Source organism: Leptinotarsa decemlineata, unplaced genomic scaffold, assembly GCF_025532065.1.
Source record: "Leptinotarsa decemlineata unplaced genomic scaffold, Ldec_3_MD MMD2_P_RNA_scaffold_5, whole genome shotgun sequence".
Lineage (NCBI taxonomy): Eukaryota > Metazoa > Arthropoda > Insecta > Coleoptera > Chrysomelidae > Leptinotarsa > Leptinotarsa decemlineata.
This window is the reverse complement of record NW_027412532.1, coordinates 10,704,473-10,848,651: the sequence shown is the minus strand read 5'-3', so window position 1 is coordinate 10,848,651 and position 144,179 is coordinate 10,704,473. Positions and strand designations below refer to the sequence as shown.

The following is a 144,179-nucleotide window of genomic DNA, read 5'->3' as shown; positions in this document are numbered from 1 at the left end:
CAAACAAATCGGCTGTCTTCCGACTGTCCAAGTCTCTGCAAATGTGCACTCTGGTGCACATTTTCCGAAAGCATTCGATACCATCAATCATGAGCTGATTTCAATAAAACTTAAATATTATGATTTTGATAGTGCTGCCTTATTTCTCATCTGGTCTTATTTACTTGGTGAATCTCAAAAAGTTGTTGTTGATGGTCATCACTCCTTACCTCTTGATATTCTATCAAGAGTACCACAGGGTTCCATTTTGGAGGCTTTATTTTCCATCATTTATACTACTGACACTATCTCGTCCATCAAGAAATGTAAAATACAGGCGTATGCTGATGACATACAATTGCACTTTAAAATCGATGAGTATGCTGAGGCACAAAATATCTTCAACACTGATCTTGATCTGATCAATGGACTATCAAGTGAACATGATTTGAAAATTAATCCTAATAGAACAATTATGATACATTTTGGATCACAGAAGAATCGTAAATTTGCAGAAAACAATTTCTATTTAGAATTAGGTCATACTATCTTGACTCCTGTCAATACAGCTGAAAACTCAGGGGTGATGCTTGACACTGATCTTGGATTCACTAGTCATTAAAAATTTAATGAAGAAAGCTTATATGTCATTGAAACTGTTATACTGTGATCGTTTTATTTTGAGCCAACCTCTAAAAAGAATGCTCTGTGATAGTTTGGTGCTAAGCCATTTCATATAAAAAGTGCAAAATTGCTGTTGCCGCCTAATTTATGGACTTTGTAAGTATGATTCAATTTCTGGATCCTTTTAAAACTCCCGCTGGCTCAATATGAAAAACCGTATGATTCATCATTCGGGTTGTTTTGTTCATGAAGTGATTACCCTGCCCCATTCTACCCCTTTAATACAAAAACTAATTCTGCGTGAAAATATTCACTCAAGAAACATTAGACACAAAAACAAATGAACTATGCCACAAGATCGCACTGCACAGTTTCATAGATCATTTCTTTTTGGTGCTGTAAAACTCTTTATTTCATTGCCCGAGCAATTGAAGAGATTCAATATCAGGAAATTCAAATACAAATATGAAAATTATATATATGATAGTCAATAATATCAACTTTTGCTCTTTGGACAAATCAATAAACAACAGATCAATTAAATTTCATTATTTATCAACTTTCTCTATATGTAATCACAAATTATTATTTTTATTTACGTTTCTCATTTAATTGTCTTATTTTTGTATGTTCGCGTGCATTATGGAGTGGTGCTTGTTGGTTGAGTTAGAGTTGCTTTGAGCTAGACTTCGCCAAGGAGTACCAGAATCTCCTTTAACCTATTTTCATTTTCAAATGTATCTTGAATCAGAGGCGTAATAAATCAATAATTCAGAGACCAAGAAGATCAATGGAAAAAAATAGCTGAGTATTGTCAACAACGTACGTTCCAGTATTTTGCCATCTTCACGTTAAATTTTTGGAAAATAAATTTTTATCTATTTTTGCCTTATGATGCTGTTACAGTCAGTAGGAGATTTCATTCGAGTTTTTACAGAGTTTACCACATAACTGGATCCAAGAAAACGAAAACGATCAGAAAAACAGGATAGCCGCATTTCATTCAAATAAAATATATTTCAGTTTGGACAAGAAGTTATTCGGGATGTAGATATTCATTTCTAGAATGCTTGGGTTATCAGGCGTCTAAAATTGAAAATGTTGAAATGAATCGAATATAAAAAAATCATGAAATTCAGAATTCAACAGTGGAGGAAATTGAACCAAATAACTTGCTGGTCTGGTTAAAAAACTTCTGAAGTAAAATTTCATTACCTCTATTTTGAATATTTCCAACAATTCCACTAGCTGATTTATATATTGTTATACCAAAAAAATCAAGGTTCAGAATGAAGATTGAAATGCAAATGGTGGAAAAAAGCTTCATTCGAAATTGACTTATACAGAAAAACTTTATCTATTTCATTCGTTTAGCAAATAATTATCAATAACAAACGCAAAAGCAGATATAACCAAATGGCGAAGGGGCTGGTGTCATCAAAGCATTTTAACTATCACCCTGTTCTTTTTTCTTCGATCATCCTTCCATCTTTCGTTCAATCATCACAATTTTCTTCAAACCAATATTGAATGTTGAAAAGATGGAAACTGAACACAATTCTGCCTTCGTATAGTCCTGAAATGTATTCAACTGAAAATTATTCAATTTGGAATGAAAATAGAACTATTTTTCATTTCCTGCCATACGGATTCAGAAATTCATATGATTACAGAGGAGTTTGTTCCACTCCATATATCTCGAACCATTTGTTTTTTGTCCTGTTTGAACTTGAAGTATTATTTCATTTATTAGTTTAGTTTCATAAAGATTTGTTTATACATTTCAAGAGCGAATTGGAGCCGTGAAATTGTACAACGAACAAAACTATTAAAATTAAAAAGGTCATGTTATCAAAGGGAAGCATTCGGGCGAATCTGTATGACACAAAACGTATTGTAATTGCTACATAGAATATTCAAAACTGATAGCGTTAATAACAGATAATACTGCCGTTCAGCCGATAATGAAGGCATTATTGTTACAGTGTTAGGCCAAGTTGCGCAGTTTTTACCTTGGTTATCTTTAACCTATATGTGACTCGTTCGTGCACGTGCACGTGAATCAACAAAAAATTACGGTACGGATATAATTTAAATCCATAACATGCCAAATTCACACCCAATATCTCTCAAAAGTAAAAGGGAGAAAAAAAAGAGAAGAAAGAATAGAAGAGAAGAGATGGAAAGAAAAAAAGACAAAAAAAAGAGAAGAAACGAAAAGGAAAACAAAATAAAGAGGTGGAAGATGAGGGGAGAGGAGATTAGAGAAGAGGAGGGGAGATGAGATGGGAGAAAAGGAGAGGAGAGGAGCTGGGGAGAAGAGGAGTGGAGGTGGTGGAAAAGGGGAAAAGGAGGATGTGGGAGGTGGGGCGGGCAGGAGGAGGAAGGGATAAGTGGGGACGAGGACGAGGAAGAGGACGATGACGATGACGATGACGAGGACGAGGACGAAGACAAGGAAGAGAAAGAGGAAGATGTAGAGAAAGAGAAAGTGGAAAAGGAAGAGGAAGAGAAAGAGGAAAAGATGAAGGAAGAGGAAGACGAAGAAAAAGATATTGAGGAAAACGGAGAGGAGGAAGAGGAAGAGGAAAAGAAAGAGGAAGAGGCAGAGAAGAAGGAAAAGGAATAGGAACAGAAAAGAGGATTAGGAATAGGAAGAAGAAGACGAAGACAAAGAGAAAGACAAAGAGGAAGAGAAAGAGGAAAAGAAAGAGAAAGGGGCAGAGAAAGATGAAGGGAAAGATAAAGAGACAAACACAAGAGGATTGAGTTCTCTGTATGAATATGAAAATATAAGTGAACAATAAGAAACAACAAAAAATGGTTGAAAAAACACACATGAAACTTGCTAGGTTAAAAATGGTCGGTTTAGAACTATGCGAAACTGTAATAGGGTGTAATACTCAAAATTTCTTAAACTATTCTTCTGTATTGATTGGTATCAATATGTGTCTCTTTAGTGATATTCGGCAGATGGTTATACATTTTGACACCATTGTAAAATGAGGAATCCTTCACCAGAGAGTAACAAGTCATAGTCATTTTAAATTGTTGCGTAAGCTCTGATAAGTTATAGGTGGTGACCTCAAGTTTCGTCAGATGTATTTCAATCCAACACACTGTCTCCAGAATAAAACAAACTACAACTTCGGGACTCATGCAGTCCTGAGGTTTAGCTTTACACAAGTAACGTATAGCTCTCTTCAGTAATACAAGTACGGACTCCAACAAATTAGAGCTACACACACCCCAAAAAGGTATACCGTACCTTAAGTGGGATTACCAAAACGTAATATGCTGTTTTTGCAGTATAAACTGCCAGTTCTCTAGCAATAACTCTCACTGCATAACAGCCGGTGGAAATTCGTCTTTTCATCTTGTTTTTAAGTGTCAGATTTCAGTTTACCGTCTACATATATACAATACCAGAAATTAAGTATAATCCCTGTTTTCAATGATACCACTTGCTTCAGATGATTTATGAAGTGGGCATTCAAAAGTCATATTATTTGTTTTGGAAATATTGAAAGAGAGTAGATTGGAGTCACACCAAGACTCAGTTTTTTGTATATCATGAGCTATTGTCTCATTGAGTATATTATTGATTATATTCTCTATGCCACAATATATTGGTGACGTCGGCGACACCAAATCGTTAATATACAACAAGAACAAAATGGGACCGAGAACCGATTCCTCTGAATCACCTGTATTCATTCCAATATTAAGTCGTTTTCACAATTTGTCAACGACCCTTCTTCCTATTGGAATACACCTCAACCAAGAAAAATAATCCTGCATCATGTGTGCTGTTATTGTTCTGTTCATCCTTTAGAAAAGATGAAATCATGCCATTTCTAACTGAAAGATTGATCAGTGAGTTTTGAGCGCTTCCCTTAGAAGATTTTCAATAATTTTGAATGAAATTTTATCATAATCAGATATTGATTCATTCCTTATATCTCTGAAAACTTCAAACAGTTCATCAATATTCGTATCATCCAATTGAAGAGATTTATTGATTGCAACATTTTCTAAACTAATCAATGGATCATATGATACCACAATATTTCGACTGAGCGAGGCTCAGGATGCGGAGTTTACTCCAGATCACTAAGCCTAAGGATTAAGTGGGAATTGGAAAAAATGCCAGCGTGGTTCAAACAGAACTGGCGGGTATCTCAATCATCCCAAAAAAAAATAACCTAAAAAGGAATTTCTGGCATAAACTTAACAATCTGCAGTGATAGTAGACAAGCCCTATTAGCCTTGAACAGGCAACTTGTTACCTTAGGGCTAGTTCTAGAATTCTGCCAACATTTAGCCAGAGCCTCGGTAGGTAATAACATTATCCTGAGGTGGATTGAAGGGCACGACAGGAGTTAAGGTGATTGCATTGCTGACTCTTTAGCCAATGAAGCGGCTGGATACAGAATTTTAGGACCCAGTGACACCTACGATCTGATGACTTCGACAATTGCGGAACTAACCAAATGTCACATCCATGCTCAATCCCTAAAGAGATAGGATGTAATCAAAGGATGCAGTCTTGCCAGGATCACCCTGGGCAACCCTGGGAAGCTGGCGCCGAAGAAATTCCTGGCGTTACCAGGAAAAACCTACGCTCACCAGTAGGATTTCTAACTGGCCACTGTTAACAAAGGAACACCTCCATATAATGGGGCTAGTGGACACACCTCTATGCAGGATGTGTGAACAAGAACATGAAACTGTCAGTTATCGTTAATAAGAGAGTGTGTGTTCGGTGAGTCTTGGCCTAGACCAGCCGTCCATCCTGTGACAGGATGGACGACGACCAAAGAGAACAACCCATCGGGAGGATGGGAGTGCTGTGGGCCTACACTCACCCTCCTTACTCTACAGATACAGATTCTGACTAAGTTTCTGTTGAATCAAACAGTATAACTCATTAATATTGTTCACACTAATTGGTATCTCAATGTTTTCGCTCTTTTCTGTACCATTTCTTAAATCATTTCTGATAGATCAACTTTCTTCCTTTTTGTTACGTGAGTTTATCAATCTAATTTATGAGGTAAATTTCTTCAGTAAGTCTGATGGGATTCCAATAAGTTGTCCTATAATTATTGAAATATGAAAAAAAAGTAAGGAAAATCAATGAATTCTCATAGGTGGTGTGGAGAACGAAGATTCATTGATGAACTTTAATTCAACGGTGAAATAGATTGTCCTGATGACTTTTCAAATGAGTTTGTTGAAAAATGTTGAGCAGAAATTTGTACCTTCATTTCTAATTTTCAATATTTCTGTATTTTTCCAACTGAAATTCCAAAATGTGAAATAATCCGCACGCACAAATTACTTTCGAATAAATAACGAAATACTCCCTCTGTTCCAGTGAAAATATCTAAATACACATGCTCTTTCAATTCTCTTGTACATTAATGTCTCATTCGCAGAACGAATCCATCATGGTATCCGACGGTAGCCTCATATAGTTAATAAACCAGTAATGAAGATACTCACGATGACTACGGCTAACATTAATAATTAATATTTTCAGATTTGACCTTGTCAGTTTGTTAAGAAAATATCTTACTAATTATCTTTGATTGCTCCTGTCACTTGTAATTAATAACGCACATGCAACAACTGCTTGATTAATGCATACGTTGTTTCAATTCCCACACACCTGTGGAACTATATACAGGGTAATTCACATCCAACTGGAGCCTAGTATATTCTTTTGGAGAAATAATGGTAGCAGAAGGAAGTAATACGGTTGACGATATTTTATTTTCGATATCGTTTGATTTATTTCAATATTGTTTTGTTTCTCAGTTGCCTTTATAAAAATTCAGAATTTTTCAGAGAATTTTGCGATCGTCAATAGAATTCAGCCAATAATTCTGCATTGTTCACAAATTTTTGATATGGGAAACTCACTGAACATACTTCTGAAATGGGCAGGGTTCGAATCTGCACCCAGCCAACATTGGTTTCTTCGATAGAAATCACCAATCAACTCATTTTGTGACCGAATGTGTTAAGAAAGTGAATCCGTCAGAATTGAATCAAAATGAATTTAATTGAACCTAATTGAATTATCCAATTCATTGTACTTTCCATAGTTTCAAATCATGCCACTGTTTCACTATTTATACACTCATGTATGAAAATATTCTCAGTTGAGTGGTAGAATAATAGCGTAAGCTAAACTCCGCCAAAATAAAAATCAAGACCATTTATTATTATTATTACTTAAGAAAATATTCATATGCATTGTAGCCTCCAGAATAATGGAGCACGTAGCACATCAACCTGTTATGTGACAATCAGCATGGCTTCAGGAATAATCGTTCCATAGAAACAATTTCATATCACTTTCTCAACATTATATATTCCTGGATGCTGGTAACTTTGTTATAAGCGTATTCCTTAACTTGTATGAGGCATTATTTGACTGTTGGTCATTGGTCATCTTATAAGTTGATTAGTCTTGGTCTCCCAAACGATGTATTGAGATGGCTGAGCTTCTATATGGAGGGGCGCTGTATGTCAGTCAAAAAGAAGGCACCTTATCAGATGAGTATGCCGTTAAATTGGGCGTTCCTCAGGGCTCAGTTTCAGCCGCATTATTATCCGTTATATTCACTAATAATTTTCCCTGACAACGTATGGGTCTGACACATAACGATATTGCAGATGACACCACTGATACTTTCACTGAACACACTATGGATGGATGACATGGTAGCCAAAATTAGTAGCATTATCGATGAATTCCCTTCTTGGTGTGAATGAAATCGCCTTGTCTTGAACACCACAAAATCATTGTCAATGAAATTTTATAACAGGAAAAATAATATTCAAGATTCAGTGTTCTCTACTGAGTCACATGAAGTTAAATTTTTGGGAACAATTGTGGAACTCTAATTTCGGTGGTGTCTGCAAGCAACTTAATGAAGCATTTTTCTCAATAAAACAAATGAAAAACTGTGTAGACCCGAAAGGTCTGATGAGCATCCATCATGCAATGTCTTTCTCACATATTTTCTTGTATATCGTATCTTGGGGATGCACAGACTTCAACAGGGGCAGAAACGTATTCTGAGACTGATGTTTGACATGGAATATCGTGAAAGTAGTAAACCAGTATTTATAAGAATGGAATTGTTGTATGTCCCAGCCCTGTAGTCTTTGTCAGAAAAATCTTACAATTCTCACAACTGATGGATCCTCTCACAATTTTTATACCCGTCAATTGAGAATTCCCCCTTCCCCACAGGACAGCAAAGTTCCAAAAATCACTCCTCTATAATGAAAACAACCTGTATTATAAACTGCCAACTTCGATTAAAATTTTGAATACTCGTACGATAATGTTGTCTTTTGTTCTTTTTCTAATAAGTCTAATTAGTGTTATAGTATACTTTCTGTTTTTAATTGACTCACCACATGTACATATTGTACCTGATTGGCGAAAACGAATTATCGTTATTATTATTATTCGTTCATTCGATGATTTCAAGATTTTCCACACACACTTTTTTTTCATAATGAAATTGTGTATTGGTATAGTTGTTGCGAGACGCTAATAGACCAACAGAATGCACCCATATATCTGAACCAAAAAATGTATAATTCAATAACAAATCATTATGAAATGTAACGAATGGCGGACGATACATTAGAAAAACAGTGATTGCTACAGGCGAAGATGAGTCGATCTGAAATGATAGAGAAAGAGAACTGGAAGAAGAATGAAAGAAGAGGCAGCTAGATTAAGAATTGGGTGGTTTTCAGCATTTGCTTAAGCAGCAAAAGGAATTCCGTGAAAGTCAATGCATCATCTGGAGTGAAATAACAAGAAAGTCCAGCAGTTACCTGGTGAAATATGAAATGAACTCGAAGGAGTCTGGGTTGAAATTCAAACAGTTAAGAGGATAGGAGGAGTTCAAAAACTATTGGGCAGGATCATGGAATATGTAAAGAAAAATTTGGACGAACAGGTTGAGAAACTGACGAATCAACTCCTGAAGAGCACTTTGGCCAGCCAACGGAGTCACATGGACAGACCAAATCGGTTTTAACAAGGGCAGGCTCATTAACAGCAACAAGAATGATCAACGAGCTTGTGCTATTTCCAGCACGACGAGAACCTTGAAATCTCCATCTTCCCACGGCCAGTAACTATCGGCTATGCAGTATGAACAAATTAAGTCAGCAAACAATGTCAGCAGCTGGGTGAAAGAGGAAAGGACAATTGCATTAGTTTGAGCTTTGCCAGACCATTACTGCATTATTTCTGGCAATTATAGTGGAAGTGACAATGAATCCCTTAGATCAAGCAGAAACGATCATGTTCAATAGGTTTCCAATACCAAAGAAATGGAGCAGATCACAGACACCAGAAAGATGTTGAGGTTTGTAACAGAAAAGGAATAAGCAGTCAGCGATTCGGAGCGTGTACCGGCAATTTGACAAGACATGATAAGAATAATGTTGAGTCAGTCTATAAGAACTTTGTGGTAAAAATCGAAACGAGTCAAAAAAAAATCAAAGAAGTCAAGAAATAGTATGTATAGAGAAAATGAACTTCAAGGAGCATTTATCAGTTGCTGAAATTATGGATAAGTGTATTATAACGTTACATTAATCGTTTCTTGAATATTGAAGAAGAAAGCGGTACATGTGACCAGTTGGAATGACTAGCTCTTGGTTTGTGGAGGCAAGGGCGTATGTCGGTTTTTGATTTCATAAAGTGCTGAAATGAGTAACAAAATTCAAAGCTTTCTTGTGAATGCCATCTATAGAAGTTTCTGGAAATACTGCACCCTTTTTCAACACTTGTCACTGTAGAACAACTTTGTTACACCGAGATAGGTTACGTTAGGTTCAAAGTGAGTGCGTCTATTCGACCCGCAAGGTTTAATTGTAGCTCACACCTATTCACACTTGACCAAATAAACCCAGCTTCATAACGAAGCCGATTAGTTTGTATGTTGAGTGCATATGATAATTCAAATGACAGTGACCTGTGAGAAGGCCTGTTAGACATCGTAGTTCATACCTACTGTTTGTGATACTGTTTGGTATCACGCTCCGAAGGGTGAATCAAAGTCTTGGAATGAGCCAATCTTGGAAGATTCTGCCAAAAGTCCATAAATCTTCTTGCCATCCAGGTGTTCAATCTTTGTTGACGAAGCCTTAAGCGATGCAAATGACAGGTCTGCATACTCCTCTGCAAGGGAGTCAGCAGACTCATTGCCTTCCAGGCCAGTATGGCCAGGAATCCAGATCAGAGAATATCTGATAAGTCTTTCTATCGAAGTGAGTCGTTTTTAGTAATTCGCTACCAATTTAGAGGTTGCTCGGTAGGAGCCAAAAGCTTCGAACGTCGATTGACTGTCGGAGAATATTTTTATTAATTTGTGTATGATGCTCTATTCTTCCAATCTCTCCGCATATAATTCAATAGCGTAAATTTCCGCTTGAAATACAGTCGCATAGGTGCCTAGGGTTGATATATCTGTCCTGGGTCTGCGACTGAAAACAACTGCATCAGAACCGGAAGGTGATCCTGATCCATCTGTGAACCAACAACTATCTGCTCCTGATATTTTCTCCTCCCGGAGAATCCAGTCATCTCTACTCGGAAACAGTACTTTGTAAGGCAGTTCGTAGTTGACAGTTGGAGGCATAAAGCCAGAGGTCATTTCCAGAATGCTGTGACTTCCAGTGTCAACCAATAGTCTGTTGCACTCTGTATTAAATTGATTTGTGCAATTGGCAATGTGCACAAGTCTATATGCAATCCATCTAGCCTCTCTCTCCAGAAAAATGTGGAGGGGAGGTAGATCTAGAAAGATCTCCATGGTGGCTGACGGTGTGGTACTGATGCCACCACTAATTCCCAGACAAGCCTGTCTCTCTAAACCAGAGAGCTTCTCCTGGGCCGTTTTCTGTAAAGCCTTCGGCCACCAGGCAATTGTGATAATTGGTCTGACAATTATCACATAAATCCATTTGATTTGTTTGGGACCTAAACCCCAGGTTTCACCACAAATTAATAAAACCAGGAGTACGGTTTACTCGAGAGTTCTGATAAGGTTTTGTAGCATTCCCAACCATGAAATGAATTGAAATTCTAAATCAATGTTGAAAATAAATGGTCATTGTCTAGAGAAATGATTGTTTCATTATTTTTCAGTTTCAATTGTCAAGGTTGTCATTGTGAAAGAGTGAAAATCAAAAAGTCGCTGTTGTAATACGTTAGTGAAAAAAAAATAATTTTCGTCTCGGAAAAATCAACTTGAAGTATCATTTCGACACCTCTTCATATCCATTTCTGAAAAACATCAACGATGCGAATCATCAAAATATGCAGGAATTCCATGTAACGTAATAACAATAATTCACGTTATGTTTATACCACTTTTATTCATTCAGTTCCACGCCAGATATTCAATATCACCTGTTTGATTGAAATAAAAGCGTTCCGGAAAGGTAATAACTTTCATTGAGGCTTCAGTCGGCATATATTTTCGAAAGTACACGTTATGGAGAATAACCTAATATTTACCGGTCGATTAGCTTAAAAGTGGTAGTTACAGAAATACCTGCGGTGTGTTGGTGGCACGCCGACTTTTGGCACAGTTATAGACAGTGGCGTTGTTACGCAGCAGGAATAGGATTTCTATATATACGCGTAAAGCAGAAGTGATTCGAGAAGTCTTAAGTATAATGATACATCTAAGCTGGGTTTATTTGGTCGAGTGTGAATAGGTGTGGGCCACAATAAACCCTTTCGGGTTGCGCTGGAGGCTCGGATAGACCCACTCACGTTGGACCTGACCTAACCCAACCTCAAATCTGCAGAAATCTCAGCTGGTCAAATGAAAGGGTATCATTATTGTGTCGCTACGTCTGCCCAGGGTACACAATTCTCGTCCACAATGATCGCCTACCCCCGTTTTTGGTACAGAACATAACTAATAACGCCTTTTTGGAACCTAACAGTCGCATTCTATACTCTATATAGATACACTCAATTTTGAACTTGAAAATAACTTGATAATAAAAGTATTGAAAAAAAAGGTAGAACAATGAATACAATGAGAAACAGAAATGAGTTCCAATATAAAATTTCGAAACCAGATGCAGAACATAAAACTAGTTATAAAGTCCAGTGTTATCCTGCAGTAAAAAAGGTATCCATGTATTCAAGTAGATTTTTCTTTTTTAAATACTTTCGAAAACAAAGGTAAGTTATTTATGTTCTGGAAAAATCGGGTAAAACTTCAAATAATTTGGGTCCTAGGTAGGTGTAAGATCTTTGTACTAACCTAACCTAACTTAACATAACCTAACCTAACCTAATCTTACTCAACCTAACCTAACCTAACTTCCAGTTTTTTCCCAATTGAACCATATGTTAGTGGATAATCTACTAGGGAAAAATATGTAATTGAGGGTATACACGGTCTGTTTGAAGGTGATTGACAGTGTTTCATGATGACTTCCATTGGTTCGGAGGACTTCCATTGTCTGAAATTAAATAAAATGATTCGAAATCCCTGAAAGAACAAATACAAATGAAAAATAAGAAAGAATAGCTTAAAAAACAATTATATAAAGCAAAATAAAACAAGAAACTTCTGAAACGAAATTACAGTGTAATAAAATCCAATTAAAAAATAGAACAATTTAACAAATAATAAATATGAAAAATCAAGAGATTCCAAGCCAAGTTACTTCACGACGTTTCGATTGTCAATATCCACAATCGTCTTCTGGATATGACTGGACTAATTCCTCCGAGAGATGACTATTTATGGATCATTCTAGAACTTTCACTTATCTCCTTTTCCTCTTTACATTTCACCGGTTCAGCGGAAGATGACCATTTGGCGGGAGTTGGCCATTTTTCGCTTGGCTGAATACATTGTTGGACAATAACGAACGTGAACTGATCATTCCATTTCAAATGATCTATGTATTCTTCTAAATATTTCACCTTTTTGTGAAATTAATATGTGAAATTTGCTGCCCTGCAGTAATGGAAGTATTTTGATTTTTTGATAAGTGAAGCGAATGGAAAACCTTAGTATCAACGAAAAAACGTTCTTATTCCCTATTATATTCTGTTGGAATGGATTATTGATGTATATATCGAAGAGAATTGGTCCAAAAACATACCCAACGCATCAAATTTGTCGGAACTCAATGAAATAACTTTCTGATTCGATAAGTTTGTTGTGGGTTAAAAATGGACAACAATATGCCTTGGCACAATCATGTCGCTGGAATTGCAAAAGCCGCTCTTCAAAAGCTTGGAACACTGTATAAACCTCACAAACTTTTGATGCTTTATAAAGCTCAGAGCAGACCTTCTTTGGAGTATTGTTCTTATGTATGCAGTTCCGCCCCTACGCATACTCTGAAGTTGCTAGATTGCATCCAGAAAAGAGTCATCTGCCTGATTGGAGACACAAACATCACTTGCAACCTTGATAGTCTGGAACATCAAAGAAAGGTTGGGGATTTGTAACTCTCCTACAGATAATTTTACGAAATGTGTTCAAATGACTTGGTACATTTGATTCCACCAAGTACAAATCAGAAATACGCGAATGACTGTCGCTGCTCATCGTGTTGAGGTTCAACACAGTACACCTCACACTTCACTGTTTAGGTTAGATTAGGTTAGGTTAGGTCCAAAGTAAATGGGTCTATTCGATCCTCCACTTCAACCCGCAAGGGTTTATTGTGGCTCAAACCTATTCACACTCGACCAAATGAACCCAGTTTCTTGACGAAGCCGATTAGTTTGTATGGTGAGTGATCTTTCAGGTCAGATGGTAAGAGTACGGCTCTGCCAAACTCTACCAAACTCTGTTCCATCATTTTCCAAACAGAGGCGACACACATTGTCTTTCGACAGTCCGAGTCTCTGCATATGATGATTCAAATGACAGTGACCTGTAAAAAGGCATGTTAGACATCGTATATCATCCCTACTGTAGTCCAACTCTTTGGTATCAAGCTTCAAAGGATGAATAAACGCCTTAGAGAGAGCCAATCCTGGAAGTTTCTGCCAGAAGTCCATAAATGTTCTTGCCATCCTGGTGTTCAATCTTTGTTTGACAAAGACTAAAGCGATGCCAAAGACAGGTTCTGGTCCAATGAAGCTGCTTGCAGCACACTCCTTTGCAAGGGAGTCAGCAGCCTCATTGCCTTCCAGGCCAGTATGGCCAAGAATCCAGACTAGACAATCTGTTTAGTCTTCCTATCGAGGAGAGGCGTTTTTGACTATTTGCTACCAATTTAGACGTTGCTGGGTAAGAGCCAAGAGCTTCCAACGCCGCTTGATTGTACGAGAATATTTTTTCAACTTGTGTATGAGGTTGGATTCTTCCAATCCGCACACAATTCAATAGCGTAAATTTTCGCTTGAAATACAGTCGCATAGGTTCCTAGGCATGGTACTTCACTTCACTGTTTGAAAACTCTTTCATTTGGAGAACTGCCCTCGAGCGGAATAAACTTCTTGAGACCGTTTTTCCAAATGGATTTTTTCTCCAGCGATTCGAATCCAATGTGAATCGCTACTTTCTTACAGGCACCGCTCTCAGAGCTCCTGAGGATTTTCCTGTAGTGCTTGCGTTCTGTCCCTTAAAAAGAAGCAAAAATAATTTCGTTGACTAGGAATCACACGTCAAAAGGTAAGACCTCGTTAATCCTCAGCTCGCACAAGTTTCGACTTCTGAGGGTTGTCGTTCGTAGGGGTGCGACAGCTGGTTAACGGAAAAACAAATTTTAAAAACAGATTTTTTTTTGAACAGATATCGACTGGTTGAAAGGCATATAGAATAAGTGGTCAATTTATGAAAAAATCTCTGGGCTGTCCTTCATTGTGAACACTTCAGTTGGTGAAATATTCATTCAAGGGGAAAAGTGGGCACTTATATTTTAATCAAATCAAAATTCATTTGAAAAAGCTTAGTAAATTGAATAATGTCCAGTATTGCTTTCACTTGCAGCATTCATTTTGCAACATTATGATAAATCAGCACCCAGTTTGATTGCTTGGCCTGTTGAATATGATGTTTCGCAAATCTTTTGGTGGATATATTGATGAATGTGGCATCTCAAAAGTTAACAATTAATCATGCAGAAGAATTATCAGGATGAACAGATTTGAACTTCTTAAGAAATAATAGAAACTTTTGATTTTCCTGGCATGAATTTGAATTTTGGACCTACCTGCAATGTCAAGTTCCAAACCTTTTCCCTCCATTATCATATCATCGATCCACAATTTGACTTGAATATAAAAAAAGTATCGTATATTAAATTACCTATTTGTTATTGTATAAGATTGATCAGAATTGTTCGAGTGGATTAGTGATTCTTATCTGAATTTTCGTATGAATTGTTAAACTTTCCATTTGAGAATTTGGATATTTCATAAAAGGAAAATTTATCAAATTTTATTCGAAGTTATTGCTGAAAAACTAAGTACAATCGAATAATTATTTTATTTTCAAAAACATATTGTCCAATGATAAATTTACGTTCAGCATAGTGAAAAAAGTATTAGGTTGGTGATCTGTTTATGTGAAAATATACCAAAGAATCACTTCAAATTCCTGAATCATAAATCATCATGAGTCATTAGCTACGTTGAAAGTTGTTGATAATGGAAAGCGACTTTTCAGGAACAAAAAAGTTTTGTATTGATTTATGAAAGTGAAATTGACAAATGTTTTCAGAGAAAAACTGTCCTCAATTGATAATTTTAGTATCATTTTGAAAATAAATCTCTTGGCAAAAGTTTCAATTTATCTCTTTTCAATGACAGTTCCATCAAGTGAAATATTTGTATTTATATTATAAAAAACAATGTACTATAGACGGTATAATAACTCGTTTCATTTCTCTATGCTTTGACGATGGGATTCCTATTTTGACACGTTCACATAAATCATCAAAACAAAAACTTATAGCTCCGCCAATGAACCAGATTCTGGGAGGGCTAGTATTTCGACCCGCAGGGCCGGTCTTTTGATTATAAACCACATGATAGCTTCATTAGGCCAGATCTTTCGGTTACCGGGCCTTCCTCTGACGCCTCGGCTCTTTCATCTTCTAAGATTCGGCTTAAAAAACTAGAAGGTCCATAATCAACGATAAACTATAAACTCACAACAATATTTGGTGGAATGTTTCTTCCGAGAAGTATCACGATCTTTTTGGGAATACATTTTAATGACGAATATAGAATAAATTATGCAGTTGCATAAAATACACTTTGTGAAATGCCTTCAGATGTGATTGTTTAAAATCCGATTCCCCGTTAACCAACTGTCGCCGCCCTATGAACGACAAAACTAAAAAGTCGAAACTTGTGCGAGGATTAACGAGGTCTCACTTTAAACGTGCGATTCCTAGTACGTTGAAAGTTGCTATTCATCATTATAACTGTTTATAGTGATGAATTTTTGAATGCTATTCAGCAATTTCAGTCAGATTATCGAAAAAAATATTCATGTGAGAGAGATATACCAGATTTGAAAAAAGTGGGGTGGCCACCAAAACAAGAAATTCTCGTACTCGCCATGTCTTGAACGAAACAATAAGGAAAGAGAGTGCATCATGATTAAAACGAGACAAGACTAGATATTATTCTCTTGCTAATAGAGAATAAGCAAAGAGAGAATAAATATAGTTTGAAAAAAACCAAACCATTACAGCAGAATCCTTTTGTGAGGAAGTTACGTCAGCAGTTGCCGGCACTGGTCAACGGAAGATTTCCGAAAATTAAACGAACTGGGTGTCGAAGTTCTACCTCACCCTCCATACTCTTCAGATCTCTCGCCGATTGACTACCATTTTTACAGGTACTTCGATAACTCTCTCTCCGGTAGAACCTCTGCCAATCAGGACCAGGCAAAAACGGCCATAGTCGACTTCATCGCATAATTTTCAGGCTGATAGAATTGATCGACTTGTGTTACGTTGACAAAAGTACATTGATTCAAATGGCGGCCTTTTTGATTGGGTTGAATGAATATTTACTGAGATATTACAGTTTGAAGTAGACTCTCGAACATTTCGGAACATTCAATTTTTCCACGAGAACAATTTACTCGTCTGACCATATCCCTGAATTTTCAATTTACTCATATAATCGTGTCAGCATCATGCGATGTCTATTTTTATTCCAATACGAATGTTTGCAGATCAAACATAATAGGAAAACTGATTTCTGTGTGATTTATTGTTTATATATTTGAAAGTAGTTGTTTTAGATGGATTTTTCTTCAAGTTTGTTTCTGAATTTAACTTCTATGCATGATATAAACATCTTTGTAATAATTTTTCAATGTGTTTTCGAATATTTTTCTTTTTTTGGAAGTTTCTTCCATACTGATGGAGAATTAGAAAGTCATCATTTTCCCACTGACTGATCTCTCTCAGATAATGTTTCTTTTTCGAAGAATTATCGCAGAGATATTTGTTGAATCATACTGTATCATACAAACCATCCTTGAATTGAAAGTCACATCAATGCCATGTTTATTCATCTTCTTCGTATAAAATATAATAGATTTTTGGATCTCCTAACAGTATATGATTGAGCTCAGCTGCAAAAGCTGAGACCAAAGACTGACAGCCATTATTTCCCCACTGACTCATTTCTCTGAGGAAATGTATCTTTTTTCAAACAAATTTTCATTCCTAAATATTGAGCAGAGGAATTTGTTGAATCATACAAACCATCCTTGAATTGAAAGTCACATCAATGCCATATTTATTCATCTTCTTCGTATAAAATATAATAGATTTTTGGATCTCTTAACAGTATATGATTGAGCTCAGCTGCAAAAGCTGAGACCAAAGACTGACAGCCATTATTTCCCCACTGACTCATTTCTCTGAGGAAATGTGTCTTTTTCAAATAAATTTCCATTCCTAAATGTTGAGCAGAGGAATTTGTTGAATCATACTGTATCATATAAACCATCCTTGGATTGAAAGTCACATCAATGCCATATTTATCCATCTTCTACGTGTAAAAAATAATAGATTTTTGGATCTCCCAACAGTATATGATTAAGCTCAGCTGCAAATACTGAGACCAAAGACTGACAGCCATTATTTTCCCACTGACTTATTTCTCTGAGAAAATGTGTCTTTTTCAAACAAATTTCCATTCCTGAACGTTGAGCTGAGGAATTTGTTGAATGATACTGTATCATATAAACCATCCTTGGATTGAAAGTCACATCAATGCCATATTCATTCATCTTCTACGTATAAAATATAATAGATTTTTGGATCTCCTAACAGTATATGATTGAGCACAGCTGCAAAAACTAAGACCAAAAACTGACAGCCATTATTTTCCCACTGACTCATTTCTCTGAGGAAATGTGTCTTTTTCAAACAAATTTTCATTCCTAAATGTTGAGCAGAGATATTTGTTGAATCATACTGTATCATACAAACCATCCTTGGATTGAAAGTCACATCAATGCCATAGTTATTCATCTTCTACGTATGAAAAATAATTGATTTTTGGATCTCCTAACAGTATGCGATTGAACTCAGCTGCAAAAACTAAGACCAAAGACTGACAGCCATTATTTCCCCACTGGCTCATTTCTCTGAGGAAATGTGTCTTTTTCAAATACATTTTCATTCCTAAATGTTGAGAAGAGGTATTTGTTGAATCATACTGTATCATACAAACCATTCTTGGATTGAAAGTCACATCAATGCCATAGTTATTCATCTTCTACGTATGAAAAATAATTGATTTTTGGATCTCCTAACAGTATATGCTTGAGCTCAGCTGCAAAAACTAAGACCAAAGACTGACAGCCATTATTTCCCCCACTGACTCATTTCTCTGAGGAAATGTGTCTTTTTCGAAAAAATGTTTATTCCTAAATGTAGAGCAGAGGAATTTGTTGAATCATACTGTATCATATAAACCATTCTTAAATTGAAAGTCACATCAATGCCATATTCATTCATCTTCTACGTATAAAATATAATTGATTTTTGGATCTCCTAACAGTTTATGATTGAGCTCAGCTGCAAAAACTAAGACCAAAGACTGACAGCCATTATTTCACCATTGACTGATTTCTCTGAGGAAATGTGTTTTTTCAAATGAATTTTCACACCTAAATGTTGAGCAGAGAAATTTGTTGAATCATACTGTATCATACAAACCATCATTGAGTTGAAACTCACATCAATTCCGTATTTATTCATCTACTACCTATAAAAAATAATTGATTTTGGATCTCCTAACAGTATATGATTGAGCTCAGCTGCAAAAACTAAAACCAAAGACTGACAGCCATTATTTCCCCACTGACTGATTTCTCTGAGGAAATGTGTCTTTTTCAAATAAATTTTCATTCCTAAATATTGAGCAGAGGAATTTGTTGAATCATACTGTATCATATAAACCATCCCTGGTTTGAAAGTCACATCAATGCCATATTTATTCATCTTCTACGTATCAAAAATAATTGATTTTCGGATCTCCCAACAGTTTATGATTGAGCTCAGCTGCAAAAACAAAGACCGATGACTGATCGTCCTGGATATGTCGTCACGGATCATTTCCTTGGCATATTAGTAAACTTCGCAAAATTCTTAAACGGCTGACTAACAATTCAGATCGGAAATATCCACTTGGAAATACCCAGTTGATCAAAATGCGTTGTATGTATCAATTAGCGATTTGCTATGAACTACAAAAACTGAAATAATAATAATGTTCCAAGAAATGCTGTCCCGAATTAATCATACGATGTATAAAAATAAAATTTTCAGGTTACTCTACGAAGTATTTTTCTTGGAATGAGTATGCATCACGAAATATTTTCAAAAATACAGGGTAGCTTGGTAGGTCTCAATAAATAAATACGCATTATTGTTTACGTTCGTTGAGCAAAAATTATATTAATCATGAAGTTATTTCAAATTCACTTTCACGAAAGTTTATTCTCAATTCCCTACTTCATAAGACACCTGATATACACCTCCACTGTATTTATCTCACCATCATGTTATAATACTGAAAATTCAAAGGCCGTCGACCATCCGAATGTAAAAAAATAACATCTGAAGGATGAAAGGAAGTATTGGAAAATTTTTAAACGTTTTTGAGAATTGTATAACCTCCTCAGTGGTTATTCGAGAATACAAATGTTAGTCTTTCTACAAGATGTCAATATGAAAACTGATCCAAAGAATACTTTCAGTCCTCGCCATGAAGGAGGAGATGGGTCGAATGCTATATCATTTGAACAGTCGTATCCCATTTTCATATTCTCTACCAGCATCGATATATTAACGCATTGAATAGTTTCATCCACATTCTTCATTATCAGGTATGGTATAAATGCATTCATTTTATCATTTCATTGAAATAAATATAATCTATTCATTGAATGAACCTCATTTTCAATGGTGGGACGGTATTCGGTTGGTTTGACGTGGCTGGTTTGCTCCACTCAATCAATCGACCGCTGCCTGAACCGGCGGTTCGAACCGCAAGGCCTAATGGCCGATTTCCACTTCCTATCGTCCAACCCGTGGTAGAAATAACACGTTGAAATGAGAGCCTCGTTAGTACTTAGCTCGCACAACTCTTGAGAGTTGTCGTTTGTAGGGGTCGACAGCTGGTTAACGGAAAAACAGAATTTGAACAGATTCCAGATTTTTCGTGTGGCTATTTGCGAGAATACGTTGAGTTGTTCATTGTTGGTATGAACAATTTATTTGGTGCACTTTGGATTGAATAACTACATTTTTTTGCAACTATTTTATCCTCCATACTTCAAAAACATAATCAAGTGAATAAAAACAACAAAAAAAAACAATAATCCACACTGCTTACACAGAAACGTCTGAAACTGATTCTCAGCCGGCTCCCTATTTCAATCCAAATAAAACTTTGGCCTTATGCATAGGGTTTAAAAGACAAAGAGTAGAAACTCAGTGTAACTTTAGGCTCACTCTCGATAACGCAGACAGTGCTAAAAATCTTGGCGTAACCATAGATAGCTCTTTGTCTTTCCATGAACATGTGACAAACATTTTCAAAGTATCATTCTTCAAACTCAAATCGCTATATAAATCCAAGTGTCAGTTATCAGAAGAAATGAAATTCAGGTTAGTTGAAACTCTTATTTACCCCCATATCTAGTATTGTTGTTCGGTGTATTACAATTTTTTGCCGCAATATAACAAACAGTTAAAAATCAAGGAGCTGAATGTGAGGTACAGAGTCCAATATTTGATAAAAATATTTTTGTTTGAATTGCTTCAAACTAAAACACCAAGTTTTTTCTATAGTTTATTAAGCAGGCATTCTGACATACATATGGTCAATTTGAGAATTAACTCATTCAACATACCTAGGCACCGAACTTCCAAATTTCAAGGATGTTTTTCTTATATAGCCCCTTCTTATCTGAATTGAATTTTACCCCTTTTAAATAATAATATTCATCAATTTAAGAAAGAAATACAATTACAGATGCTTACTGCTCAGTGCTAATTCCAATTTAAAATTCAAAGTATGGTAGTGCAATGAAATTGTTAAATTGACCAAAATAATGTTAGGAATATTAAGAGCCATTATCAACTATATGATGTATTATTTTTTCTCTTCTCTATCATTGTTATGACAGTTTATAATTATTTTGAGAGGAGTGGAAGATATCCTTTGGCTAACCCTTTTCCTTCAATGTATAAATGTATTTTTAAGCATAATAAACGATATTATTATTATTATTATTATTTCTATTATAATACTATTTTCTTCCTTCAACGTCACAGATTATTTCCCCTTCAACTGATCATTATTATTATCAATCACACACAAAAAATACTTCATTCAGTCATAATTTTATCAAGTCCCTGTACATTCTCCTGCATCAAACGTAATTCTCTAAGTCAATTCTCATTTTCCATAAAGCATTTGCGCGTGACCAATAATTATGTGTGATTTCAGCAACAGGTGTCACAATGATTTACCATTTTCACCTGAATAGACTAATAGCTTGGGCACGATTTCGTTGAACACGACACTTAACTATTTTCCATTTCCAACCTATTCAGTTAAACAAGTACATGGGTCAATTGTCGAGACTTGTTACAAAGCCGTGTTTTTGTATTATTTAACAGTTTATATCGAAGATGGATGTATGATGAAATACACTTTCCAATAGTACGGTAATAGCAGAAGATATTCGTGGAGAAAAAGTTATGATGTAATGGAGAAACTTCGTTTTTTGGTGCTCAGAAGTAATTTGTTCCTTCTATTAGGCTAGCCACATACTGGCAACTTTTAATTTTCGGTGATTGAATAATACAGTCGCTGCTGTTGTCCCCAGCTCATTCTAGAGTGATTGCTTGAGTACCCCTTCACATTGGATTTCATCGAGACTGCATATGCTTGTGGTCTTGTTTCAAGGAACAGAAAATTGAATAGTATAAGGCTCGTAGATGTCCAATTTCATAAATCGAACATTAATTCGAAAAATGTCCAAACTTTCCGAATATTGATTCAAGTTTTAAGAAAATTTTTCTCGACTCTAATCTGCATATTCTTTCATCTTCTGTCATACAACGCGGAGCGCCATAATTACTCCCACGAAAACTTCGATGTCTAAGACCAGCCACATACTGGCAACTTCACTCTCTAAGACCAGCCACACATTAGCAACTTTTTAATCAAGTAAATGAACATTTTGTATGAGAACCCACACACAGGTGATTGTTTAGTTGCGGTAAGTGAAAAATACAAATCTGTTTGATTTTCCTGGATGTTCAGTTACTGCTGGCAAAATAGAACACACAATTTTAATGCGCAATGCCATTTGAAAAGTTGCTTTTAATTTTTCAGTTGAATTTCATGCCGCCCAACATCGAAGTATTTGTGAAAACATTCAAATCAGCTCTCACAGATATGAAATTTTGACTGGATATTTTCCAAACTGTCAATTAATTTATGTAATTGATCCTACTTATTCACCAAACTCAAACACTTGTTCACGCTGCCGTATGTATGTATTATCTTTCCCACCGACCGATTTCCTAGTGCCTTTGAAGTCCAATAGACACTCGTTAGGACAACAAGAGGATTGTTCCGAAATCTTGGGAATCTTGTTGAATACTTCGTGAGCAGAAAATCAGCAGAATCAATACTGCTGACCACTCTGGATTGAATGATTCCGTACATGTTCAAAAGGTAGCAAAAACGTATGTGACTTTCTGAAACTCCAAATAGCATTTCCTAATATGACTGATAACCAATTCGTGAAAAGCTTATTGTTGGATCATCTGAAAATAGAACTGTTAACAGGTGATGATCAACTACCTATATTTCCAAATATACGCACAGCTAACTGACTAGTATAAGAAAACAAGTATATCTTAAGCACCAGTTAATCTATCAATAACACTGATGATCTTCAAACATGACTCAACATCTGACGGAAGCACCAAACTCTTACGAAGGTTCGAAATAGATGAACACTTCAATCTAGCAGACCACTGTTATACTTCTCATGGAGTCTTAATTCACTGTGGTTCTGGCGTTGAATCTGGTTATTATTACGCATTGGTCGAACACGAAACGGGCTGGTTTGAGTTTGGCGATAATTGTGTTACTAAATATTCTGGCAATATTTTGAATTTATTGGAGCCTCTGGAGACACCCTACATTTTATTCTATAAAAGTGAGGACACTGACAGATCAAGATCTTCAGATGATATGGTGCTGCAGCTTTTTCCGGGTATTCCTGCAGCTGAAAAAGCAAATGCGCCACTGGAATCAATCAAGTCGCCCCGGAGCGCCAAATAACTCTTATTGTTGTTGTTTCATACTTTCATAATTTTTATTACTTTCAATAAAATTGATCATCTATAAATCTTGTGCTGAGGAATGGATCGCTCCAAGATTTTCTATATTTTCATCTGTTTCCTTGAAAAAGAGTACACGTGTATGCAATCTCGAAAACATCCATTCTGAAGGGTACGTTTAGCAACTATTTAGTTGCTTTACTAAATTCAGTAAAATGGAAAAATACAGAACGGCAGTACCTCTTTTGTCTATTTGGTAAAATTACATTCTTTTAATGATATTCTATTTGACCCGAACATTGTAAACAAAACTATAAGTTTCTATTACTTTTCACAAATCGACAATCTTGTAAGGAGAATATGGTTAGAGAAAGTTTTGCAAGTTTTGCAAAGGAAATGTCTTCCAACTTATTTCAAAATAGTTTTTATATTTGGTGTGAAAAGTTTCATGGTGGACATGCGCATGATATATATTTGTGAAAAAATCTGGATTAACTCGTGAACGGTTGATTTTTGATATAAAGAATGTTCCATGAAAATGAAAATGAGTCAAAATCATCTCGGACTTTCAAAACTATTGTAGAATACAGGGTGTTTCATTTGGAAAAACTGAGTTTTGGCCCATTTTTTCATCTTCAGAGTGAGTCATCAATTCCTTAAAACCTTCTTTGATATTTTGGGAATGTTACTTCTACAGGACGAGGAAAAAAGTAATCCGATGGATCAATAATAGCTTATTTATGTATTTCACTAAGCTTGAGTTTCATGAGAAATCACTCGAGAGCTGAATACCTTGTTTTTTGAGTAAACGAATGAATATTTTAAGAACGATTCATTTTTGGTGGAAGGTATATAACATAAATGTACATTAGAATGGTGCCAGGTGTTCAGAAATGTGAAAATATAAAGGGTGTTACATTGCAATTAAACAAGTTGGCACCAACTTCCGATAAAACCAGAAGTGTTGGAAAAATGTCATTATTTTCATTTGATGAAGCATACTATAAAACCTAGGTTTGTCAATTTTCAGGATAAGAATCCTATTATTTCTCAAAATAGGGCTAAGCGACAATCATCGAGCTGTACCATGTATATACAATGTCAACAATTCATTGCTTGTTTTCCATTTGTTCATTATCAGTTCATCATATGGAGTGGTTGAATTATCATTATGATGTAATATTGTTTCTGTTTGATTTCGTGAATACATTCTAATTATTGCCCACTCCATACCAATCCAACATAACAATTCTAACATTTATTTATTCTGCACTAGTTTGTAGTTCATTTTTTGATATTTTTCACATTCTTCTGAGGACACTATGTGTTGTCGATGAACTGCTTGCCACCTGAAATCCAATGCAATTGTGAGATTTTCGACTATCGCAAAATTACTTTCCAAGTATATAGAGAGGCAGTAGAAATTCGAAAGCAAGGGATAATTGTGAACAGGTATTCATTCCAATTGAGAGGAACCAAGCTGAGCCCACCAATAATAATATAAAACTGAAGTAAAATAACAACATCGTAGTTTTCGCGTTGGGAACAACGGGAACAACAACTTCAGCACCACCTCGAGCAATTCGACTATTACCTCATCGCCTTTAATAAGGTCTACCGTACTAGAAGATAAATCGACAGGCATAAATACCTGCGGATCACGGCCAAAAAAAAACTGGAAAAAAAGGTTCCAAACAGTTATCTCCGTCCGTGGTAGCTATCCATGAGTCCCCTTTATACAGTTCCATTCTATCGTTATATGGACGATAGAAAGTAGTTGAACTAGTTATCATGTTGAGAACATCCTCATTCTATTGCGACAGTTTTTCAAACCCGTTTTTCTCGAAGTTCCATCATGAATATTTTTTGGTCTATTCCCAGTTTCATAAAGTATTTTATTAAGAGCTTCTATGAATTTTAATAAAACAAAGTGTATGTGAAAGACCTATTGATGCCATCATTTGTAGAATTTGACCGATGGCATGGGTTATATTGGCATTGAGCACCGCTGTGGTTTATGGCTCATTCGCATAAACCTGCGACTTACGAAAACCCCATAAAAGAAGGTCAAATTGGATAATCTCGGTGGTCAGTTCACATCACCTCCACATAAGATGAGCATGCCCTCAAATCGCTCGTACATCCAATGTAGGGCTGTGTGGCACGTAGCGCCATCCTGTTGAAACTTTGGTGTCCAGATTACCTGATTCTCTTAGTGTAACTCGGCAGATGGTTATACATCTTCACACCATTGTAAAATACGGAGTCCTTGACCAGAGAGTTGCAAGGGATAGGTAATTTTAATTTTTTTTCATGCTCTGACGAGTTGTATAGTGATGGGTGGTAACCTTAAGTTTCACAAGATGTTTCTTAATTGAACACACTGTCTCCAGAATAAAAAGAACTACAATCGTCAAAATGTTTTTATCTATACACAGTTGCCTGCATGAGTCACGAGGTTTAGCTTTGCACAAGTATCGTATAGCTCTCTTCTGTAATACAAATACAGACTACAGGCTACACACACTCCAGAAAGGTATACCGTACCTTAAGTGAGACTCTACCAAAGCGTGAAATCATGCTGTTTCCCAGTATAAACCCAGTTCACTAGCAATAACTTTCACTGCATAACAGCTGCTGAAAATTTTACTTTTCATTTTTCTTATGTGAGCGTCAAATTTCAGTCCATGGTTTATTTACAGTCCCAGAAATTTGGTACATTCTCTGTTCTCAATGATACCGCTCGCTACAGATAAATTCTGAAGTGAACATATGGACCAATATGAACCATATGGACCAATCATACCGCCAGTCCCAAATCCACCTCAAATAGTGATGCATTGGATGCTCTTGGATTTCGTGTGGATTGGTATTGTACCAAATTCGACAATTTTGACAATTTAGTTTGTTTATTCAGGAACGGGCCTCATCGCTCATTTGCCAACTGCTCCAGAACTCATTCAGCAAACACACGTTGTTGTCTATGATAGTATACCTTCAGTTCCTTGGTCAGTTTAATTTTGTACGGGTGTAGGCCCAAGTCACGCTAAAAAATTCGCCAAGTTGTGGTTTGTGAAACGCCGAGTTCCTGTGAGTAACGCAAAATTGACTGCCTCGGATTCTTCTGCACACTATCACAGACAGCAACGACGGCAGATTTTACGTTCCGTCGACGTACGAGTCTTGGTCGATAGTTCACTGAATCAGTGGACTCAAATTTATCCACCACATTGCGGATTGTCCTCTTGGTAGGATGATTATAGCGAACGTAAAATGGGTGAATAAAACTGAATAGATGACAACTGTAGGTGACAGATGTAGCTTCAACAAAATGGCCGTTATCAATTGTCGGAAGTGCCCGTTGGAAGACCCTATATTTTTCCCAGCACTCTTACTATTCTAGTGCAATCGTTCAATAGACTTGATTTGACAGCCATCCTTCATCATACGTTTTATATTATCATGCTCACAGTATACCTTTCAATTTATTTCGATTGAATGAAAATTAATTACGATTGAACATTCAATTCGATTTCGTAAAAATGTGCTATCGTCTCAACCTGAAGAGTTCGGAGGAGGATTACAGCACCCTGTACCATACGATTCGAAGGAGTCTATTAATAATAATTGGTTTCGAAGAGCCTCGCGATGAAACGTGACTCCATTCAAGGCTGCAACATCGCCGATTGGTTCTGGTCTCGAAAGTACGCAAATTGAAAACGAGAAATGCAAAAAATCTGACAAGTTAAATGACTCCTTGAAAAGAGCCCAGTCCACGGAAACAATACTCGACAATGGACGCGAAGGATAAATAAGCCTCGCTGTCAATTATTTTACAATATAATCAGCACTAAAGTACGCAGCACAATCGGCAAGAATTATAATTGTATAGAGGCGTATCTTCTTGGCCTACCGTAATTTCTGATAAGGCAACATTTTTAAAATAACCGAAACGGGTTCTCGAACAGCAGATCCACGGCCGACTGAGATATTTATGATTACATTTGTAGCCGTTCACTTGTTTCACGATGTGAGGAGAATCGAGAATGTGGTATTGTCAGTCAGATTCGATACTCGAAGCCGAGGCTGCAACATTGCGGCCTAAATTTCTTTCTGAATCAGACAATAAACTTATTCGGAAAAGGTAAAAATAATCTAGAACTAATCTCTTAACCTAATTGTTGGATTCGAAATAACCTACCGTTGAACTATTCTCAACTCTGAAAATTCTGATGAAGATGTTTCCACTAGAACCCTCGACAGTATCTCGTGTTCTGCTAATCAAGTAAGCATTACAGAAAGATCACTGAAAGACAGTATTTCCATTAGATTCCTTTTACTCTAGAGCAGGGGTCGGCAAGTAGTTTTAGGTGGGGTCCGGTAACTGCGCGAAAATTTTGACGAGGTCCAGAAAAAAACAACTGATAAAAATTATTTGATACCTATGTATTATTTTGGTTTCAAATCACATTTTGAATTATAAAAGAAATACAAGACCTTTTATTATTATTATTGCCCATTTCTGCAAAGTCTTGGAATCTTGTAGCAAATTCCTTCCTAAGATCGGCCAAAAATTTTACAAATCAATATCTTCTCCAGAGTTCTCTCAATATTAAACAATTATTGGAATATGTATAAATTCTTGTCTTGCAATATCCAGCTTGCGACGAAAATGAGACATATTTTGTATCAGATCACATATTAATTTTCCATTTCTTTGTGATTCTGTGTTGAGCGCATTTGAATATTTCAAAATATCTTTTAAAACAGCCACGATTAGCATATTACGCTTGTTTGTGCTTTCTGGTTCCCTCTGTTGGGTATTGTAATAAAGTTGCACTGAATTTAGTTTTTAAAAATGACAACATAAACTTATTTATCCAATAACATACAGATAGAAGTGTGAAATAGTATTTTAGTGTCTGTTCAGTTTGAATGCTTGTAAACTTCTGCTTCAAGCTTCTGCCTGTTCTTCTCGTCGACCTCAGGGTTGTGTCTGGCATCTGGGAGGGGAGTGACTACACAGGGTGAACGCCTGAACCACCTCCGTATCTAACTTTTGCAAGAAGGAAGATACTCCTTCAGCCAGAAACTTTCAAAAACTTGACCCTTACTTGACCAACGAACATTTTGTCGTGTTGAAATAAGTCAGAATACGCTGTCAAAAAGAAACTCCTTGAAATGTCGGTGCTGAAGAGCAGAATGAGATCTCATAATATTAATCAACTTGACCAAGCTGTTCATCACTTCTTTCAGTGTAGCACTGAGTTTTTCACAAAGAGCTACCTGACACTTAAGCTTATAAACTCCAGATTTCACCAACTTGTCCACCTTATCTTTGGTATTGAAAAGGAAAACAGATAGCCTGGCATGTGGTCTGAATACCACTTCCACATTGTGTTTTCTGAGAAAACCCGCAATTATCTCTGTTATTTTTTCAAAATATGTTAGAGTTACCCATTTCTTGATTTCTGGTTCTTTAACCTGAGGGTATATTAATCTGTAAGTGAATGTACGGCTTTGTTTTCTGACTATCTTCTGGATAGTATCTGCGTTGAAACCATTACTATGACCTATCTGTGTAATTATATCGATTTCCCTAGCTAGATTGTTAGCAGACGAAGGCAGTGAGAATGCTCTGTGCAACATTGAATCGTAGGCTGCTGATTTATGACTGTTTGGATGGAAAGAATCGCTTGGGATGGTAATGTCTGTATATCTAGGTTTCCTGAAATCATTGGACTCAAATTTATTCTTATTGTGTGTAATGGTCAGGTCTAAGACATTCATCTGTATCTCTATCTCTTTTATTTTCTTTTCAATGCCAAAGATGAGGTGGACAAGTTGGAGAAATCTGGAGTTTATAAGCTTGAGTGTCCGGAGTGTAATAGTGTTTATGTGGGACAATGTGGTCGATATTTCCAAAAACGGTATGCCTGAACATGAAAGGTCCTTCAGACTGGGAAAAAATGATTAGACGTTTTCAAACCATTTCCTTGGCATGCAACCACAAGTTCCCGAATGTAAACGATACGGAAATTTTGCAGTATGCAAGGAAGAGTTACAAACTGAATTATTTAGAATCCTTGGAAATTCACAAGCACAAGCGATTTAGTTTACTCACTGGTTTTCAAATTAGCACATCCGCATTGTAAATTGTAAAATTCAGGTATTCAATCAAGACAAGTACCTCTATTATTACCTACAGGAGTGCTATATAAGGCTAATGTAATAAACCATTGTTAGTTTAATGTATAAGTTTGAAAACGTCTTTATAGGACGAAACTGCAGTAACGTTAGTTACAAAGTGGTAAAAACATAGAAACTTTCAATACTCTTTTCTTCATTATAGTTTTCTACCACGTAGTAATTAATAGCTACATCCATCAATTTATTTATATATCACCTAAAATAGTTTTTTCAAATCCGTCGTCAGTTCTTGATTCATATGAATATATGTCAAAATATTATTGACAAGAGAGAGATCTCAATTTGAGATGAGAAGAGTTGTGTCGATACTTCAGTGTTTAAAATTAAGCTAATTCATTCTAGATGAAGGGAATCAGTTTTCACATTCTACACATACGTACTTCGATTTTTTTTTATTAATTTTTTTTCAGTTTTTCAATTCAGTTCATTTCGTATCCGTGTACAATGGGGTATGTGATTTTTAAAACATGCATGTATACAAATATGTAGATACATAATGAGATGATTTTTGCTGGTGCCTCTGCCTAAACCAAAAATGCTTGTATCGCAGTGTAACCAACACTCTTATCTTATCCTATTTATAATAGTAGGTTTGTTCTGATTCTACGAAATTCAGGTTCTAGGACGTCACGATCATGCGCAGTTGATATAAAGCATTTTGGTTTATTGAGGATAATTTCGGACTGATGAATCCTCTGTTCTGGTTCCGACTGCGAAATGATCCTAAACTGTTTTGAACCGTCTCGAATCGTTCTTGCTCTCGAGGCAGAAGTGTTGAGAACTGTTCCCGTTGCTCATGCGCATTCGTGTGGAAATTTGTTTGGGCTAATTGCTAGGATGTTTTTTTATTCATTTGATTAGAATAATTGATGATTGAGGGTAGATAACATATGAACTGACTATAGGGATACGCTACATAACAAAATGGACATGATTAATAGTATTTTCTCGTCTTCATCTCTTCATATATACAATAGGTGGCACAGTGGTCTCCTCAAAAGCATTCTGGTTTGAACAAGTGTCCGAGACTATTTTGGACTGTTTGAGATTTTTTGTTTGTACGCACCATGTCTTGCGCAGTTTCCAAACAGTTTCGGATGTTAGAACCAGAACAAACCTAGTAGTGTGAACATATATAAAAAGCGATTTATTACCAACAGGAGTACCCAGTTACAGGAAATGCTATTATAACAAAGTATATATGGAATAGTTATTAAAAATAATGGAATATAGAAATGTATAAAAGTAAATGCTAAAACAAAGTATACATAAAATATTCGTATAAGTAGAATTTCAAAAGAGGAATGAAAAGTTGAGTATATACCACAAAAAGTTTCAAATCATGCAATGTAGCAGTACTGACATGAATGTTATTTATAGTATTATTAAAAGTGATTGTAGATACATGATACCAAGGCGTTCAGAGGTCGAAATGAGAATCGCAATGTTCACAGATTTTATTGAAGCTACTGCACATAAAATTCAATGGTGATAGTAGCATAACATTTGTGCGTGATGCTTCACAATAGAATTTCAGATTGTATCGACCTTCACTTCTTGGTACTAACAAATTGATCTCGAGTAAAAGAACCGTAGTTTCAATATTGTTGTTTGGTAATTTGTGCAGGAATTTTATACCGATAACTCTCCTATTTTCTAAAGATGTCATATCAAATCGTGTCAACAAAATGTTATGATGGATACGTCTAGTGGGGTATTGACCATCAACTTTGTTGACTAAATGAAGAAAGGAGGAAATTGAATCAAACAGGTGTTACCTTGAAAAATGTGTTTTGAAGGTGGCTCTGTTGAAGAATATATGCTTTCGAGCCTGCTTTGAATTTACTAAGATTCACGTGATTACATATTTTTTATTTCAATACTATTTTGAAGCGGAGAAGAAAACTCCGTTTGCATTTTATCTGAAACATTAGTATAGTAAATCATGGTTGCATAAATATATGTCTGCGTTCGTGAATACAGCGTTGAAATGTCCTTTTTCGAATACATAAGTGCAATTCGTTTCATCTGACGCATAAGTTTCTTTTCAATAGGTAATGGAGCACCAGTCGTACTAATAATTCTATGGCTGAGAAGTTGGCATAAGTCGGATCGATTGCACATGCAGAGATGCGACTACAGTTGTGACAGAAAATGAACCTTACGGAGACAGTGTTTGTTAAAATTGTTCATTCCAGTTTTTATGTGACGAAAATAAAATATATTGGGTTCAAATGCAATATTTATTTGATTCAAAATGGTATTGGAAATAACGCAAACTTTAACAAACGCCTGAATTGATTATCATAAAATGGGGAGATACTTCACGAATTTTGATGAAAAAACTATATTTCAACTACATTGTTCCATATACTGATGGCACGGTGGAGAATAATTGAAATGAATCGATTTTTCATTGAATATGCAACAAGAGTAAATAACGAATTCAGTGAATGCCACTCATCTTAACTACGCCTCTGAAATATAACGTACTTTGAAATTCTCTACGATTTGTTTAACAGCATATGACTTTTATTGTACATGATTTAGATAGAAATTACGTTTCACATATATAATTTAAATATTTTTCGTTTCCATAATTTTAGAAATTTGGTACATTCATCGATACTATTTATATAGTTTTAGCCCAATACATTTCAAAAATTTTTTTTTCACATATAGTCAGGGGGCATACTTGAAGACTGGCTATAAATTAACTCATCTAAAGGAAAATTTTGTTCATGTCAGTCTCAACTCCCTACACTGTAGGTTAATGGACAGACGCCTATCAGAAAACAACTACTCTCCTGGCTAATACCACGAAGGACGTTGGGTTTTATCCAAACAGCTCGAAACCGCTCTGCAAGTCTGATCCCATAATTGATAATCTATTGCGGTAGTGACATCGCCAACAGCATATGCAGGAATAACTTCAGTGAAGAATTCTGCACTGACACTTGCAGTGACCCCTAATTTTTTCACCACTGTACTATTTTTTTTCCAAGTTATTTGAGCGAGTGATCAGGTAAACCAAAAAGTCGTTTAAAAAGTCGTTGAAAACTGAATATTGCAGAACTTGCAGAATAGGTATGACTAAAATAACCGGATAAGAAATGACTGATGGATAACGAATATGGCATACTACTCATCATGAATCAAGGTAAATAAATGATAAGGTGGATGTTTATTTCCGGATTATTCTTAAACATTCGTCGCCAAAACAGGTATTTGAAATAAAAACGTTAATTGATCTATTAAAATCATCCTCATATAACGCTTGAAGTATCTAAATTGGATAAAAAAGAAATTCATTCAATAATATCACATTTTTCACAATTTTTGAGAAACTGTGCTTTGCAATGAATATGATGTGACTTTCCTTACCTAATTAGTTCTCGTTGGTTATTCTATTTCAAATTTCTCATTCAAAACAAAGATGACTTACAGAAAATAATTGTTTCTGAAGAGTTTTTGCTCTAGTTTGTATCTGAAAAAAAGTATTCTATATGATCTATATATCTTTATAAAACGTTTTTTCTTAGTTGTTATCTTTATTATTTTCTTACGAAGTTCACCACATTTTATGTTCAATGATGAAGAAGTAGAAACCCAAAAAGTTTTTCACAACAAACTAATCTCTCCTAAAATATTGTCTTCTCAGATCAAATGGAATTCCTATAGATGAGATCAAATTAATCAACCGTATGAATGTGTATACGTACTATCGTCATGATAAGCGCTGAAGTGTCCGTACACCATTGACGATAATGGTGTTTCATGTACTAGGGTGAAAAGTCTCCGATCCCGAAATGTAGATAGCAGAACTCGTAAAGAAAAGCTGGTGAATTTCGTTGTTCATCTGTTGATAGTTACTCACCAGTGTTCCAGCTATTTTGGACTCGCAGTTGTTTGAGTGTTATGGAAAAAATTGAGTGTAGAGCTGTTAATGAATATACGTTTTTGAATGGCAAAACGCCTACTCAAATCAAAGATGAGTTGGATTCTGTGTATGAGGACTCTACATCATCATTTACTATATACCTATAGTGAAATTTTGGGCAGCTGCATTTAAATGTGGCCGTAAGAGCTTGGAAGACCATGAACGTTCGGGACGTCCAAAAACTGCAACTACCGACGAAAACATCGCCAATGTTCATCAAATAGTGCTAGACGTCCGCCGAATTAAAGTGTGAGAGAGCAGGGGTTATGAACATGTCAAAAAAACGTGTTTTTCAAATATCAAATCAACGTTTAGGCATGACCAAGGAGCTCATGCGTTGAGTGCCGCGTTTGCTCACATCATACCAGAAACGTGTTCGAATGAATATTTCCAACGCTCTGTTGTCACAGATTAGGCGCGATAAATCCGAGTTTTGTCGCCGAATAATCACTGTAGATGTGGTTACATCATCATACGTTCGAAACAGAAATACAGTTCAAACATAAACTGATTTTTCTGCTGGGAAAGTGAAGGTCATCGCCAGCTTCCAGCTTCCCATGCTCGCCCAGGGTGATCTTGGTAAGATTGCATCCTATGATTTCATCCCATCTCTTTAGGGATTGAGCATAGATACGACGTTTGGCTAGATCCGCAATTGTCGAAGTCATCAGGCCATAGTTGCCACTGGGTCCTGAAATTCTCAGTCCAGCAGCTTTCTTGACTAAAGAGTCGGCAATGCTAATACCTTTACTCCTGTCGTGCCCTTTAATCCACCTCAGGATAATGTTATTATTCACCGAGACTTTGGCTAAATCTTGGTGGCACTCTAGTACTAGCCCTGAGGTAAAACGTTGCCTGTTCAAGGCTAATAGGGCTTGTCTGCTGAGAGTGCGGATTGTTATGTTTCTGCCAGAAATTCCTTCCCTAGTTATTTCTTTTGTGACGATTGAGATACCAGCCAGTTCTGTTTGAACCACGCTGGAATTTTTTACCATTCCCCACTTGATCCTTAGGCTCAGTGATCTAGAGTACACTCCACATCCTGAGCCTTCTTTGGTTTTTGAGCCGTCTTTATATATGCGTATTGCATTTGTAGCATTCATTAAACACAAACTTGGGTTCAATTGCATCACTAGTTGCCTACAGCAAAGGTTGCGCAGTAAGCGTTTTTCGCCATGAGATCAGCCTCAATAGACCCATTCCTACTTCGAGGTCTACACCAGCCGTGCGCAATCGTAACATGGCCATTAACGCAACCTCCTTAACGTACAGGTCGAGAGGGGTCAGACCAGACCATTACGGCGGTTGGTGTTGTTCTCATGGCTCCTGTGATGTTTAAACAAGCCAATCCCTGTATTTGATATAATTTTTGAATGGCTTGCAGAACTTTCGGTCTCCATGCAATGGCTCCGTATGTTAACATATGTCTAATTATTGTAGTGTAGATCCAGGTGGGTGAAAGACCCCATGCGCATCCCACTGTCCTCCAACATTGCTAAAAAGCCACCTCAGCTGTAATGTCTTCTTCATTGAAACTTATAGCTCTACTAGGGAGCATCAATTAGAGAGCAGCTTTTGGTGTGTTAAAAATAAACAATATTGGTTTTTGTCAGATTAAGGAACAGTAAGTTTCCAGATAAACAGTTATTGATTATAGAAACGAACCTGTTCCATTCGTTTTCCAAGTCGATCTTCAGATGTCACACAAACGTTTTTACTTTGGAGCGTTTTATTTATACAGAATATAAAAAAAAGACAAGTGCCACAAAATCTTCAAATAGTTCATGGTATAATTGACGGAGAGAGAAATGATGAGAATGGTTATATACAGTGTTAACAATATATGACATCAATAGCCAAACGTGGTTTAACGTTCATGTACCACTATTATTTTGAAAAACAATAAATCAATGCTTTACCTCATTGTTACACAGCCTTTTAATCTGTACACAACTCAACAATTTCAAAAACTGAACCCTTTCAAACTCTGGTCAAGAAGTTTTCAAACTATACCACAAGCTAAACATCGAGTGTCATTCTCACCGAAATAATTTGCAGACAATGATATGAGAGGTGTAGACATGTCATGGTCAGACATCTATATCGGAACCCCGTGACGGGAATATATCCTTTGCAAAAAAGAAAATCGAGACGACTTCACCTTATTTATTCACGCTGTCGATTTGCATGCTCCATCCATGCAGAAGCCATTGTCATCGAGACGGGAACAAATAATCTCCTCGCGGACGACAATTGACAATGAGGTGAAGGTAGTTAACGGTGGGACATCCATTTACATCCAACAAGTCCCGACCCGTTCTCACAAATCAGTCCATCGGCCTGCCCATTAGGACGTTGATATCGTGATAGATTATCAGCCGATGAAGCCATATGTAAATATCACCACTTCACTGTTGTATCTGTCGTTATACGTTTCACGAATTTGTCAACAAGGCCTGCTGAGATGAATGCAGATCAATGTTAACTGAGTATTTGAGGCGGTGGAAATTTGTGTCGTGAGCCTTTGTTTCATGTAACGTTATTCAATTTTCTAGTGTTATCCTAAGATTTAAACTTCACGTTAGAAATATTCACTCTTTATTTCTTTCACGGAAAAAGGACCATCCATAAATTACGTCACACGTTAAGAGGGGTAAGGTCATTGACGAAGTGAGATATTGTATAACAGGGAGGTGGTAGGAGTCCTAAATTTCGTGACGTTACATTCAAAAATTTTTCATAATTCAAGTGTAAAAACATGAACTGTCAACGAAAAACTCAAAACCATTTGTAGTAATGGAACTACTGATCTGGTGTCTGAAAACTAAACTTGAGTGCAGGTATTGTGCTGGATAATAATTGGAGCCAATTGGGCATTGATGATTTTTCTGTGGTTGCCGAATATATTGGGCCAACAGATACTGAAATGAATATTGAACAGTCTAAGGAATGGAAAAATGATGCGATTTGGTAAGCAAATCATGTGCATGAATCACAACATTTATTACAAAAAGTAGAATGCAAAGTTGTCTCATGTTGTGGTGTGCGAAGACAAGCAATGACAAAAGAAACAAGAAGTATTGCCCATCGGAAAGATTGGTCCTCAAAGATTTGCTGCTAGGCGTGCCAGATTATGATTCTGTATGGTTAGATAAAACAAGATGTTGACACTATGAATGATCCTGACATTAACAACACAAACGAGAACAAAGTGGCTGCGATGCCAGTTATAAATAATCTAAAGGAGTGGGTTCAAAGTCCATGGACTCACGATGATTCAGTTTGATATTCAATAGATATAATCGATCATTTTTGAGACAGAACATTTTTGGTTTTCTACCACTCCATGATACAAAAAAAAATGTGGAAAACGTCCAAAGGAAGAAAGGGAGCAATAAATTTCAAAATAAGTAACTTTATACATGGATGTGTAGATCATGCAAAGAAGTAACTTGCAGACACAAACTGAAAGAAAAAGCCCTTCTGTAGTAGCTACTTTCATATAAACATTGAATTACACGAAACAAATACTTTTATATGAATACTGAATTATACAAAAATACTTTTCTCTACTCAATTCGCATTCCAAATATTTGTTACGGAATTGAATCAGATATCATTCACAGGATTCCTTTACAAAATATTCTGTATGAAAGGTGAAAATTTCAATTACATGGAGTACTGTCATCCTCACTGCTGGACATCGATGTTTCGCCGTAAGACACTTGTCTCAGGGCTCTTCAGTAACAATCTAGATAACATTATGAGAAAAAATACACAATTCATTCATAAATTATGACTTTATGTCACAGAATGAATTTTTGATTTATTTTTGTCACCAATGACTTCGTAATGACATTAATTCGCTTATTCGATTAAATCCCAGACAAAGGAATCTTGTTCAAATTGAAAGGGTTATATTTTCAGGAGTGATTCATTTTTGGGAAAGAAACGTTTTGGCTCTCTACGAATCAATCTTGATACAAAAAAAATATATCGCGGGGATAGGTTATAAGAGAATTTCTCTGGGTGCACTTTCTCTGGATCCAAGAAGAATTTACAGACAGCTTCGAAACTGATCATCAGGGTAGATTAAAATTATGATAAAGAGGCCCTGAATTCATTTGATCCTCAGAAATCACCAGGACCAGGTGCTATGTGTCCAGTGTGAACTTCAGATCAAATAATATTCTGTAATAATCAACTGAAATTTTCAAAGGGAGGTAGAAAATAATAACCATGATGAATCTTTCAGTAAATATGTAATCCACCCGTCATTTTAACTGGTACCTATCTTCATTTTTATTTTTGAATTTTTTTTCTTCATATATAGAAGACGAGATGAAGAAATAGTTTCTCCAACTATCAATCTCTGAAAAGAATGTATGTATAAAGTGTAATACTGATCCTCTATTCATTCATGAGTCCAGATATCTCACAGTTTACCACTTACAATACAAAAAATCAAGAAGCAAATTGAGAAATACCTGTAGAAAAACATCTGCCAACAAGAAATTTCAAGCAGGATACTCCTGTCCCCACTTTCATACCCTCCATTGATTTTGAATAGGTGAAAGATAGAGATACAGTTAATAAAAGCAGTGAATAAGTAGCTAAACATTATACTTTCGGGCTTTTACCAGGATTATACAGGAAGGGCCCTTCAAAAGGTACGTGAATAGGCGAGTGGAAACAGTAACATATCACCAACAAAAGAACAAAAATATATCGGCTTACAAAAGATAAGTGTTGTCGTTTTACGGAACTTTAAGTACATCTTGAACGGTTAAGTGAGTTCAACTTGATCCTGTATTCAACATAATTGTTTTTCAGAGAATGTGCCGCCCGGAAAATAGTGTTATTGCGAATCGGCCTGTACAGAATTGACTGGGTTAAACAGATTCAAAAACATTCTTTGGGATCGTTACAAGGAATTTGTGGAGACTCATTGAAATTATTTATTTGAATGTTTTCTTTATCACAAGGGATTTTTTGAATGAATCATTGATGTTTCAATTTATTAACAGACTAAAAAATGAGGTGGGAAAAGCATGATGATTTTTGTATATTGTTTATTGAAAAACAGTGAAAATGAGCTTGGAAATTTTCTAACTTTATATGATCAGAATTGTGAGAGAGTCTCTGATCTTCAACGATTGAGTTGTTTTTTTTTATTTATTATTCTGGCATCAACTACTGCAGTGATTAGCCAATTTGTAGCATACATAAACTGTTTATATGTTGATACAATTGATCCTGATTCTTCAGATGAATATATATTATTTCTCAATGATGAACATCTACAGCACAATGTTCCAACATATGTATTACCGTTTGTGAAATCATGAGTCACATTTTGCAAAACTCATATTCCATTATGAAAAATATTTTTAATATCGACAGTTCATGTTTTACCTCTTTGGGAAAGAGAAAGAAAAATTCAAGTCGGTTTCAAGCAACTTCCAAGAACTTTCAGAACTAGCGGAAAATCTTTTCAACTTTGTTCAATGATGTTGACTATTCCTCATTCACTCAACCCGAGTATATCTCGTCTTAATCGCTTCTTATCCTGGAATTCAGCAAGCTGTACATTCTTAATGTCAATTATGTGCTACTATTAAATCCTCCTGTCTCAGATAATACGCAAGATACACTATTATTTTACTTTGGAGATGGTCTCTTGCTCTGAATTAACCTTGGCAGGAAAATAAAATACCTGGTTTTGTTTTTTTTTGTGCAACTGACAGCAAAATGCGACTGTCTGAACGTCAGCAGAAGGAATTTGCAAACAGAGGCGTCGAACATTGATGAGATTCGTATCATAAATTCAAAATGTTAACTGTGGAATTTAGAGTCTACGTCAAACGCAATTATCAAGAATTTTGGTGGTTTCTCATTTATATTGGATGAAAGAAATTGTAATGTTGTTCATACTGATTGAATATTCGGTTTGGAGTATTTATGCAGAACTTTGACAGCTTTTGAAACTTTGGTACCTCATGACATCTTCTTCAATGAGAAATATAAGAGAAAAAAATAATCACGCTTGAAAAAATTTCAAAGAAGTCTAGTTGAAAAATGAAATCAATTAACTGCTTATTGTGAAAATGCATCAACATTGTACAAAATTTATCGGGCCAATATTTTAATAACGAAGAACATAACATAATCTATTGAATATGGGTTGAAATTCAAGCAAGTCCACGAGAAAAAAAATAACCATCTTCATGAAAGTATCAAAACGTGATAACATCGAATTTGCGTAGTCGTTTCCAGATCTGTAATCCTGCAATACCTGAAATATACTTTCAGCCTCAAATTTAAAAGCATGGTAGCTCAGTGTCAAGTTCCTGTTCTGTCTGTTTAACCGACAACTCTCAAAAGTCGAAACTTCTGCGAGCTAAGAACTAACGAGGTCGAACTTTTCAACATGTGATTTCCAGTACGAGTTGGACGTTAGTAAATGAAAATCTATCGTTCGGCCTTGCGGTTCGGACCACCGGTTTACACGGCGGACGATTGATTGAGTGGAACAAATCACTCACGTCAACCCAACCGGCTAACAATGAATGGTTTACAAAATATTCTGAAAGTTTCTAGATTCATAGCATTCGAAACATCTTCATTGTTTCCGAATAGTCCTACACGATAAAATGTTTAATGGATCTTCTATATGGCGAAGGATATCGTAAGTAGTCTAGTAATGGATTTAGCTCTTTGAATCATAGAATTGTTTCTAGATACAACACAAAGTCGTTCGATAATGGAAAACCAATTTTTTCACCTCATGGACAAAGTTGAACTAGAGCTAGAATCCGAAGAGAAAATAAACATTAGCAAAGATTAGCTATTTTTGATATGACAGGGATTTCACTTCTAATAGTAGATCAATGAAAATCAATTTGATCTGTGAGAAACATTTCTTGAAGCAATGTATATCCATCATAGTACTTAAGTTGCTTAAGCAGCATAAAATTCCAAAAGACAACGAGTCGAAGTTATTCTGTATAAACTAAGATACATCAATGAAGTAGATTGAATTTAAAAAAAAATCACACAATTTCATGTCAGAATTTTTCGTTTACGACCACAAGTGTTTGGCAACCCAAACACAAGATGAGAGGGTCTGAGATTTGATATTAGGTATGTTTATCAGATTAAACAAGTTATGAAAATTCATTTGATAGTGACATTTGTGCCGGATTCTGAGAGTTACTGTTGTACAACAAAAAGTTTGAACTCTAATTGTATATTTTTATAACGGAATAGTTATTAGGAATTACCAACGTCGTTGAAACGACTATAAAATAGCCTGTATATAATTTTATAAACACAATATAGTACAGGTCGATCCGTGTATGTGCTGAGTTTAAATTAGATTATAGAGTATTAATATTAATCAATATTTATCAAGTATTATCAAGTGATATCAATAAGAATTTTTCGTTGATGAAGAACAGAGTATGACAAATAGCCAGTAGGGTTTCTGAGTCCACTACTACAGAACTCCATGCCTTGAAGACTTGAGGCAATCAAGTGCCCTGTTTGATTATTTTGCAATCTTAGTAGGTCATTTGGACTGCGTCAAAAAATTGTGAAGAAATGAAATTTGGTTCGCTCACGGTTACCACAGAAAATGGACTAAGTGTGAAATTTTTGGGTCTGCATTTAGATAAATATCCCAACTGAAAACTTCATTCTGGAACACTTATCTATAAGTAACCTACAATAGTATTCCAATTCAGAGGCATTAGATAGATTTTGGGCCTCAATGACTTGCTGTGGCTCTATTCCGCACAGATTGGAAATAAATTGAGGTATGATCTTTCAAACGTTAATATTTTATTGTGCATAAAATTATGTCGTTTTATGCTGGCTATAAATTGTGAAACCTTATGTGAAGATTCAAAATATCCTAACTTAAGAAAACTATGAATTGATAGATGTAGCCGTTATTAAGTGGTGAGAAATCATCAAGAAAATTGAGGAATAATACTTTCTATATTTTTTCCACTTGTATTTGTAACTAACTTCACGGCAGTTTCTTCCTATAAAAACATTTTTAAGCGAATACAATAAACCGGAAATAATCGATAATATTACCCCTTATATGTCTACAGTGATGTTTCGTGGACGTACGGGCGTTGATCGATCGGGACCAGTGGACTCAAATCTATCCGCCTCGTTGCACCTATTTTTATAAAACAATTCTATCATTCACACATGTTGTTGAATACTTTATCCATGCATGATAACTTGGCAAAACAGACCAAACAATTTGACAGATGTAGCTTCAACAAAATAGCGGTTATCAATTGTCAAAGTAAGCAAGGCCACATTGGAAGACACGAATTCACTGACCCAACTGCTATTAAAGTTTTTCTGTCTGGTCTCCTCATTGTCCAACTTATAGTAAGAACATCAAAAATGTCCAACACAACTTCTTCAGATGTATAGCATATAAACCGGGTGTTCGTTGCGAGTATGAGTTGCTACTACAATTTCTGAGCATGTGCTCTCTGGAAACTAGGAAGAAACAGAGAGATCTGACACAGCCACATGTTTAAAACCGCTCAACTCGACAACAACAAACATTTTACGTATCATTTCATCGTTTGAACCACACATTCAATAGCTTCATTCCAAGAATCTTACGATTAAACAATGGTAACGTTGATCTTGAGATGCTTAACATCTCCTTGCATCATTTTAAAACTCAATTACAGAATACTGTGTTTCAATGTTTTAGTGTATAGTTTATGGTAGTATATGTTTCATTTTCGCTCATTGTTTTTTGTCGTTTTATTCTCTAAAATTCACCACTTTCAAACTTTATTAAATTTACCCCTTTCAAGCTATTCTTAGTTGGAATTCGTAATTCAGTACCTTATCTGATTTTATTTTAATTATAATTCAACACTGTAATTCATACTTTAAATAGGCTTGTCCATAAATGAATAAATAAATAAATAATAGCATGATACAGAAAACCTGCCTGCTCAGGTTTTCTGTATCAAGTTGCTATTTAGGCACCCGAAACCAATCCTAAACGCTTGAGTATCATTTTCCCAGTTTAAGAATACTTTTGAAAACTCACAAATACAGTTCAGCTGTATATTTTCACTTATATGCAAAACCGCGATACATGTTTCACTTCCTCAACTTTTCTTGCTTGAGGAAGCTATTGAATAGCCTTATACGTGTTCTAGCTGTATGAGTGGATTTTGAAATATATTTTCATCAATAGTTCCAGTTTTCTGGAACACACAATTTTATTCCAATTATAAATTGGAATAGAGTTGTGTCAAGCAATCAGCTTCACCTACTACCATTCTGATTTCGAATATAGTAAACCCGATTATAGTTTTATTATATAAAGATTATAGAATATAGATTCAGGTTTTCTGCTGAAATGGCCAATCCCAGGAGAGAGATCTAAACGCATATTGGAACGCGTCAGCCGAGCACTGATATGGTCTCAAATCAATTATCACCGTTGGAAGAGGTCAACTTTGTTGCAGGATGCCACGGAACGATTTGAAGAGATAAGAAGAGAGACATTGGAAGATGATCATGGACCAATCTTTGCCAAGATTGAAAGCACGTGCTTGAAGATCCGCCAAGACATGGAGAATACCCACAACAGAAAGTGGGGGAAGTTTGGGCATTGTTTCCCCACATGGGGGAAACAATGCCCAAATACACACCGAACACAGGACAACTATGAAGCCGCCAACGTCATCAACATGAGTTCCCGCCCGCTCACGGGAATAGAGGAATCCTTGTTGAGAAAATGCCTAAATTTCGCCATTACGCCAACATCTGTGCCCACTTTGGAGATAATTACTGCAGTGGAATCCACCAGTTCCCTCATTGACCAGACCGAGGCAGAAGAGTTCAGATGGAAAATTAGAGAACAGCTAGATTGAGAACCAGTTCCAACTTCTAACATCAGCAATGAAGAACATAGAGCTCTGAACGGCCTACGTAGAGACAACACCATCAAGATCCTACCTGCAGATAAAGGAAACGCTACTGTGGTAATGTATACTGTTCACTACGAACAGAAGATCGAAGAGGTTCTTCAGAAGGGACGATACACAAAGATCGTACGGGACCCTACTGCATCAATCGAAAGGAAGTTGTACCAGATTTTGAAAAAACACCAAGCCTATTTTTCGGACAAGGAAAGATCATCACTAACACCGCACCACAGTAAGCCCCCTCACTTGTATAGACGTAGACTTAGCTTAGCTTAGACCGATCATCAGCTCCAGAGATTCGGCTACTCAAAACTTGTCTAGATTTTTATTTCCCTTAATACAACCATTACAAGGAGAAACATCGTCTTTTGTGAAGAATTCACAAGAATTCTTCACAAAAGGTCACACAGGAAGATCAACTAATTAGTTTCGACGTGGAAAGCCTTTACACCAACGTTCCGGTCGAAGAAGCACTCCAAATCATACAGAGAAAGCTATCCGAAGGCGGGAACCTGAAAAAGAGAACGAATCTACCTCTAGAGTAATCATGGAATTACTAGGATGCTGTGTACGAAACTGTTATTTCCAACTGAAGGACGAATTCTTTACACAAGATGTGGGACTGCCAATGGGATCGCCACTTTCACCAGTCATATCCAACATATATATGGAGTGGTTTGAAACTATGGCCATTGAAGAAGCCCACAAGAAACCTCGAGTCTGGTTGAGATATGTTGGCGACATAATATGGAACCATGGGAATACTGAACTAGACGCCTTCCTGAAATACATCAACAGCGTGAGACCTTCCATCAATTTCACAATGGAGAAGGAAATCCATAACCAATTGCCATTCTTAGACGTTTTGGTGAAGAGGACCGACACTAAGTGGGAAAAATCTGTATACCGAAAACCCACTCATACGGGACAGTATCTGAACCACGAATCCAATCACCATCAATCGACTAAAAGAGGAATCATCAAGACTCTGTTAGACCGTGCTTTTGGGCTTTGTAATACGAAGGAAGTTCTCAAGAAGGAACTAGACATCATCAAAAATGATCTTCAACGGAATGGCTACTCCAAAGCAATGGTAGAAAAGACTTTGGCTAGAAGATAGCAGGAGCCTCGCAAGGAAGAGAAGCCGTCACAACCAGTGCTTGCACTTCCCTACATCAGAGGATTATCGGAGAGGATAAAAAGAATTGGTTCCAAATACAACATCAGAACCTGCTTCAGATCCGGTAAAACTAGCCGTAGCAGCGAAACGATTCCAAGAATTGCATTTACCGGATACCCTGTGAGTGCGGAAAATCCTATATTGGTGAAACTAAGAGGCCATTGAATGTTCGAATTGCCGAGCACAAGAAACACACACAGCGATGGGAAACCAGCAAATTAGGAATAGCAGACCATATTTGGACCCATCAACACAACATCGAGTGATCACAAGCTGAGATCTTGCACAGAGAGGAACATTGGTTTAGGAGAAAATTCAAGGAAGCGGCATACATGTTGTCCAACAACGTATTCAGCCAAGCCAGCGTAGAAATACGCAACATATGGAAACCCATCATCAAGCGAAAAATGGCCAACTCCCGCCAAAACAGCGGAGATAAGTGAAAGTACTCGAACGACGTATAAATAGTCATCTCTCGGAGGAATCAGTCCAGTCATCACCCAAAGACGATTGTAGATACTAACAATCGAAACGTCGTGAACTAACGTGACTTGGAATCACTCCACTTTTTATTTTTATTTTCTGTTTTCATTTCTTCATTTTTATTTATTCATTTGTTCTATTTTTACTTGTATTTTATTTCCCTATTATTTCATTTCAGATTTATTTTGGTTAATATAATTGTTATTTTCAGCTATTCATTTTCAATTCTTTTTTTTTATAGTTGTTTCAGGGATTTCAAATCATTTTATATATTAGACAATGGAAGTCCGAACTAGTGAAATTCATCATGAAACATTGTGAATCACCTCCAAACAAACCGATTATAGTACTCGGAATCAGTACTGACTTCAAAATTAGGACTGAAAATACTCTTGAACTTGTATGAAAATTTTGTTAAAAAATGCTTTTGATTGGGTCGGATGAAGCGTATATGTACTGAATGTGTCCCATTGAAAAATCTACGCCTCCGTCACTGAATACAATCACTGAATACTTAAGCTGTTCTCAAGCGTTTCTTTTTGGTAGAGCTTGGGAAAGAAACCACATATAGCTCGTTTTGAGATCGAGCAATGCCTGCAAAAACCCGGAATTGTTCGACACCCAAATATTTTAAACGGCTATTATGGCCAATTTGTTTTGCTTTACACTTAATTGAATATTTTAATTCCCAGGGTGGATAATTACACCAGCCTATTCGGTTGCTGCATTTCGTTATGGTCATGGTGATTTTCGTTGAAATTTTTAAAATGGAGGCGAAATGAGTGGAGAATGCGGAATTTCTAGAACATTTTATATTGGGTGTTCACATACTAAATTCGTGAGAAAATATTTTGCGGTTGAATTGAAATTGCATGAGAAAATGACAAATTCGTTAATCAGATCATTATGTGATAAATTATTAAAAAAACTTTCTGTTAATTTCAGTATTATTATCGAATAGCCATTAACAAATATATAGACAATAAAATCTATTAGGGAAAGTTCATAATGCAAACTAAATTTCCCATACTTATTTTCCATTAAAAAAAAAGTCAAACAAAACTGATACCAAATGAAGTCTTAGGTTCGAAATTGAGGTCAGTCCCATTCTCATTGTTCAGTGATGTTGTTTCATCCAGTTCCATGTAGAATATGAGCAAATAATACGGATTTTGAGATTTTAAAGATGGTTCATGCTTCACAGAAATTTCAATTTAGTTAAAAATATAAAATAATTTGTCTTACCAACAATTTGATGTGACTGTACTGTAAGCAACTGGTTTTATATGTTTATGAGATGTGGTGAGCTGCCAAAGTTATTCTCCTGCAGACTTCGGAAAGCCAGAAATTGAGGAAAAAAATTGAAAGTTGAATTCTAATTCTTTGAATTTAATGATTTTCAACAAAATAGTTGATACTCTCAATGTTGTTCAGTACGGTGTAGCGTACTAACAATACAAGATAGTTTTTAGTCCTAAAAGGGTTTTCAAAATGAAAATTATCAGTGAAAATATAAAAATTTCGAAACGATATTGTGTTTATAATAATTGGAATTGTTCCAGAACTTCAGTCAGCTGATCGCTGTTCAGGCATGTGTTAATAAGTCAATATTAATTGTATAACAATTATTTCAAGCACTAGTATGAAGGTTCATTTTAAATATCTCTTGAACTGTGGAGTATCATACTGTGAAGAATCATACCTACAAGGAGATTTTCTGAGAAAAAAAAATAAAGTTGTGGCCTCAATCCGTGGAGTTAGTAGCTGTGGCGTCACAAAGATGGCGGCTAGACATCTCAGTGAGTACGCAACTTAGTAGTAGGGTTTGAAATCTGAACTGATTAAACTTCATCTGAATTTTAGATGGAGTTTTAAAGGTTTTTCAATAATACACTGACGCTAGTAGCTATGATTTTCATATCTTAGCGCATATTTACAAATCAAAACATTTAATAATAGAAGCACTTTTTTGGCTTCAGATAATTTTTAAAAATTTTGAATAAAACATTTCACTTATGTCTTCAACTTCACGATAAATATTGACTTTTTTTAATTGGTCGCTAAATACTCGAGTCATGATTTTAATGGTTATTTCATTGCACCTATTAGTGGTCCGGAGTCATATATACTCACCGATAAATATAGGCATCGGCCGTTATTTGGAGTATCGATAATAATCAACCTGAGAAAATGGTTAAGGCTCTTGCGGCCAAGGTTTTCAGTGTCATATTTTTTCGGGTTTGAAGGCCGTCGATTTCTGGAATTTCGTCCTGCCTTCTGGTCGGTAACTTTAGCTGGAATCCAGACTCGTTGGGACTGGCAAGCAGTATATGACTGGAAATTAATTGAAACGTCAATAGGAACTTCCATTCCACTATAAACACTATTGGAAAAGGTGCAAATTATTGAAAATATTAATTATCATCCTGACACTTATAACTGTGATCTATAAATTGAATTATCTGTTTGTTGAACTACGTTGAGATGAAATTACTTTTTCAATAATGTCTAGGTTTTTAGTTGCAAAATGTGCAAACACTGATCTCGAAAAATTCTTTGAAAACACCTTTTTGCATGAGAACAAAAACACCGTTTGAAATTTTTGAAATGAACTGCTAGTAGTAACGGTATTTCTCAGGTGAATTAGAAAATTTGTTGGCACAAGAGCATTCTTTGAACAAATATATGAAAAACGTGGTGAATATTTCCAGAAATCATTATAAGTCTCAACAAATCAAATTGTATTATATTCGGAAATTATGAAGACAGACAGATAGACAGATAGCGATGAAATTAAATGTTTGGGACTTAATATTGACTTAAAATTACGCTTTGAATTACATGTCAACTCACTAACTCGTAAAGCTTATGGATTGTTGAAAAAGCTTTATTCGGACAGACTTTTTCTAAGTTGAAACGTGAAAGTCATTTCATGCATCTATGGCCCTTATCTCAGTCAAATTACGTCATCAGGAATACAGAAAGTTCAGAATGCGTGTTTTACATTAATCTCATGTATAACTTTGAAAATGTCTTTATAGGACGAAACTGCAGTAACGTTAGTTACAAATAGAAGTGGTAAAAAACATAGAAAGTTTCAATTCTCGTTCCTCCGTATAGTCTTTTTCAACTACAATAACTTTCTTAAAACTTTTCTACCAGCCGTCTTCGGTAATATTAAATATTTCTTCTTCAATTAGCTCTAATACTTTCTTATCAAATTTTGAAAAATTATTTTTACGCTTGATGCATTGTTTCAATTATCCACAAATCAACTCGATGGGATTGAAAACAAAAAAAGGGGATAATTTTCAGTATGGTGTGTCCAATACTCTTAAGGGCATACACTTCTTCAAATGTTTTTGTCTGTAGTTGGTTTTTGGTATAGCAATCTTCAAAATACAAATTGTTGTCCATTAACAAACTTTGTATTTCAACTTTCCTCGAATTTTCATTGGGTACTTTGATGAGCTCCCGCGAATGAAACAAAGCGTTGTTAAGAACTTTCACACTATTCTCATCCAAGTTTGAGATCAATGTGTTTTCAAACCATTTCTTGAAACTATTAACTTCTGTGTTCTTATGACAGTCAACATTGCTGTTTTTTTCCACATAATTTCAAAGAATTCGGAACCCATTCTTTACTTCCTCCGCAATGCACAATTATTAGTCGCAATCCTTTTCGAACCATCAGTCCACCCTTCGTAACTGTGTCGTGAGTGTCATACCAAGTGTCGTCCATATCGAAAATTTGCCGTTGTTCTTGTCTATATTTAGTTATTTGTTTTAAGTATTTGTTACGCAATTTCAATATTCTTCTGCTTTCCATAACAGCTTGACTGTTTGTTTATTATTTTGAATCCAAATCCTAGTTTCTTCAACCGATTCTGAAGAGTTTTGTCACAGCAAATCACGTTATGGCCGGAAGTATTCAATTTCTTCCTTATGATTTCAGTTGTAAGAATCTCATTGCTTTTGTAACAGTCTTATATTGTTTTTTTCAATGATTTCATTGGATGAACATCTGAAGGTTTTGGTAATCCTGTATCAAATCGCGTCTTGTGTTCATAAGGTTTGTTTTTGACCATTTCACCTACAGTTGAGAAAGGAATTTTGGTCAAATCTGATGTTGCTTGTAACAGTTTGTTTTCCTCGAAACTAATCTTGAGATGTAGACTCTTATATGCATTGAATCATACTTTCTGTGTTTCAATATTCAAATGCATCCGAATCTTATTCAGTGGTATCTCTTTTTCGCATTGTTCACCATCGCTACTGGAATCATTACACTGGAAAAAGTCTGCGTTGTTAGAACTCTCGTTATTACTATTAGTACTTGTCCAAGGGCACCACATTTCAAACAGATAACAAAAATTTTAAGTAACTATAACTGAACCAATATCGAATTTCAACACTCAAATCGCGATCAGTTCCTGAACTGAACATTGACGGCCCGAAGGCTATAACCATCCCCACATTCTATTCGTTACCGTAATATGACTTCAAATTTAATTTTATGACTTTTCAGCCAATCATAAAACTCGGTTAGTAAAACTCATCCAATACGAACCGCCAATTCTTCAGTCCACGTGGATTAGTTGGCAGCGGCTTCATTTCTATGTATTGGTTCTTTTGGCATTTGAAAGTGCCGACAACTTTAAGTATGAACAATATCGTTTACTTCAACTATACCCAAACCGTGTCAACCCAGGTTTAGAAATTCCCACATAAAATTGCAGTACACAGTACGCACATGCGCTCAACAAGTTTATTTATCGATGCAGTGTATGGTTTCGGAATGATACAAAAACCGTGGTTGGAACAAACCTCATTAATCAATTGAGTTCTGTAACTATTGTTTGTATAAAATGCCTTCCAGAACGTTCTATGTATAAGTTGGACTGAAGAAGCTTCTGAGTAGCGAAACGCCTTTGTAGTAAACTCAGTGTGATAATTGTTTTTATCATGGAGACTGAGAATTTATGTGAGTCAAATTTGTATGTCACAGCTTGTTGGAAACTAGCGCAATCTATCGGCAATAAGCGGAATCGCTCTACTGGAACAGTCCTTCTATTTTCCGGTAAAGCACAAAACGACTGAAAGAATCACACACTTCGAGTGACCATCTGCACGGAGACGGTCCACTGTCCCATCCGACTCTTGGACACCATCGCCGAAGCTGCGACTTGCCGTCGGCCGCTCGTCCTCGCAGGACAAAAAGCTCTCATCACGAGGACCTTCGCGCATGCGATTATCTATCTGCAAGCACGCTGCATCAGGTAAGTCCCGGTGCGGTCTCCGTCTCGAAAACCACGGGCAGTCATGGGGCTCACCTAAGTGAGTGTGTGAGCGCGCGATTATGCACGCCGTGCTTTTCGTGCCCGCCGTCTACCTTTTGCTTCTTCTCACCCCTTTCACGACTTCCTGGTGGTGAGTACAATATAATTTCTTTAGTGAAAATTCTGATGAAGTCGTCAATTTAGTGCGGTAGAGTTAATTTTTAACAGTATTATCATTCAAATTCCTCTTTTCAACTTCATTTGTACTGTTGATGTTTGCACTCACGAAAATTGATGTAAAAAAATAATAGGTTTAGCACTTTCACCACTATAAAAAGTGTCAACCTATCAGCAGAGATTCATTTATAATGGATTGATTACTATTGTCTTGCCTGCCGTCCATCTTTTGCTCCGCTTCATCCATTTCACGACTTCCTGGTGGTGGGAACAATATAATTTCTTTAGTGAAAATTCTGATGAAATCGTCAATTTAGTGCGGTAGAGTCAATTTTTAACAGTATTATCATTCAACTTCATTAGTACTGTTGATGTCTGCACTCACGAAAATTGATATAAAAAATAATAGATTTAGCAATTTCACCACCATAAAAAGTGTCAACGTTCCAGCTGAGATCCATTTATACTCAGTTGATAACTATTGTCTTGCCTGCCGTCAATCTTTTGCTGCATTTCATCCATTTCACGACTTTCTGGTGGTGGGTATAATATAATTCGTTCAGCGAGAATTCAAATAAAATAGTCGATTCAGAACAGTATGGCCAACAGTGTGGAATCAATCAAATTCCACAATTCAACTCCATTTGTACTATTGATGATTGCACTTATGAAATTGATATAAAAGAAATAATAGATTTATCGCTTTCACCACCATTGTCATTCGTTCCAGATGAAATTTCTTTATACTTGATTGATAATTATTGTCGAGTCTGCTGCCTATCTTTTGCTCTATCTTACCCACTTTATGACTTCCTGGTGGTGAATACAATATGATTTTTTTAGTGAAAATTTTGAAGAAATCGTCAATTTAGCACATTGTAGTTGATGAAAATCCACATATGAACTTCATTTGTTGTGTTGATATTTGCACTCACGAAATTGTTATGGAAGGATAATATTTTAAACACTTTTACTACTATAGAAATTGTCAATCGGTCCAGATGAGACCCCTTAATACTTGGTTGACACTTATATTCATGCTCTAGCTTTAGTTTTCTCTTAAACTTTTCACGAGTTTCTATTGGTGACTACAACATAATTTGCTTCGAATTCCTCTAGTGAAGATTCCGATCTTCCCTTTTATTAGTAACTATTGAAATCAAACATTTGGAAATTGTATTTGAAGCGTAACGACCTCTAAAAACTACATAATAAAAACTTATAAATGTAAAATTTTGCTAAGATCAATATAGATGCTTATTACGGCTTATTACTGCTGCTAAGAGTACATGATTATCGGAACCAATGATCACTTACCTCAAGATGTGGGAAGTGGTCAATGATTAATGATGCTGGTGCGTCCGCTCGAATGTATAAAAATAATAATATTTATTTGGACAGATATAACTAATTGAACAATTATTGAACACGATTGAATGTGTCCATTGCTGACTAATATACACCATTCTGAAGAGAATGCCAATCAAGTGCAAATAAGTTAATAATTCTCAAATAAACAACTAGTTTATGTATTTCCAATCTTGGATTGCGATGTATCGATTCTTCAATACGAATGATGAAATCGAGTTTTCACTTTCATACACAAGTAGGGGAATATTAAAAAGTTCCGTCACGATGTAGAGGTAGATTTTTGTATCACGCTTCACTTTGGTCTTCCCATAGTCTAATTGAAGTAATATTAATTGAGAATTCCATAAGAATTACTTATTTTTTATGTTTTTATGTCTTGGTCAATATGTCTTGGCACAATCATGTCGCTGGAATTGCAAAAGCTGCTCCTCAAAAGCTTGGAACACTGTTTCGAACCAGAAAACTATATACACCTCAGCAACTTTTGATGTTTCATAAATCTCAGATAAGACCTTCTTTGAAGTATTGTTTTCATGTATGGATCTCCGTCCCTAAGCATACCCTGAAGCTGCTGGATTCCATTCAGAGAAGAGACATACGCTTGATCGGAGACGCGAACATCACTTGCAGCCTTGATAGTCTGGAATATCGAAGAAAGGTTGGAGATTTTTCTCTTTTCTTCCATGGAAAGCGTTCAAGAGCGGTACATATCAGAAATACGCAACAGACTGTGGCTTCTCATTGTTTTGAGTTTCAACTCAGTACACTTCGAACTTCACTGTTCAAGAACTGCGTTTATGTGGAATAAACTTCCTGAGAACGTTTTTTCATATGGATTCAATCTCCAAGCGATTCAAATTCACTGTACTTTCGCACAGGCATCGCTCTTAGAGCGTCTTAAGGATTTTTCTGTAGTGCTCATGTTTTGCCATCAAAAAAAAAAAAAAAAAAAAAAAAAAAAAAACGGAAGAAGATTCATAGAAACCGTTCTTCATTAACCACTAGACAATGACACACTAGGGCATCGAATTCGTCTCTGATATTTTGCAGTTATATTTCGCATTTCTTGCCAGGTATAGTGGGCTAAGCTCAGGTGATCTGGTGGACAATGCCAATATTTCTCTTCTACCTATCCACCGATCTGAAGACATTCTTTTTAACAAACTCGGCTGCAGTTACAGAGATTTGTATGCAGTAATAGAGTGCACCATCCAGTTTAAGTTAGAATGTGAGGTCCACAGGATTGACTGTGAGGGTATAAAGAAAATACCTGGGAAAATTAAAATATATTCTCTTTTCATTATGCTCTTTCCATTATGCTCACAGTGGATTGTAAAATTGATTCATGAACTTTTACTTTTCATGGAATAATCTGTTCACCGATGTGGATATTTTAACCATTATTTCACTATATATATTCAACTGTGTTGTTTATGTCAAAACTCATTTCGACAAATTTCAATCAAGAGATAATTTTCGGCTCGCCACAGAATATACGTTAAGATCCAATTATACTTTTATTGTTCCCCACCATAAATTGATGAAATCAGCAAACAGCTATCAAACCTGCATTCCTTCAAGAAAAATAATAAAAAACTGATTTTATTTCCTCAATGAATACTTCCAGGCTGATTTGGAAGTACACTTGATTGCAACAGTTTCGATTGTCCCATTTCCAATTGTCATATTTTCAATTTTATGTTATTATTTATCTATATTCTCAACTTCCATATTGAATAGTATTAGTGTTCAAACTCAACTGTTCATATTTTTTCATACTTCTGTTTGATATTTTCATATCACTACTCTTTTATGTGTTTATATATATTTCTTTGTATTGTAAATTTCAATATTTTAGTAAAACTGACTTTTTCCATGCTGTGGAGTCTCTGAAAATAAACTGATTTGATTTGATTTGATATACCTTTTGTTGAGTTCGCGTTATGACTCGTTACAGCAATTATCCAGAGAAGCTTTTACAAAAATCAATTATAATATGAATACTGCCGATTGGATATCACAATGAACTACTGATGGGATAATGTTGAATACAATATTGATATACAATATACAGAGTACTTTTGAATAGTTCAATGAGGTAGTTGCCAGAACAATACAGAATTCAATTCCAGTTTTATATTACCTTCATTATTTATTATCGTTTTCTACCCTTTGCCAATTGTATGCATTTTTGAAATTGACTCAAAGACTTTTGTCTGTTATTCTGTGAATGCAACCAATGAAATGCAAAGCCACCTACGTTTTTCTAGTAGAAATATGTGCATACTTCTGTATTATTTGCTCAGTGTTAATTATTGCGTTGAGTTCAGTAACCGAAGTAATTTACGTTAATAAAAATTCCCGACTTGATTTTCATTATATATAAAAAAGATTCACTTCATTCCAGAAGTTGAATGAATGACACATATTCTTCGTTTATTTTCAAGAAATGAACAGGTGAAATATAATTTATTGGAGCCTCTGAAGATACCCTACATTTTGTTTTACAAAGAGATGGCATTGCTGCCAAAGAAGAATTTCATGACGATAAAGTTATAGTTTCGACTGATTTCAGTATCGAAACTATGCTCAATAACATCTGTTAAAAAAAAAAATCTGTTTTTCCGTTAACCAGCTGTCGCAGACTAGAGCTTGAACCACCGACCAACACGGCAGTCAATTCGAGGGAGTGAACAAAGCACCCACGTCGAACCGCCTAGCTATCTATAGCTTTATATACTCAGAGGATATATGGTCAAAGGATATTCTGGTCCATGGATTTTTTAAATCGTCCGTTATCAATTCTGGAGTCTTCTAGAATTGACGTGCATGGATTAAAACTTTTATCATTCATGCTACACTACAATATCATGAATGATCGATAGTTGTTCTAATGATATCCAACTTCAGCTATGATATATGACTCATTAAAGAATAATTGTTTCCGTTGCATTCCGTTGATATTAGTCAATGAGCATATCAGTATTGAACATTTCGAAATAAAAATGTGACTATCTATTATTCCTTCATAAATCCATCTATACATTTTAAAGAAACAAATATAACATGAAATGTTTGTGGGCTTGTGATGTTTGTACCATAATTTGAAAAATGACTGATTCGAAATCAATAAGTAATCTAATAATCTAACTGTTGAGCTCTCCTCAAATGGTATACATTACAAATAAACTTATAAAACAGATTAAAATATTCAAAATGAATTGGTATACACTTTATACAAAACTTCAAAAGAATTTTCAATATTTTCGAGTATCCTTTTGCGCAAAAACTTTGTGAAAGAAAATCTGGATTTTTTTCAAGATCATGTTGAGAATTCATTTTCCAATATTGATGGCAAATTGTTGTTGGTAGAGTGCATGGCAACACCTTTCAAAATGGAAATCTTTGTTTGAATTTGACTTTTTTATGAGGTGTTTTAATATAGGTGATGTTGTTTATTATTTTTGATAAACAAGTTAGTAAATGCCAGTAATGGATGTTTACTAGAATGATTATTGGAATTTTCCTTAAATATATTTATCAAGAAAAAATACGAGTAGTAAAACATGAAAAAAACTTTTCTGTTAATTCCATTTTATTGATTTTTATTGAATGTTTCAACAACATGTATTTAACTTTCCATAATAATCACTTCACCGTTATTTTGGAAACCCTGGAATCAAGGAATCAATATAAAGGACTAAGTTACGTAATAGAATTTTAAATAAATTGATGGATGTAGACTACGTGGAAGGAAATTATAATGAAGAAAAGGGAATTGAAACTTTCTGTTTCTTACCACTTTTATTTGTAACTAACGTTACTGCAGTTTCGTCCGATAAGGACATTTTCAAACTTAAACTTTGAACTAATAGAAATTTTGTTGTTACTTTGTATAACTACAAAATTTTCACTCACTGGAGACAAAAGACGTGTGATATCTTGATGAGACTCGATCCATTCCAAAAAAGACGTTCAGTTATCGAAAATATCCCCCTGACAGTAATAAACGTTTATTATCTACTTCAGAGGAAATCTTTGAGAAAAAACTGTATAAGCCCTTGGCAAAACTATCTAACATGTTCCACTCAAACTTTGCGGTTGAAGTCTCAAACCGTGAAGAGTAAAGAATGAACAGTCATCATGAAAACATGCTTGACAGAAATACCTGGTATACATCCGAACATGGGATGGAAACTTGAAACTACTGTGCGAGAACGAATTTTCATTGCAGTTACCCAATCAATTAATTTACCTCAGTCTTTGAGACTGAACTATATGCTATATAACAATGCTCAAGGAATTTAAGGCCCCAATGAAATGAGTGGACCAATAAGTTCACAGATAGCCAGGCACCAAGAGCACTGACGAACCCAAAATTGAAAAAGAAACTGTTATGGAAATGCTGTGAAGAATTGACTGGATACCAAGGCATTCAGATATCACAGGCGACGAAAGAGTTGATGAGTGTGCCAGATACGGACCATATAGACCATGAATCAACGGTGGAGGTACCAAACTTTTCGGTATGGAACCATATTGAGTAGTGAGTGGCACTGAGAAAATATACTTGGGAATACAGACAGGGAAAAAGCAGGAAAAGGCTCAGAACAATTATAGGCCTACTCACTGGTCTGTGCATTGAGAAGGCACCCGAACAAAATAGGGCTGTAAAACGGAGACAAATGTGAAGTATTGAATTGAAGGAGGCAAACAATTCATGAACGACCCAAATTAGGTTCCGAAGAATAATGACATACATAAAGCAAGGGACCTGTACAAACCAGTACGGGGCCTAAGATTGTTCAATAGGTGTCATGGAAAATATAGGAGAAAAACGCAATAAGCCCATGAGGCTGAGGAAAATGGATAAGTCAGACGATTCACAAGTTGTAGGAAAAATTCTAACGTAATTGATCTTCACAAGGTACTTTTGATAAATACTATTATATAATATTTGCAAGATTTTTTTGTGGAGCACATAATACTTGTAACTGTTTTTTTTTTGGGTACATAACCTTCCACAATCTGAAAAATAAACAAAGCTGAATCAATAGAGAATCTGCGAAAGTGTAATAAAGGGCAAACTGGAGAGTTCACATAGAAAATTTACTACGTAATATGAACCATTGAAAAGTCCAATCAGTCAGTAACTTTTCCTACAAATTGAGATGCGGAAGTTTCATATTGAGTTTCAGGTTTTGCAAACGGAAAAAGTTTGTTTTCCAAAACGTCGATCACTAAAAAGAGCTAAGTATAAATATTTGATTTTTTCTATTGAAATTTTCGATTTGTAGGCAAAATTTTTGAATACGACAAATTACTGACCAGTAGGAACATCCAGTGGTTTATATTACGCAATAAAATTTCAGGGTGAACTTCCCTGTTTTCCTTTTATTACATTTCAACAGATTGTCTATTGATTTAGCTCTGTTTAGTTTCCAGATTGTGGGAGGTTATATATCCAAAACAACAATAGGAGATACTATTATATGTTTTGCAATTCAGAAAACTTTCATGTATACATTCTGCTTTTCGAAAAAAAAATTGAATTTTGGATAATGAAACACAGTGCCAGCGAATTAAATCTGGAAGTTTTGTTCAAAATGAAGTATCAACCTCAGCTTTCAAGGCGGATTCTTCCCAAAAAATTCAACTAATTATCAAGGCAGGCAGATATCTTTGGTGAGGAAATATAAGTGAATAGGTCCAAAAACTGTTCCTTGAGGAACAGTTATTGGACCTAATAAATTATCACAATCAACATATACATAAGGTATATGTTGATTGTGATAATTTATTCTGAATAATTGTCGAAGAGTTCAATACTCAATTCAAATATTCCGAAACTAGAGAGCTTAACCATAATAAATACAATGTCCTTTCAACAGAAATTGATTTTTTATTTCAAATATTTGGGAGCCGGCCATTGAATTCCCAAAACCCTACTCTAGGTAGGACCTTGATTTGTTGGCTTGCGTGCCAATCTACTTTCAATACAATAATTTTGATTATATTTAAAAAAAAAATAGTTATTAGAGCAAATCAGGGAGAGATTCACAGTTGAGGAATATTTTACAACGAATAATAAATAGAACTGCTAATGAAGCCACAGCGGCTTCTGATTTCTGATTTTGTGAAAAAAAAAGGAACGAGAAGTTACGAATAGTTTAAAATATTTCTCAAAATATTAAGAATGAGAATACTTTTCAAGCAAATACAGTATATTCAAATAATTCAATTCTTACTTGCGTATAAGCGTTATCAAGATAATTCATAGATCGTCTAATAGTAACTGTTTCTCATTATCTGATCTCTGCAATTTGCTTACAATTTTGTTCTCAATCGTATTATTTGTTGAATTTCATGCATATTTCAGTATAATTGAGTGTTTTAAAGGCTGCCTGAGATATATTACATCCTGTAAGTCTTTGAAGTGTATATAAATAATAGGTGCAATAAAGATAAAGTAGATTACGTTTTTTGTTGACATTTTAGTATAGTAGAATAAAGTATGTGTTTGAATTTTAACGGTGAATATGTGGTAGGTAAGAGTTTACACATTTTTATAATAAACCATTAAAAACGTAAATATTATGTATTGCGGATAAAGAGTTCATTCAGGAGTAACAGTGTTGATATCTTGATTTTTATACGGAAGACATCCCAGTTACAGAATGTAATAAAGACTTTTTTTAGTGAGACACTGGTTTGGTTTTCTTGGGTTGAGTTATCCAGATGGGTAGTTTCATAAGATATCGGCTCAACATTTTGAAATGTTGGAGTGAACATCAAATTTTTAAAATATCAAGTGAAATCAAATCACGTATTCTCATTAGGAACACTCATTAGAAATCTGGAGTCAAAATACCTAACATAGAAAGAAAATGTCGAACTCAATGAAAAACTTGTAAGGAAAGTTTTAAAAAGCCAATGGTAAAACTATTTTTTCGCAAATAAACTATCCTACTCCAATAGTTATATATCTCCACAAATGACCTTGAGACATTACACAACACATACACAAAATTACTGGAATTGGAAAAAATCCCAATAAGGTATACTGTACAAACCATTACCACAGGCACCAATACAAATAGAAGATACCTAAAATGCAGTGTAATTTTGCGTTATTTGTGAAAATAGAACACCTACAAATAATTGTTATATCATCGATGAAGATATAGAATAGTATAAAGTGTAATAATATACTTTTAATTGAAACTGATCTCACCTCCATTTCTGTAGGTAGATATACTTCTCAATAGAATGAAATGTTATCATATCATGTTGAAAAATCAAAGTTCCCAATTGCACTGGGAAGGATTTTTGATAAGTTTAGTGACATGACTAGTTCACTTAGTTAAACAATATCTCATCAAGTCACCATGTAGAACATTCAGTAGACCAGTAAACATATACCAGCGATAATTTTCAAGAAATCAAATCTATTATCACAGGTTTTCAGTATTGCTCGAATGAAGCCAAGTACCCCAGTTATTGATTAATAATAGTTACCTTTGGTAAAATTCAGTAAACAAAAGTATGTTCAAAACTATCAATTTCAATTTGGGATAAACAGAAGACAGGACGAGACAAATAATAGTGACCTGTAAGAAGGCCTGTTAGACATCGTAGTTCATCCCTATTGTAGTCTAACAACTATTTGTTATCAAGCTTCGAAGGGTGAATAAACGGCCAATCCTGGAAGATACTGTCCATAAATGTTCTTGCCATCCACGTGTTCAATCTTTGTTTGGCAAAGCCTAAAGCGATGCCAATGACAGGTTCTGGTTCGATGAAGCTACTTGCAGCACCCTTCTTTGCAAAGGAGTCAGCAGCCAGTATGGCCAGGAATCCAGACCAAAGACAATCTGTTAAATCTTCTCATCGAGAAGAGTCGTTTTTGGCAATTTGCTACCAATTTAGACGTTGCTCGGTAGAAGCCAAGAGCTTCCAACGCCGTTTGACTGTCCGAGAATATTTTTATTGACTTGTGGTTGAATTCTTCCAATCTTTTAATAGCGTAAATTTCCGCTTGAAATACAGTCGCAAAGTTTCCTAGCTTTCTGTCCTGGGTCTGAGGCTAAAAACACCCGCACCAGAACCGGAAGGTGTTTTTGATCCCTCTGAAAATCAACAACTATCTGCTCTTGATATTTCGTCCTCCTGGAGGATCCAGTCCTCTCTACTCGGGGACAGTATTTTATACGGCATCGGCAGTTCTTGATTGACAGTTGGAGACATGAAGTTAGAAGTAATTTCCAGTGTCAACCTAAAGTCTGTTGTACTCTGCATTAAATTGATTTGTGCAATTGGCAATGTGCAGTCCAACTAGCCTCTCTTTCCAGAAAAGTGTGGAGAAGTAGTATTAGTAACATTATAAATTCATGACACGAATGAGTTAATTTATTTTTTATATAGATATGGAGAAGTAGAAAGTCGAAAACTTTCTTTCCCAAAAATTAGTCCCGTCTGAAAATATACCCTTTTCAATTCAAACATAAACCTTCTTCTTAAATCACTCCATCCATTGGTGAAAACTCCACTACTGTGGACTTTGATCTATGAAATTTAGTGATAGTGGTGAGTGTGGCTCAAATTACAAAATATTCTGGTGGCAACCTACATTTGAAGATTGACGGGTAGGCATATATATCATGTTAGCATCCCGTCAGCTATAGAAATCACTGTTATGTACCATAAGAATATATAAGAAGTTAGACTGGCTCATTTTTTTGATACACATCCTAGTCCTAGACCAACCTTGTTTTTCAAGTAATAGGAACACAATAATCTTTAATAAAATAACAAAGTATCGAAAGGTGACTTATATACCAAGGAACTAGAAATCACTTCCATGAAGTCATTAAAATAATCCAAAGAAACCACTTTCTCCACCAGAACAAACACACAACGTTTCGTCATCTGCTGGTGATGCCAACTTGCTTGGCGAAACAAGCATTGGAAGACAGTGCATTTGTCCTGATATCCTGATATGGGTATGGTATTTTTTCAGAGCAGTATTGTGGTTAAGAATTATTCGTAACATTCTTCAAATTATTTATTCACCTACTTACTTATGTCAGAATTCACTTAAAAAATTCCAAAACTTACTTCAAGAAACAACCGCATATTTATATTCAGCTCCATGCAGAATTTATAGTCTTCTCTCAGACAATTTGAGACATTTCAAACATAATGAGTTTCAAATATTGAGTATTTGATTTGTTCCGTCGGAGTTCCGTGGTGGCCGTGGTAGGGGACGGACGTGCTGATAACGTCCGTCCACAAAGAAGGTACGCGGATGCCATGTGCTATCATGGGGCTCCGTTTTGTGTTGTGTCGTATTAAAACTAAAATGTGAAGTGTCTAAAAAAGTGAAGAATAAGTGGCCCCCTTTATTCACGCCGGTATCCAGGCCGGGGTGGTTTGGATAACCACGTAAAAGGGGCTATATATGTGAAAAATTATCAAAAGGTCTCCCAAGTAGGAGGCGACTTCAAATAATCAAACTGTTTTTGTTAAAAAGAAACTAGTGTTTTTTTATTATAAAAAGTTAAAAAAAAAATGGGTGGCAGCATTGCTTAGTGCAAGACCGCTGCGCTCCCCGACGAAGCTCCTGTTAACCAACAGGAGGATGCGCCTGACGATAGGAAGCAACGACCATCCAAAATAGAGAGAGAGAGAGAGAGTTTCAAATATGATTAGGTAGAATGTTTTTTCTTTAACGTCTTTAAAATTACATTTTGGAAGGACTCTATCCTTACCTGATATCTAGAAATATATAAAGTTATCACATATTTATTTCAGAATGAATGGGCCAAAAAGTATCGAATTCAAAAATATACAAGGCCTAGTGAACCTGATAAACCAACTTTTGATTTACGATGTAGATATACCTATTCGTATAACTACTACCGATGAAAAATTCATGTTATAACCACCTTTCATCAAATCATTTGTCGAATTCATTTTGTTAGTGAAATCTGAAACTTTTTAATGATAAACAATATATGTTTGAATTTATTTTATTCGCAGGCTGCAAAATCGAACCTTGGTTTGTTTCCAAACACATATATTCCAATTTTTACACTCTTCACTATACGAATTCGGTTAAATATAGAGTCTTAATGGTAGAAAATGAAATTGTTGTTTCCATTTCATACTACTAAGTAGTGTCATAACTTTACCTAGATGTAAACATCGGAGTTGAAATAATAAATAAACACAGTATTATAGTGTCTACTGCTTACATTCGAGTCTGTCAAACATCAACCACACTAAATATTTTGGGAAATTCATTCACAGTTACCGAACGTGATAATAATTAACTTAGGGAAAAGTTTACAGAAGATTATCATTAGGCTGTTAATGGAATCAATTCATCGATTCGCGAAAATTCAAAATTTTTCCTGCATGAATCAATATTGATTTACGTTATGCACTTCATTCTTAAAATCTAACTGAAATTGAATCCATTGCAATTTTTTTTTGAATCCAGGAAAGTGATTTATGCTCCATTAATTGGATTTAGCAGTCCTGTGAATAATATCTGATTCAATTTCATAACGAATGTTCGAGGTACCAACCGAATGGAAAAAAGTGACATTTCTATAACTAAATGTTCACATGAAAGTAGTTGTTTCGGGAGGGCTTTTTCATTCTGTTTGTGTCTGAAAGTAAGTTCTATGCATAATCTACATATCGTTGTCGAAAATTTATATAGGGTCTTCCAATAGGGACTTCCGAAGTTTGACAATTGATAATGGCCATCTTGTTGAAGCTACTACATCTGTCAAATTGGTTATCATTTATTCAGTCTGTTTTGACAAAGAACTATGAATGGATATAGTATTCAACAACACGTGTAAATAATAATTGCACGGACCTCCCTGTAAATTTAGTTCAGGAGCGAGTCTACAGAGGAGATGGATGTCGAGTTTAAGACTCCAACTGACCTCCCTGTGAATTTAATTCAGGAGCGAGTCTACAGAGGAGATGGATGTCGAGTTTACGACTCAACTGGCTTTCCTGTAAATTTAATTCAGTAGCGAGTCTAAAGAGGAGATGGATGTCGAGTTTACGAATCCAACTGACCTCCCTGTGAATTTAATTCAGGAGCGAGTCTACAGAGAAGATGGATGTCGAGTTTACGACTCCAACTGACCTCCCTGTGAATTTAATTCAGGAGCGAGTCTACAGAGGAGATGGATGTCAAGTTTACGACTCCAACTGACCTTCCTGTGAATTTATTTCAGCAGCGAGTCTACAGAGGAGATGGATGTCGAGTTTACGACACCAACTGACTTTCCTGTAAATTTAATTCAGTAGCGAGTCTAAAGAGGAGATGGATGTCGAGTTTACGACTCCAACTGACTTTCCTGTAAATTTAATTCAGTAGCGAGTCTAAAGAGGACATGGATGTCGAGTTTACGACTCCAACTGACCTCGCTGTGAATTTAATTCAGGAGCGAGTCTACAGAGGAGATGGATGTCGAGTTTACGACTCCAACTGACCTCCCTGTGAATTTAACTCAGGACCGAGTCTACAGAGGAGATGGATGTCGAGTTTACGACTCCAACTGACTTTCCTGTAAATTTAATTCAGTAGCGAGTCTGAAGAGGAGATGGATGTCGAGTTTACGACTCCAACTGACTTTCCTGTAAATTTGATTCAGTAGCGAGTCTAAAGAGGAGATGGATGTCGAGTTTACGACTCCAACTGACCTCCCTGTAAATTTAGTTAAGGAGCAAGAGCTTCTCAACTCCCCAATTCCTGATCCAACAATTGAACCCTAAAAAAAAAGGTTTGGTGGTGCAGCCAGGAAACGACTGAGTCGTCTCCTCAAGAGCAGGGTACCTTTGCAACAAATTCTTGAGAGGCTCACGCAGAATCTGTATCAGGTGAGGGAACAAACCCCCCCCCCCATGAGCAGGTTAGCAAACGTTTTCACTCAAGTGATGATTCACCAAACCAGAGGCGAAAAAGCCCTGCACGGCTGAATCTAAGGCATCGGCAGATGTAACTGACGTGCAAAAACCCTCATTTGGGAGGGTTGTCGTGGGTATCAAGGTGGGATTCTTGCAATTTGACTAGCCAACTACCTCATTAAAATAGCTTATACTTTGTGTCTGCCCCGCTGGGGCTGAGCCGTACTCTCACCATCTGACCTGAAAGACTACTCACCATACAAACTAAACGGCTTCGTTAAGAAGCTGAGTTTATTTGGCCGAGTGTGAAGAGGTGTGAGCCACAATAAACCCTTGCGGGTTGCGGTGGATGGTCGAATAGACCCACTCACTTTGGACCCAACCTAACCTAACCTAAATAATGATATTGTTTCATCAAAATTGGTGTTCTGTACGAGTAACATACCGCGCTTCGCCCATTTTACGGTACTCATAGGTAATAACTCAACTGAATTTTGTTGATCTGAAATTCCTAATTGTCATTGCATTCCTCCGACATTATATATTTCAGTGGTTTTCATCACACCTCAGCAAATACAAGCCAATTAAACTCTCATCCGTTTGTTCCAATTAGAAAGGATTGAAAGATTCGTGACCTTCATTAATATATTTCTGGTTTTAGCTTATTTCACACGTATTATTACAACTACCAATTTCAGTGAAGAATTATTTGAATAGTAGTTGCCGATTTGCTTCATTGCTGCTTAGACATGGATATGTTTTTATTAAACTTTGTGCTAACAATATTCTACAGTGCGGACGTAAAGAATCTTCTCTAAACTTTTGAACGAGAAAAGATATCAAAGTCTGCGTAGGAAGGCGTAGATTTTTAGTATGTTTCTATAAAGAAAACAGTTGTGTGCCGTAGCTGAAGGGATGCATTTATCATTTACTCAATAGAAAATTGATTATTTCAGCCCTTTATCCAGTAGATTATCCAGTAGATTATGAAAAATAAGCAGTTTTCAATTTTCTTAAAAAATCTGCATATACAGTGTGTCTCACTTCTCATGGAAACACCCCCGTATCTTCCGTAATATTCGATGTAGAACAATGAAACTCTCTGGACTGATGGAAATGCCCAAAATGCACCTACCATCTGAATGGGGTTGGCCAAAGTGATATACACTGTCTGCTACTCGCGATGGAACACCCCATTTTCACGGTAAAAAATATTAGAGGGCAAAATAGGCTCAAATTTCCATCAGATTCGTGATCATGACAACCAACTTACTACGATTACATATTTTTCATGAAAAAATTTCAGTCCTGAAAAATCCGAATTTGTTTCACTTCTCATGGAAACACCCCCGTATCTTCCGTAATAATTGAAGTAGATTTTTTTTTGGTTTTGACATCAAAACATGAACGAAATTGTTTAAGAGAAACTCGACTTCTGTTTTCACATAAATAATTAATTATTTATTTTGTTGTCAGGAAAGTTATTTCTTCCCAATAAGAGAGAAAATGGTAATTTTGGAACGGAAACATGTAATCAGTGAGGTTTCAGGATGATTATTGTTAGTTTATATTCTCATTTTCCCATTATTAAAAAAAAACAAGGATATTTTGTGGCGAAAAATGTTTTGTAGTTAAAAATTCTTTCGAAGTACTACTTTCAAAATCACATTTTCAATTAAACTATCTCGATAATCTGAGAATGTGGTGCTGTGACATTTTCCTCAGATAGGCTCAAAATGGATGATAGCATCTCACAGCATCTGTATCTTTCATACCTGAGAGTACTCTCCAGATAGAATGAAGGGGTTCAGGTATTGGAAGCGAACTATTTTGCCCCCTAATATGTTTTACCGTAAAAATGGGGTATTTCATTGCGAGTGGCGGACAGTGTATATCACTTTGACCAACCCCATTCCGGTGGTAGGTGCATTTTGTTCTACCTCGAATATTACGGAAGATACGGGGGTGTTTCCATGAGAAGTGAGACACACTGTAAAATCCAAAAAAACTTGTATTCAAAACCAATTTCAGTTCATTTCAAAGAATGATATTCACTTCCTAACAATGATGAAGACTATTTATGAATTCATTCATTATATTACGAAATGTTTCTGTGGACTTTTGGTTTCAAAAACCACTTGTCATATTTATCTTTTGGATTGAAAGGATTTGATAAACATTGAAATATCACGAATTCCCATAAAAAATTCAAGAGCATCATTTCCGGTGATCTAGTGGGTCATTCCAATGACTATGTCATCCATAAAACTAGAGCATTTGCAGGTGAATGATCTTGGCAAAAATTCAGCAGCCCTTTGATATGAGATCATATCAAAAATGAACGATAGGTTGCCGATTCCGGGAAGAATAAACCGTTCGAATAACAAAGGAAACGAATAGGATAAAACCTGAAATCCTGAAGGCTCTACAACTGGGAGGCTGGATTTCGAAAAGCCTGATCTATGGGCCACTGATAAGATGAGAAGAAGTTCTGAAAATGATGATGACCTGTATTACATTCGAAGTGATCTACTGAATTGGAAGCGACTCTCCAGTGAGAGGAGATGTTATTGCCCTAAGTAACAGTAAAGTTGTTGAAGATTACTAGTTTCAGTGAAATTGTCTATACCTACGAGAGGGAGAGGACACACAAAATATATAAAATACAGGAAATGGTCAAAAAGGCATTGAACTCAAGAAATAACTCTTACAGAATGGAATTACGTAGTGACGAAGCAAATCATTAGTTGTTCACGTATATAATGCTGTATATCTACCAAGAGTTCTTGTCAGAATCGAGCAAGCGATATAAGCTTGTGGCCAATGTTGCCATTTTGATACTCTGAAAAGCAGTGTTGGAAGGCGTGAAAGCAACGATGGCATGAATTGGAGATATTAACGAATGCCGAAAAGATTATTCGAAATTCTTCTAAGTCTCGGACAGCAGTCGATTTGGAATAATGAAATAATTGTAATGAGAGTAGGTATAAGTACAAGTTTACTCTATCCACCAGAGCCGGTAATTCATCATATGAGCCCCATATTGGAGATCTCAAGAGGCCTACTAATAAAAACAAAATAAGTTTGAACTATTAATGATCCACAGGCACTATTTTGGAGGTTCCCAAACTTTCGACAGAAATTAGTAACGGTTGAATTAGACTGTAAATTATTTCTCATTTGTTTGACGTTTGTACGATCTGAGGCAGAAGTAGTTTTGACATACTGAGATTTAGAATCCAAAAGCTCCAGAATGCATGCGTTAGGCTCAATACGGGTACGAGAATATATTTAACATCCTTTCAGGGATGTGCGTCGGTTGAAATATGAATTCAGACGAACATTTCATTTTGCAAAATTTTTCAAAAACTCCTTGAAACACCTTTTATCTTTTCGAAAAAATATTCTCCAGAACTGACATACTCAATCATAACTTGAGATTCAGGACAATTTTCCAAATAGAAGCTTCAAATGAAAAGTGAAAAAATATTTTCTTACAGTAAATAGAAGGAATTAATCGAATTGTGTCGAAATCAATCAACCTTACTTCAAGCTCAAAAAAAATTAAAAAAATTTTAAATTCCTACGAAAAAAAAGTGCACAATAATTATTACTACCCTTATCCTATGATATTACTTCATTAGTTAGAGATATGCATTTTTTTTGCTTCGCTATATAAACTATTTGCACTGTTTTATATTCTTTTCAATGACCCACATCGAGGATTTCATTGATTTTCCGCACCCGTATCAAGTATTATGATCATCATGGATCATCAAGATTTATGAACGATCACGAAACTGAAATTATTTTCACTTTCGGGTGGTATTATTTGATAGACATTGAGATACGTCATCAATTTTCATTTCATTCTTTGAAAACGGGATTTTCAACACCCATTCCAATACTTCCTAATTCATCGAATTCTTGACCCACACACACTTGTTGATGTAAAGAAATTGACACCTAAGTGTGAACTAACAGCTATCAAATGGTACACTGAAACATATTTTTTGTTTATTTCTCATATTAGACAACTTAGATCATTTGAAACATTCCTCTGATATATACATTTGGACAGGTGTTTCAGTAAAACATTTGAGGTGACAAATAGACAATTTTTGTCTGGAGAGCTATTGTCCACAGAAAAGAAATCAAACACATTCATTATCGTCCAAACTTCCAACTGAGTTGAATTATGAAAGGCGAACTTGAAAATATATCTATTTCATTCGACTCGAAATGATTATTATGAAGAAGAAATTCAATTATCTATCATATTGGCTTCATAAACATACAATTGAAAAAGTTCTATTCAGAGTTTTCATGATGACGATTATATTAGTTCTCCCTGATGTAGGTAACTGTACTAAACTTCTATAGCTAGAATTTTCCCCTCAAGAGATCACAAAAATGTTCCTATTTTCCTGAAGAACTCCATTCAATCACTCATCAATTGATTTGATTGATGTGCTTGTGTGCTTCTGGGTTCATTTTTCCTGCACTTTTTATATTTTTTATTGTCCCCATTCAGGAAGCTGATAATCTGTCTCTCACAGATTCCTTATCTATTTTCTCTGTGAATCTTAAGTACTTTTCAGCATTTTCCCCAGTCTTTTTTTGCAGTCCAGCAGTGTTCAGGACCTTCTGATTTTGTGAAACATGTCATCAGGTGATTATATGAAGGACCTATTTTTATATCACTTGTATTGTAACTAAATTTCAAGCAGTTACGTCCTATAGAACGTTATATGACGAAACTGCAGTAACGTTATTTATAAATATCTAGAAGTGGTATAAAAACAGGAAGTTTCATTTCCCAGTTTTCATTTTGATCTCCTTCCCCGTATTTATAACTACATCTATCAATTTGAAATCTTAAACACCCGAATCTCAGTTTCAGTTTCAAGTTAGGCGGTCATTTTTTTGTCAGTGAGCACCATCAGAGAAAGCAGTTCTACGTACAAGGGAAATCGATTGAATGAATTTCGGACTACACCTCCATTTTATCATAACAAAAAAACCAATATAAACCGTGGAAACTTTTTTGAAATGAAAAAACATTTCGTCATCCTTTGCAACTTGATAGATTCAAAAAGCTCGATTATTTCATTATTGGCTCCAATGAATTATATCATCACCAGTTGTTGCCCGCGGCTTTGCTTTCGTAGAATTCGGTTTGTCACATTAGGTTTCGTGACAGACCATTAAAAGACAAATAGTAACAATATTTTCAACCCAGAACTTCAGGTTTCCAACTTCAAAACTGATGAAATTCAATACAATCTTTGAACCTCTATTTTCTCCTTTGGGGGTGGAAATTCGTGATTCCCTTTCTTGATGCTCATTTTCGCTATTCAAAAAACCTACCTGCATATTTCAAAATTCTATGATCAGTAGCTTCACCTGTACGTAAGAGCGGGCAACAGCTAGTTATTTATATTTTTACTTAAAAAAAACAGTAACTGAAAAAATATGCCAACTGCACTTAATACTGAATAGCTTCAATAAACGAATTATGAATGAAATTCGCAAAACTAACACAACCGTCAACGACGTCTGCCCTCACGCGTCTGCCGCGTTCGGGTTGCGTTTTCGGGGATGGCGCTTCACCCCTCTACCCTCGTGCATCGTCCCCCGTCGTCTTACAGTAGACGCAACGCATAATGGCTTACTGCGATGCGTCAAGGTAATCTTATCGTGATAACTTTTAAACGATTACTAAGTGTGGAAGACAACATTTTTCTATATCAAATACTTAAAACGACAATTGTATCAATTTTCATAAGAATTTGACAGATGTTCAAAAATGTACATTGTAAAAACAGTATACAATTTGATTGTATTCATATATTGTATTCAGTATTTTGCATATAGTGGCTACCACATAAGAGGTAGATATATGCTATCGTGGACTTTTATTTAGAGCCATTTAGGATAAACAATCTTACGGTACATTATCTTCATGTAACGCCAAAAACTCATGACAGTAGGAAGGACAAAACTATTGTACGGAAGTCGAAAATTCGACTTTCATCTCGAAATTTCCACTTTCATCTCGAAATTTCGACTTTAATCTCGGAATTTCGAGTTTGAAGTCGTAATTTCAAAATTACTAGATTAAAGTCGGAATTTCGAGATTAAAGTCGAAATTTCGAGTTTAAAGTCGTGATTTCGAAATAACGAGATTAAAGACGAAATTTTGAGATAAAAGTCGAAATTTTGAGATTAAAGTCGAAATTTCGAGATAAAAGTTGAAATTTCGAGTTTTAAAGTCATAATTTCCAATAAACAAATAATAAAAATATGTGGCCCTTCTGCGCTTCCGTACTATTGTAACATCATAATAAAATGATTATGTTGTCACCCGCTACCTAGACATTTATCATACATTCTCGTAGGAATAAAAATAATTTTCATTTTATATTATTGCATCTTGAATACTTTCACATATCTAAAGATCAGAATGATTGGCTGAACTGTTTTTACTTAACCTTATTACTTATTGATTCAGCACAACAAAATTAACAATTTTCAACAATGTGAAAAATCAACAACCAACAACATTTCTTAGTTCCAAATTACTGGGACTAAAAAAATTATCCAATGAACTCCCATTCAAAGTATATAATACGCCACTCATTTCAACCTTGTGAGAATTTCCTGACCTCGGCAACCGTCGAATGTTTTCCAAGGTGATATTAGACGATTAGCTCAGAGTTTATTAATCAAAGCAGGCCGCGTAATCTTTATAGAGATGGTAATTATGTGTTCTAATAACCTCATGACGTAGTTTCATGACCTGTATCAATATATTCTTCGACAATAAATTAATCGAGATGGGTTTTGTTTATTTCAAGCATTACTCCTTGATTATTTTCCTGGGAATGTATAAGACTCCAAATAGCTCGAACATTCCCAATAATATGGTCAATGAATACGTGAAACGGACAATTGTTGGAAGTCCACAGAAACAGCTTTGATTTTGGTGGTATTATACAGGGTGTCCCTGGCATTTCTCCTTTTCTCTTGTAGATGTGTAGATGGGGTCAAAATATCAAGAGTACTTCATATAACTTTTGTTCCTTAAATCTTTTGTTACTAAGTTACGGGCCCTCAAAGTTACAAACTGAAAAATGTTATACTTGGGTAACTTTTTAACTGAATATTCAAAATCAATCAATTTTGATGATTGACGGAACAGATGAATTGCTTTGATGAGCTTTCAAACAGGAGTCAGTTGTTGTGTTACAAAACCAGGAACGGACTACCCCCAGTTGTGCAATTGCCTGGTGGTCGAAGCCTTCACAGGAAACGGCCCAGGTGAAGCTCTCTGGCTTACAGAGACAGGCTTGTCTGGCCATCAGTGGTGCCATTAGTACGACACCGTTAGCGGCCATGGAGATCCTTCTAGATCCACCTCTGTGGTTGACACTGGAAGTCACAGCATTCTGGAAATGACTTCTGACTTTATGCCTTCACTGTCAACTACCGGATCCACCGGAAGAAGGAAATATTGAGAACAGATAGTTGTTGGTTCACCGATGGATCAAAAACACCTTCCGGTTCTGGTACAGGTGTTTTATTCGCAGACCCAGGATAGAGATATCTACCTGCCTAGGAACCTATGCGACTATATTTCAAGAGTAAATTTACGCTATTGAATTGTGTGCGCAAGGATGGAAAAATCCAACCTCATACACAAGTCATTAAAAATATTCTCGGACAGTCAAGCGATGTCGGAAGCTTTTGACTCCTAGCAAGCAACGTCTCCTCGATAAGAAGACTTAACAGAATGTTTCTGGTCTGGATTCCTGGCCATACTGGCCTGGAAGGCAATGAGGCTGCCCACTCCCTTGCAAAAGAGAATACTGCAAGCAGCTTCATCAGACCAGAACCTGTCATTGGCATCGCTTTAGGCTTTGCCAAAAAAATATTGAATACCTGGATGGCAAGAAGATTCATGGACTTCTGCCAGAATCTTCCAGTATTGACTCACTCCTAGGCGTTTATTCCTTGAAGCTTGATACCAAACAGTTGTTGGACTACAGTAAGGATGAACTACGATGTCTAACAGGCCTTCTAACATGTCACTGTTATTTGAGTCATCATATGCAGAGACTCGGACTCTCGGAAGACAGTGTGTGTCGCTTTTGTTTGAAAAATGATGAAGTAGCAGACCATATACTTTGTGCCTGCCCCGCTGAGGACTGAATCGGGTTTTTAGAGTTTGGCAGAGCCGTATTCTTACCATCTGACCTGAAAGACCACTCACCATACAAACTTATCGGATTCGGTAAAGAGCTGGGTCTAGTGGTCGAGTGTGAATAGGTGGGAGCCACAATAAAACCTTGCGGGTTGCGATGGAGGGTCGAGTAGACCAACTCATTTTAGACACAACCTAACCTAACCTAACCTAAATCCCGATGGTCCACACCCCAAAACTTTAGAATGACAAATATTTTTCAATATTTTTCAGTCTTGTCTTTTGTGAAAAATCGATCAAGGCAACGAGTTTTGATAAAAATGCACTTTTTGTCTACGACATTCAACCTGGGATGTCTGCCATTATTTCAAATGAAAAAGTTTCACATCAGAAATAATTATGATAACGGTAATGCGACAACATAACAGGGATGATACAAATGGAATATCATGTTCTGTAGATTCGTGGTGTTTTTGAATCATGGAAGTTGTCGCTGATGATCCTTTAATGGGCATCAGAAGTCTATCAGAACAGGTTGATATTGACCAGTATCGGCTGCTGCTGATAGAATTTTCCGGATATTTCATCGATTTTCCACAAGATCTCTGCTGTGATGCTTTGGCCCAGTTGCAGAAACTTATAGTGAATCACACCACCCGGTTACCACCAAACAGTAAACCATAGTCTTTTTTAACGGGGTTTTCTCCTTCGGAAAGTGCCTTGGTGGCTCATTGGTGTCCAACCACTGTACTGAACGTCGCCCGTTGAAGTGAGGATCCACTTACCATCTCACCTGACGATCTGGTCCAAAGAAGGATCGTTTTGGTTCCGCAGAAATGAAATCGTGGGGCACCCACTTTTTGAGCTTTATGACCTTTTCAATACGTTATGAACCATTAAAAACGACATGGGAGCTGCGTGTGAATGTTTTTACGTACTGCCATTGTGACTGAAGCAGAAATGAAAGTAGGTGTTCGAAAGCTTTTTCTTTTAGTTCATCTCTACTAATATTATAAATGCGAATGTAAGTTTGTTTGTTACTATTTCACGCGACAACAACTCAACCGATCATCATGAAATTTTGTACATATGTTCTGGGAGGTATTAGAAGTAATTTTTCTTCTGTCATTTTTATTTTAGGTTAGGTTAGGTTTAGTTAGGTTACGTTAGGTTAGGTTAGGTTAGGTTAGATTATTTTTGTTACAGTGAAATACATTTTTACATTTGTTGCAATTCAATAAAGCATATTTTAAATTTTCGAAACTTCATTGTATGTAATAATTTTCAAAAATTTAAAAAAATAATCCCAGCCAAGCGTTAAAATATAGTTCTCATATTGATTCGTTTCTATGCGAGCGAAGCTGCGAGTTTAAGCTAGTAAGTTTATATTGTGGATGATCTACACATTTTCATGAAGAAATAATTTTGAAATGAATTACTGTCGATTTTTCTTCAGGAGTTTTCAATAGGATTTGTAAAGATGAAATACACTGTTTTTCATGAAAAAGCAAATATCAACAAAAAAAATTAACATCAGAGCAGTTTCTAAGGATTTCCAAAAATATGACTTTGTTAATTCGATTAGTTTTAGTGCCAGAAAACAGGTGCCGAGTAATAACTAGAATAATATTTATCACTTAATACCCGCCCAGTTATAAATATGCTATGTTCACTATTCAGCAAAGATTCATCGTAGACGTGGAACTCTATAACTTTTCACGAGACGTTTGACCTGCGACACTAATGGTCCATATATCTCATTATAATACTAAAGACGACAAATGAGGTCAGAAATAGCTGGATTGATTTCATAGACAAAAGTAAAACACATGTGTTGAACGAGGTGATTCCTTGAAACCATGTCATAGGAAAAAGAAAACACAAGCTGTTCGATAGAAAGTTTTTTTTTTAATCAAATCTCGAAAATGATTTCAATGAACAGTTCACATCCAATTTTTTTTGTTCGATCTCAAAATCTTACAATCGAAATTATTATGTTTTTCAAGTGAATCTTAGTTTTTTAGTAGGTATTTAGCCTAGATTTGCCAGCTCTAAAATTTGTACGACAAAACAGACTGTTTTATGGCATTATTTTTATTTTATTTATTGTTAACTAATATTGTTTAATTTATTCAATTTTTCTTTATTCCTTATCGGGGTTTTCCAGTTAGTTTTCTAATGTACGGGTCTTTTCTAATCCACTTATCCTCATAAAATTCAATATTCTCGAATATATTTTCCTGAACAACCAGAATATTTAGGCATATTTCCATGTAAATATTGTAAACTAGAAATAGCTACTTTTAAATTCCTTGATTATTTCTTGTATCCCTTATATTGGGAATTACCCGCTATTGTGGCCTTTCCTACCTATGTTAATACAACCTGCTGTATCTCCCTACAATGTCCAATCCAATGTCCATGAGATCCAAGGGCGTCCAATGCATCCCGAATAAGTCACTGTTTGGTGTGGATTTTGGGCTGGCGGCGTTATGGGTCCATATTTCTTTGGGAACGATGTTGGCCAGGTCATCTTCTTTTGATCTGGACACCAACAGGACAGCGCTACGTGTCATACAGCTCATGCCACTTGTATATTCTGCACAACCGATTCGAGGACATGGTCATCTTACTTGGAGGTGATGTGAACTGGCCACCGAGATCCTGCGATTTGACTCCGTAACACTTTTTTGTGGGGTTTTCTTGAGTCGCAGGTGTATGCGAATAAGCCATAAACCACAGCGGTTCTCAAACACGTGTCGAGGTTTTGACAATAACGATTTGACGTTAGGATACAATTCCAGTAATATTCTACATATGTTGAACTGTTTTTGAACTAACAAATGAGGTATTCAACTGCTTTCAGGATCAGAAAAAATGTTTAGCTGTATTTTTAGACCTGGCAAAGGCGTTCGATACCGTCCAACATAACATATTCTTTCAGTAAATAATATGCATTGCATTAAATTTATTCTAAGATTATTTATCAAACAGAATACAGAGAGTAAAAATTAATGAATCTTATAGCGATCTACCGCCTGTTACCAGGGGTGTACCACAGGGAACTGGCATGGGCCCCATAATATTTTGACTGTATGTTAATAATATTTTTGATATTGAAAATTTCGAAGAGCATTTAACGTCTTACGCTGATGATACGTCTGCAGCATTCGTAGGTGAAACATGGAACGAAGTTTATGAAAAAGAAGGAATTGGCATGACACAAATTTACTCTTTGCTAAGTACTAACTTACTGAGCCTCAATCTAGACAAAACAAAATTCATAAATTTCCCCTCTACAAAAAAAGATCAACCAAAACAAACAACACTTCTTATTCACAAATGACCTTTCTCAGAGAATTCAAATTGCTCTTGGCCAGAAATGAATAAAATAGAATCAACTAAGTACTTGGGTATCATGATTGATCAATCACTACGCTGGAACGATCATGTAAAATATACGGTGAAGAGACTTAGATAGCTTATTTATAAATTTTATCGACTTTGAAATATTTTTAGAAGAGACGTTATGTTGCTGGTTTATAACTCCTTGGCTGAGTAAATTATACGTTATTGTATCATTGTTTGGAGGGGAGGGGGGGAGAGTTTACACAAGACTTCCTTACACAATTCAGATATAATTCAAAACACTTTAATTATATGAAAAAACTGGCCTATTTAACATAAGGTCTTATGCCCATGAATGCTTACTATGGACAATGAGTAAACCCATTAACACAATTTATCACACGCAGAATACAAGAATGATGGAAAGCCAAATTATAAATAAACCACGTTGCAGATTGACTCACAACTAGAAATTCGTCACTTACCTTGGTACTAAACTATACAATTAGCTACCTACACAAATAGAAAATATAAAAATCCATAAACAACTCAAAGAAGAAATGAAACTATTCATTGAAAACCATTGTAATCAACTGAAAAATATCTTTGAGAACCACTTAATCAGAAACCTCCATCAGTGTATACCCTACCTACATATGTCTCTATTCAAACTGTTTTCTAAAACTAAATTACATTTTCAGTTAGATAGCATCAGTACACTGGTATATACCTACCTATATCTTTTATGTTCAGATGAAATTTAGCAGCATGAGGGGCACAATACAAGCTTAGCTTACGTGACCTCAGACTGCTAGGAATAGAATATTCTACATCGTTTACTTAATATGTATTTATATTAACTTTGTAATACTGATATCGATTTGAACAAATATCTATTGATCTATCCAAATGTACTGAGTCAGCACTCTAAAATTCCAAACGTTATTAGAATCAGTCTCTTTTAATCATTATCTCATTCATAAACATGGTGAGACCAGGTGTGTAAACGTTTATCTCTCTTAAGATGAAGTGACTCTCTGAAGATGTTCACGAATTTCAGTCAAGGTACCTACTTTCGGTATCTGCGTTGATAATTCGTATATTAATATCTACTATGTACAGGACGATAGTAGAGGCAATTTGTAGATATCGCAACCTTTGAACACCATTCGAAACTAGTACAGTGGATTCTGCTTCAAATGAGATGCACTGTTGAAATGCAAATGAAAGCAGATATTCGATTTTTGATTTAGCCATAGATCTTCATGAACCGTACTTTTCGTAATAGACAACCTCAAACCTAGCCTACTGCAGTTCTGCGAAAAGGGTAAATTCTCGCTTCGCGTTGATGATTCAGAAATGAGTTATTTGAAGAAGTTCGTTGAATCTACCCATCGTTTTGATTTGGATTATTCATCACTGTCAATGGCGAGCAACTAAGGGTCGATGATTACCAGCTTCTTTTGGCCTAAATTGGATTATCTATCTGAACACCGATGTGGTTTCAACAGGACAGTGCTACGTGTCTCACAGCTCATGTCACATTGCATATTCTGCACAAGCCATTTGAGAGCATTGTCATCTCTTGTGAAAGTGATATGATCTGGACATTAAGATCGTGCTATTTGACCTCGGAACACTTTTTCCTGTGGGGTGTTCTTAAGTCGCAGGTGTATGCGAATAAGCCATAAACTACAGCGGTTCTCAAAACCAACATAACCCGTGCCATCGGTCAAATTCAGATCGATTCTTGCACCAGAGCCATGGAAAATTGTATGTTCCGGATGCGCTCATAATGGCATCAACAGGTGGTTCAATCGAATAAAGACTTTCGATGATATATCATACACACTTTGTTCCATTTCAATTTAAAGACAGGAAATCTAATCTACGTCGCTCAACCGATCGTGATGAAACTTGACATGTTCGCGTAATTTTTCATAGAGAAAGTTTTTAGGCTATCAGTTTTTCTGAAACTCGCCACTACGTGGCGCTGTAGAACAATTTTTTGAAAGTACTATTCTATAACGCTGCGCACGCCTAAATTCGTTGATTCTGATTCTGTCAAAACATTAGAACAGCAGCGATACAGCAATATAGTACTAATTAGTACTGCAACTACCAAATTCTACGCGGGCAACAACTAGTACTCTATACAAGGAAACTACCAATACTAGATATTTGAGTGTTGAGTGGTATTCCAGGGGAGGAACAAGGTCATTGTGACAATTCTGTATAATTGAAAAATAATGAGGATATAGACTGAATAATAGGTACTAGCCACATATTTCAACAACAGACATAGCATTCTTTTAAATTTTTCTGGCTATGAAATAAAGCTGCAAATCTTATGCAAAGCTCTCTAGTGAAACTTCTTGAAAAATAATTGTATTTTTAATGAAAATCCACACTTATTCAATTGCAACTGAAAAAATCGGGGTGTATCAGATATCCGGCTTGTATTTTTAGTCAACATCCATCTGTGCATGTTTACACATGAAAATTGTTTTCATTGTGGAATAATATAGTACAAAAAGTGAAAACTAGTAGCTCAATATCCTTTGTGAAAACACTGAAGGGAAGGGTCTCACATCCACATTCCAACATGAAACTTGATATATTTATCAGAATTTTGATAAGGGCCACGCTCTAGTGAAAACGCAAATATCATAAATCCTCCGTTGATGTTTCGTGAGGAAACTGGCATAGTCTCACGATAATATTTTGAGGGGAAATGAGATTGTCCAGTTTTCCACGTATTCACAGAAAATATCATCATTATAAAAATTGTTTGGGAAAGACAGGTTTTGGGTTCCTTATTCTCCATTACCATACAAAAAAATGTGGGAATATTCCAAAGAAAAGAAGGAAGTAATCAATTTCGAAAATTAACTCTAAACAGAGATGCAAAGAAATAACTTTCAGAAATGTATTAGATTATGCTACTGGTGAGATTCTATAAAGGAATCGCACAAAGTGAATTATATCTAATACTGGGAAGACATATTGTTTGACACCTATGTCTTTAATGAGCATTTTTGAGAGAAATAATGCTGACTGTAACCAATAACTTCATACTATTTTCATATCTTCATACGATGAAATGTATTGACAGCATTTATTGAATATTATTACACTCCCTTGAAAAGAAGATCAAATTTCACGTTTCGTTGCGTTTTTCTGGATTCATAACTAGTCTCCCACAATTTGAAAAATAATAAAAAATTATTCAACAGGGAGTCTGCTGGAATCAATATTTATTTCCATTTTTCGACATGGCTCACATGTATTGGAATTGTCAATGGGGAATGTTCCTCAATTTGGGTTATTACAGCAAATGCAAGTTTGAACAAAATGGAGTTGAGTTTATTTCACTTCGAAGGGATTTGTTTCTAATTCACATATTGCCAAGAGCGCCTATATCAAGTTGAAATAATTTATACGTACCTAGATATTCTACTTTAAAAAAGGAAAATTATCTTTATAAATCAACAATTCAGGCAAAATTTAAATTATAGTTCAATACCACCTCCACAAGCCACATAAACAACAGTTTTTTTGTTATTTATTTATATAGAGGAAGATAGGTTAGGTGCACAACATGTCATATGTCACAGAATGCCTCGGAACTCAGAACATAAGTGAACATACAGATTCATTGTCCTTTATTAGCTATAAGCGATGTTGCCACATGGTGAAATAGAAACGAATCCCTTTAAATATTGAATGCATTATTTCGTTCCCCTTTTTTGAGTATTTGAATAATTTTTTAAAGAAAAAGATTGAAATGATAAGTTTAAAATGCGTTGTTTTAGAGTTCTTTTATGAAAACTACTTGATTTCCGTCAGGAGGAACATTCCCCATTGGCAGGTAAAATAGTACATTAAAATGAAATCAAAATTTACATCACATAATCACATATTATGAATTTTTATAAAATCACATATACTATAAAAATATTTTCCATTGAAAAGTTCTTCAACTCATGTTCAAATGAAGACTATTTATTTATATACTTCAATTTTCATGGGAGATTGTTGAATTTTTGAGGCCAAAATGGTCAGGAGCACATGAATTTATTTTTCTTTTTGCTAACAAAGAAAAAAGAATAAAAAAAAGATGGAGGGAGAGGGAAGAGGGAGATAAAACATGTTAAATGTTATAACTGAAAATTTTTGAGATATATAAAATCTATGAAATCAATGAAATCAACAGTTTTCTGATTGTCTGATTGTTTAGCGATGAGATATTTTTTGTAATAGCACTTAAAAGAAGAAACTTTACTAACTTTATTTTTTTGTGGAATATTATTATACAAACTATATATATTACAACTGAAAGATCGTCGATATAGAGTGGTTTGATGGGGCGAAGGAGAAAGTAACTTTTTAAACCTCAAATATGAAGTATGTACATCGCTACGAAATCTTATTTTGTTATACAAATATGATGGACATTTGTTATTCAATGTTTTATGAAAGAAGGTAACCGAGTGTAAAACACGTCTATTTTTCCTGGTTAGCCATTTGTTTTCCTTAAGTTCATATGAAATTCTGTCATATTTTCTAATACCATATATGGTATTAGAAAATATGATATATGATTTTTTAACTCTTGCAATTCTGAAAATGTCTTTTTTATCCAGGCATGAACCATACACAACATCTCAATATGTAAAATGAGTCAACACAAGCGCATTTGTTAATTTTATTTTTAAACTCATTGATAATAAATGACAATGAGGATAAAGCACTTTCAAACTCATGTAACTTCTTTGAACACATTTTGTGACATGTTTTGTAAACCTTAAATTCATGTCTATTTCGATACCAAAATTGTTTGCCATGTTAGTGGGGCATATGACTATATAACCAATAACAATATTGATATATCTTTCCACTAAGCTACGATTAGTACCGAAAACAATTAGATTAGTTTTTTTGAATTGATTTTGAGGTTATGAGCTTCAGATGCTGAAATAAGACGAGCTACATCTTCATTCAATTTTCAATTAGCAGTAGCAACGTCATTAGGGTCGAATGATATATCTTGGGCTTAATCATGTAACGCCACTGGTGGTGAACGAAACAGTATCAAAAGCAGTGTTTACTTACAAACTTCCTAGTAAATTTTAACAAGTTTACACTCACTTGAGATTTCTATGTCGCGTCGTACCATGACGTGTGTACGATGTCTTCATTCACCACGAGTCCAAATTTGTATCCAAACCACACTCTCAAGACACGTCTGTTGGAAAAGGTGTTTATTATTTGTTGAGAAGCTACAATAATATTTTTCTGTGAGACGGTGTTGACGAATATCGTTTTAGAGTTATTTGACTGATGTCACAACGTTTCATTACGGGTGTTGAGAGTTTCGAAAGGCATTTTATATTGACAGAAAAGCTTTGAATTACAGTTTAGAGTGAAACTACCGTTATTTGCGCAATGTGCAACCCTCAGAAGTATTTAAGATTCATTTCAGCTGAATGAACTCAATGTAATACACAAAAACTATAGGAAAATCCCTTAAAACGCTCTCAGAGCGGTGCCTGTGCGAAAGTAGCGATTCACATTGGATTTGAATCGCTGGAGATTAAATCCTTTTAGAAAAACTTTCTCAGAAAGTTCATTCTACATAAAGGCAGTTCTCCAGATGAAAGAGTTCTTCAACAGTGAAGTTCGAATCTCAAAACGATGAGCAGCCACAGTCCGTCGTATATTTCTGATATCTACCGCTCTTGGTGGAATCAAATGTGTCAAGTCTCTTATTCGCAGATGACCTTAAATTTTATAGACAGATCGAAAACTTACAAGATTGTGTCAAACTACAAGAGGACATTAATAGTGTTTATCGATGGAGTGTAAAAAATGATCTTCCGTTCAATATATCCAAATGTTCTGTCCTGTCTTGTACCCGAAAACTAAATAAGATACTATACAATTACTTAATGAATGGTATTGAATTATCCAGGGTAGAGACTGTCAAAGATTTAGGTATATACTATAACTCCACACTCTCGTACAAACCCCATTTGGATTACATAGCATCTCAGGCACTTAGAATTATGGGATTTGTAATGAGACAAAGTACACATTTCGAAGATATTAAAGTGATTACCTACTACACTTTATAATAGTTTGGTCAGACCTAAACTTGAATATGGGGATGTAGTATGGCATCCTTCCTATATTGTTCATAAAAATAGATTAGAAAAAATTCAAAACAGTTTTCTGAGATTTTTATATTACAAGAAATATAAAGTAGGTATACCCGGATTATAATACAATTAGGACAGTAGCATTACGAGATGAATTTAAAATACCCAGTGTAGAAAATAGAAGACAGGCAAGTATAGTGTTAATGTGTTATAAAATATATAAAAAAAATTATAACTGTCCCATTCTCAAATCTTTACTGAAAGAGAGAATTCCCAAAAGAACAACAAGACTCATTCAATTCTTTGATGTACCATATGTATCAACAAATAACTGTTCACCTATCATTACAATGATCAAAATAACAAACAACTTCCTGTCAATGTCAGATATCAACTTTGTTCTCCCTCCCAAACAAGTTTATAATGGTGTAAACAATTTTTTTCAAGTTTAGAATAACTATGTTTTTTCCTTCCATTCGGCTTTATGTAGTAAATAGTCGTAGATACAATATAACTAACTGTATTCAAAAATTAGAATTATATTCATGATTTAGACTGTATTGACATTTTCATAAGAATAATTATTTTCATGTAATGAGGTTTTCACCTGTTTAAAAATAAATAAATAAAATAAAAGGTCGCCTGTTGAGCTTTGTTTCCGAAAGCTATATTGATGATAGTTCAAAATGTTGAAAGGTATTTTAGGCTGTCGCATTCATGGAAACCTACGATGGATTTTCCATATGCGTTGTTGATAGTTTTCCAGATGAAGAGCAATTCATTATTAAAAGAGTAATTTGCTAACAAAGTTCTAGTTTGGTTTGTACTCAATGTTGGTCGAGTTTGATGAAGAGCTGTAAACGTCGAGCTCAGTACCCAAAGATGCTAACCAAAACTGCCTAATTTTTCAACACTTATCAGGTTAACGATATAATATTTTGACCTGACCTTGTTTCGTTCAATTATGCCAGAAGAATTATATTCCGAAAGAATATAACCTCGCAAATGTACACAGTCGTCACTGTGTCTTAATATTTATTACAAAGAATGCGAAGCCCAAACAACAGCGAGCACGAATTTTTAGTAAAATTTTGGAAAATTGGACCGAAATATCTTCCAACGGAGGATGAGACAAATCGCTCGCCATTGAGGGCGATGGCCCTTTATTATTTTAGTTAATTCATCTTCATTTCCTCGAAAGATCTATATTTAATCACGGGTTTTCATATTTCGATAAAATTTCTTTATTTCAGTGAACAAGCCTGTTACATTGTTACATTTTTTACATTTTTATACCCATTTCAATGTTTAAAATAATGGTTGAATATAAAATGGTAATTTGAAAACCTTTTGGACAGATACAGTATCAATAATAATCAAACCAAATAACTCAATTATTCACCGCAAACAGTTTTGTGCCTTAAATATGAATTCCACTCCAATTTTTTTGTGAAAACTACAAATATAGCAGAGTTGAAAACGAATCCACATTCATTCAACGAAATCATTCACCTCCCATCAATTTTCCATCCGTGTTAGCTGAAATTTATTTTTTCATGTGTCTGTCAGAGGAAATAAATATTGCTTGACATACTGACATGACTTACTGTACACAGATATCAGTTAAAGCTGGGCTAACCATAACTATGTTGAACAGATTCCGTGAAGTCTGAGAAATGAATTGCTGACAGAAGAGAAATAAGACAGAAGCATTTATGTATTAATACCACCTTGAGATTGAATTGTTGAAGTGTTGATATCTCAGGGCATGTTTCACGTTTGGGAATTTATCGGGTATTTGGAAGCAGAAATCAAATCGAATATTAATAATGATGATTTAAGTTCAATATTCCAATAATGATCATTTCACAGAAGCAGATAAAGTTCACAATACATTTATGGACAATTTTCCCGAAACATATATTGTAACAACACCATGATACATATCAGAGAGATTCTGTAGAAAAACTCATTTAATTTCATCTAAGAACTTGTCAAAGGGTAACAACACTTCCAATGCTGTAAACTTTTCAAGTATTTTTTCCTCTGTTTTATTCTACTAACAACTTTATGCTTTCAACAAAAATGCTCGGAAAGTAAATGACAAGTGGATGCATGGTAAAAATGTATGAGATATAAATAAATAATAATTTATAATAATAAATAGCTTTTCACGCTATTGCGCTCGCATTTATGCCATTAAATAAGTGTCAGTGCAACTTTTGTTGCACGGATCTGCGATGAGTTTTTGGATAGATCAGATTTACGCTTCCAAAGCATTTTTAGAGACAAACAAAGTAAGACTTAAAATCAGTGAGTAAGAAATAATTCTCTGTTTAAATCTGTTTAAAATCTGTTTTTCCGTTAACCAGCTGTCACACCCCTACGAACGACAATCCTCAGAAGTCGAAACTTGTACGAGCTAAGGATTAACGAGGTCTTACCTTTTAACGTGTGATTCCTAACAAGGGTCGGACGATAGCAAGTGAAGATCGATCGTTCAGACTAGGGCTTGAACCACCGACCAACACGGCAGTCAATTCGAGTGAGTGAACAAAACACCCACGCCGAACCGCTTGGCTACTGACCGACCGAGTAAGAAATAATTAAGTGGCATTCAACCACAAAAAATGACACATAACCTAAAAATAAAAATGACAGAAGAAAATAACAATAAAAATAGAAAAATTCCAAACAGCTGAAACTATAGTCAATCGGATTGGATATTGTCGTGACTGTGAATAATACAGTGCAACGGTATTACGGTACTAAGGGTTGGAACTTCCTTACTGGAATGCTAGATGACGTTAACGTAGGTAGATTTTGAGATTTTTTGACAGAAAATTTCTTTATCATATAGGTATATGAAAATGGATGTTTGTTGGTTGGTTGGTAAGTGATAAACTTCTACAGCGCTCAACCGATCGTGATGAAACTTGACATGTATAAATAATTTTTTAAAGAGAAGGTTTATAGGCTATCCATTTTTCTGTAACTTGCCACTAGATGGCGCTGTAGAACAATTTTTTAAAGCACTGTTCTATAACGCTGCGCACGCCTGAGTTCGTTGATTCTGATTCTGTCAAAACATTGGAACAGCAGCCCGAATAGCCCGAATAAAAAGGCTTTTTTTGGGCCACAAACACTCTGGAAAGAACTTTTTCACTACTCCGAGCCGTAATATTCAAACCGAGATGGGAATAAACCATGGCATGATAATTACTGAGAAAACTACATGTGTATCATTTGACATATTTCGAAGTAAGTACAAATATGGTTTATGTATCTTTGTCTGTTCAAACTCCCATGAGTTTCGAGGAATTTTGCCTCTGCAGCCACTTAGATATCACCATTTTTGTGCGAGTTCTTTGATTACTTTGATGCTAGATATTGAAGTCTTCAATAGCAGTTCGTAATCTAAAAATGAATTGCTCAAACCCTGTTTGATTGGGCGATGGTTATAGTTGTGTTATCCACAAACATGGTGACATTAGCATTCATTAAATATTTGTAAATCACTCAGATATAGCAAAACAGTAATCGTCTGATGATGATAACTGATCACTGGGACACACCATATGAAACAAATATACTTCTCTGCGGTATATTGGTCCAGATATCTATTTCTATAGTTTTTTCTTCGAAACGTAATATTTGAACACCGGATTATTTTACAGAGTGGACCAAATTGGACACTATTAAAGGGAAAGTCCTGTTTTCTAACTTGATAGATGAAAACTGATGGCTGTGTCATGGGGTCAAGTTTCATGATAAACTTAATGATGGAAACCGCATATCGACATCGACCATTCTTTCTGAGTTACAAAAAAATAATGTTTCTCGAAAATGTCCACTTTCGAAAAGTTACTATAACTTTTTTCCTGTCAAAAATTTCTTGTTTCTGTGAAAACATTTTCAAAGCACCTTTTCACGTATAATTCACTGGTGTGAAAAATAAATTTTTTCAAATGGGGTATCAATAGTTATTATTGGAAAACTATTTTTTCATTGGGATACACTGTTTATTGCTATATACAGGGTGATTCAAAAGTACTTTGACAAACTTCAGGAGGTGATTCCTCACAATATTCTAATATGAATTGTCCAAATAAATAAATGTCCGGAAACGCTTCGTTTCCAAGATACAGGATGTTGAAGTTTTATTTTTATTTTCGTTTTTTTCGAATAACTTTTGAAATACTGAACTTATTAAACGAAACTTGGTAATAGGAGGTTTTTGAGGTGTCAAATTCGAACCTGATGTTCTTATTGCTCTTACTCATAGGGGGCGCCACCTACACTTATTATTTCACACTTTATTGCCCTTAATACACTTATTTGCTGCATTGTTGCGGAATCATTCAAACTCCTCAATCTCGAGTCTTCCACATTTGCCATTTCTCTGCCAGCGTAAATCCTATTTTTCAATGTCCCCCAGGGAAAATAGTCCAAAATAGTAAGATCTGGTGATCTTGCAGAACATCTTATTTTACCATTATTTGTCTCGAAATGATAGGACTCCAATTCGAACATTTATTGCACAATTAATTTTTTTGTGTACATAAATTACTAACTCCATTTCAATTTTCATTATAATTATAGTGTTCGTTTTGAATGTTATTATTGCTATCATTTTTCTTATTCGAAGTTCATTGTAGAAAACGCTCAGAGCAATGGACAAAATATTAATAGGTACCTAAAAATGAAACTAAAAACTCTCGAAAAACTCTACGATACATAAGGAGACGTGAAATTTGCTATTGTGTTTTTATTCAACTCAGTCAACCAATTTCCAGGGCCGTAATTTAAAAGGGAATAATTCACACAATTATAATCGAATATTACCGAAAGATCCCGAAATATAAAATTGAATTTAATTTCTCAGTATGAAGTGAACGTCTACGATCGAAAAACTACAACATAAAATACAGGTCCGTATTAAAAAATTCAATGATGGGGGTGGCCCAAGTCAGATGACACCCTGTATGAAAGATTCATGGATATATTCTGAGAGCCCACATCAAGTGCCAATAGATATAGGCAAAAACATAATTTGGGATTTTTTTGTCTCTAAAATACGCAACTTTGCCATGATTCAATCGACACTATCTCTTATCGTTTACGAGATCCCCATGTACAGAAACGAATTTGAATAGCCCTGTAGTTTTCCATCAATAACTATTGATATCTCATTTGAATAAAAAAATTTTCACACCATTGAATTCTAAGTGAAAAAGTGCTTTGAAAATGTTTCAATAGAATCGAGAAAGTTTTAACAGGAAAAAAGTTACAGCAACTTTCCGAAAAGGCACATTTTCAAAAAACATGCTCTAACTCAGAAACGATGATAGATATCGATCTGCTGTTTTCATCATTGAAATTGTCATAAAATTCGACCCTCAGACACAGCCATCAGTTATCATCTATCTAGTTTGAAAACAGAAGTTTTCCCTCAAAAGTGTCCAATTTGGTCCACTCCGTACTATAAATCCATCCAAATCGTCCATATTCAAACGAATGAAAACCGGCCAGTATTAAAAATTCATAAAATCCCAATCTGTTATTGATCCTCGTTCAAGGTGAAAGATATTAATATCTTCACCAATCGCGCCTCAGTGTCGTCCCCCAGGTACCCATTGGTGCGGCGTGGTATTTGTGAGTACCATGAACACATGTTTACAGGTGCTAATACGAGTTCAACTTGGTACCAGTTGGCCAGTATCGGTATCTCACGGATAGCGATGACCGTGAGAGTGCAGACACCTTTTATTGTTCGAGTTTTGTCCGATGAAAGATCTTTTGTGTGGGATCACGAGGAGGACTCGACAGATTTAATACAATGTTGCATTCGGGTGCGTTGGAACATAGAGTAATGAGAATGAAAATAATAACAACTGCATTTTGAACGATTCGCGGGGAAATTTCAAAATAAACTTAAACTACTACTTCAGAAACTACTTTCAGAAACTGAAAGAGAAAGCTCTCTCGAACAACAACTTTTACATTGAATTACACGAAAGAAAAGGTGCTTCCGAAACTAATACTTTTATATGATCTTTGAATTTACAAATATCAATTCTTATCGGAACTTGAGGATGAAGGGTACCATGTAAGTGACATTTCATATCAAAACTCTATATTGTGTAGCTTTCAAATAGCTGATTGAATTCTATGATCATTTTTGAAATAGAAACTGAATAGTAGAAAGAGATTTTTGTTTAAATTGAGAGGGGTATATGCCATGTCATCGATAACAGTAACTACTTAATGACACTCATTTGCTTATTTGATTAAATCCCAGCCATAGGAACCTTGTTTAAATTAAAAGGGGTATATTTTTGGGATAGAATAATTTTAGAGAAAAAATGATTCGTTTTTCTATTTTTTTATCTTTGGGAATCTTTCGAAGGAAGGAAAAAAGCAATCAATTTAAAAAAATTAACTCTACACAAATATGTGTAGATCATACCAAGAAGTAACTTTCAGACACAAACTGAAAGGAAGTCCTTTCATTTACCACATTGTGTAGCAATCCTGTTAATGATATCTGATTCAATTCCATCCCGAATGTTTGGAATACAAACTGAATTGAGAAAAGTGTTTTTTGTATATGTTGATGTATTTGCTTTGGAAGTATTTTTCATTCGTGTAATTCAATGTTTATATGAAAGTAGTTGTTTCAAAAGGCTTTTCTTTCAGTTGAGGTATATTTCAGAAAACTAATTACTCAAATTGACTGAATTTTCATTAAAATATTGATCGGAATATTCTTTATGGTAGTTGTTATGACTAGAACTTACTGGGAATGAATATTTAAATGAATAAATGTGATGACCAGAAATAATAGGTTAGGTTCTTCCGTGATATCTCAAAAACCAAGTTTATTTCTGAAAACTCCTTCCTCAAGTTGACTGAATTCTCATTAAAATATTGATCAGAGTATACTTCACAGTTGTTGTTATGACCAGAACTTACTAAGAATGAATACTCGAATGAATAAATATGATGACCTGGCATGGCAGGTTAGGTTCTTCAGTGATATTATATTTATATTTATATTTAGAATTAAATTATTACTTTTTTTTTATATTTAAATTATTATTTGAAAATTTAATTTTTATTTGATTGGTACTTTTATATTTTATACTCACACGAGTATAAATTGTTCTGGAAATAAGTATTTCTGATTTTATATACGCTAATACTCATATTACTTACTTACTTTTATATTTTTCTATGATTCACTTATATTTTTATAGTCTTCTATGATTCACCTATATTTTTCTTTTTTTTTTCACTAGGTTAAGTTGAAAAGCAGCCTAGGCTGATACTTCACCTTTTCATTGACCCTTAATTATTGTTCTAAATTTTTGTATTTCATTTTTTATATTACGTCGATGAATAAAAACGATTATTATTATTATTATTTTTTTTCACCGTAGTGTGCGCTGGTCAGGCCCTATCCCCCGAAGCCCCGATACATTCGGGAGGGCGCGCCAGCATAATCAACCAATGACCACTCCCCACACCGTGGGGTAAGTGATCATTGGGTCCGAGAATCATGTGCCCTGAGCAAACGCAGTGAGCCAAGAATGACAGCCTTCTGCATCTGTGCGGCTAAGATTTCTGCCTTAATGCGGCAAGCCGGTATGATTTTGAGATTCGAGAGTAGAGAAGACATCATTCCACCAAGGACTCCAACAATCAGAACGACCATCTTGACAGAGTGATCTGGATAGAGTCTGCGGAGTTCGAAGAGAAAATCTCGATATTTTATCCGTTTTTCCTCCTCTTTTCTGACGATATTCGTCTCGCCAGGAGCTGAAAACTCATTTTCATTAAAATATTGATCAGAATATACTTTAAAGTTAATGTTATGACCAGAACTTGATGGAAATGAATACTCAAATGAATAAATGTGAAGACCAGAAATGGCAGGTTAGTTTTTTCAGTGATATCTCAAAAACCAAGTTTATTTATGAAAAATCCTTCCTCAAGTTGACTGAATTTTCATTAAAATATTGATCAGAGTATAGTACATAGTTATTGTTATGACCAGAACGTACTTAGAATAAATACTTAAATGAATAAATATGATGACCTGACATGGCAGGTTGGGTTCTTCAGTGATATCACAAGAACCAAGTTTATTTCTGAAAACTCCTTTCTCAAGTTGACTGAATTTTCATCAAAATATTGATCAGAGTATACTACATAGTTGTTGTTTGACCAGAACTTACTCGGAATGAATACTTAAATGAATAAATGTGATGACCAGAAATGGTAGGTTAGGTTCTTCCGTGATATCTCAAGAACCAGGTGTATTTCACAAAACTCCTGCCTCAAGTTGACTGGATTTGTGATGACCAGAAATGGCAGGTAAGGTTCCTCAGTGATATCTCAAAAACCAGGTGTATTTCAGAAAACTCCTTTCTCAAATTGACTAAATTTTCATTGAAATATTGATCAGAATATACTTCGTACTTGTTGTTATGATCAAAACTTACTGAAAATGAATAATTAAATGAATATTTGTGATGACCAGAAATGGCTAGTTAGGTTTTTCAGTGATATCTCCAAAGCGAGGTGTATTTTAGGAAACTCCTTTCTCAAATTGTCTGAATTTTCATCAAAATATTGATCAGAATATGCTTTATAGTTGTTATGACCAGATTTTCATTGAAATATTGATTAGAACATTCTTAATAATTGTTGTTGTGACCAGAACTCACTAAGACTCGATTTAGAATGGTAGGATAGAACAAGTGTATGTCTTACATCAGGTATGCATGAAAGTATGACAACAACAAACGCAATAAAATCCTTCTATTTTCAGATTCTCCAATTTCCCAGAACCTGTTTAAAATCTCAATTCTTTGCCATTTCACCTAATAGATCTTTTATTTATCACATGCTCTGAGGTAATGTAATTTATGAGAGTTAGTTCATTTCATACAGTTTAAGACGAAATTATGTTTTAGTTTCAGTTTTCACTGAAGTTTCAATTGCATTCACTCTACGGTGGAGTTATTACTTTCATTACTCATTTTATTCATCCATTCTATTCACCCTTTCTCAATTCTGAGGAATGACAACCAATTTAAATTTTAAGATACGTAACGCTTAATGAAAAACTCTATATTTTGATTTGGAAAATATTCATAACTTGTTATCTGCATCCTCGTAAACACATTCGAAATGCCAGAGTTGATTCACTTGTGCCAAATCACCCGAAAAGTGAGTTTTGAGTGATGACATTCATCTCATTTCGCTGAGAGTTATGATAGTTACTGTTTCCAAGTTCTAAATCCGGCGTTAATGAGTCTATTAACTTATCATAGCGTTTGGGCATTAAATCTAGTGTTTATAAACACTCTGTCATCCCAACCTGTGCAAGCTGCGTTCTCACTACTCTACGACTTATTAGTTCAAATAAACAGCTGAGATATTTTTTTCGGTCGAGGATTATATGAGTGGAAAAACTCTCCCACAGTTTTGGAAAAGTCACGAGGAAATCAAATTAATACAAGCAGCTAATACAAAAAGATACCCTGCATGATTCCTACACTAATTTGTTTTTAAAATCTCCCCGATTTGATCGAAATGTTTCCATTGAAAATATAATCAGTTTTTTCAATTCTACTCAGTTGGCTTCAAAAATGAATTAGATTGATTTGATAGATATGCATTATGTAAAGATTTTTTCAGGAGTTCGATACTAGTTCAAAATAGTACATTGTTCAACCAGTGAGAAATTTGTTCATTCTTCGTTAAAAGGTAAGACCTCGTTAGTCCTTAGTCGCACAAGTTTCTCAACTTCTGAGAGTTGTCGTTCGTATGAAGGCGACAGCTGATTAACGGAGAAACATATTTCAGATTTCAAACAGAATGACGTATTTCACGAATGGAAAACTGCACTTTTTATATGACCTATATCAGGAATATTTTATAAGAAAATTAATTCGTGAGAGGTATCCCGAAAGAGAGTAATATCATATCATTTTATAACAAGAAGTAACCTAAAAAGCATTCAAAAATAGTTTCTATTTCTATCATTCTATTCAGTTTCAAATAGTTTGAAAATTGAGTTGCTGAAAAAATGTAAAACTGCTCCTCGGTGAGTTTCTTGTTTCACAAACTACTTGAAAAAGACGCATGATAATAATCAAACAATTTTCACAAACATTTTTTCAATTCTATCTTTAGATGCGTTCCGCTGAATATAATTATTTTCATACGTGTATAATAATAATGATGATAATAATAATAATAATGTTTATTCAGATTCAAATCACAAAAATAAATGACTAGAGCAATACATACAGTTGAAGCATATAGAAGCATCAGATGTTGCTTGTATGTGGTGAAAAGGATATCCAAAGGAAAAAAATGAATATATGATAAATTTTAAAGCATGAGAATGAATTAGGTATACAAAAGGGATTTGCATATAAGAATGGTCTACTTAATATTTGGAAGTAAAAACACATAAGATAATATAAAATCACAAATATAAGTATAAATATAAAAAGTTGTTAGTTTTGACATATAATATTATTTAAATATAAAATCATACAAACATAAAACTCAATTGACAATTCAGTATGAAATCACAATTGTAAAATACGCGTACTAGTAATAATATATAAGAACATGTTGAAATCGATATGGATGTTGTTGAAAATAGATGTGATTTATATTAACAAAACGATAGTGCCCATATATACACATATATACATACATATATGAACACATATGTATTACAGAATTGTAAGTGGACAATATAGCAAAGGTACGTATGGTTTTTTCCCGTCTACTAAAATAGACGTAGAAGTTCAAGTCTCTGACTCTGGAGAATATGCTCTTTCAACTCTTTTTTGGAATGGATACGTGTATACTGTATTGAAGAATTATACTATTTGAGTTTAAAATCACTTCCATTTTGTTATTAAGTGATGAACTTTTGAGAAATACTCGCAGTGGGATGAAATGAATTATTATTTTCATACTGGAAAATATTGTTTTCCAAAAGATATTATTTCTTATGAAAATTCGCTAAAATTTTCAATTGGATTAAAGAATATAATAATGATCAAGCATCATTACACTGATGATAACATACCTGGTTTTCCAAATTTGTTCGTAACGATTTTATTGATTTTTTTCGCTAAAATAGAAATAGAAAATGAGATCATCACAATCCAGATCGTTCAACCAGCGTTCAACGAGTCAGATGCTTAAAAGTTAGTCCTTCGCTGTTTTGAAATAACGCATATCTTTAAAACGTCTCCGTTTTTGTACTCATTCATTATTTCTTACTTCCAGAAAATAGGGTGAAGGAATTTATATTTCTTTTGTATCTGAAAATTTCACTTTTTTCCCTCGAATAATGATGAGGGTAATGCTCATTTATTAAAGGCACCACCCACACTATTCCCACACTAGAATCCACAATGCCGAAAATTACTTTTTGACAGCGTCTAGTCAGGCGAATTTTGAAACAGCTCAATTTCAACAAGGCGTCTGGCACTGATTGAGTGCCCGTCATAGTACTCAAGGTGCTCAAATGAACTCGCACCAGTATTTTGCAGACTTTTCAATAAAAAATGGGTTTTTTCTTCTTGTTGGCGATTGCTCGCGTTCAGGCTATTCCCAAAAAGGGAAAGAACATTATTCTAAATAATTATAGACCAGTCGCTTTGCTATCGGTGATATCAAAAGTCATGGAGAAAGTATAAACCACCATATTCTCAAATATTTGGAAGGCTTCAACATCTTGAGCAATCATCAATATGACTCTTGAAAGCAAAATGATCAATAGATGACCTTCTATCGAATGTCACCATATTTGGAATAACGCAATCGAGAAACATGGAGAGCTGTGGCGCTTCCTGAAAGAACGTTGTTTGCAAGTGACCGTTGATGGATATCTCTCGAATACTTCCACTATCAACGCTGGTATTCCCCAGGGATCCATTCTGTATCCAACCCTCTTATTATTGTATATCAATGACTTATTGGAAAAACCAAGAATTCACTATATTGATTTTCTGACGACAGCACACTTGTCTCGTAATTTCATTTAGATTCCAGGACATCGGCTACAGAGACACATCTTCACCGGGAGCAGGAGGTTGCATATCTCAATGAGGATCTAGAAGTGATTTCAAATTGGGCTGAAAGTAACCAGGTTCAATTCAATGCCACAAAAACCCAGGCATCTGTTTTCTCCAAAGAGATAAATGTTCCCAAACCGGATATAATAATGTCAGGTCAGACAATTCTGCTTTCTGCTTCGATAAGTTTGTTGGGGGTTGGAATGGAAACCAATAAGTCTTAGCACAATCATGTTGCTGGAATTGAAAAGGCTGTTTCTCAAAAGCTTGGAACAAGAAAACTGTACACACCTTAGCAGTTTTTGATGCTTCATGAAGCTCAGATCAGACCTTCTTTGGAGAATTGTTCCTATGAATGTAGATACTCTGAAGTTGCTGGACTCCATCCAGAAAAGAGCCACGTGTAACCTTGATTGTCTGGAAGATCGAAAAAAGGTAGGAGATTTGTCTTTCTTCTATAGATATTTTCACAGGAAGTGTTCAAGTAACTTGGCACATTTGATTCCATCAGGAGCTGTACATATCAGGAATACGCGACGGACTCGGTACACTTCGAAACTCACTGTTTGAGAACTTTTCCATCTGGAGAATTGCGTTTATGTGGAACAAACTTCCTGAGAACGTTTTTCCAAATGGATTTAATCTCCAGCGACTCAAATCCAATGTGAATTGCTATTTTCGCACATGCACCGCTCTGAGAGCGCCTTGCTCATTTTCTTGTAGTACTTGTGTTTTGTTCTCGGAAAAACATTTTTTCAGGCAGTGGTGAAAGCTGGTAATTCAACTCGAACTCAAATTGAATGAAATTCTAGTATTTTCAGTGGAAAGACTGCATGAATGACACATCATGTGAAACGACATCTGGAAAGCCTAATAATAATAATAATTATAATAGGGTTTATTTCCCATACATACAATACAATTAGTAACAGGGTATATATTCATTTGGGAAATCTCCGGAGATCAGATGGTAGCATGTAAATGTGCATGATATCTCTGTTATTAACCTCGGTAGCGGTAGAAGAGTAATTACATAATAGGTTTTTCCAGCCAGTCCACCAGACATTTCATGTATACAAGTCACTTAGAATGAAACTTACATATTCAAGATACTCAGAAAAAAAGTCAAAGTTACTCAGAAGAAAAAAAAAAAACGAAAAAAGCATATAACGTCAACATTAGTCATTAGCGTTAGTTTTATTGATCCACTCAATGTGTTATCTCGAATTACATATAAGTTTGTGCAAACAATAAGAGGTTTTTGATTTTTTTTATATTATAGATAATAATAATCAAGAATAAGTGTAGTGGCCAAAGAAAAAGAAGGTGTAATTGCCAAAGAAATGTTTACTTCACTAACAACGTTCATTTCCAACAATTTATGTTCCAACGAGATCATCACTGGAAGTTGCTTCAGTATCTAACTTAATAAAATAATCAAAATTTGATAAGGAAAGAGTTATAAAATTATAAAAACAACATTGTCTCACATTGTAATCAAAATAGAATTTTCAAACATGCATGATCTGAAATGATAAATATACAAAATCCATATTCAAATATTCAAAACTGAAGAACGAATACATGACAAGAACTCGTTCAATCTGTTAAAATGAAGAACAACAAAGGTAAAAGAAAATACGTTGTAATAACTTTTTTTTATTAATAACAGGCGGAGGAATATTAATTTTCAATAAAAATTATTGAATCGTTTTTAGGAAAATGAATTATTTCATCAGTTTCTTGAATGTGAGAAAAAGATGATTGATTCACTACTGATAATCAGTCGGAATAATGAAGTTTTTTGGACCTAGAAAGAGATAATCGAAAAGCGAACTTCTTTTACTACTTACTGTATTGCTGTTACTTGAATAGATTTGTCTCAGATCGAATATTTCTGTTTCTTTGTATACAAAGTAGGTTAGATATCTGAAAAACTTTCCCTGTTAACTTCATGACAGTAAACTTTGAATGTGTGACGGAATCGACCGATACTTGATAAAAACTCATGACGTAATCAAGAAACTCTTTATCGTGAGATTTTCACCAAAGCGTTGAAAAAAACGCATACGTGTTTTGTGGAGAACATTTACCTGTCATTATATAACCTCGGAATTAACACTCATTTATTGCAAAAGATTTCACTAATTTATTTCTCTTTTTAATCAACATTTATTTCAGAAAATCTGACGAAGGGTGACACAAGACCCCCCTTTCCATTGAAAAAAGTTGATTGCGCGCTCTTGATGGCAAGTGATGTCAAACTATTGTTTTTTCATCAAAAAGTACTGACATGAATTCTTCTTAGAGAACTTTAGTCCAACTCTGATAACTTGCCCTGTTTTGAAGTTGAGAAGGGGTGGGTATATTCACATCCGTAGGTACTATATAATTTTTTCCATGGAAACAAGATATATTTTCAAGCGTACTTTCAAGTTCAGTTTGTGTCAGAAGAGATCTCAAAGTGTCGGTATTTCTGAAATTGTTTCAACATCATAACGACACGGGCTCTCTTGTATTCAAATAACTCGAGAGAGCGTTGGATTATGGTCCTAGAAAGCTAATACGTCATCATCATATTTTTTTAACTTTCTGGTGAGTCTCAATGTCTCAATTTCCTCAAAATATTTGCTACTCAGAATGGGTGACAAGAATGAGCCCATTGATATACCAAAATCTCGTTGATAAAAATCCCATTTGAACTGGAAAAATGTTTCATCGATACATACTTTCAGAAGATCAAAGATCGTTTCCACATTCAATTTTGTTCTATTTTCCACATGAATATCACTTTCTGATTTATTTTTTAACGGTTCTTAGGATGTCATAAACCAGAATATTGTTGAACAAAGTCACATCGAAACCCACCAGAATATGTCCCTTTCTAATTTGTAATTCATTGAGTTTGTCTATGGAATCAATAGTATTTCGTCTGTAACTATTTCTATTCTCATACAATTCTGACAGGTAGATCCGATTGAACTGACCATTGGAATTAGAAGTCAGAGTTTTGTGTAGTTTTGGTGAACCATAAAAATGTGGGGATTAAGAATAGTGGAAAATGATAATTAGACCCTTCGATGATTTATATCATGCAGTAACTCCCTGAGGTGAAATTTTCGGTTCGCTCTTTATTTCACTTCGGCGGGTTCTCCACTGAGTTTGCTTGGACTATTTTTTAAATTTTGAAAGATTAAACACCCAAAACGTAGTAATAGGGTAAGGTTAGGTTAGGTCCAAAGTGAGTGGGTCTATTCGACCCTCCACCTCAACCCGCAAGGGTATAACATTATTTTTCACAATATCTTCATACAATAACAAGAAATACGTCAGAGAAAAATATCGTAAATAAAGAGAGCGTTTTCACACTGAACTATTACACTATATATGTTTGAAAGTATGAAATTATTTTTTACATCATTTTATAAAAAACAAGAAAAACGTCACAAAAATGGCATTAAAAACAGGGCAGACTCCCTTCTAATACGTAATAAATATATAAAAAGTTGAACAATACACATTAGTTCCTCGTAAATAAAGAGAATGTTTTCACATTAGACTATTACACTATATATTTTACATACATTCGTGGGAAAATACTCAGAAGTCATCAAGCGAGTAGCAATTTTTTTCAAGTGAAATTTTTTTCAATCTATACTTGAAGCTTTTCAACATAGGTGAGTTCTTAACTGAGTCATCCAGCTTTATTGAAGAATTTCGGGCCGAGATAAAGGAAACTTTTTTGGAATAAGGTCATTCTGTAAGGGCATCGGAAAATCTCTATAACGGGTAATATAACTATGTTGCTGGGTTGGAAATATACGTTTGTTCATGTAAAAATAACTACATAACTCATAGATATACAAACCGGCAACTGTAAGTATTCCATGGTTTTTGAAAACATTTCTACATGAGTCTCTCCACCTTATTCCAGCTGAAATTCTGACGGTTTTTTTTTTGGAAAATAAACACTCCTTCAGCAGAAGAGCTTGTACCCCAATTCAAGATTCCGTATCTTAAATGGCAGTTTATGGTCACATAGTACAAACTTAATAAGACTCTTTCACTACAGAAATTACCCATAAACCTGAAAGCATAACAGTTCTTTATTAGTTTATTACAAAGAGTATGTATCTAAGTGAGGAGTCCAAGTAAGTTTATAATCAAGAGTTAGACCTAGCATTTTGGTGGTTGCACAAGATTCAATTTGTCGATCTTCGTTTTTTTATAGGTATAAAAAAATTTCTTGAACATTGCTCATTGTGAATTTCACACTCGACCAAATAAACCCAGTCCTCAACGAAGCCGGTTAGTTTGTATGATGAGTGGTCTTTCAGGTCAGATGGTAAGAGTACGGCTATCTCGAACTCTAAAAATTTGATTCGGTCCCCAGCGGGGCAGACACAAAGTATGTGCTCTGCTGTTTCATCGTTAATGAGGTAGTCGTGTAGTCAAGGTGCAAGATTCCCACCTTGATACCCGCCACAAACTTCCCATATGAGGGTTTTTGCATATCAGCTGCACCTGACGATGCCTTAGATTCACCCGTGCAGGGCTTTTTCGCCTCTGGTTTTGGTGAATCATCACTTGAGCGCAAACGTTTGCTAACCTACTCATGGGGGGTTTGTTCTTCCACCTGAGACAGATTCTGCGTACACCGCTCAAGAATTTGGTGCAAGGCGGTTTCATAATGTACCCCGCTCTTGAGGAGATGACTTAGTCGTTTCCTGGCTGCATCATCAAACTTTTTTTTATGTTCAGTTATTGGATCAGAAGTTGAAGAGTTCAGGAGTTCTCGCTTCTGATCTGAATTCACAGGGAGATCAGTTGGAGTCGTAAGCTTGACATTCATCTCTACCCTGTCCATAAAAGTCCTAGTAGCTAGGGAAAGAAAGTCAATCACGGCAGAGCCCCGCATTACCGAGACAAGGCGATGCTACGACGAAAGGGCGCCCGGTATCTCGAAGGTTCCATAGAGACAACTGATGGGCTCAGTGTTATTCATCCTCTCGGCACGAATACACACACCTCAGGATTAAGCCATCGTTGGTATGCCTATCAGTTAGGGGATAACAGGACCACAAGTGATTCTGTCATCCCCGTATCCAGCGAGGCTACGTGGAAGCGGGCATCCGATGACCTGTTTGCTCAACTCCCACATCCCAAGCCAATGCACTCGCCAAAAACAGCATGCACAGTGGTACCAGCAGTGAAAGATGAACATGGATAGCCAGCCCACCATAGTAATAGGGAATCCGTCTTTATTTTGAATGATATTCATGAATTTCTTATATATTAACATTTATTCTCAGAACATGAGTTACTTTCTATCGTAATTATACTTTTAGTGGATTCTGTCATAGTTTATTCTGAGGTGTTACACGTGAAAATCGTCCAAATTGTTGATTTTCACAGGAACTGATGAAATACGACTGAAGTTTATTAGAGTATTTGCCAAGTTTATTATAACAAACTGCGCCAAATATCGTCCAGACGTCTTGATGATAAACATAACATTTCTAAAATATTTCAAACAATACGGAAATTCTATAATGAGGTACTGTGAAATATCAAGTTATTCGCAAGTTATGAATACATTGTCAAAATACGATTTTTCAATTAAGATGTTATTATTATTGACTCACTTTTTTATTAGCATTCGACAGATAGATTGTAGAAGTGTAACAAATGGATGAGCTGATTGAGGAATTTATAGATACATATTCTGTGGAGAGATTAATGTTTGGGATGTTTCTGGATGTATGTGAACATTTGGGGGAATATAATAACGCAATGAATAAAGAACAATCAACAGGCACCTACACCCCAACTGCTTTCATCTCATAACCTCATTTCCGTTCGTCAAATTGCCAAGGTTGAATGATACAAATATGCAGAAGTTCGGGAACATTTCAAGGAATCAAATCATTTTTCAAATTGTCGAAAGTACTGTTAGATATCATTATTAGAAATGCTACACAATATAATACCAGGGTGGTTCCAGAAGTACCCGGCCTGACCTGACGGTTGCTGTTTGAAAATTATCGCGGTATTAGAAAGTACATAATCTATAAAGCATATGTTTCAAGTTTGAAGACGCTTGAGTTGAAACTTGAAAAAATGGCTCAGTTGTCAAATATTTCCCAACAATAAAGAAGTGATGTCGGCAGTGAATGGCTATTTTGAGGAGTAAGACAGTTCTTATTATAAAAACGGTAAAGAATTTATTGAACTTCTCAGGAAAAGGTGTATGGAGCTGCAATGAAATTATGTTGAGTGTTACCCACTGACTATATATGAAAGTTTTCTTTCCTTATACGAGGAATTGGGCAAATTTCGGATAAGCAGTTGGTTACCTCGTTCACAGGCAGATGGGGCGACGACAAACCTGTTGTTTGTTGTATGCTTCAGCTTAGTTCGAGGAATGATACTCTGACGGAATTCGATTTTCAATTATAGGAAATCATCGACTTCATGTTGATGATATACACTACCTTGCACTGACGAGTGGCTAAACAGCCCGAAACCGGTCTGCAAGTGTGTTCCAATAATTGAAAATCTATTGCGGCAGTTGTATCGCCAACAGCATATGCAGGAATAACTTCTGTGAAGAATCCTGCACTGACACCTGTCGGATATAATCCAACGCCCTTCGTGGTATTAGCCAGCGGAGTAGTTGTTTTCTGATAGGTGTCAGTCCATTAACCTACTGTGTAGAGAGATGAGTCTGGCCTGAACAAATTGTTCTTAGATAATTTGATTTATAGCCAGTCTTCATGTATGCCCACTGACTATATGTGAAAAAATCTCAAGTTGAAGCAATCAATTGTTTCATGAAATTACAACTTCATGTTACGAATGACTTGAATCTATGTCATGATTACAGTATGTACAGACATTCATACGCTTATTTGATTTGATATCGGCCATATGAATCTTGTTTAAATTGGAAGAAATTATATTTTCAGGAGGAATAAGTTATTTGGAAGAAAAGATTTTCGCTTTTCACTTCTCCATTTACATACTAAATATATGAGGAACTTCTGAAGGAAGGAAGAAAGCAATCAACTTCAAAATAAACTCTTCACAAAGATGTTCCGACATCTTTCAGTACCGACTTTGTTTCATTTTTCCAACGGAGATGTATATTTTGAACTGAATTCTGGGACACCTTGTGATTATCAATAAATATTTTTTTGCAGGGCCGCTGGCAGCTTCTTGGTAATGGATCCAAATCAGACATGCAAGAGAGCAAGATGGCAGAGAGGAAAAATGGCCGACATTTGTCATAACAAACCAGGTCTATTGAACCAAATAGCTAAAGGTGTTGCTCTTGCTCAAACAGAGTGTCAGTATCAGTTCAGATATAGAAGATGGAATTGCACAACCCTGAGAAGGAGTATCAAAAAAGTCATGTTGAGAGGTGAGTATCATTTTAGCAATGTGTGATAAAAACGATGGTGAAAATATCAATTTCCACAATTTGGAAGAAGGCCTGAAATATATCTTAAGTAGATTCGTGTTAAATTGAGACGGGTTGATATCTTACCGTTGATAATGTGCGACCCTAATGATTGTTTGAATTCAAACTATATTCTCGAGATGATTATATTTTGAGGATAATAGACCTTAATTACAATACACATGTGAAACATTCTTACGAAATCTTTTGTGCATAACCTTTTTGCAAATGTTGACTTTCTTTTATATGTTTCATCGTTTTTGCTCATAAGGAACTAACAATAATCCCCCATCATTGCTGCATCCAATCTGCCTTGGTAACGTGGCTCCATTGTCAGTATGTCTTGGTGTAACCTTTCCCTTTGTTCGTCACTGACAGCACCCAAATTCTCTGGGAAAAAATTCGAATGGGAGTGCAAGAAATGAATTCTGAGAGACATGCCATTCTGCAGTAGTTTTCAAGTAGTTATTCTACAAGTGTTTCCACTTTCTTGTTCCTAAAAACTTCGAAACAATTATTTTGAAAGAACTCCACGCAGCTAATTCAACATTACTTAGTTTTTGATCATCAAACTGTTGATCACTTAGTAGTTTTCTAATTTGTGGTCCAACAAATATACCTTCCCTGAGCTTTGTATTACTCAATTTTGGAAAAACGTGTTTAAGATATTTAAACGCATCACCTTCTTTATCTAATGCTTTTACAACATTTTTCATTAACACCAGTTTAATGTGTAATAGAAGTAACAAAACGTTTTTGGGATTAACAAGAGCTATATTCTTCACGTTAGCTTGACTCGGAATATATTTATCTCTCGGAGGCCTTTCTTTCACTTGATAATGGCTCTGTGTTGCTCTACTGTTCGAAAGGCAAAGAAAACAGCAAAACTTCGCCTTGAAGACCTAGTAATAGTCCTATGAATTTTAGGTCACCACATATTTGCCACATATTTGCCACTTATACGTATTACAACTCATTGCATTCAGAATATTTTTGTTTGTTTCCTTCATGGCAACTGCATATGCAAGAGGAATTGAGGGTTTTTGTTACCATTCTAGAGCAGAACGGCTTGCCAGATTTTAAACAATTTCCTCAATTCAGGAGAAAAGCAAATTTGGAAAGTCGTGTTCATTAAATTTTTGTGAAAAAAATCATAACTCAAAAATCTTATGTATTGGGAAATGTTTACTTTCATTTTCGCATTTAGGGACCAAAAATTAAAAAGAACTGCCTTTGGTATTACAGTCGTGAATTGGCCGTAAACTAGTGTTATTAAAGTATTAAATATTATATTCCTATATCTTCATGTTTTGATTGATTTGTTCGCTATTTTTTGAGTTTATCGCGGTCAGAGAGCCAGTCACGGATGGGGATTTTTTTTATAATTTGCAACCCCTTCTAGAACAATAGTGAAAACTCCTTAAATACGTTCCAAAACTTATAATTACCTTGTCAAAAATCAACAGGTATTTGAATCAATGATGATGATGATAATTTGCGTTTATTGTCTATGAATATAAGGGGAACAGTTCTCAGCTTTGCTGATGACACAACGATAGTATATGCAGCGCGTTGCTGGGAAGATGTGAAAGTCATGGCCGAAACCGATTTTCAGTTAATCGAAAAATGGTTTCAGTTCAATGAATTGACGCTCAATATAGATAAAACCCGTTATCTTCCATTCACGTCCCACATTAACAATTTATCTCAACTGGGAAATCTGTATGTTGATAAAAGAACAACAATACCAGAAGCAGAGTCTGTCAAGTATCTCGGAATCATAATAGATATGCACTTACGCTGGGATAAACATACTAATTATATAACAAAAAATATTAGAGGTAGTATTGGTAGATTCAGATACTTAACACAGTTTTTGGATGTACATCACTTGAAAACTGTATATTACTCATTAATCCAATCCCAATTGACATATGGAATAATGGGTTGGGGTGGAGTACTTGATTGTCATCTGGAAAAGGTGAATGTATTGCAAAAATGGATTCTGAGAATTATTCACAAAAAAAATTACCTTTTCCAATAACGAACTCTTTCTTTTGAATGGAACACTAGATATAAGACAATTATACTGCCAAAACGTTATTATGAACATACACAAATCTAAAATTGAACTGAAAGCCATCGATCATAGTTATCCTACTCGAAATAGAAATACAACTGTGCAAATTGCCAAATGTGAAAAAAATATCGGACAACGATGTACAAGCTTCTTAGGTCATAAATTGTACAATCATTTTCCTCCAGAACTTGAATTGATTAACAACATTAATTCATTCAAACATAAATTAAAAATTTGGATGCAAACCACCGGAAGACTGTTTTTTAGTGATATAGTCAACAACAAAATTTAATGAAAACATAACTTTTGTAAATCATATATTATTCCATACTTTAATATATATGATGAATATATGATGATGAAATTTTTGATTACGACAAAATGCCTCGATTGTGATAAAATTTTCCCGAATATGACAATCTCACTTGTAGTGTATTCAATACTCAAATTGAATAGTGAAGTTTCCGCTTTCGACAAAATACCCCGATTCTGACGCAAATTTCTCATTATTACCGTATATATTTTAGTTACAAGTGTTATCGTTATTTTCGCTTATACTGTATATATTTTAATTGTAAGTGTTGTCAATATATTCATCTATTTTACCGTTAACGTATGTTTCTATATCATGCTTACTAATATCAACATACTTTTTCTCACTCACGCACAAGCAATCCCTTGCTTCTGTGAGCATATATGTTTATTATTCTATATTTATTGATTTTAATCGGCTAAACAGGTTTAGTGTATTCAATCGCTTTAAAATTTTGTAACCAATCTTCAACTATTTTTCTTTTGTAAGCTTTCAAGAAAATAATCTATCGTAAGCTACTAATCGCTCTCAGAAAATATTTGGTAATGCGTCGTAATTAGTGTATTTATCGCAAATTATTTTACTCTCCAATTATCCGCAGATGGAATGTGAGGGTGTACAATAAATAGAGCCGATCAAACATGCCGGACTGAGTGAAGAAAGCAAATTAGTCCTCCACGAGAACCTGTCGAGGAATCTTCAGCAACAGCAACTTGAAATAAGGACTCAAAATCTGAGGACAACGAACGACCGTATTCGTAGATTTATAGCCGTCAGCCGCATACCTGGTTGGGGCCATTCTCAAATCTGTAAACATTCGCTCTACTATGGAATTCGAATTTTTTATCGAACTTCATCTGAAGCCCTTCTTTTGTCTGACAAGGAGATATATTTCGGTCATCAAGATACAGGAGCAGATACTCGCGCGTCTTATCTGAATTCTTTGCTGTTCCTGAATGTGCCCTCCAAAATATAAATTTCTGCTTGGTGACAGTTCCCGTACAGACACTGGAAATTTTATTTCAATGAAATGTACCTACTCTCACTCATAAGTTGATTTTTGCGGGTTTTTTTGGAGAAAGACTGAACATTTCAGAAATAACTGTACGACGTTGGTTCAAAAAATAATGCAAATGTTAAAATTTCCCGGCTATGAACATTAGATTAGCGATTTTTTATTTTTTTATGTTGGTTCACCCGTATCGAATATATGTTCACAGTTTCAGCTGTTTAGCACGTTTAGTTTGTTGGTGAAAAGCATACAAATTGAAATTGTTTTGCGTGTTCGGACATTTTCTGCTATCGAAATAAATGGATTGGAAAAATGCCATAAAATTTTGTGTAAAAAATGGAATCAGGCGCTCGAAACACTTGAAATGTTGACAGTGGCATACGGTGATTGTATTCTGAGTCAGAAAAATGTTTACAAATGGATCAAGCTTTTCACAAAAGGTCGAGAATGGCGACGTTAGTCCTGGACGCCCCGACACATCAACAACCGATGGAAATGTTGAGAAAGTGTAGAAAATTGTCACGTATAATCGTCGAATCACTGATAAAGAAGTTGCTGAGAATGTCGACATATCGGTTGGTTTATGCCATGCAATTTTTTTGGATATTTTCCAAAATTGCTGTATTTTGACCAGAAAAACCGTCGTATGAACATCGCTCAGGAATTGTTGAAGGACGTCAACGATAATCCAGATTTGCTTGAAAAGGTCACAACTGGTGACAAATCATGAGTATATGATTACCAAAGTCTAATCGTCCCAATGGAAGAGCCCAGGGAAGCCAAGATCAAAAAAGGAACGCCAAGTTCAATCAAATTTCAATGTCACTGTTTCCTTCGATTACCGTGGCGTAACGCATTAGGAGTTTGCACCACATGATCGTACGGTCAACAAAGAGATTTACCTTGAAGTTATGCACGTGCTCACCCTGCATTGCTTTTTTGTAATTTTTTTGCCAAAAACAACACCGTAGTCATGCTCAGTCACCGTATTCAACAGATTTGGCCCCCTGCGATTTTCTCCTGTTCCCAATATTGAAGAGACCCATAAAAGAACGGCATTTTGTGACAATTGAGGGGATAAATTCCGAATTGCTGAGTGTGTGAATTAGAAAAAACGCTGGCACAATGGGGGTATGAAATAAGTGAAAAAATCATTTTATGTTTCATTCAAGGAGAAAGATAATAATGATGTAGATGATGTATTGAAAACTGAAAAATGATTCGGAAGGTCCTAGGTAGCAGTTATCATACCAATCTCCTCAACAATCTAAGGTAACCTGAGTAAATATGTAGATTTTATTATTTCTCAACTGATCAATATCGTATATTGCTGAGGAGAATAGTGTGATAACTGCTACCTGGGACCTTCCGAATTAGTTTTCCATATATCATCATCATCTTTTTTTTTTCAATGAAACCGTTTCACATGAAAAAATGTTCCACAAATTTTTTAGTTTCTAATTTTGTCACTGAATTATTCTCATTCTGTTTAGTTCAAGTCAAGCTTAGTAATTTGATACCCATGTTAAGGTTGTTGTGAAATCATGTAATCCGTCTTTTGAAGCTGCGGCCATCTTGGATTTACAATGATACAGAATCAAATGACTCATTGTATCATAAAAACTTGATGTGTGAACCAAATTTCAAATCAATCCGTCAACAGGAAGGAAGTAAAACTTTAATTACCAAATTTGAACCATACAAATAAACAGAGTGAGCTGAATGAAACTGTTTGAAAATGAAACCGTTAAAAAATAGTAATTGATGAATGAATGAATATGTTTGGAGAACATGAAAATTCACCTTATTTTTCAACACACCTCGTACAGCTTCACATTACCACAATTTATGAGGTTTTTTATACATAACGCTGATCAGGGCATGACATACCAAATTCTTGATCTTTTACAACAACGTAGCTCGGTAAAGAATGGTTAGTAGATTAAATCAAACCTATACATTGCCTATATATTTTGAGGTTCAACTCAGTATACCTCTTACTTCACTTTTTAAAAACTCTTTCATTTTGAGAACTGCGTTTATGTGGATTTAATCTCCAGCGATTCAAATCCAGTGTGAATGACTACTTCCGCACAGGCACCGCTCTTAGAGCGCTCCAAGGATTTTCCTGTAGGGCTTATGTTTTGTCCTTGAAAAAAACTATCCGATTTAGAATGACGTGTGCAACTGCAAATGTTATTAACAAATTAGGAAGAAAAAATAAGGCATTTAGTTTTTCGTGAATCACTGAAAAACTATCAATACTCAAGAGAAAAAATTAAAGTATCCGGGAGAGGAGAAAATTCACAATGGAAAAGTATTGACTTCTGAACTTCATTAGTTATAATTTCAATTCCACGCCGAAAATAGGAGTCCGCATGCCCGTTACGGCATCACCACATCGCTTGCTGAAAAGAATACACCATGTAAAACAATTTTTCGAAGAAATAAATTTGAATTTAGAATATTAACAGATCACGAAGTTATCCGTATACTTCTAGGAATTATTTGGGTTTTTCAAAAATTTATAAAATTTTTACCAACAGAAGAAAGTAATACAAATCATGAAATTATGAAACATCAACAAAAATTATTTGACTCTCCGTGACGACTTCAGCTGCAGGAAAACCCGGAAAAACCTGCAGTACCATATCATCTGAAGATCTTGATCTGCCGATGTCGTCTCTTTCATTTCTACAGTATCTCCAGAGGCTTCAATAAATTCAAGACATCGCAAGAACACTTAGTGACACGACTATCGTGAAATTTGAAGGAGTTTCTTCTTTGACCAATGCGTAATAATGTGAACAATGACTGCATGATGATTATAATAGTGGTCTGCTAGATTGAAGTGTTCATCTTTTTTGAACCTTCGTGAGAGTTTGGTGCTTCCGTCAGAGGTTAAGTCATGTTTGAAAATCATCAGTGTTATTATTAGATTGACTGGTGCCCCACTTGTTTTCTTATATAATAGTCAGTTAGTTTGGCGCATGTTTGGCAATACAGTTGATCATCACCCGATAAAAGTTCCATTTTCAGATAATTTAACAATAAGCTCTGTACGGACTGGTTATCAGTCGTATTAGGAAACTCTAGTTGAAGTTTCAGAAAATCATATACGTTTCTGCTACCTCTTGAACATTCACTACAAAGTAAACGAGTGGGGATTTTTTTTTCAGTAAAAGATCTACAAACACAAGACGAAATCATTACGGAATCATTCAATCCAGAAATGAAACAATCCTCTTGTTCCCCCAACGAGTATCTAGTGGACAAATCGGTTGTTGGAAAAGATGATACATTCTTACGAAACTGCAGCTTCATGAAAAATTGTTTGAGTTTGGTGAATAAGTGAAAAATATTCTCGTTCTCATTCGTCGTTCAAACCAAATTCCTGGAATTCTTGGTCATGAATAACATTTGTAAAGTGATATTTATGTAGCAAGAGTTTCCTAAATTATCTAATTCAATTTTCTTCCTAAGATTTTCAGAACAACTGTCTTCTGATTCTTAAGAAGGAACATGTTTCACAGAATCTGTATCAGAACCATTTCTCAAGCTGCAATCGATCCTTCCAAGTAATGAAAGGTTTTGTAGAGGAATCGATTCGGCTCTTGCTTCATGAATCTCTTCCACTGAATGGTAACAAGAACCACGAAGAGCAAGAATGACCTAAGTCCATTGACCGCACTGAAAAAGAAGAATGTGGATCAATCACTTGCGAATTAACCTTGATAGAAGACTGATGAATACGAGGTTTGCCTTTTATATTTCGGGATTAGAGAACAAAAACAAATATTAATCATCGAAAATTACTTTATTGTTTTTCAAAATATTCTCCATGAAGAGATATACACTTTTGCGTGCCTATGAACCAGTTGTCGAAGCACTTTTACCACTCTGATTGAGGTATCTTCAAAACATGCATTCTGAATGCAGCAACCGCTTCTTCAGGTGTCGAAAAACGTTGACCTCTCAGTTGGTTTTTCACGTGCGGGAATGAAAAAAAGTTAGTCGGTGGCAAGTCAGAACTCTACGGCGGATGACTCATCAAATCGATGGGTGCTCAAAAATGCAGTTGTTTGAGCCGATGTGTGAGAGCTCGCATTGTCATGGTGAAGAGTGATCCGTCATCGGCGGTTGGTTTTCCTGATTTCTTGGAAGACAACCGACAAACAAATGGTTGTGTAGCACTCAGAATTGACTGATCTGCGTTGTTTTAGTGGTACGGTTGCGACATGTCCAGTTTTTCTGGAAAAACAGGCGACCATTTGCTTGGAAGTGCTTCGTGCGCGAAAAACTTTTGTTGGATTTGGCTCATCTTGAAACACTCATACAGTCGACTGTTGTTTACTTCCGGGTTCATACGCATAAATCCACGATTCATCACATGTCACGATGTCATAGACGTGTTTCGAAGCTCCGCGATCGTATTTTTTGAGCATTTCCTTCGACCAATCGACACGAGCCTTTTTTGAGCGATTGACAAATTGTGTGGGATTCAAGGCGAACAAATTTTTTTGATAGTCAAATGTTTATGCAATATTGAATGTATGCTAGTTGCACTAATGCCTAAGGTTGTCTCAATCTCACAATAGGTCTTGTGACGATCTTGCAATATCAGTTAGCGCACAGCATCAATGGTTTTCGGAACAACAACTGATTTTGGACGACCTTCACGAAATTCGTCTTGGAGTGAACTACGATCACGATTGAATTCACCATACCATCGATAAACACTGGTCCTTGATGGAGCTTCATCGCCACTTTTGCTGAGTTAATCCACGTCGAAAGTTGTAAAAGATAATCGCACTGAAATGTTCCATTTTTTGGGCCGAGATGAATCTTTCAAGTTACTGTATACAACATAAATAGCGCGCGTATGTCAAAAATAAACTCAAAAATATTCAACTTTACGATAGAGCTGTCAGTTGGCAGATTGCAACAATAGGGTTGCCAAATCCCGAAACATAAAAGACAACCCTCGTATACACATATCTCGGCTTGTTTCAGATTTTAGTTCCGTACTGAAATTAGGGCAATGCATGATCTCATCAAAATCATGTGAAGGAGGTATAGTTCCAAGGACCAAGAACGGTTATATATCATTGCTTGGCCTATTCTCCTTCCGAGTTCATTGAATAAAATTTGAATCTGGAATTGTAGTGAAATCTATAAAGATTATTTACTGAAACACTCCTCTAAATGCATCCTTATAAGGAAAATCAATTTTAATAATGACCCAATTCCATGACTGTTCAATTTTTCCATGGATTCATCGCTTCAAGGGAAAAAATCGTTCTAATAACAGTATAAAAAATGAGAAACTTTGTTTACCACTTTTGTTTGTAACTAATGTTACTGCATTTCCGTCCTATAAGGACATTCTCAAATAGTTACAATCAACTTATTGTAATTATTCAAAAATTTTCTCACAGGACGAAACTACAGTAACATTATTCACAAATAATAGTGGTTAAAAAACAGAAAGTTTTATTTCTCATTTTTCTTGGTGATCTCCTATCCAGTAGTAGCAATTTCCTAATAACAATACAAATAGATTTCGACAAAATATTTGTTTACAAAATTTGAAAACTATTCAAACGAAATGAAAAGTACAATGTTTTTTTCCAAAATAAAAGAAGTACAATGAAAAATTCCACTACTGCAGTTTCCCCAGAATAAGGGCTGACGAATAGGTAGTGTAATGACAATTGGCATATAACATTTTTAACAATGGAGAGAAATGAAAGTGAAAAATTAATTAATTAAAAACCCATTCGAAGCAGAAAAAAGTTAGTTTAATAAATTTATGGAAGTTCAAAAAAAAACTTCAACAAGAATTGAAATACCACACAAATTATTCTTTGCAGTTTGATATCAAACGTGATAATAAATTCCCTTCTAAGCCTTGTGGGAACTTGGCGCAGAGATGCCTTTTAAAGTGTACCAGAGTGTTCAATCCGGTATTCAATAATCATCTAAAAACAACTTCTGTTACGATCTTACCGGTAAAAACTTCACAACATCTTAAACGGCGAAATTTTCCTAATCTAAACGAGCAATCAGTGTGTCTAAAGACACCGTTCTCAGCACATTCAATTCTCAGTGCTTCTTACAGTGTCTCAATCTGATTGAACGAGATTTATCAAACCGACAAGAAAAATTGTCATCCATTCATTTCGACAGTGGCTTACTCAATTGTTTTGCTAGTTATGAAACTGTCAAAAAAGAGGGAATTCACATATTTATGTACTTCATATCTTCATATCATGAAGTATATAATTGATATCCTAGTCTCATTGCTCTAATAAAATTTATTTTCATGGCTCTCAATAAATGAAGAATATTTGGTGTGAATGAAACATGATTTGATGTGTATGGTGATATCAAGTCAAAAAATTATTATACAGGTAGGCACCTGTTGAAGAAAAAATGACTTTCGCTTTCTTCAGGGATCCACACGAAAAATTGTCTTTTCGAAGTTGATCTATGATTTTAGCTTGAGAATTTCTAGGTGGATTCAAAAATATTCAAATTATTTGAACCTTCAGACTGTAATATACTTGTTACTGGTAATATACTTGTAACTTGTAATATACTTGTAACTTGAGATGCCTCAAGTTTCAATACTTCCACAGCCGTATTGATCATTTTCATGATTGAGTACTTGAAGAACAAGTAGGATACTATTATCAAGGCATAAAAATAATGAAATATAGGTACCAAAGGAGATAAGATGCTCATGTGACGGCTGACTATACTAATTGTCAAATGATATAATCACTGAAAGGTAAATTCTTTGTGTATTAATTTACAAGTAGGCTATTTTCTCAGTATGATTGAATTTCTTTCTGTAATTTCCTGTTTTGAATTACTGTAATGAACACATCTGAAATCTGAGAAAAACTGAAGAAAAAACGAAGAGAAAAACTGAATTTCATTGCCTCTGCTTCCATGGTGCTCATGAAATTATGAGTTTGAGTGTGAATGGGTGCTTGAATATGATATTCTCAGCAGTGAAAACCTTATAATGTACAACCATGAATTCTAGATAACTGAGTTCTCTCAGTAGGTGTTGAATGAAGTCTTCAAGGAAAGATTTCCCAAACTTTTCACGATTTTGGATTCCTTTTCTGATCATCAATTGTTTACTATGGATTAGAATGCTGCTATATATGATGACTTGAACATCGTGATTGAATTGTAAATTGTTCGAGACCCATAATATAGAATTCATTAACAAAAAAGAACTTGGAGGTTTTACCAAATCTTTTGAGTCCAGATTCATTTATTCAATACATATGTGTTTGAAGTAAAATCATCTGTTTAAAATCTATTTTTCCGTTAACCAGCTGGAAAACAGATTTCAAACCTTATGATTTTACTTCAAACAAATATGGATTGAATAAATGATGAAATAAATGAATCTGAACTCAAAAGATCTGGTAAAACTTTCACGTTTTACCAGATGAAACTAATTCAAAACAACTGGTCAAACTCAAAAAGGTGTACCTACAAAATACGAATTGTTTATAGGTTGTCGCAAAGGCTCTCGATTCTGAAATATTCAAACACCAAATAGGTATTACACAGAATATCTGATACTGATCAATAATACTGTATGGGCTGAAAAGTCGCAGCCTAACACAAAGATGACGCTAGTCGTATCGCATTCACCGCTTTTTCAGTTAGTACCAACCTCCAGAATCCTCCGGGAGAAGGAAATATTAAGAGCATTTGATTCACAGAGATGGATCAAAAACATGAAAACCATATGAATGCACTGTTGTTCTTCAAGGAGTGGATTCAATAATTCCTTCATGATTCAGCACAACACCAATAATGAGATCTACGGCTGGTAGATCTGTCTGCTGTTGTATCACAAATGATATGTTTTTGGGCTTCTCTCTCATCTAGTTGCTTTGCAGTGAGAACTGAAAAAAAAGAGGGAAGGTGGTTCCAATTCGGATGACCATATGAAGGTTTTGCTTTGCAACAGATCACCGTGGTGACTTTTGATTATCTTGAACATATAAGATTTGAGTTTTCGGTCTATCCCAATTACATTGAATGATACCTGAAAGTTATACCAATACTATTCTGTTAGATACTGATAAGGATGAACAGATCATTGTAATAACTTTTTTGAGGTTGAGTACATAAAAATAATCCCTCGAGATATTGAAATAATCAAAATTCAACATTATATAACAATACAAAAATTATACCGCGTACTAAAAACTCAAAGTTTTTGGTACGCGGTTAACACTTTGTGAAATCAATTTCTGTAGAGTTTGTGAATGCAACTAGATGTAATCAGAGCGAAGCATTTGTACCACCAGGCACCACTGAAGAGATCCTCCATGGATCTCTTTAGTGGTGCTGACTGAATCTCAAATGTATTTCTGTACTACCTTGTCTATTGAGAATAAGTCAGAGTAAACAAAGATGGAGAGATGCACCAAAAAGCATAATGTGAAAAATTTTGCGATTATGTAAGCCAGGATAAGAATTTAAATTGACTAAAGTTCAGAAGTTCTTGCTGGTAGATCATACCAAATGGTTCGTCTGCTACTGCGACAGCCCTGATTCAGTTTTCTTCAATCGAGACTTCGGGTGTGAGAGCCTATGTTATTATAGTGACTAAAGCTCTCAGAAAATGGTATAACTACGACAATGCATTTTGATATCAATCTTTCTTCAATACTGGTAAATCACATTTGCAATTATTATATCCGCTAACAAGACCGCTGCCTCTCAATGTTCATCTCATTCGAGTTATGTAGAATAATCAGATAATAGTGAGGCGATCAGACAGTGTCTCGCAAAAATACATCTTTTTGCATTAATAAATTATTTCGTTTTAGTACTTTATTTTCGAGTAAGACAGACTGACCGAGAATGTACACTGATCGCTGTTTTTGAATAAATATGCAAGTCTGTACAGGTGTTTCGAAAGATCAAGGTCCAATTATGGGTAATAATTTATATTGTGAATCTTGCTAGATAAACATTCATTCACTTAAATGGAGATTTTAATGGTTAACGGATATTGACGTCTTCGACTCAAATATACTAAATTATGAAAGGGCGCCTAACTGGCTTCTATTTTTCAAAAAAATGAGACAAGTAAATAGATGTTAACGAGATGAAGATTTATCGTTTATGAATTGCAAAAAATATGTATTCGTTATAGTGACTGCTATTTTCATTAGTAATGTTTTATTCATGTAGACTTCTTGAAAATTATTATTCACTGAATTGCAGAAAATTTTCTGAGGGGTAATAGAAGTTGGGACTTGATGAAATAGCGATTACATTCGTTTAATGAAAGTGGAGATTCTCTAACAGTGCAAGAAAATTCAACTATATCAACTGAGAAAAATTACCAAAATGGTTAAGGCTACCGCAGCCGAGGTTATCAGTTTCTGTTTCTAAGGTTTGACGGTCATCGATTTTTGGAATTTCTTCCTGACATTTCACTGACACGAGTGGCTACCTTCCTCAGAGATTTATATACCCTGAATCAACCTCCGATGATACCCTGAATAATCACCTCAACAATAATGGTTTTTATATAATTGCATATGCAGATGACATAGTTATCTTGCAGACCGGCAAATTTGTGAACACACTGTGCGATAGAATGCAGGATGAGCTCAAATGAATAGAAACGTGGTGTAAGGAACACTCACTGTCGATTAATCCCTGAGATGGTTCACCAGGAAAAGAAGTTTATTGGGCCCAAACCTCATCGAAAGCTTCAAAAGCAAACTTAACTCCTATGAAGAGGGGAAATACATTGGTACTACCCTCGACAGAAAGCTAACATGACCCACAGAGTACAGTAAAAAGAGCATATCTGGTTTATGAGCAAAATCAGAGGACAGTCTGACGCACATGGGGTCTTTCACCACGTCTGGTCACCTGGATGTACACTGCAATTATAAGACCTATGTTAACGTACGGAGCCATTGCATGGGGACCGAAAGTTCTACAAGCAACGGTCATCCAAAAATTGAATCAAATACATCGATTGGCTTGTTTAAATATCACAGAAGCCAGGAGTTGATTACTGGTCTGACCCTGTCTGGACCTGTACGTTAAGGAGTTTGCGTTAATGGCCATGGAACTATTGCGCACGACAACATGTTACCTCAGCGCTAGTACCAGAGTGCCACCAAGATTTAGCCAAAGCCTCGGTAGATAATAACATTATCCTGAGATCGGTCAAAGGAGACGACAGGACTGAAGGTTTTCGGTTTGCCGACTCTTTATCAAAGGAAGCGGCTGGAGTAAGCATTTTAGGACCCAGTGACAACTACGACCTGATGACTTCGACAATTGCGCAACTAGCCAAACTTCACACCCATGCTCAATCCCTGAAGATATGGAATTGAATCAAAGGATACAGTCTTGCTGGGATCACCCTGGCAACCCTGGAAGGCTGGCGCCGAAGAAATATGTGGCGACGACCAGGAAAAACCTACTCTCAACAGTAGGATTTCTGATTGACCACTGTCAACTAAAGAAACACCTCCATATTATGGGGCTAGTGGACACGCCTCTATGCAGAATGAACAGGAAGATGAAACTGTCAGGCATGGCTTATGCGAGTCTCCAAATAGTGTATTAGGCGAATCTTGGCCAACACCTGCCGATATAAAGGAGATGTTACCTAGTGACCTGGGCAACTTCCTGGAAAAAATAGAGTGGACGATGACCTAGGAGGACAACTCTTCGGGAGGATGTACAATGTGGGCCTACACTCACTCTCCCTAGTCTACAGAACCTCCGTTGACTGGATATTACAGCTGCGTAAAGCATATTTATGTTGACTAGTATGATAATACCTGTACCTGGATTAGGTGAATTCTCAATAATATTCGCCGACCCTTTTCTACCATCCGTCATGATGTTTGCTATTATTGAACTTCATGATGAACACATGATGGGATTCCATATTGTGTAAGCCTTCCGTACCAGTCGATATGGTCCCCCTGGTTGGGGGCAATGAGTTTCGTGTTTTCAAACAAAATCGCTGAGTACGCTTTCCGTCACAGTTGACTTCTCCGTTTCTCCTAATCTGCAATTTCTTTCATACACCAGGCATAATATGAACAATATACCAACAAATGTATGATATGATATTTACATGAATAGGCATGTACTACCTAGCTACCTGAAGACAAAACGTCCTCAACCTTCAATAAAACTAACGTAACCTTTCTTCATCACGCGTGTCGCATCGGCTTGGGAGGCTACTTATTTTTTCAAACGTTAGTTTCAATTTTGCGATAGCTTTCAAGATATCAATTGTATGGTATGAGCTATGGTGGGCGTACAATGCTCAAAATAACAGATTGAGGAAGATGGAATAGCTTCACAATTATCATATTATGTGTGATCATTATTTGAGACATTCGAATGGATATAGTAAATTATCCTTTAAATATACATTTGGGTATGCCATCTCAAACTTTCCTAGAGACATATAAAAAAAACAGTATCCAGTGAATTGTTGCACAGAATTATACATATAAACCTTTCTTTCGAATCTCTGGTGGACACCATATGGAAATCCGTTAAGTAGTTTTTGAGTTGATTGTATTAGACAGACAGAGGCAATAGTGGACTCCGTTTCACAACATAGCATCACATTCGAATCAAATTTGACGAGCTGTCTCTGTCGCTTTGTTATCGTGACTGCAGTTGAGATTTTTGTTGTACGAGTACTGCTTTGTGCAGCTCTGTTGTTTTTTGGGGTACCACCTTCCAAACTCAATAGTGAAAAAATGATTTGATCTAAAAACTAACAAAAACCTTATAGCAGTAAAATTTTCCATAGAGTAATTTCATATCTATTTGTTGTTTATGGTCAATGAATCAAAGCAAAATTATTTCTCACTTCAATGGGCAGTGTCCAATGAGTTCTTCTTGGTTTTCGTCTTGGACGGACCCTTCATGAAGGTTTTTCCAGGTATGTTTACCGGTACTATTTCCAATTGGGATTCCATACCAAAGTTTTTGGTACCCCTGCAGCTGGTTCAGGGCCTATATATGAAGCTAATATCTGTCACACTCATTATTTTTTTTATTTCACATGATATCTGAGAATCCTAGCACCAAATGTATATTCAATCTATTCCTGTCCCTGTCCACCAGCCTCCTTCGTTTCTCGCAACTTTCCCAGAGCAGTTTCGATATCGCTTTTGGATTCGTCAATGCCTCTATGCAGCCTGGCAGCCTGTAAAAAATTGGTCTACATATTTCTGTTTTGTCCGATCTCAAGTAGGTTTTCAGTCTGACTCTCAGGAGAATGGAGTAGAAGAATTATGAGTATTTTTTTGAAACCACGTAATTTTTCCACTGTTATCGTAATAATCCAAATTCTTATTTCGTTGTTTCAGATACGAGAGAGACAGGTTTCGTGAATGCCATTGTAGCAGCTGGAATAACCTTCCAGGTGACAAGAGCTTGTACCAAAGGTGAGCAGATAGGATGCTCTTGTTCCAAGAGGAAGAAGAAAAGAAATAAAAAGAAACATACCAATCCTCCCTTGCCTGAAGGGGATTGGGAATGGGATGGATGCGGGGAGAATATCGAATTCGGTATCAAAAAGTCCAAGGATTTTCTGGATAATAGGTACAAGAAGAGAAGTGATATGAAAACTCTAGTTAAGTTACACAACTATGTGGCTGGACGAATGGTGAGTTGAAAAGTTCATTTCACTTCACTACGAGTTACTTGTTGTATCTAACTCTTGAAATTTTTCCATAAGTGAATTTGTTTAGATAGAAACAATTCTGTATTGAGATTCATATGTAATATTTTCATTCTTCATTATATCGTAATTTTATTCAGTATATCACAGTATTCTCAGGGATTTCTCAAATTGATATCCAGGCTAGAGATTAGTCCAAAGGTCAGTTGGAGCTTTTGAACAGCAGGGTTTGAACGCTCTCTGTAATGAATGTCAAATGCAGACCAGTGACTGAAATTAGGTATTGCAAATCTTGTGAAAGTCATCATCTACACCATTACGTATTAGCTGTCGCATTTGTTTCTAACATAAATACAATTTTCTAGGAAATGTCATTCATAATATTTTCAATTTTGAACGTAGGTAATTCAATTTTTCATCTACATGTGAAATATTTATTTGATAACACTTCCAAAATACAAACCATGAAATTATAAAACAACAATAAAAATTAATTGGCGATCCGGGGCGACATCGTTGATTTCAGTGGGGCATTTGCTTTTACAGCTGCAGGAAAACGCGGATAAACCTGCAGCACCACATCATCTGAAGAATTCGATCTGCCAATGTCCTCTCACTCATAAAACAAAATGTGGGGTGTCTCCAGAGGCTCCAATAAATTCAATACATTGCCAGAACACTTAGTGACACGACTATCGTCAAACTTAAACCAGTCAGTTTCGTCTTTGATCAAGGCGTAATAATGACCAAATTCAATGTCAGAACCACAGTGAACGATGACTGCATGAATATTATAATAGTAATCTGCTAAATTGAAGTGTTCATCTATTTCGAACCTTCGTAAAAATTTAGTGCTTACGTCAGAGGTTGAGTCATGTTTGAAGACCATCAGTGTTATCATTAGATTGAGTGGTGCCACAGCTATACTTGATTTCTTATAACAGTCAGTTAGTTTGGCGCATGTTAGACAATACAGTCGGTCACCATCTGTTAAAAGTTCCATTTTTAGATGATTTAACTGGTTATTAGTTATATTAGGAAACGCTAGGTAGTTGAAGTTCCAGAAATTCACAATCGTTTTTGCTACCTCTTGAACATTCACTACAAAGTGAACCAGTGAGGATTTTTCCAGCAAAAATTCACAAACACAAGACGAGAAGGACTGTACGGAATCATTCAATACAGAGCGGTCAGGAGTATTGATTCTGCCATTGTTTTGCTTACGAAGAGTATTCAATAATTCGGAAAAATCCTCTTGTTGTCCTAATGAGTATCTAGTGGACTTCAAAGACTCCAAGAAATCGGTTGGAGGAAGAGATGATACATTCTTACGAAACTGCAGCTGCATGAAGAGGTGTTTGAGTTTGGTGAATAAGTAGGAAACATTCTCGTTCTTGATAATATATATATATATATATATATATATTATCAAGAACGCACCCTGGCGTTGGATGCGATCGGGTGTGGAGGGGTGGATTTTCGGGAAATCCTTGCGGGTACCGCCCCTCACCCCACACCAACAGGATTTCGCAGGGCTTCCTCCCGCTCACCGAACCCGGAATTGCTTCCTTACATCTACTTAGTGTGGCTAACCAAGAGACAGGACCATCGGCAGCGTTCGACCGAACGTTCGTACAAGTTAACTAAGCTCTTCTTTCGCCAGAGAGTGCTCGCGTCGCACACCTGCCCCCGCCAACCATGCCAAATCAATTGGGAATATGGTCCCGGAAGTGGCCGGTCGGGGTCCTAAGCTCGGATACTAGTAGCTCCGTCCAACCGGGGTCCGACACCTCAAGCGTCTGCCTTGGTGCCCTCCAAGGCTAGACTCGGATACTAGAGCCCGGAAGGACCGCAAGCCCCGACACCTCGAACGCTTGGATCCGTACAGAAGCAGGCGAGGATCACGGAACAGCATAAGCCGTCCAGTGCCTCATAATGGGGCTGCAATGCACCCATGAATGGATTACCGCAGCCCTGTATCCCTTTACCCGCTAGCGGAGCCGCTGCCCCTAAGAGGCCAACGCCAGTTGGAGATGAGGCTCACTAGCCTCCAGCCGCGAGCGGGCACTCACCTCCCCCCTAGAACTCATGTTAGGAAAGTTCCCTTTCCAACGTTTGATGAGTAACCGTCGAGGACTCTCACGAGCATCCTCTACCACACATCATATGTCGAAGATGTCGCGCCCATTACCCGTATAGGTGCGGGATAGGGCGGTTCATCAACAACTTTTGGGTGTACGCCGTGTGGTCTGCACCGCATACCCTTACGTTACCCCAAGGGGCACTCATGTTAGGAAAGCTACCTTTCCAGCGTTGGATGAGTAACCGCCGAGGGCTCTTGCGAGACACCTCTCCCACACATCTAGCTTGAAACCGGCCAACGCCTGTTGCCCGCAGATGCGGGATAGGGTAGTTGACCGATAACTTTACTGGGTGAGTGCCGTGTGGTCTGCACCGGAGGACTGTCAAACACCCATAAGAGAGAGACAGTGATCCCCCGCCACTCACCAAGTTACTTTTGCCATAATTCTCAAATCGCTAGGCATATATTTATTATGTTCGAAAGCTATATATGACATGACATTTAGAAAATATTCACGCCAATCAGTAACTTGTATATTGTAGAAATGATTTCGAAAAACCCAATGTCCAAATATCTTTTTTTTGCGTAACATTTTTTTCATAACTTCACTCTTTTGCCTCAGACTTTCGATAGGTCAATGTGACACATATTATAATATAAGGACTATATTGTCACATATTGTATCAGAAGGTACCTTTCTGAGATTGGAATTCCCCATGAAATACAAATTAATGTTGGAATGACTTGTTCTTTTGAAGTTCACTCGTTTCTCGATTTCTTCTCAGTTTTATTAACAATATTAAGGGTAGCTTGATTCGACTGGAATGTACTGCCACATATTCATCAATATCCAAATATATTCTTCGGCAGATGTCAAAAGAATTACCTGTCTTCAAAATTTACAGATGGTTTGCTACAATTCAAAGAGATCGTTTGTAAAAGTTTATTAGAACAGTCATATTTTGTAATTTTAAGTGACTGCGGGTCATTTCAACAGTATTCACAGACAATGATTATAAAAATTTTTCTCTTTGTTCCAGGCCATCAAAAACCACATGCGAACAGTCTGCAAGTGTCACGGTCTGTCGGGATCCTGCACACTGAAAACCTGCACCAGAAAAATGCCAACTTTCAGAGAAATTGGTAACCGACTCAAAGAACGCTTTGACGGCGCCGCCAAGGTCATACCAGGCAACGACGGGCAGAGCTTCATGCCTGAAGGCGAAACCATCAAGCCACCAGGTCGCGTGGACCTAGTCTACTCGGAAGAATCCCCCACTTTCTGCGAACCAGACAGCGCGCTGGGATCTTTTGGAACCAAGGGGAGAGTTTGTAACGATACTTCTCAAGGAGAAGAGGGCTGTGGAATTCTTTGTTGTGGGCGAGGTCATAAACCGCACAACGAGGAAGTGAAAGTTAACTGTAACTGTACGTTCAAGTATTGCTGTGAGGTTCACTGTGACGTTTGCAAGGTGGTCAAGAAGATAAATACTTGTGAGTGATGTTCTGTGGAATAAATTTTGTGATCATGGACTAATGAGTTAGTAGCGAGGCTAATAAGTTATAGTTTTGTAATGAGCTTTGATATCGGTTATAATGTTTAGTAAATTATTTACAAACAATGTCGTTTCATTTCTCCACATCACCAACTTGTTCATTATGTTCATCCACCTTCAAATGGAATGATTCAACAGAAATCTTGAGTTTCACAAACTACGCCTAACGATTTGATCGTCACAAACTTCATGTTTCGTAATCACAGTAGATTTTTCGTTGTGAATTCCTTTCCGTTTTTTCTTCAAAACAAAGAATGTTCTGAGATGTTTTTCAAGAACAAATTACAAGTACGACAGGATAATTCTCAGGTAGGCGCTCTAAGAGCGATGCCTGTGCCTGTGCAGGAATTTTATTCCACATAAACGAATTTCTCCGAATGAAAGAGTTCTTAAACAGTAAACTTCGAAGTGTACTGAAATAAACCTTAAAACGATGAGCAGCCACAGTCCGTCGCGTATTTCTGATATGTATTGCTTTTGGTGGAATTAAATATGCTAAGTCACTTGAACACTTTCCGTGAAAGTATCTATACGAGAGAAACACATATCTAAGCTTTCTTCGATGTTCCAGACTATCAATTTTACAAGTAATGTTTGTGTCTCCAGTCAGGCGAATGACGCTTTTCTGGATGGAAACCAACAGCCTCAGCGTATGGTTACAGGTGGAGCTCCATACATGACGACAATACCCTAAAGAAGATCTGATTTTTATAAAGCATCAAAAGTTGTGTGTTTCAGCGTGTTTCAGCGACATGATTGTGTCAAGTTATATTGATGTCCATTTCAACTCCCAACTCATCAAAGCAGATAGCGGAATAGTCTGTCCTGATATTATTATATCTGGTTCGCAGACATTTATCTTTTCGGAGAAAACCAATGCCTGAATTTTTGTAGCATCAAATTGAACCTGGTTACTTTTACCCCAATTTTAAATCACCTCTAGGTCCACATTAAGATATGCAATCTCCTGCTGCTGGTGAAGATGTGCATCCGCAGCCAATGTCCTGGAATCCAAATGAAATGACGAGACAAGTGTGAGGTTGTCAGTAAAGCAATATAGAAAGATGGTTGGATACAACATAGATCGCTAAAAAACACCAGAGTTGATGGTTAAAGTATACGAGAGATATCCGTCGACGGCCACTTGCAGGGAACCATTGGTTCAGGAAGCTGAAGAACCATACACAAAAACAACCCAACAAGCCATAGCTTTGAAGTTTGGCCAGCAAACGCTCACGTCACACAGGGTCAAAGGCCTTAGAACTATCAAGTACTGCAGATCTTCACTCTTTATGTCTGTCGATTGCGAAAAATGTTTTCAAAGGATTTTGGTGCAGGTAAAAAATTGCAATTGTTATTAACAAAATAAGATAAAAAAAATAGTTTTTATGTTTTCGTTAATATTTCAAAAAATTATAATATTTCAGCAATTTTGAAAATTTGAGAAAAGCTCGTTGAAGAGAAGGAAATTTCCGATAAAAAAGTGCCGACTTCCGAAATTCTATCTCCGTTATTTATAATTTTATTTTGACGTTGAAAATAGAGTTTCGCGCGGCTGTTACGGCATGCGCGCGCTGCCGTTAAAGAGAGGTTATCTAAAGAAATACTTTTTTTATAACATAAAATGTCATTTTGAAAATATGAAAAAAATCTATTATCTTCTTAACACTTGAATGAATCGAGTCCCGTGGAATAAGAGTTTCATCACCATTTTTCAAAAAGTTATTCAATTGTTAACTAACAAATTTTTTCCCAATCTCCGTTGGCATAAATGATGGGATAAAAGGTATAAATAATTGGCCTATAAATTTTAAACTTCGTGGAGCCATTTTGACATACATATACACTTCATAACGATCCTATGATAAAAGTTCATAAAAATGTATTAATTCGTTAATTATGATTTTTTATAACTATTGCAAAAATGAAATATCTAAAAATTGTTGATAATTTTTTTTTATCAATGGATATTCAGCTATGTCTGTTTCCACATTAAACAATGGCAGTTATTAACATAGGATATGCATTTTTTACATAATTTGTTTATTGAATTTTTCTAAACAAATAGAGAAATTCAATATTTTTGAAAATTTTTTTTTGCTATTTTGTTTTGTTGTTCGAATGAGCTATCGCTCATATTTATAGGACTTTTATCTATATTTTTCATGTTTTTGAACTTGTTGATTAGACTAAAGCAATAGCATCAAAGTTTGGCCAGCAAACCCCTCATGCCAGACGTGATAAAATGCCTCAGAATTATAAAGCTCTGGACTCTCCATGTTTCTCGAATGAGTTATTTCAAATATTTGTGACAGTTCGCTTGTTGATATTTGTTTCCGAAAGTCATATTGATGATCGCTCAAGATGTCAAAGCTTTACGAAGATTCAAGAATATGGTGGTTTGCTCCTTTCTCCATGAAGTTTGATATCACCGATAGCAAAGCAAATGGCCTATAGTTATTTGAAAGAGTTTCCTTACCCTTTTTGGGAATAGGCTGAACTCGAGCAATCTCCCAACAAGAAGAAAAAACCCCTTTCCTGTAAAAGATACCTACAGATTACAAAAAAAAGAAGGATTCATAAAATATCAACCAGATGATTCTCTCCAGCGTCAAAGTAATTAAATGTTGTTATACCGTACTTACATAGTTTATTGTGATATACTTCAGGTTGGGTTCATAAAATCGCAGAACACATGTAAATAATAGCGAAAATCACAATAAACCATATTAATTAATTTTGATATAGATTTTCAAGTATGGGTCAGAACAATTTGGATTATTTTATATTAAAGAAACATGTTTTCGAATAGACAAAGTTATTCGAAGAAGAAGATTGATGAAAACATAGCGACTGTTTCATAACAAATGGTGAAAGGAAGACAGAAGGACACTGCAATTTAATTGTAGAGGACAAAAATTGTGAAAAAAATAGCGCGGTAGTAAAAAAATATATAAAAATAATGGGGATAATGAGCAGATGTGATATGCGACGAAGGGCAGAATCATTTTGTGTGAGGATCATTGTTTTAAAGCATAAAATGTGTCTATAGTCAGGATCCCGTAGACAGAATATTTACTGTTTTAGTGATAAGGCCCATTTGTGGCTCAATTATTGAATCAATATCATTTAGGGGAAGGGGTGACCTGAAATTTTCTGTAGTTCATAGGCTAGTATCATGATTTCGTATTTTGTCGAATCTGATACGAGTCAAAATCATAACTGATGAAGGTTCTTGTTGCGACTTCCATAATGGTCCTATTTGCCGCACACCTCGTGATATCCGAGCCTAATTCTGAAAACAAGATGATAGGTTTCAGTCTGCAAAAAAGCCACCTAGGTCACTAGAGGCTTTCCTTCAACAAAAATTGAAACTTAAATGTACAATATGGAATCATTGACCTAATCTTCGAAAAACATCAGATGTTTCCCTTTTTGATAACGAATATTACCTAGTAGAATTCAATTCATTGATGAGTTTTATGTTCTGAGTAGTACCTCTAGATGAATCTAATGAAAATACTCCACACCCATAAACTGTTTATGAATTTCTATACTATCATCCGGTACTGTTTCCTGAAAGAAGCAAATCTAGTATCCAGAGTCAGTTGAGAGTAAAAAGAGAGCGAATTTTGAAATGAATGGTCTAACATTGGGACGATTATGGCTTCTGAAAATATTTAAGATATTAGCTTGCTGAAAAGAAGGGTGGGGAATTCGGTGCAAAATCAGGATATTTGTAAAATAGATGAACTAGGTGCGAATGATGAGGAAAACCAATAATCCTATAACACTTTCGTCATACGGATCCCATACATATGGTTTCAGTGTCAATTATTCATTTAAATAACACCAACTGGTAAAATTGATTCAAGATATATGAACATTTTTTCGAACTGAATACGATCGGGGTTGTAATTCACGTAGAACGTTGAATCAAGGTTTCCATGCAAGTTTGCGCCCAAATCAAGACCACCCGGCAAGTGTCAGGTTCAGGCATTTAAATAATTCTCCGTTAATATAGTTAGTTTTCCTCTTTCAGTTTGCAGGGAAAATATTTGTATGCCAGGTTGGCTGAAAAATTCCGAATTCAAAGTTGTGGATCATTAATAGACGCCCATATCGTGGAAGTCTTTGTCTTGCAGACTGAGGTTATTAGCTCTGCGGTACCTATTATCGCTCTATTGTTCAAAATTATGGTCATCAGCTAACTCAGCTTGGAGCATTATCAAAAAATGGACTGCAAATGAAACTCCCATCCGTGATAGTTCTATGAGTACGTCATGTTGACACCTTCTAAATTTTTTTATTAGCTCAGCTAATTTTCCTCATATTATGAGGTGCCATGTTGTTGGATTGAAGGGTTTTCTTGTTATCAGTTCCAAAGGCCTGTCCCAGATACTATATTATTTCTGCTATACATCAATGAAATTGATCTTTTTATGAGATGAGACAGTGCTAATCGAGAATTGTTAAACCATCTCTGACATACAGTTTGCAATGAAGAACCAAGTTAGCTCAATAGCATTGAGGCGTGTAAGCTAGCGTAAAGCTAAAAACGTCTAGCGTTCTTGTAAAATTGTTTTTCAGTAAATAATCGGAAGAATTGGAATCTTGAGAAGGGTCAATTTGATCAAAACATGTCCTCTTCATCAACAACAATCATTCCTACCAACTATTTGCCCCATCAAGTAGATATAGTGAGGAAATAATTTTGAACTGATTTTGAACAGATGAATTTCTAATGTTATTGTCGCAATATGAAACATAACGTCAATAATTTCCTCACAAGATATGGACGGATTCTGATCATTATTGTCGTTTTTATAGTCCTCATGACATGTTCTGGTTTTTCCAGAACTTCTAGAGCTTCTTAAGTCATGGACCATGTAGTGGTACAATATTCGAAAAGTGATCTTCCTTTACCCACAATGAGGAGAATCTTTGTTATATAAATTTCATACACATACATCTCATATATCCTCAATTTCAGGAAGTTCAAGTTTTTTCGCTAAGTTGAACTCAGGAGTATTACAGTAATGAAACGAATATTTGAATAATTTTCATAGAATTCTCTGGGTTCTGCTGGCTTTGGAATTATAAATAAACTTTTCTATGTTTATTGTTCTTTTCGATATTATTGGAGATAGGAAAGAACAAACCAAATATTTTGTAAAATATTTATGAGATGGAAAAAAAGTCGCACAAAATTTTTGTTAAAAAAATGTTCGGTAAAACGACGGAAAATCCAACGTGCGCACAACGTAATCAGTGCTCTATTTTTTTTTAAAGTCGATCTTCGACGATCTTGTCGTGCGCGAGAAAAATACTTGTATATTCAGACCAGGCGCACCAATTTATTTTTGTTAATTTTTATAAGTTCACCTTTATTGAAAAAAAAAAAGGTTTGAATATTATACATGTATTTCATTCGTCAGTTTTCTTCCAAAGGTGGATGCAGACTTTTGTTCGGAGAAGTTCATCATTGCTTTGAAATGAAAGGAAACATATCTGCTTTCATTTTTTCTTTGATAGTTTCCCTAATATGAAGATGAAGAAGTAGAAAGTCAAGAAGCGTGCTCAATCATTGATGGACTATACTTAACACTATAAAATGGACCATCATCTTTTATTTGACTTTCCTTTCTTCAAATCATTAATTCAGAGAAAAAAACTATTAGAAGTTCTATATATTTTCGTATTTCGAAAGAACCTGCTGAACATTTATGCAGATTTTCAACTGGATAATACCAATTAACAACATTAACATATTCCACATGAATCGTCCGTATATTACCCAGAGTGGGTGGCAAATTCCATTTTCAAGAGATCATAAAATCTTGTTCTGCAGATAGCAGGAACGGAATAAAAATCAATAACCATTTCCCCATAAAAATTAATTACCAAACACGGAGATAAACGAGAATCCGTAATCCCTAATAACCATAAAAGCTGAATTTCATGGGAATCTCGATCGCCCGAGCAATTACATAACTCAAACAGTTGACAAACTAAGTGATAATTATAAAACAGCCATGCATAATGTAAATGATAACGTTTGCATTTTCTAAGACCACCCAAACGCGGCTGCTTCCTGGGGGGCACTCAAGACATCTTCATGGGCCCGAAACATAAATTCACCGTGGACGTGCCCTGATCACGCAACCTCAATGAATCGATTGATTAAAACAACGAAATTTTGAGTTGTGGCTGTACGGAGGAATATTGAAATCATCGCTGCTGAAAAATTGATGCCTTCGAGACACGAAATAAAAGAGTCCAACGGTTAAAGTTGAGGTTTAACTAATATGGAATATTTTCCATTAATGATCAATTCCCTCCAATCAATAAGTCTTTTGTGATTGTTTAGTATCACAATTACTGCAAAGATATTTTCTAGTTGGGATTATTTCCTTTCAATGGTGACACTTACTAAGTGGTTGTGTAAATCATTTTATTTCCAACAAATATGGGAGTCATGTTAATCGTTATATCAAGTAGAGTAGTTGAAGTTATACAATAGGTGGTAAAAAGTATATCCTTTCTAGTTACTGGTATGCGAATGAGTTGATGGTTTTGTGTGTTAGACAAGACAACATTTCATTTCCGAACATGGGAATTTGTATACAGGGTGTTTATTAAACATGCAGCAAAATATTAAGGAAATTTTCTTTGGAATGTGTTAGGAATCACACGTTAAATAATAATAATAATAATAATAATAATAATAATAATAATAATAGATGGTTGTTCTGATTATTGGAGTCCTTGGTGGAATGATGTCCTGTCTATTCTCGAATCTTGAAATCATACCGGCTTGCCGCACTACGGCAAAAATCTTAGCCGCACAGGTGCAGAAGGCTGTCATTCTTGGTTCACTGCGTTTGCTCAGGACGCATGATTCTCGGACCCAATGATCATTTACCCCACGGTTGTGGGGGGTGGTCATTGGTTGATAATGCTGGCGTGCCCTCCCGAATGTATCGGGGCTTCGGGGGATAGGGCCTGTCTTGAAGACATGCTGATATATGTGTAGAATTTGTCACCAAATAAAACTAAAAACTAAGACTGAAACTTTTCCAAGGAATAAAATCCAGCATTCAACAGGTACTTCCTAAGACATTGTTTGAATGCTTTCGGTGTTATACATGATTTAATTTCGGGGGGAAGTTTATTGTACAACCTTTGCCCAGTTACAGTGGGTGATCTATATAAAAGATTAGTTCTTGAAAATGACACATGTTGATCATTCCGCTGTCTTGTATTAACATTGTGAATTTTTTTATTGGTTTTAAAAGAGTTTAAATTACAAAATACAAAAACACACACTTCAAATATATACAAACACGACAAGGTTAAGATTTGATAGGTTTTAAAATAAATCTACAACTAGATGTACGAGAGACAACCAACGATGCAACGAATCAATTTTTTCTGCGATATAAACACATCAATAAAGCAAGCCGATGACCCCAAAAAACTTATTCCGTATCTTAGTCGGGATGCGACCTGTGCAAAATATAACATTATCAGTTGTTTCTCCGTTAAAACTGATCTCATGTTTCTGAATAGATAGCTTATAGAGTTAAGTTTAGAAATTACTGATTCACAGTGTCTTCTCCAGTCAAGACACTCATCAATGTAAAGGCCCAAAAACTTTACACACGATACATTATCCAAAACTTTATTATTAACATTAACTTGAATGGTAGGCACTTGTTTTTGTCTTCTGTTGTGGAAATGTATTGACTGAGTTTTTTCTGCATTTAGATGCAATGAATTCATGCAGAACCAGTCATAGAGATTAGAAAGAACTTCATTACATATTTTTTCTAGGAAATAATAAGATTGTTTGGAAATAAGTATGGACGTATCGTCCGCATACAATTTGAGATGTATGGATGGATTCACTTTAACGATATCATTTACATATATTGAGAACAATATTGGGCCCATTACTGACCCCTGAGGAACACCTACTCTGATGTCAAGATAATCCGAATTACAAGTGGTCACGGAAAAACAGATTTTAAACATATTTTTCAAACAGACTATTCTAAGGATAGTTTGTCCTTTGATGATTTTTGACAGGGATCCTTGTTTCGAATATGCGGAGCGGAAAATTATTCAGGCACTAACAATTTTGGTAATTTTAAAATTATTAATGTAGCCGAAATAAAATTATAGCGTACTACACTGAACCTACCAAGTAATACAAAATCTGACAATTCGGTTGGCACCTATCAACAACATTCCGATTACTACAAACGGTTACAGACATTCAATTTGAATAGTCACGTAAATGATCCTGGTGTTTTTGAAAGAGTTCGGGAGGGAATGGGGAAAACATTGGATTATTGTATCCAAGCTGGGGGAAGTCATTTCCGACAGTTCTTCTATATTAAGAAAATTATATGTAATTTTAAGTAATAAATTGTTATTGTAGAAATTATTTTTCGCTCCGTACCTTCGAAACAAAGCGCTCTATCAAAAATCATCAACCAACAAAATATCCAAGGAATAGTCCCTTAAATTTTTGCCGCACGTTCAATACGCACCTTGTATAGTCACAATTAGATGGATTATCGAATGAATGACTCACATTTTTCCCGATACATTGACATCATGTGATACGAGACTTCTAACCATTCCATTCCATTCCTACCTAACCTAACCCAAGACAACCTTATTTGGACTAAGCTAACCCTCTTATTTCTTAATGTTTCCAGAGTATACTTGCAGTAAAGAACAGGTGCATTTTCAATTTTTTCCTTTGGGAGTTTATGGAAAAATATAGTGATCTTGTAGAATTTTAGATTATCAAGATTACTTTGTATGGATAGTTGATGCTTGGCAGTTCATTATTGATGGAGATACTACTGCATTCTTTTTTCTCCAAAAGTTTTCTTCTCTACACATGAAATATTGCAATTATTTCTGGTAGATATATATAATATATATATATATATATATATATATATATATATATATATATATATATATATATAATATATACCTCTTGAGAACAGTGTTGCCACAGTGATACAACTTTATCAAATGTGGCACTTTGGGGAGGTCCATTGATCACGTAATGTTTTTGACATCTCTTTCTCCCTGGTGATGCGATTGGATTTCGACTTGATTCACCACTGTGTGTTCTACACTTTTGTGAATGTGGTGCATTTGTGGATGAATCAGGTACTCATGGGTTGAGCTGCCGTTTTAGCGCTGGTCGTTTACCTCGCCATTGAGCAATAAATGATATAATCAAAAGGGCTTTAACTTCAGCAAAAATTCTTGTAATTTCAGAACCCATAGGTACAAGTCGAGACGACGGAAAACGGTCGGATGGTATGACACTTGTTCCATGGAAAAACGGTAAATCTGTCGTTTGGGACTACACTTGTGTGGATACATTAGCAACTTGCCATCTTTCTGCTACTTCTGCGAAAGCCGGTGCTGGTGCCTCTTAAGGAGAAAGTTTCAAACTACGGATATATCAGAATTTGGGAAATGAATATATCTTTCGCCCGATAGCCCCTGAAACTTTTGGTGTTCTTGGCTCTGAAGTATTATCTTTCATCAATGAAATTGGAAAATAGGTAACCAACTTTATGAAGGAAAGAGAGATGATAATAAACCACTTTATGAAATCAAAACAAAAGCAAATGGAAAACATACTCTATCTCAGCATAATTCTGAAATGGTTTTCAAAGATATTCTGAATTGTCCAGTAACAAATTCTTCACCCAAAAACCTTGGGCTGAATGGGTTGAAAACTATTGGCACCACCTGTTTCATGAATGGCGTAATCCAATGTTTATCAAACACGAGATGGTTATTGGAATATTTAAAAAAGGATGAATTCATGAAAGATATCAATACTGGTATTTCTAGTATGGAGGATACTTTAATCGAAGCGTTTGCAGAAGCTATCAAGGAATTTTTGCAGCAGAAAATGTGGCTACTTGTTGTTATAATCTATATGTACTTTTAAATCACTGTGAGACTACTTACAGAGGGCATTATACAGCATTCTGCAGACACCCGTATACTGGCACGTGGCACAAATACAACGATTCATACGTGTCACCAATTTCACCAAAATCGCTTGTGAGTGGAGAAGCATACGTTCTCTTTTATGAAAAGGATGGAACCAAATCGCACCTTTGAGATAACTGTACCTGTACCAATACCTGTACCAGTAGCAATATATTTGATATTTATATTCAAAGATAATAAAAAATTGTAAACATTCTACATACAGTGGGTTCTTCAGATGCCAAATTTTATGTTTCCTATTTTTCGACCACCTCATCTTAAGTATTGCAAGGTTCCAAGCTTGATCATAAGCTGATTGTCGCTTGAGACATTTTTCTCCTTATAGGTTGCATCATTTATTTTATGCTTCAGCTCTACCACATTTAAACATATTGTGATCTTTATCTTGGAGATGATCACTTGGTGATCGAAACACGTGTCGAGATGTTAAAAATAACGGTTTGGTGTTGGGATAGAACTCCAATAATATTCACTTCTTCAAGTCCATAGTGAAAATGATATTTTGAATTTTTCCCACTGAGATATTGAAAAAGTTGATTTGGAAGATATATATATTTGGAATAAACGGAAACGAAATTTTTTACATCTTAGTGCTTATATCGAAACTAGATACGGATATTAGAAGTGTTCAGTAATAGTTGCAACTGTTTCAAAGTGATTTTCTCAAATGAATATCAAAAAATTAATGGATAAGGTGAACCGGACTTTCACAACGCATTGTATTTCACAGCCAAGGCCTGTCCAGCGCGCTGCCTCGATGCCTTTGGCAAGAAACGACTGAAACAACAACACTGACGTCCCTGAGAAGACGTATTGCTGGTTCGTCGGTTATTAAGAAGTCTTCGGTGAGCAATACCGCGTTGGCGGCGGATTATTAATGGCTATCAAACCGTAAGATATCTCAGCAACTACTCATCTTCGAGATGCTCGATTTCTTTCACCGAGCCAGCGATTATACAGGATTGTTCTCTTGAGAACAATGTTGCCACAGTGATACAACTGTATCAAATGTGGCACTTTGGGGAGGTCCATTGATCACGTAATGTTTTTGGCCTCTCTTTCTCCCTGGTGATGCTTGAAAAAGTTTACCCGAAGTCTATAGATGCTTATGTTATATGTGATTGATGACTTGTTTATTTTGTATTACCAGCAAACTAGAAAGGTCATGGAAAAATCAACAATGCTGTTTCTCACAACTCCTATGTTGTGGAAAACAGCATGGTGATATGCAGGTGATATGCCGGAACCCCCAGCCTCCAGAATTATATGGATTGATGAAGCTTCACAAAGAAGGATATCCAGCCAGACCTGTAGTATCATATATAGATGTCCCAAACACTAAGTTGTCAAAATTTTTAAATTCAAGATTCAGAGAGCTTACACAATGTAATCCTTCAAACACAGTTTCAAATTCAGTAGACCTAGCTGACAAATTATCAAATTTGAATATCAAAAATGATATCAAACTAGTTTATCAGTCAGTGGGCTATGCTTGAAGACGGGCAGTAAACAAATCTAAAGAAATGAACTTTAAATTTTCAAGCCTGTCTTAGGTATACCTACACAGTAGGTTGAATGGACTGACGCCTATCAGGAAACAACTACTCCTTTGGCTAATACCACGAACGGCGTTGGTTTTTTTATGTGAAGATTCCTGCACAGACGCCTGTCGGATATAATCCAACTCCGTTTCTCCGTGAATACGTCTGTTTAGACAAAAAATCTGCAATGTATGAACATCTTCAAGAATCAAAACACAAAATAAGAATACATGTCTTGGAAGCCATGAAATTAAACAAATCAATCAAAAACCAGAAATATATACCCCTAAACAAGCAACTAGATTTATGTAGGTCTCCACTTTTGAATTGAATTGAATTGAAGTTCAACAACCCCTATAATCTTCAGTGTTGAATTTTGAAGTTGGCATCCTATTCTGTCCTATCTTACCTAAAAACTCCCGATATGACTTGAGTTTTTCAAATTCCCCATTTCAGTTTTATACTTGATAATGAGGTTAAACCCGAAACCCGTCGTATAAATAAAATTGCCTAGTGATAATTAGACAAAAGTGTTTTCATTCATTTCATTAAAGTGCTTATGTTATCATCACTGTTTTTATAGGGATTATTCTGGGATGTTCACTCAAGTATAGAGGTGCTTCTAATAGTGTGATTTCCTTTGATAGTAGTTCCTACACAAATCGGTTCGGAGTCCGTAAGACTCGGCTTACTGTTCTCTCGCTGGCACTCTGAAAATGCATTAATCGAATCATCGTGAATTTGGAATAACCATGATGATAGTCTACTGAACTAGATAATCATTCTGAGTCACCTGTTTAGAAATGGAACAGTAATAAAAAAATTTGGAAGACAGTGTTACAATTCCAGCGACATGGTTGTGCCAAGACATATTGGGGTCCATTTCAACCTCCAACAAACATATTGAAGCAGAAAGCGGAAATGTTTGTCCTGACATTATTATATCCGGTTCGGAGACGATGATCTTTTAAGTGAAAACCGATGCCTGGGTTTGTGTGGCATTGAATTGAAGCTGGTTAGTTTCACACCAATTCAAAATCACTTCTAGATCCTCATTGAGATATGCCTGCTGCCGGTGAATCCGCAGCCAATGTCCTGGAACCCAAATGGAATAGCGAGACAAGTTTAGTGTCATCAGCAAAGTTATGTGAGCCACTTGCAGTCATTAAGAAAATGATCCGACAAGCCATACCATCAAAGTTTTGCCAGCAAACCTATATACCACACACGGTCAAAGGCTTTAGGAATATCAAGCGCAACAGTTCTTGAGTCCCATGTTTCTCGATAGCTTTATTCCAAGTATGGGTGACATACGAAGGAAGGTCTCTTGTTGATCTTTTTTGTTTCCGCATTGCTCAAAATATTTGAGGATATGATGGTTTACGGCTTTTTCCATGATTTTTGATATCACTGATAGCAAAACTACTGGTCTATAGCTATTTGGAAAATTTTTCTTGCTCTTTTTGAGAATAGGCTGAACGCGAGCAATCTTATAACAAAAAGGAAAAATCCCTTCTTTGTAAGACAGGTTGAAAAGTGTGCAAAACACTGGTGCTAGTTCATTTGCGCACTTCTTAAGTACGATGACGGGCACTTCATCATCATGCATGGTACTCAGCACATCTGAGCAAAATAGGAAATGGATATTCAAACATGAATAATACTTGTAACGAAATATGATTTTTGGTTGCATCAAATTCCAGGAACCTACAAATAGCTCCTGGAAACAGTAAGGCAAAATCATCCCTAAATATTTCCCCTCATTATTGATGAACAAACTGCTAGTTATTAACATAATTATAAAATTTATGAATAATTGTGAACTAAAGCAAATTCAAATCCAAGATAGAGTGGATGTAAATATTGACATGCCCTACGCACGTGATACTGAAAATACCAATAATTGGCCAGGGTCGTATTCAGAACCAACATCTTGTTGATCGCAAATGATATATCATACTTGAGAAAAATTTTTATAATAACGAGTGAAATGCACAAGTTTCGCAGTTTAACGGGAAAAATGCAGATATAATGTGTAATATAAAAAGATTTTCATTGGATTTTTCACAGCGCACTCAAGCATTATATGAAAAGAGACGTAATTATTTTTTTATTGATAATTTTTATTTCATGTAAAATCAAAAGGAATATTAATCAAAATTATTCAACTGGATCAATTTGTCTCTTCATCAGTAGTGTCATCCTCACCAATCTGAATTATCAGTGGATCGACTTGTGCCTCTATTATGTTATCAAGCTCCCACATCTTTGTCTCGACCTCCGATATCACATGCCGAACACACTTCTTCCATTTCTCCGCTGTGACTCTTTTCAAAGCCTCATCAAAAAGTACTTTGAGATCTGCAAATTTGAACGTAGTGTTCTGCTGAGCTACAAAATTCTTCACATCCGCCCATATTAACTCGATGGGATTGAGCTCGCAGTGGTATGGGGGCAGGCGAAGGACAATTTTGTTTTGGCCTGCTGCCATCTCATCGAATATATATTTTTGGTATTCAAGCTTGCGTTCCTTGACAATTTTTAGTAGCTGTACTCTTAGCATTGAGTCTTCAAAGCTTTGATCGCAGCCAATTTTGGATTTCAACCTTCTTTGAAGACGTTGTCGGAATCTTCTCCAACCGTCGCGAATGATAAGGTGCATTGTCCATTACAATCACAGCATTATCCTCCAGATGGGTAGAACTTTGGAAAACCACTGTTCGAAAGATTCACCGTTCATTTCTTCATGATAATCTCCAACAGCAGCCCTTCAGCAACAAACCCATTCTCATTGCCGATGTGACAAATAATAAGCCGTTTTCCTTTACCTGAAATTATGAAGAGGTATGTTAGTAAATGAAACAAATACGAGGGTTACTTTTCATATATTGAGATTGAGGCAGGTCTTAATATAAATATAAGTTTACCTGATGGATTTGTTAATCCGGTGGATAGTCCATTTAGAAAGGCCTCCTAGATGAGGTCACAGTTTCATCGACCCATACTTTAGAGGTAGTATAACCAGCATTAACCCAGGTTTCATCCATATAATGAATTGTTTTTTGTTGTTCTCCATAATATTTAATTTTGGACAAATACTCTCTCCTCCATATCACAATTTCGTCTCTATCCAATAATAAAATATTGCGCCCTCGTTTTTTCCATACAAAATTCAAATGTTTCAATAATTTATGGAATGTTGACCGGTTGAAACTTGGCAATAAAACATCTTCATTTATTTCTGTGAGTACTTTGTCTATCGTGGGTATTTCATTTCTGAAAGAGTACTCATGCACTTTCCTCCTGATTGCATGTTTATCAGCATCATCTATTGATTTTATAATGATTTGACGATTCTGATTTGTATTCGGTTTAGAAAATGTATGATTTTGTTTATATTCCCGTAAAACTTTGTAAATCGAAGCGCAACAGACTCCAATTTTATCCGAAACTTTCGATACGACTCCGTCGACAGTCGATGTCTCAATTTCTTCCATCTCTTTCTTGAACACATTTAAAATAACTTCTTTCATCTCAACACTCAAATGTCTTTTTTTGGATCATTTCCTGGCTGGACTCAGAGGATAGCTCAAAGTGTCATCAGCAGTGTCTGTACTGTACATCTTGGAAAACTATTTTAAACAATATACTATAACGCACGCTACACAAACACGCAAACGACTGATTACAACCCTGTGCTGGTACCGAACTCGTACCAAAAAGGCAAATTCACCAATGAACGCTGCCCTTTCCATCTGACACTGGGCGATCACGTGAACATCACGCTTTGGTTTTGTTTTGATTCATTCTATCTTGGATTTGGATATAATTTAGACACTAGAAACGATACTTGTATTTACCCACTCCTACCGTGTTCAATCCTGGGCCTGGGCTTGGGTGCGGAAAAAACTACCTTGAACCCAATCTTTGATGCTTCATCATAGAATAAAACCCATTTCAAAAATTTTTTCTGGCTACATGCCCAAGGTCCAAAAGAGAAGATCCAACAACCTCAATGTCGATTGACTAACTGAAATATCTTCAGTATGCCGCAGCCAGCACGTTCCAACCTGAATGGTTACATCATACCTGAAATGATCAGGAATGCTTCTACTGGTTGGTGGTTGCAGTTAGTACCCTGCCACCTGACGAAGACAGTCACAAACTAACTGTCGATCAGGTCCTCGATAGACTTAAAAAAATTACCATGGTCCATAAACTTTGGAGTGTCTCATTCTTTACAAAAATATCCAGGCTGTGGTACCAGAAAAAGTACTTCGTGCCTGCTCTGAAGAGGACCAGATCAGGTTTCCAGCGTTCAACACTATCAGACTCTTGCCATCTGATCTGACATAATGATCACTATCTTTCGACTCCATTTCTATTTTTTTCAAATGGAAATGAAATTCCTCCAGAGAGCTGAATTTTTCAGCAACAGTTTTCAATTAGAAAATTGTCCTGCTCACGAAAACTTTGATTTCCAGGACAAACATGTACGTGTCTGTTTTATGTAGATACTTATTTTGTGAAATACAAATTTTTGAAAGTTGTTCTTCACGATGAAATGAAGGTACAGTAAAAAGTTACCAGAATGTAATTTCATTGGTGATTATACTATCTCCTTGGCATTCGATAAACCTATCCTAAATGTCACAAAAAGCAATAAGATGAAGTTCAATTAAGATGAACGATTTCTCGAACTGAAATATATTACACAGTTATTACGATTGCAGTGTATTGCATTGAACTAGGTATCATCCGTTCTCAGAACTCTCGATGCAAGGAGATGCTATCGATAAATTCTGATTTACACTGCGAATTCTATTAAATCGATTATGCAGCATTCGTACGTGTATAGTAATAATAATATATTTATTATGGCAAGCTAATAGATACACAAACATGTCCAAGAAAAATAAAAGGTATATGAGGAAACACAACACAACAAGGAATCTGTAATTCATAAATACCAGCTGAAGAGTAATGTGAGATAGAATCTCTTCAGCTGTTACATTCACGGAGGTGTAGCAAGTTACGTAATTATTATTATACTTTGGGTGGGGCTTGAGTGGTCGGGTCCTGTTTCATTTGTCCTCTTTCAGAACGTTCCTCCTCATGAGTTTTTGGCATACACAGGAATACAAACTAGATTTTCTCTCCCTGAGATCCTATATTCGTTCTTGCGCATGACGCATAATATTTTCAGGTTAGGTTAATTTACTAGACGGAGTTCTCCCAATGAGTCTTTAAGAAACTTCAGTGTTAATCATACAGCGATAAGCATTCTTGAACTGATAAGAAAATGAGTATTGCGAAATAAAACACATCTTTACAGAGGATAGTCTTGCAGATGTTTTTCATCCATTTAGCAGCAGGATCATACTAAAATCATTAGAGTAAATCACCTACAATGTTACCTGTCATCGGTGCAGGTAAGACCCGACCCAGACAGCTCCATATCGTGAACGAATCACCAAGCAAAAAAGAAACATTCCTCGTATCAATTTTCCAACAGAAATGAGAACAAATGTATGAAGCGTATAAAAAATGAATAAATCGAGTGTTCAAGATATAGAGCTGTTACTAATTAACAATATTTGCTGTTTGAAAGCTGTTTTTCGGCCATGGTTTGCAGATTTTCATGCCTGATATTTCGTCTATTACTGCGGTAGGCATTATCGAAGGCGATGTGGTAACGCGGGTGGTGCGACGAGAGCTGCCTTTCCTCTTCTCCCCCATGCCTACAGTTTAACGTCTCACAATATTGACAGTAATTGTGCAATGTTTGTATGTTGTTGTAATGGTTCGTTGTGGGTGTTGTAATAAATAATTGTGCTTTAGTATAGGTAAACTGAACTATGAAACGATTTCAGACATCCTCTCCTACTTCAAAGTATTAGGTTGAATAACCTCAATCATCGGCAAATCGTAAATACGATGAGAGCTAGTCACGGTACGGTTTCATAGTCAAGCCAGGGACTGAAACTAGTGACATTCCTATTCCTCATTTTCCACTCTATCATCATTTTATGAAGAAAATGAAATATCTCCAAAGCCAGATGTGGTTGCAGGTATCAATGTTTACTTGAAAGGCTTTAAGAAAACCTTTCAGAAGTATTTCTCTGAACATTATTCAAAAGTGGACTGGATCAGATATCCTTTTTCGAAAACCTCACCAAATGAATTGGGACTGAAAGAAAGTTTTATCGATCTTACAGAAGATAGTTACATCATTTAAAAAAAATCTATGATTAACTTCTGGATCGGATGTAAAACCGATTACCATTTGATATTCCGGTAACTCCGCTATTTTTAATGCCATTTGTTACGATTTACTTGTGTGAGAGTGGATACGATACGTTTGAGAGTAGATACGATACGTTTAAGAGTAGATACGATACGTCACACTTCTACAAGGTTGCCTGTATACCGGAAAGTAGTTTGACAAGGCCCAATATATTGATATCTAAAACTATTATATTAAACTTTTTTGTCTATACTCTTCCTTCATCTCAAATTTCTAATATGAGCTCGATGTGACACAAAATGTGATACTGAAAATATTTCGAAAAGCATTTTGCTTCCCAAATACTCGAGGTTTTTGAATTTTCCATCACATAATTTTTATTGGTCAAATTTTCCATCTATATTTATTTAAGCGAAGCTAGTTTTTTTGTCAACTTATACATTTGGATCCATATAACAAAAACGAAATCAACAAAACATCTATTCCTTCTATGAATAACTACTTCCACATTGGACTCATACACTGTCGATAGTTTCATTTGAAACTATCGATTGTTAGAGACGTGAAAGAAGAACGATATCAAGTCAACTACCAGTTCCATTGGAATAGCTAGACTTTGAATTCTGTCCAGAACCAGATAACATTATTCGTCTAAGACTTTGTGATTCAACCAGATGGCAAAGCCATTCTACCAACCAACACGACAATCCACGTTGGGAGAACAGAGAAATAGCGTCATTCGTGTCCACCTTACTGATCAATTAGGAGCTTAAGTGGCCGTCAGTCCATCAGATGGTCAGAAGGAATGAGGCTATTGTGTATCAAAGTAAGTATCGAATTCTGGATCCTCCGGGATAAGGAACTATTAAGAGCAGATAGTTGTTCGTTCACAGGTGGATCCAAAACACCTTCCAGTTCCGGTGCAGGTGTTTTCAGTTGCAGACCCAGGATAGAGATATCAACCTGCGTAGGAACCCATGCCACTGTATTTCAAGCAGAAATTTACGCTATTGAATTGTGTATGGAGAGATAGGAATAATTCAACCTCATACACAAGTCAATAAAAATATTCCCGGACAGTCAAGCGGCGTAGAAAGCTCTTGGCTCCTACCGAGCAATGTCTGAATTGGTGACAAATTGCCAAAAACGACTCTACCCAATACGATGACTTAACAGATTGTCTCTGGTCTGCATTCCTGGCCACACTGACTTGGAAGGCAATGAGGCTGCTTACTTCCATGCAAAGGAGGGCGCTGCAAGCAGCTTCATCGCACCAGAACCTGTCATTGGCATCGCTTTAGGCTCTGCCAACACTGGATGGTAAGAAAACTAATGGAATTCTGGCAGAATCTCCCAGGATTGGCTCACTTCAAGACGTTTATTCACATTTCGAAGCTTGATATCAAACAATTGGACTACAGTAGGAATGAACTACGATCAGGCATCTGTCATTTGCATCATCATATGCAGAGACTCGGACTTCAGAAGACAATGTTGTGTTGCCTCTGTTTGGAAAATGAAGAAACAGCATAACACATAGTTTGTGTCTGCCCCGCTGGGGACCGAATCGGGTTTTTAGAGTTCTTACCATCTAACCTGAAAGATCACTCACCACACAAACTAATCGGCTTCGTTAAGAAGCTGGGTTTATTTCGAATGTGAATAGGTGTGAGTCTCAACCTTGACAGCACATAAATCCAAGAGGTTGCGATGTAGATCTGTTTTGGGAAATCCGCACTGTTTCCCTGAATGTCACACTTTTTCGGGATCAAGTTGGATTTGTATACTTTTGGCAACTACCCCTCATCCACTCTCGTTGTAGCTGTAGATGCAATATAAGTTTGGGCACTTGCACTCAGCCTGTTGTAAAAATATGACGCAAGCCATTGCCACGAACAAAAGTGTTAATTCATGCTACATAATGCCATCTTCGTCATTCAGGACAAGCACACGTAGTTCTTACCGAGCAAGAACAATAACCAAATGACTAGCATAATGCGTGGCACTTCTTTGTCGCGGCCAGCTCATAACATGCATATTTGTCTAATTATCTCAGATCCTTCGAAAGATGATTCGGCCAAATCGGAAAAAAGCACAAAACAAAGCCTTGAAGCTTACACTCTACCTGTATTTCATTACGAGTTAATGAACCACGGAATTGCAATATTATTTTTTATCGGGACTCCGTCATCTCGAAATAAATTAATTTTCTTCGCGCAAATTGGTATACAAAGAATAGTTATTTTGCGATGAGATAAAAAATCCTGTTCTGGTTAAGATCATACATCCAATTTTATTGAAATGATATCACATGAAGGTATTGATTTCCCTCATAGTGTCAAGTCAGCTTGTAACTAACAATAATGACCTTTGATAAAATTCACTCGAATAAAAGTATGTTCACAACTATTAAATTCAATCTCAGAATAAGTAAGTAGCTATCGACCTGAAGAGTACAAAAAAAAAATGCGAGCTCATTCTACAAAGCGATTCACTATAGCAGGGGAGCCCACGATGCAAAATGGGGATTTACTCGAGCGTCATTGAGACATCTTAGGTTGCAAAGCTTAGGTGATAAGGAAAAAAAATTATATAATATATACATTTTCATCTGTGGGGGAAGCGGCTATAGATTTTCAAATATGTGAAACAATTCTGTTGCATGGACAGAGCGCGTCAGATATTGATAGCATCAATGCCCTACGTATTTTTAATAATGTTGGTATTTTAATCTGATCGTTTGCATAATGTGGGTGGTTGTACGTAAGGGTTGAAAGTGAAAAGAAAAAAAATGTAATCGAGCGCATCAGATTTTCTAAGGGGGTGTTACGTGCAACAAAAAAAGCTCTCATTCAATAATCTGACGATTTCGATCTGACGCAAACTCGCGGCCATTATTATAATGTGCAAAAAAAATTCGCCATTTTGAAATACTCAAGCGCGTCAGATTAAAATATATATGGTCCATCTTTATGTTTTAGACGTGCTGTCTTCTAATCTGACGATTATCTAGAGGGATTCGCTTAATCTGACACAAACAATATTTTTTTTCAATTCATTGAACTTAATTAATTGAAAAGCTCAGGAAATAGCATGCAAATAAATAAGTGTATGTTTTTTAAGTAGAGTACTTGTAATTATAAGAAAATCATTTTTATAAAATGCTCAAAAAAATTTAAATTTTTATAATCAATTTATCAATTAATGAAGAAAAGAGAAATGAAACTTTCTATATTTCATTTCTATGTTTCGTCCTATAGTATATTATATACTGTAGAAGTTTGAAAATGTCCTTATAGAAAGAAACTGCAGTAACGTTAGTTAAAAATAAAAGTGGTTAAAAACATAGAAAGTTCAATTTCTCTTTTCTTCATTATGATTTCCTGCCACGTAGTAACGTAGTAAGCTACATCCATCAATTAATTGATTAATTAATCATCATCTTCATCTTCATCACGAACGAGTCTCTGTGATCAGCTGTGATGGCGTCATGGCAACAGAATTCAGAGTGGGGTAGGAGTGAGAGAGTAATAGATAGAGAAAAAGTGAATAGAGACTAGAGGAAACAGATGCACGCATTTTTGTTATTTCGGCTTGCGGAAATCGTCACATTATATATTTTTCGTTATCCTTGAATTATTTCTGATGATCTTTTTTTCTTTTACTAATCTGATCTTTTATCCCTCACAGGCGGCCTTATATATGGGGCTCATATTTGGTGGAGGTACTTAACCGGGTACAAGGTACCCCCTGTATATTAATCTGCCGCGCTTTAGTAAATCCCGAAATACCCACTTGGGCTCCCCTATTGCTACGTAAAACAGAATATTTGCAATTGCAAACTTTTCTCATCAGGCGTGTCGCGTTATTAAGGCGCTTGTATTCATTTCGTCGCGCTGGAGTTTCAATTTCACGGTATCCTCAGGAAAATACTACATGGGCTGAAAAGTATCGGGCCTACCACATAGATGGCGCTAGTCTTATTGCATTTACCTATTTTTAAGTTAGTAGTAACCTCAGTCCAGGGTAAATACAATAATGTAGTGAAGAGATGCATGCAGCAGGCCCTGAACATTATAACAAGATCGACCGAGGAAGAAGGGCTTAACATAAGCCCATCCAAATCGACCATAGTAGCATTCACAAGAGGACTAAAACAGAGGGTCTCGGACCTCTAAAACTTCGAGGTGAAAAAATACAAGTGTCGGGGAGGTTAAATATCTGGGAGTAATCCTAGATTCCAAACTGACCTGGAACCTACACTTGGACAGAATAAAGAGGAAAGCGAAGGTAGCACTGATGCTCGTCAGACGCACCTATGGAAAAACATGGGGGCTAAAACCAGACATGGTATATTGGCTATACACGATGGTGGTTAAACCCATGATAACATACGCACCTCTGGTTTGGTGGGCAAAGATGAAGCAGGCGACCGCCATCAACAAACTAGGCAAATACAATAATGAATTGCATGTTTGGGAATGACGGGAGCAATGAGAACTACCTCAACAGCTGCATTGGAGACACTCTTGAATCTACCTCCTCTATCTATCACTTTGTGATAATGGGAGAGGCCAGAATGGGCCAATTCAGATTGAAAAACTCACCGAACTACAAAAGATCGGACCGAACAGAAATTTTGGAACATGTGGAGGAGCACATATTGAATATGTGCACGGACCACATGACACGGACCACATAACACACACTTCACGGCCAAAATTATAAGCCGTGAAGAGTGGACTACCATTAATCATTCCGAAAACATGTTTAGAAAAAACACCTGGTATACAGATGGATCGAAGACCAAACATGGAACGGAAGCTGGAATATACAGAGCGGATAGAAATTTAAACTACAGTTATCCGCTAGGACTAAACACATCCGTCTTTCCGGCGGAAGTGTATGCTATCTTGCAGTGTGCAAGGCTTATTGAATTCAGACCTTAAAGAAATGAGCGGATCAATATTTTAACAGACAGCTAGAGCGCACTAGGGGCTCTGACAAACCCAAAACTGGTCTGGGAATGCCATGAAGAACTGAATGAACTTGCAAATAGGAACAAATTAACTTTGTACTGGGTGCCAGGGCATTCAGGAATCACAAGTAATGATAAAGCTGATGAATGCGCTAGACGCGGATCATCAACTCCATATATAGGTCCTGAACCAGCTCTGGGAGTACCAAAATTATTGGTACGAAACCAGATTAGGACATGGTC

The 144,179-nt window shown here is 35.7% G+C and overlaps 2 protein-coding genes across 2 annotated transcripts; both read left to right on the top strand.

The window, feature by feature from the left end:
* Window positions 1-2,707: 2,707 nt before the first annotated feature.
* LOC111511422 (uncharacterized) lies at window positions 2,708-4,370 on the top strand. The gene is made up of 2 exons (XM_074186781.1): window positions 2,708-2,738; window positions 2,901-4,370. The coding sequence occupies exons 1-2, from the start codon at window positions 2,708-2,710 to the stop codon at window positions 3,230-3,232; spliced, it is 363 nt and encodes a 120-aa protein (XP_074042882.1). The 3' UTR covers window positions 3,233-4,370.
* A 46,198-nt stretch (window positions 4,371-50,568) lies between these two features.
* Wnt6 (Wnt oncogene analog 6) lies at window positions 50,569-121,174 on the top strand. The gene is made up of 4 exons (XM_023161726.2): window positions 50,569-50,713; window positions 101,078-101,298; window positions 117,156-117,454; window positions 120,593-121,174. Exons 1-4 carry the CDS (start codon window positions 50,643-50,645, stop codon window positions 121,052-121,054), a joined length of 1,053 nt encoding a protein of 350 aa, XP_023017494.1. The 5' UTR covers window positions 50,569-50,642; the 3' UTR covers window positions 121,055-121,174.
* The last annotated feature ends 23,005 nt before the right edge of the window (window positions 121,175-144,179 follow it).

Bases quoted from the DNA above. Each gene is read 5' to 3' on its own strand.
- LOC111511422 (XM_074186781.1), top strand. From the start codon at position 2,708: ATGCCAAATTCACACCCAATATCTCTCAAAA. The intron at 2,739-2,900 runs GTAAAAGGGAGA...ATGGGAGAAAAG, and splicing joins ACACCCAATATCTCTCAAAA to GAGAGGAGAGGAGCTGGGGA.
- Wnt6 (XM_023161726.2), top strand. From the start codon at position 50,643: ATGCACGCCGTGCTTTTCGTGCCCGCCGTCTACCTTTTGCTTCTTCTC. The intron at 101,299-117,155 runs GTGAGTATCATT...TCGTTGTTTCAG, and splicing joins CAAAAAAGTCATGTTGAGAG to ATACGAGAGAGACAGGTTTC. The intron at 117,455-120,592 runs GTGAGTTGAAAA...TCTTTGTTCCAG, and splicing joins ACTATGTGGCTGGACGAATG to GCCATCAAAAACCACATGCG.